The sequence below is a fragment of the Lagenorhynchus albirostris genome, chromosome 8 (assembly GCF_949774975.1).
Source record: "Lagenorhynchus albirostris chromosome 8, mLagAlb1.1, whole genome shotgun sequence".
NCBI lineage: Eukaryota > Metazoa > Chordata > Mammalia > Artiodactyla > Delphinidae > Lagenorhynchus > Lagenorhynchus albirostris.
Genome location: NC_083102.1, coordinates 34,251,480 through 34,395,658, shown reverse-complemented (window position 1 = coordinate 34,395,658; position 144,179 = coordinate 34,251,480). Strand labels below are relative to the sequence as shown.

Genomic DNA, 144,179 nt, shown 5'->3' with positions numbered 1-144,179 from the left:
CTGTGGGTAGTGCCTGGTAATCTGTATTTTTAGAAAAGTTTCCAAGGGACTTTTTAGTCCATGGTTTTGTGTTTGGGACCTACCAGTCTAAAGAGTACAGTATCTATTCATTTCTCTCAAATATTTTGATTTGTAGAATTTCCTTATTAGAGCCAAAACTTAACATGACCTTCACTTTTATTGAGAATGGCTATAAGAAATGACAACTTATAGAGCATTTCTGAATACTTTGCAAAATTAGCACTAAGGAGAGGATCGGTGGATATGCATTAAGTCTGGTAAGTGGAGTGAGAGTTCTTGTGCTCCAGGCATTTGTTCTGAGGCTAACTTAAAAGGTGAAGGTCAACATGAATGAAGGCCATCAAACTTAGAGTTTTGACATTTTAATTACAAAATGTCCATGAGGTTTATGCATGTGCTAAAAGGGTTAATTTGTTACACATAAATATTTTTAATATATCAACATTTTTATAATTCTGCTTTTCCCTTCATTTTTTAATATATTAGGGACTAAGAAAACTGATGTGGCCTGGACCTCCCTCAGCTTTGAATGACCCTAGCTAACAAATATCCTTTAGTTAATGTCTCATGATAAGAATTTCAGTTGAAAATCAGATAATTAAAAAGTTGTCTATCTTGAAGAATTGTGAGACTGGGAGTGAACATAAATGCTGATCCAAGTTCAAAGACTGACAAGAATAAAAATAGATACTCAGCTTTAGGTTTCTTTTTCCTTGCTTTATACCCCTGACCCAGCAAACCAGCAGAACAGATATTCTGTGAGCTCAGAGAACCATGAAGGTGGATATACATCTCCTTGTTGCCTCCCTTGCTCTCACAGAGACCCTGAATTTCAGCGGTCACTTTTGCAGACTTAGGGATCAGTTCAGTGAGAGGAGTCCAGGGCCAGGTATTTCTGCTTTTTCTATTTTTTTTTTTTTTTTTTTTTTGGCTCCACCCTGCACGGCATGCGAGATCATAGTTCCCTGACCAGGGATCGAACTCTTGCCGCCTGCAGTGGAAGCCCAGAGTCTTAAACACTTGACTGCCAGGGAAATCCCTCTGCTCTGCTTTTTCTATACTGGGTTCAATGGAACTGGCATTCAGGGTCCCCCTTGAGTCGTCACTATGCTATAATCACATACTTCATGGTCAGGCCCAGAATGTGTCTGATCAAGCCTATCCCAAGGCAGTAACTCATCATGCCATCATGTTGCCCTTTTCCTTGGCTGCTTGGATCTTTGGTACTGTTTTCACGTTCGATCTCAGTGTGCATATTCCATGATGGCAGTAACTTAGTCGTGTTCTTCATTGAATCTCTAGCATCTTTAATCATGCTTGGTCCAGAGTGTGTTCAATAATTATTTGTTAAATAAGTGAATGAATGCAGGAGCTTCTCTTAACCTTAAAAATTAACTTTAAAATTTTATAACAGGTCTTTTTGTTGTTCCTTTGAAAAAGCCTCCTCAACCTATTTCTTTTCTTTTTTTCTAAAAATTAAGGTGTACCGTGATACATATCTTAGTTATTTTTTACTTTTAATTTTTGTTCATTAATCTACCGTCTTCACTATGTACAGAACAGTATACTGGGCACTTGGGGAAATACAAAATATATAGAACACATAACCTATAATGAGATGTTAAAAACCATTTCTTCACCTGCATATTTTTGAATGAACTATACTTAATAAAGTGTTAGAATATTTATAAATGGAATTTCCATACAAGTATACATTTATTGGTAAATAGATTAGGAAATAATTATGTAACTCAAGTTTGATGTTAGTTAAAAATTATAATTACTCAAATCATAAGGTAATAAACTTTCAATGTAAAAGATTTAATACAATGTAAAATAACAAAAAAAACCCAAAACACAGGGAAAACCAGGAAAGTTTCTCTTCTATCCCTAACTCCCTATTTATAATCACTTCCAAAGAAATAACTAAAGAAACAGTTAATCGTTTGGGAGTATTTCATCCATTATACTTTCTATGCACTTATGTTAGTACTGAATAGATTTATCCAATTCTAATAAGGCTAAATTATTTGGCACTAGCCATTTGTTTAATTTAAGCTAGTTTCACATTTTGAATACTCATTGTGAACGATGTTTTATTATTTTCTAAGCTAATTTATTTTCCACTGTTTAATCATATTCACCTTATTGTCAAGGTGCTAAGATGACCTTATTTTGAGAATATTTAGCTCTTGAGATAAGGCTGGTATAAAATTTGCTTTATCTTTATATATTCTTATATATATAAGATATTATATATTTTTAATAAAATAGCAAGTGACACTTTATTGTCATTTTTTAAAAATTTAAAGTGAATAACGGATCCTGTTTTTCTGATTACATAGCAGAGTCAGCCTTTCACACAGAGGCATTTTTCTTTCTCCTTCTGGTATAACTCTACCACTCTGTGTCTTATGCCATTTGCAAATTGAATATTTCTAGGCAGGGGTTAAAAAAGGAAGTAGTCCTCCAATGATCACTGACATATTTACTGAAGGCAGGGAAGATTCCCGAGAATAATTGTTAGAAAAGAGAATCTGGGGGCTTGTTGTTTGTCTCCAGTTTTTTCCTCTCATTTTAGATTGGACATGGATGAGCCATGTCCAATCTAACTAGATCATGTTTTGATAGAAAGTTAAGCATTTAGGCTTCAGACAGTGTATGTCTTTAAATATATGCCCTTAGTGCCCAGGAACCTTCTCCTTACACAAGTACATTGCTGTGATGTAATGTTCAAATCAGAAAACTCAATCGAAATTTATAATTTCTTAAAGCATGTAACAAACCTAACAAAGAATGGGAATCATGCTCTCTGGCTCTGAGATGGAGTTTTTACTACTGAAAGTGCATAATATGGGTGCTAATTGTCAGAATAAAAATATACCATACCAAACTATAATACTCCAAGAGGCTGACTCAAGTCACAGAAACAAAAGCAAAAATGTCCTAAGAGTGAGAAAAGGATTCCTGCTATGCCCCAGAAAGCAATGTTGTGATTAATTCCACCACCTGGAGCAAAAGAACTCAGAGCAGAAGATGTGCCTTCCATATGACAGTCACAACTGAGAAAAATAATTTTTTCAAATGTTCTCTAATATATTTTTGTTTCTCACAGTAGATAAGATTTCTAGTGTCCATATTGTTGAAGCTTACATGCTAGATGAATTATCTTTCGTACAATATTTGGGGTACTTTTCAAATCTTAACATATCAACTGGAGCCTTTCAACTCTCTATGTATTTAATTCACAATTATATTGTCTGTTAGAAAGGGTAATTTTTAGTGAGGTTTTGGGTTCTAAGAATGTACATTTCCCATATGTAAGCTTTATGTTAAGCACCTTACTTCTGAAATAATGTTTTAAAGTCAGAAATATTTTCCTAGTCACAACACTTAGATTGAACAAAAGTTAAATTTCTTATGTGGCTCATGGTTTTATTTCTTTAAATTAGATGGATTATAATACTGAGACTTTAGTATTTGTGAACAAAACTATCCAGAGAGTCTGTTCAGTGTGTGTGTGTGTGTGGGGGGGGTGGTGGTGGTGGTGGTGGTGGTATTAAGGGTCAAGAAAAAGTTTCAAAATATAACCCTAGTTTTAAGTGGTATTTAATAGATTACTTGAAAACTAGCTTTTATCCCAAGTAGTATAATGAAATTACACTCTCAGAGATTTCTGGTAAGGATTTAAAGTCAAAAGCAGAGACTGTTTCTCTGTCTTCAGTCTCTTGACTTTACAGTAACATATGTCATGCCTCTGGCAACTGTTTCCTATATTAACTACGATATCTGATCACAAGTGACCAAAAAAAAAAAACAACTAAAAATTGCTTTCGCAAAAAGAGTGTATTGGCTCATGGAACTAGGAAGAACAGGGGTGTGTGTATTCTTAGTCAAACTGATTCTATTAACTAATAGAGTTCTTGTCATTCCACCATCTTTTCTGAAGTCAACTTCCTTCTGTGTGTCACTCTTTCCTTATTAGAAGGGATACTGTCCGTTTGGTAGAGAATATGACTACTCACAGCTTGAGTCATATTCTTACAGTTGGTGAATCATAGGGAAAGAGAATTTCTCTTTTCTAGTAACTCTGTAAATCTCTAGGAAGGGCTCTCCTTGGGCCTAACTTTGACCCATCAAAGCTCACGTCCATCCATCCCTATGACCATGTGGCAGTGTGCAGTGATTGGAAGCTCCAACAGAACCATGTAGAGTTGGGAAGCAGGTTATCAGTCCCCAAAGGATTCGGAGAGAGAAGGTGAAGGATATCGGAAAACATTTCTTTGTTCCTAATTCCCCTTTGACAGCTCTGATTTCTGTTTCCCAGCGACTGCATTGTATTCTCATCTTCTTCTTACCTCCTGCCTCTCATTTAGACTTAACATTGTACTCTTTTAAAAATCTATGTTCTCTCCCACAAATAGCTCATCTTAACATACAGTTTCAGCTAGCATCTACTGAGAAGCACTGTTAAGTTTATATTTTTACACACCAGTACAGTCACCTTCTACTTGTCACACAAGAGCATAGGTGTGCATTACAAGTTTACCCATCCTCTAGAAGCTTATATGCTATAGAAGAAATGCAAATAGACAACATCCATGATAAGGTTAATTTTTAACTGATTTCTTAAATCTTAACAGAAAATTTTACAAACCACATTTTACTCTTTCCCAGCACTGCTGAGACTTAAATATGGAATTGGCATTCTTACTAACAGTTAGGTAAGAACTGTAATTAATAGAACTGTTTTTCACATATCAGAAACATTAAATGCATATACCTTCCCAAAAAACACCTGGGAAAACTAATCTCTGAAGGAGAAACCTTTGCAATATATTCTACACTTATTAAGTTTCCTCATTCCAGCACTCTACTGAGTGTAGTGACCTGAGTCCTTTTCACTATCTACATTAGTCACATCCTCAGTTCATTTCTTCATACAATAGAAGCAGACAGAAAATCCCTTTTAATATATCACAGCAAAGTATAACTTTGAGAAACCAGCCTAACTGTTCTGCTACAGGTACTGCTCATCTCAGTGTCTGTACAAGAATGGACCACCATGGGGGAATGAAGCCTGCATTCATCTGATTCAAGGTGGTCAACTTGACATCACTGTGTATCAACCTTTATAGGGCAGCTAGAGGCAAAATATGGCAAATGCCAAAAGAAAGGAAGCAAGTGTTAGGGGAGTAGAGAGAGAGGAGAGATTATTCTTTGAAGGGGCAGAATAGACGGAAAGCAAATTAGGGAAGAATATGTTTGTTGAACATTTTCAACTTTGAGAAACATCCATCCAGAAATTGAAAATTGGAATTTAGGTTTCAGGAAAGATTTCTGCTGGAGTTTGAAATATGGGAAGCATTTAATTAATCAACTGCTACAAATGTTTATCCGTGTGAGTGAGCAAATAATTTCTCAGCTTCCCAGTTTCCCTATCTTCACAGTGGGGAAAACAATGTATAATTATTAGGATTTCTGTGGGGATTAGGAATTTATGTAGGAAAATGTTTTTGTCCTGTTCTTATTAACTAGTAAGCCACTGTTATCAGTATCCCACTTGCCATTAACAGTGTGCTTGTCTCTGTCATGCTGATGGGAGTGAATAAAGTTGTCAAGAAAGTGAGTCTAATAGAAAGGACCACCATATTTGACTCTTCCGATGACTGCATTCGCTGGCTGTGTTTCACTTGGTCCTGACCCTCTTTTGTTCATCTCCCAGGACCTTTATTCTTTGTGATTCATTCCTTCATTTTTTTTTTGATTATTTATTTTTTATAGTTTTATTCATTGATTTTGTTTGTTTTATTTTTTAATTTATATTTTATATTGGAGGATAGTTGATTTACAATGTTGTATTAGTTTCAGGTGTACAGCAAAGTGATTCAGTTATATATATATGGGGGTATTTTTTTTAAAATTATTTTCCCATTTAGGTTATTAGAGAATATTGAGCAGAGTTCCCTGTGCTATGCAGTAGGTCCTTGTTGGTTATCTGTTTTAAATATAGCAGTGTGTACATGTCAATACCAAACTCCCAATCTATCCCTGCCCCCCACCCATCTACCTTGGTAACCATAAGTTCATTCTCTAACTCCGTGACTCTCATTCAGTTTTGTAAATAAGTTCATTTGTATCATTTTTTTTAGATTCCACGTATAAGCGATATCATATGAAATTTGTCTTTCTCTGATTTACTTCACTTAGTATGATAATCTTTAGGTCCATCCATGTTGCTGCAAATGGCATTATTTCATTCTTTATTATGGGTTAGTAATATTCCACTGTGTATATGTACCACATCTTCTTTATCCATTCATCTGTTGTTGAATATTTAAGTTGCTTCCATGTCTTGGCTATTGTAAACAGTGCTACAATGAACATTGTGGTACATGTAACCTTTCGAACCATGTTTTTCTCCTGATATATGTCCAGGAGTGGGATAGCTGGATCAAACAGTAGCTGTATTTTTACTTTCTTAAGGGACCTCCATACTGTTCTCCATAGTGGCTGTACCAATTTACATTCCCACCAACAGTGTAGGAGGATTCCCTTTTCTCCACACCCTCTCCAGCATTTATTGGTTGTAGATTTTTGATGCTGGCCATTCTGACCAGTGTGAGATGATACCTCACTGTAGTTTTGATTTGCGTTTCACTAATAATTAGCAATGTTGAGCATCTTTTCATCTTCCTCTTGGCCATCTGTATGTCTTCTTTGGAGAAATGTTTATTTAGGTCTTCTGCCATTTTTTGATTGGGTTGTTTGCTCCTTTGATATTGAGTCACATGAGCTGTTTGTAAATTTTGAAGACTAATCTCTTGTCAGTTACATAATTTGCAAATATTTTCTCCCATTCTGAGGGTTGTCTTTTCATTTTGTTTATGGTTTCCTTTGTTGTACAAAAGCTTTTGAGTTTAATTAGGTCTCATTTGTTTATTTTTGTTTTTACTTCTGTTTCTCTGGGGGATGGCTCAAAAAAGATCTTGCTGTGATTTATGGCAAAGGGTGTTCTACCTATGTTTTCCTCTAACAGTTTAATAGTATCCAGTCTTATGTTTAGGTCTTGATTCCAATTGAGTTGATTTTTGTGTATGTTGCTAAAGAATGTTCTAATTTCTTTTTTATTACATGTAGCTCTCAAGTTTTCCCAGCACCATTTATTGAAGAGACTGTCTTTCCCCCATTGTATAGTCTTGCCTCCTTTGTCATAGATTAATTGACTGTAGGGGCCTGGGTTTATCTTTGCGCTTTCTATCCTGTTCCATTGATCTATATTTCTATTTTTGTGCCAGTAACAAACTGTTTTGATGACTGTAGCTTTGTAGTATACAAACTTTAGTATCTGAAGTCAGAGAGCCTGATTCCTCCAGCTCTGTTTTTCTTTCTCAAGATTGCTTTGGCTATTTGGGATCTTTTGTGTCTCCATACAAGTTTTAAGATTTTTTGTTCTAGTTCTGTGAAAAATACCATTGGTAATTCTGATAGGGATTGCACTGAATCTGTAGATTGCCTTGGGTAGTACAGTCATTTTGAAAATATTGATTCTTCCAATTCAAGAACAGGGTATATCTTTCCATCTGTTTGTGTCATCTTCAATTTCTTTCATCAGCATCTTACAGTTTTCAGAGTACAGGTCATTTGTCTCCTTAGGTAGGTTTATTCCTAGGCACTTGATTCTTTTTGATGTGATGGTGGATGGGATTGTTTCTTGAATTTCTCTTTTTGGTCTTTTGTTGTTAGTGTATAGAAGTGCAACAGGTTTCTGTGTTAATTTTGTATCCTGCAACTTTACCAAATTCATTGATTAGCTCTAGTAGTTTTCTGCTGGCATCTCTAGGATTCTCTATGTATAGTATCATGTCATCTGCAAACAGTGACAGTTTTACTTCTTCTTTTCCAATTTGGATTCCTTTTATTTCATTTTCTTCTCTGATTTCCGTGGCTATGGCTTTTTTCCCTGGGTCCTGGTGCACATGAGACCTTGGGTGTGCCCTCCAAGAGTGGAGTTTCTGTTTCCCCCAGTCCTGTGGAAGCCCTGTGATCAAAACCTGCTGGCCTTATAAGCCAGGTTCACTGAGGTCTTCTCCCATTGCCAGACCCCCCAGGTTGGAAAGCTTGATGTGGGGCTCAGGACTTTCACTCCCATGGGAGAAATTCTGTGGTATAATTATTTTCCAGTTTGTGGGTCTCCCATCCAGTAACTATGAGATTTGATTTTATCGCCATTGAGCTCCTCCTACCATCTCATTGTGGCTTCTTCTTCGTCTTTGGATGTAGATATCTTTTTGGTAGGTTCCAGTGAGATTTTTGTCAATGGTTGTTCACTGACAAGCAGTTACTTGTGATTTTGGTGTTTTTGTAAGAAAGGGTGAGGTCACATCCTTCTACTCCACCATCTTGCCAGCAAACCTCCAGGAATTTGCCTACATTCTTTCATTTTTGTATCTTGAATCCCTCTATTCACCAATACTGTTAAGCTATCATATCATGGATATGATTTTGTTGTGTTACTAATAATATCAAGCATAGCTTACATTTACTAAGTGCTGACTAAGTAATCCTCGTAACCACTCTATTAGGAGAAAATTGAGCCAAACTCATATCAAGTAACGGACCCATGATGCAGAGGGTAAGTGACAGAGACAGACTCTGAACCAAGATGGTCTGAATTAGGGTCCCTCAGACTTTACCACTTCCTTAAGCTGCCACTCTTTATAAGAGAAGTAGCTGCACTCAGTCGTCTCTGTTCAAATTCTGCCCATTATCTGATACTTATTTACAGTCTCAGGGAAGCATTTCCTGAACACAGTGGCCATTGATGGTCTTCTCTATACCTCAGGGTTCACACACAACATCTTCCCCAGGAATATGGTTCAGAAAGTTGAAAGTTCTATATGAGATACAGTGATTGGTATGAAAATAGTAGGATAGTCAGAGTTTGCAAAGGTGGAGAGAAGGAAAAGAATCTATTAGGCGGAAGTATGGCACAAGCCTGGGTACCACTCAGGAGTGAGCATGGAAGGCCATAGGAATGGTGAGGATCCTCCTGAGGTAGAGGAAAGCAAAATAAAGGTAAATAAGGAGAGTGAGATCAGAGTTGTGAATGACAGGTGGAGGATTTTCAATTTTATCTTAAATGAAGTGGTTAAACAGAAAATTTTAGAAAAGAAACTACTAATAATTCAGAGTTTCAGAAAGACCAAATCCATGCTTGGTTTTGATAATGGATTGTAAAAGAATACAAAGCTAGGAAAATTGGTAGAGAAGCTATTGCAGCAGTCCAAGTGTGGAGTGTGAGTGCTGGGAATGTGGTGGTAGTGGGGAGAATGGAAAGAAAATGTGTGGATTCACAAAGCATTTGCAGGAAGACACTAAGGAGCTTGATGAGTCATGGCTTAAAGTCAAGATGATTGGGAAATAGACTAATTCACATCAACTTAGGCTGGTCAAATTTGCCTCTTTGAATTATTTTCCTTTCAATGAGGAATCAGCAACTGAGGAATTTTGTATCATTATGTCCCTCTTGACTCTGCTTCTTACTCTGAGGTGTGGATTTATTCTAGTAATAAGAATTGTGATTTTGTCAGTTTTTGAAATCTTACCCATCCTTGTCCAGCATACTTTTTGCCAGCTGTCTTAATATTAGAGGATCCTAGTATTACTTTATTTAGAATTCTAGCCCTAACTAGTCTTCCCTGGGTGTTCAGTGAGGGAAAAGAAAACAGGGGAAGGAGAATTAGGGCGTTTCATGAATTATGTGATATCGTTTATTTTCCAGTGTTTAGCCCAGTAAGGTGTAAGCTCTGTGTTCAGGATGCCTCTCTAACTTGGAAAAGCATGGGTCTATTTTGACTTAATCCTATGCCTCCCCAGGCAGAACTAATTGAGTCTCCTTAATTATTTCTTTCTATTATTTCCTTATTATGACTTTTACCACATTTCTTCTTAATGAGGTACACAATTGAAGTCACTACCATTAAGTTTTGAGTCCTCAGGGACAGTATTTTCACCTGGAAGCCAGACTTTCACAGTTAGTTTCTCAAACTTATTTTAAGAAGGACATGGAGAAAAGAAAAGAAGAGAAAGAGAAAAAGGGCCTGGATGTAAGAAGGTACAAGTGTTTATATAAGTATAAATGTGCACAAAGAAGAGGAGAATTTTGTAGTAATTAGTAGGAATTGCACATAGTCAATTTATACACTATGCACACACAGAGAACCTGTCTATTAAAAGCTTGAGAAATTATTAGGCATGTTTTATTTTAAAAAATGTGTCAGTACATCTAGGGTACTGACAAAGTCTGAGCAATAACTTTTTGTTGCTTTTTTTTTTCTTTTGCTAGTTTTAGACATAAGCAGATTCCTCCTTGAGCAATATGATATTTTTTTTTGTCAGGAATAAAGCTGATCATGAAGTGATCACTTCCTGTAGGATTAATGACTGAGCCAAGAGACAGTGACTGTAAGGCTAGAAATGAGTTACTGGGTGAACAAAATATAACTCTTTTTAAAACATTACAGCCATTCAATGTTTTCTGTTTATGGGTATTTCTGAGACACCCCAATATTTTCTGTGTATATAGATGCCATTTTACATTACATGGTTTCTCTCTTATGACCCGTTATGAACTCTTATGCTTACTGTTAAATAATTCAAGGCAGAATTATATTTTATTGTTTTGAAATTCCTCATAGTGCTTAGTTCAGTCCCTAACAGCATGCATTTTTATATAATTAATAAATATTCATTGTATGTACTACCAAAAATCTGTTGTTTTCTGGGTTGTTTTCTTTTCATCGTTTTTGATCAACATATACATGTTTTGATCAACATGTATTAACAGAGCACATTTGTCCAATACCGAGATAAGTTCTAGAAAAGTTTTTTTAAATGATTGAAAGAAATACAAGAAAACATGGTCCCTACTCTCAGGGAACTAACTCTCATGTCATATAATGTCAACGCTATCTCAATTTGTATTTGCCTAGTGGGTTTCTACTTTCAAAGACCATTTGTCTACATCTAGTCTTTCAGACTTTTATTATTCTCTACAAAGAGTGGAAACCTAACTATTTTTGTAGGGATTGAAATATTTGCCTCCATCTGTCATTTCTACTTTCATCCTTTATTTCATCTTTTCTATTTAAAAGAAAGATGCAATTGAATGATGTCTTTAAATACTAAGATGACAAGTGAAATGATGAAAATTCAGAAGAAGCAGTAGTGTATGTGACAGTCCATAGTACCAAAGCTAAGGTGTCAGTGTCTGAGAATATTTATTTTATGGATCTGCATTGCTTCTATACCTCAGAATTGTATAATGGCTTTAAAGAATAATTTAGGCTATCTATTTGTCATCAATTAAGAAAGAATTCATAACATTTGAGTTTGTACTACTATTTGAATTTTACTGCTGAAAAGAACTTACGAGCTAACCAATTCTGGTTAGATACTCCAGTGACAAACTTGCAAGGTAAAGGCAGAATTTGCACAGAACCCCAAATCCATGACTCATTCAATCTGGGGATCTTTGTTTTAAACTATGTTTCTGAAAAATACCATGTGATATATTTTACCATTTATGCCACATACATCTTACTGTCATAGCAATTCTAACACAATTGGATACATAAGGCTTTGTCCACATGACACTAGATGAGCTTACGGAAAGGAACAACATTTTAAAGTATCTATTTCATTCATTCATTCATTCATTCAGAAATATTCAGAGTGCCTACTATGGGCCAGGCACCTTCAAGCTATAGGAACCTGGAGCTCTAAGGTAGACATAGCCACCGACCTCTGAGGGGTTCTTGTACTGTTTCTCAAACTGATTCTTAAAAACCTGTAGCTCCATGAAAGTATATCAAGGATTAGGTAAAAACAGAGGTTTCCACCAGTCAATAAAAATTTTTAAAGTGAACTATTCGTTGATACTTATCTATTTTGCACATGGTGTATGGGAGGATTTTATTTGAACGAAGAATTCTAAATCTAAACCAGCAGAATCAAGTAGCTTACAGAAGACAGAATAAGCTCTATTTTGGATAAAAGAAGAGTATGTCACCATGCTTCCATAATAATAGGCGATGTATTAAAATGTATTATAAACAGATTTCTGATTTCACTCTATATATGTCCCTATTTTCTGGTTTTGTAAATTGAAGTATAATTAACATATAACATATTAGTTTCAGGTGTACAACATAATAATTCTATATTTATACATATTGTGAAATAGTCACCATAATAAGTGTAGTTCACATCTGTCACCGTACATAGTTACAAATATTTTTTCTTGTAATTAGAACTTTAAGAGCTATTCTCTAAGCAAATTTCAAATATGCAATACAGTATTGTTAACTATAGTCACCATGCTGATATTACATCCCATGATTATTTTATAATTGGAAGTTTGTACCTTTTGACCACCACACATTTTGCCCGCTCCTTACTTCCTGGATCTAGCAACCACCAATCTGTTCCCTGTATCTATGAGTTCAGTTTTTTTGTTGGTTTGTTTTTTTACATTTCTATATACAGTTGAGATTATATGGTGTTTGTTTTTCACTGTCTGACTTATTTCACTTAGCATAATGCCCTCAGGGTCCATTCATGGTGTCACTAATGGCAGGATTTCCTCTTTTGTGGCCAAATAATATTCCTATGTGTGTGTGAGTGACAACTCTTTTATAAATTCATTCATTGATGGACACTTAAACTGTTGCCTATCTTGGCTATTGTAACTAATGCTGCAATGACCTTGGGGGTGCACATGTATTTTCCAGTTTGTGTTTTCATTTTCTTTGGATACATATCCAGAAGTGGAACTGCTAGATCATATGGTAGTTCTATTATTATTATTTTTTTTTGCAGTACGCGGGCCTCTCACTGTGGTGGCCTCTCCCGTTGCGGAGCACAGGCTCCGGACGTGCAGGCTCAGCGGCCATGGCTCACGGGCCCAGCCGCTCCGCGGCACGTGGGATCCTCCCGGACCGGGGCACGAACCCGTGTCCCCTGCATCGGCAGGCGGACTCTCAACCACTGCGCCACCAGGGAAGCCCTGGTAGTTCTATTTTTAACTTTTTGAGGAAGCTCCAGATTGTTCTCCATAGTGGCTGCACCAATTCACATTCCCACCAACAGTACACAAGTGTTCCCTTTTCTCCGCATCCTCATCACCATTTGCTATTTCTTATCCTTTTGATAATAGCCATTCCATTCTGACAGGTGTGAAGTGGTATCTCATTGAGGTTTTGATTTGCATTTCCCTGATGATTAGTGATGTTGAGCATCTTTTCATGGACAGGGTGGCCTTCTGTATGTCTTCTTTTGAAAAATGTCTATTTAGGTCCTCTGCCTAATTTTAAGATCAGATTTTTTTTTTTTTTTTTTTTGCTATTGAGTTACATGTTTTCTATATATATTTTGGATATTAACTCCTTGTCAGATATATGATTTGCAAATATTTTCTTTGAATTTTTCATATTTTTTCGATTATAGTTTATTACAGGATATTGAATATAGTTCCCTGTACTATATAGTAGGACATTGTTGGTTATCTGTCTTATACATAGTAGTGTGTATCTGTTAATCCCAACCTCCTAATTTATCCCTCCACCACCTCCTTTCCCCTTTGGTAACCATAAACTTGTTTTTGATGTCTGCGAGTCTGTTTCTGTTTTGTAAATAAGTTCATTTGCTCATTTGTTCATTTCATATTTTAGATTTCACATATAAGTGACATGATAGGATATTTGTCTTTCTCTGTCTGACTTGCTTCACTTAGTATGGTAATCTCTAGGTCCATCCGTGTTGCTGCAAATGGCATTATTTCATTCTTTTTTATGGATGAGTAGTATTCCATTGTGTGCATACCACATATTCTTTATCCGTGTTGAGTTGATTTTTGTGTATGGTGTAAGATAGTGGTCCATTTTCATTCTTTTGCATTTGGCTGTCCAGTTTTCCCAGCAGTATTTATGAAGAGACTGTCCTTTCTCCATTGTATATTCTTGGTTCTGTTATTGTTAATTGATTGACTACATATGCATGGGTTATTTCTGGGCTCTGTCTTCTGTTCCTTTGATATATGAGTATTTTTATACCAATGTCCTCCTGTTTTGATTACTATAGCTTTGTAATATCATTTGAAATCAGAAAGCTTGATGCCTCCACCTTTGTTCTTTCTCAAGATTGTATTGGCTATTTTGGGTCTTTTGTGGTTCCATACAAATTTTACGATTGTTCTATTTCTGTGAAAAATACTATTGGCATTTTGATAGGGATTGCCTTGAATCTGTAGATTACTTTGGGTAGTATGGATGTTTTACAATATCAATTCTCTCAATCCATGAGCATGGAATAAATTTTTGTGTTTCAATGCCTTATCAATGTCTTATAGTTTTCAGTGTATAGGTCTTTCACCTCTTAGTTAAACTTATTCCTAGGTATTTTATTATTTTTGATGTAATTATAAATGGGATTTTTTTCTTAATATCTCTTTCTGGTCATTATTAGTGAATAGACACACAATGGATATTTGTATGTGGAATTTGTATCCTGCAACTTTACCAAAGTTGAATTTTACCAAATTCATTGATTTATTCTAACATTTTTTGATAGTCTTTAGCGTTTTCTATATACACTATCACGTCATCTGCAAGTAGTGACATTTTGAAGTCTTCCTTTCTAACTTGAGTGCCTTTTATTTCTTTCTTGCCTAATTGCTCTGGCTAGGAGTTCTAATATTAATGTTGAATAAACATGGTGAGAGTGGGCACCACTCTCTAAATATTTTCACTATTTATTTCCACAGATGCTTTTTTTTTTCTTTTCTTTTTTTTTTGCGGTACGCAGGCCTCTCACTGTTGTGGCCTCTCCCATTGCGGAGCACAGGCTCCGGACACACAGGCTCAGTGGCCATGGCTCACGGGCCTAGCCGCTCTGTGGCGTGTGGGATCTTCCTGGACCGGGGCACGAACTCGTGTCCCCTGCATCGGCAGGCAGACTCTCAACCACTGTGCCACCAGGGAAGGCCCACAGATACTTTTTATAATTTTAATAATTTTTATACTCATCTGATCACCATGTTGAAGAAAAAGATAATTCTCTATAAATGTAAAGTTTTGCATTTAAGAGAATGCCTTCTTTTTGAATGACATGACACTTTTATTTTGCAGTTGATAAAGTGTTAAAGAATTAGGCATTTGCTATTTAGGCCTTTGATGTTAATTACATGAGTGCATATTACTGAACATGTTGATTACTGGCTGAAGCAACATTATTTAGATTATGAAGTTACTTTGGCACACTGTACATAATTGGAGTCTCCTGACAAGATGTCTTAGAATTCATGCTCTTAACACACTTCCTGAGTGGAGAGGTCTCTCTCCTTCATTTTGTGCTATTGTGAAAATTGATTCCATTTTTCTAATGGGACCTAAAATATTCTTTTCTAGAGAGCTCTTGAATTTCTCAGCTACATAAAGTCATTTAGCTTATGGCCCTGCAACACTATCCAAGGTATTTAAAATCACACAAAAACTCACAGATCATATTGCTTTTATTTACTTGGTGACTAGCTGACCTTCAAAGATTCATCAGGAAAGTAAATGACATATTGGGTTTATATTATGAGGCTAGGTAGTTTTTCATCAACTAAAAGAATCCAGAAATTATCATACCATATGATTTGTTAAAAGGCTGTAAGTTTAATTTTATTTACATCTTGCAGAGTTGGGGGAATTTCAGTAGTTTATTCAAATTTTGCATCTATTTCAGGCCTTTAAAAATAAGAGCTAAGTGGGCTTCCCTGGTGGCGCAGTGGTTGAGAGTCTGCCTGCCGATGCAGTGGATACGGTTTGTGCCCCGGTCCGGGAAGATCCCACATGCCGCGGAGCGGCTGGGCCCGTGAGCCATGGCTGCTGAGCCTGCGCGTCCGGAGCCTATGCTCCGCAATGGGAGAGGCCACAACAGTGAGAGGCCCGTGTACTGCAAAAAAAAAAAAAGAAAAGAAAAGAAAAGGAAAAGAGCTAAGCAATGGGCACAATGAAAATATGTTCATTATAACTATAATTGCTAATTCTTTGACCTATATAGACTGTGTTCTGTTGACGATATCAGAAAGAATTTTGTTTAAAACTTTTTGATTTGGTTATGTAGTCCTTTGAAAACCTAGGTTTTCTATTATTTTCTGCTACAAAACTTAGAAATAACATTTAAGGAATGGTAGAATAGCAAGTATTGTGTTTAAGTAAATCAATAGCTTTGAATATTATAACTATTTTTAAAAATTTGCTATGCATTCAATATGATAAATTCATATCGTGCAAATATATTCTACTGTTAATATGCATTCACAGTGTACATGGATAATGGTTCCCAAGGAAACGTTATAAGATATGCTCTGAATATGTATGAAGAAAAATAGACACATGTATAAGTTCAAAAGGGTCCTATAGTAAGGGTCCAAAAGGCAGAATATATGGTTGTATTAATACTCATTCACTGAAAATACTGAAGAAACAAAAAAAGACACATTACAGTAAAGTCTGAATACATATTAAATGTGTACCACAAACTTAGCAAGCCTTTATGAGTCCATTGATTCTACACAATGTGATGTTGATATTTTTTTTTTTACAAAACATTAGCTCATCCATAAACAAAGAAAATGATTTAGATTGGACAATACAACTCACATTTGAATAAGATTAAATGCTTAGAAGATATTTGCACCTGTGTTCCATTGATCAAAGTATAGGTTTGGTGGTTTTGCTACCCTTATGGGGGAATAAACTCCTGGGAAGCTGATCCTCCCACAGAGTAGAGCTATCAGTTTTGGAGAAAATACAAAAAAAAAAACAAAAACAAACAAACAAAAAAACAACTACCTGAAGGCTATGGATAAAGGCAAAGGACAAAAGCTAAGAAATTTTAGGGGGGAGTCAAAACTTGAATGAAAGAAATGGCATGGTTTGAGTTTCTGGGTTTTGCAAGCTTTGGATTAAGGGCAAAAAGTTGAATCTCCAATAGAAAACCCATGGTATTTTTGGTCTAAGGAATCAGGAGACAGCTCAAGGTGGCCACTGCCATATGAAAATCACAAGTAGCCCTGAAAATAGCCAGAGAAGGGTAATCTCAGGTTCTATGTATAAATTCTGCCCCAGTCCCTGAAGAATACATAAGGACCAAAAATTAAACTGAAATTTGAGATGCCATAGATGAAACAGAGTTTTCAGTTTGAAAATCAAATCAAGTTAATTACCTGCCAAGACAAAAATAACAACACTCTTTAAAGGAATATAAAGGTATCTAGTCTCCACAACATAACACTCACAATATCCAGTATATAACGCGTATAGAAAAAAGAAAAAGATAAGAGTAGAATTCAATGAAACAAACAAGCAATAGGGAAAATCTAAAAGCCAAAAGCTGGTTCTTTGACACAATCAACAAAATTGGTCATCTACTAGATAGTATATCAAGGAAATAAAGGGGAGGTGGGGAGGGATGGAGACACAGATCAAGACTGAGTAATGGATGGTCATGGCATCTCCTACAGATATTAAAAGGATAACAAAAGAATGTTAAGTATGACTTTTTGCCAACAAAATTAACTACCATAAATACAAATTACCAAAATTGACATAAGGTAAAACAGAAAATCTGTAACCTCAGTACAGGCAAAGATTTCTTAGAACACACACATACACACACAATTATACTTCAGGAAGGTTGTTAAATAAAATACAGGTTTGGGAAATAGATACTTGGCATTGTATTTTCTAACTATAGTGCTTTAGAGTCTTTGAATATGTGCATAGGGAAAAACACTAGAGAAATGTTATTATGCCTAAACACACTGTGGTAGGAAGCTTTTGACATGGTTCACAATGAGCTCTATCTCTTGGTATTCACTCCCTCATGTAATCAACTTCCATTTAGTGTGGGCTGGACCTAGTAACTTGCTTTTAATCAATAGAACTAGGTGACAAAAGACCATGTCTTCTATCTTGCTAGCACCCTCTGTCTTGCCGAAGACTCCGAAGGACTCCAGCCAATGTCATATTCCAGCAACACTGTAGGGCAAGATTATTCTACTATTGGTAGTATTGGTGGTGCAGTTTATGGTGTAAATACAAGTGAGCCTTCTAAGCATACTCTTCTTTTTTTTTTTTGTGGCTGTCAGGTGGATTTCTTTTAAAATTTTTATTGAGGTATAGTTGATTTACAATGTTGTGTAAGTTTCAGGTGTACAGCAAAGTGAACCCGTTATATATATACATATATCCACTCTTTTTTAGATTCTTTTCCCATGTAAGCCATTACAGAGCATTGAGTAGAGTTCCCGGTGCTGTACATGTCATGTGAATTTTTGCCAGCACCACATAGCCAATAGCATCTTCAGCATACTTCAAATGGGTTTTTGTTTGATCACCTGGGGGAAATTTAATAAACAGTCTCATTGTTAGAGAGGAGAAAACTTAGTCTAGAAATCCCTCTAATAGAATTCTGAGAAGAATTAAAAACTTCTGGAATATATAACTGAGATCCTAATTTGATATAGGCATACATGTTGTAAGAAATGCGGTACAACAGGTATAAGGCTTGGAGTTCTCTGAATGCCCACTTCACCTTCTCCTGTAACTTTGCACTTGCTACTTCCTTTCTCTTTCCTCCTCACCTTCCTATCTATGGTTAAGTCCTTCTCATCCAGGCTCTTCTCCAAACCCATTTCATTCTTCAGACTCCTCTCTCTTAGGATTGGGTTTGTTGCTGCCTCTTGTGTCCCATCATAGGGCCCAATTCCTACTTCAAAGTATGAATCTCATTATATTTTATTCTTCTCTTTACTTGATCCTTTCCCTTACTCTACTTTTAAGTTCTTTTAGAGCAGAGACTTTGTCTCTAATTCTATGCCCCTCTTACACGCACTCACAGCATGCCATTGTACTTTACTAACCACTATTTGTACTTAGATACTTATATGTGTGATTATTTGACTAAAGTCTACCTGTCCTAAGACTAAAACTTTGTGAAGACCAGGACACGTGTTTCACTTTTCATTTTATTCCAGTGTTTAGCAGAGTATTTGACATCTTGTAGTTAATTAAAAAAAAAAAAAATTGCTGCCAGGACCTAACTGGAGACCTGGGGTAGAGCTTATATTCAATAAATATCTGATGAATAATTGCATGAAGATTTCAGTTACAGTCTGAGCTTTTCAACTTACTACTTAATTGTTCTCCGTTGAAACTCTCTCAAACGTTGTTTCCTTATTTTTATAGAATGGGGATTATAATATTGTACATTTAATACATATCAGAAAGGGTTATCCCTAAGATAAAATTGAGGATGCATGGTAAAGAATGTGTAAACTTTAAAGGACTTGGTGTATGATAGTCGTTATAATTAATTATAAGAGATGGGCTATACCTCTGGAGGTATTGGACCTATGTCAACCTGGAAAAGGCTTTTGATAAAAGAGTTGAGTCCCTTCAGGGATTCAGAGTAGATTGCTTTTCCCTTTGATAGTGAGCGAATAGCAAACATCAAATAATTAATAGTTCACTGGGCCTAAAGAGCTTCAATTTCACTTTTTCTAAAGACAGTTGTATTAGTTTTCTGTGGCTACTGTAACAAATTACCCCAAACTTGGTGACTTAAAACAACAAAAATGTATTCTCACAGTTTCAGAAGTCTGAAATCAAGGTGTTTACAGGGCTGTATTTCTTCTGGAGGCTCAGGGCGAGGATCTGAGCCATGACTCTTTTAGTATCTGATAATTACCACCTTCCTTAGCTTGTGGCCGCCTAACTCCAATCCCTGCATCCATCTTCATAGTGCCTTCTCTTGTCTGTGTGTCTGTTATAAGGGCACTTGCTGTATTAGGATTCTCCAGAAAAACAGAACCAATAGGAGATATATATGACTTATAGTAAAGTATCAAATAGAGGCTGAGAAGTCCCGGGACCTGCCATCTGCATGCTGGAGACCCAGGAAAGCATGTGGAGTAGTTTGAAGGTTGAGAGCCAGAGAGCCACGAGCACAGAGTCTAGTTTGAGACTGAAATCTTGAGAACTAAGAGTGCCAAAGGTGACAGAAGATTGATATTCGAGCTCAAACAGTCAGGCAGAGCGTGAATCCCATCTTCCTCTACCTTTTTGTCCTTTTCAGGCCTAAAAGTTTTGGATGATGTCCATCCACATTGGGGAGGCTCATCTGCTTGAATCAGTCCACTAATTCAAATGCTTATCTCTTCCAGAAACACCCTCATAGACACACCCAGAAGTAATATTTAACCATCTATGTGGGCATTCCCTGACTTAGTCAAGTTGACACCTAAAATTAACCATCACACCTGCTGTTGACATGAGGGCCTACCTGGATGATCCAGAATGATCTCTTCATTTCAAAATAATTATGTCTGCAAAGGCCCTTTAACCAAGTTAACCAAGTAATGTAACATTCACAGGTTCTGGGGATTAGGATGTGGGCATATCTTTTTAGGGGCCAATACCAGCAGACTACAACAGTCTATATGAGAGTGAGTAAGAAAATACGGCTTTGTATAGATGGGCTGTAGTAACCAAAGTGTTCTGGTGTTGCTGTGTTATCTTTAACACAGATAAATTAGGTAATCACCTCTGTAGTGATTTTAGAGATATATGTAAGATACGCCTCTTTCAATACATATCCTATAACATCTTCATTTCTTGTCATTTTATTGCATTGCCTGGTAATAAGACTTGCTTGAATTTTTGTTTGGTAGATTATTATTACTTTATTATTTATTTATTATTGGCAGTAATGGGTGTCATGGTTTTGGACCTCTAGAGCAAAGAATTGAGTTTATCAGCCCCTTGGTACAGGCACATTATCATGGTCTGTCCAAGTCCCTTTTCTTGTATGTATGCTTATCTGCCTCTATATGTTCTCTCTGATTCCTATTCTTTTTTTTTAAACATATTTATTGGAGTATAATTGCTTTACATGGTGTTATTTCCTGCTGTACAACAAAGTGAATCAGCTACACGTATACTTATATCCCCATATCCCCTGATTCCTATTCTTCGCTCTTTTCCTTCCTCCCATTACCATTCTAAGATGTGTATGTAAGTCCTTTTTCTTGTGTGTGTTCTTATAAACTGTGCTCTGTTGTTTTGTGTGTATATAATTTTAATTATTAATTGGTGCTGCGCTAAAATCACATTGTTCCTTACTCCTTTCACTAAGTACAATGTTTAAAGATCCATTCTGTGGCTGACATGGGCGTATAATCTGTTTCTTCTAGTAGCTACACAATGCACATGCTCTGCAACCACGCCATCAACTGCTTGCTCCCCCAGGGATGGCGGCCCAGGTTGACTCCAGCTCCCTGCCACCAAAACAACGTGGCAGCAAATAACCTAGGTCCCTTTCTGGGCCTGGATACATTTTAGGGGGACTATGAACATGGGAACAGGTTTGTTGCTCCTAGAATATCTTTGTGTTTAAGGTCGGAAACCTGGGTCAGCAAGAGAATAGAATGGGGATCCAGGTGCCTGGGGAGGAGAGACTGTTCAAAGTAGGAGAGAGGAGAATAATGGGAGGTGGGAGAATATTCGAGAAAGCTTTGCCTTTTTCCCAGAGTAGATTATAGGTCTCAGGATTGAATGAACAATATAATCAATCTGTAATCCTGCATTTTTTTATTTAGCACCTATCTCTTAACAGAAAATTTGGAGAAATAGAGGCATTGGTTTAAATCCCAGAGTTGAAAGTTCCTCTCTTTACCTGAGACTATAAACGAGTTTAGGGACCATGGTGACAAAAGAATCCTCCTCTTCTACATTATTTCAAATATCTTTGTCTGGATCATCATGCTAAAAGTATTTCCAATTGTGAGTTTAGCACATCAGTCATCATTTTCAAAGACCTCTTGTACTTACTCCTTTTCCACAATACCTTATATATCCAGGCTCACTGCCTACGTACCTTCTTGTTGGCTGCATATGATAGAAGCACATTTCCATTTCTACCTTCACTCCACTTGTTCTCTGACATGTGCCACTGTCTGCCTTAACCTCTCCCTCCATTCCTTCAAAACACAAGCAGGAAAGTACAGTGACAGCAAGGAAATACCTGAAGGCCAGTGCCCCAGGCCAGAGGAGTCAGACAACCGAAAGGGACACTAACTGAGAGCTTGGTAGGAAGGACAAGTCAAGCTAATTCAGCAACAGGAGATTCTATGCTGCATTCTTTGGTCACACATTTACAACAGAAAATCGTTGGAACTCCTGAATGGAAGATCAGATATGCCCTAGCTTCACCATCACTTAGAAGTGATGGACTCATTTACGTGGCTTATCCAGATAATCCATCAGAGCAAGAAGCCTGGATGTTTAGAAACTTAGCTCTATAGCAAACCTACACAAGGACCTTTGCCGAGTCATTTAACTTCTCTGGGGCTTTCACACTTCTGTGCTTTGTAGGCAGTATCTCCTCAGTCTGGAATTCCCTAAGCATTTTGACAGGCAAACTTTTACTCATCAGCAGTACTCAGCTTGGTATCTTCTTCTTTCTGAAACATCCCCTGGCTCTCCCCGCCCACGCTCGAGCAGTTAGGCGCTGCTGCCTTCAAGTTCCTGCTGTACAGTCATTATTGACGTGAATGGCCCTCTCCCACTCTGCTCTCTGCCCATCTCTTCCCTCACACACTCTGAGCTGCCAGTCTTTCCTCTATCTTTGAACTTCTGATGCCCAGCATATGGTTTGGCATACAGTAGATTCTAAGTGTATGTTTGTTGAACCTAATGAATGAACTTTATGTCTTTATATTTCTTTATATGTTGAATGAAGGAGTTGGGCCTTTCGGCAGTTTTCAAATGTTCAAAAAGTGGAAGAACCAGTTTTCTCAGTTAAATTTAAGGGAAGGACCTATGCATTATGGAGAAAAAGAACAAAGTGCTCTATTTGAAGTAAGGATGGAATTCCTGAAATCTGTCCACTGGACCTCTCCTCTTCACACAGGGCACCAGGAGGTGGAGAAATACAGTCACAGCAAGTTGGCCTAGAATCATGATTGCTCATTTCCCTGGCAGCTATAAAAATGTAATCCTGTGAAAGTTATTCTTTCAAGTAGCAACATTTTCTTATGTGAACTTTTTTTTTTTGGTGGCATTTTTCCTTAAATGTAAAAATACTCACCTGCCTCCTTAAAAAACAGAATGCAGCACTAACATAACTGAGTCCTTCCTTAATGACTCAGGCCCTCATTAGGAACAGTCCGTTTCACTGAGTTGAATTCACAAAGGCATTGTTATGACGTGTTTATTTCCCTGTATCTTCCCTGTCTGTCAGCTGTCATTTCTTCTGCTGTCACTTTTTTCTGACCTAATAGCTCCCTGAGCTAATCTCTTTTCCTCAAAGCCCCTGTGCCCTAAATCTTCTGTGAGGTAGAACAATAGAAAATAAAGTTTGTTGAAAAGTATATGTCCACCAAAAAAAATGAGTAGAATTTGAGAAAGTCGATGGCAGTTGTGTTGGCATTATGTGAAGGTTATGGAGGTTACCTGAGGGTACTAAGAGACTCAGTTTGTATGTTTATATGTCCTTGGGTTTGGGGATTGCTAAAGTCATGCTTCTACCTAAATGAGGTAGGTATATATGTTTTGTAGAAAAACTAACCTTGGTACAATCGGGGTGAATGTATTGACTGAATGTACCTTAAATGATATAAAGCATTTAAATCATTTTTTAACCAAGTAAGCAGTAAAATACTTTTAAGCGTGAACCCCTAATTTATATTTATTTATAAATTATACATACTTTTGTACTAATACTTTGTATAAGTTTTAAAACATACTTGAGAATTGAAATGACAAATGATGACAACAAAACAAATATAAATACTCATTCTACTGTTTCCTCCTCACATTCCAGAGAATTGTCTTGTCTACCCCCTGGGAAGTATGCACAATAGCACACCCCAGTTGTAGACCTCTGGCTTAGATAACTATGCAAAGATAGTAACTTCGAGGTTTGCTAGGCAGATAGGCCTCTACCCAACTGAAAAGTAATTTAGCTGCTTTTCAAGACATTAAATCAAACTAAAAAAAAAAAAATCTCAGAAGCTAACATGTGGCCTAGAATATAATAGGTGCACAATAAATGTTTGAATGTTGACTGAGTGATGAAGATGTGGTAGTCCACAAAGATGCTTTATAAATCCTTTTAATTAGTTCATTTCATTTGCTTAGCTCATATCAGATCTCTTTCACAACGTGTTTACGCATTATTACATCATCATCAGTGTGTACATCACTAGGCAGGAATGGTTGTAAGGCACATTGGGATTTCAGTGGTAGAGGGCTTTGAGCCAGGGCTAGGGTATTTAATTCTAAAGGAGGGCTGGTCCCCAGGGAAGGTTTCCATCTATCAAGATGACTAGAGTTTGGGACATGATCAAATCCGGTTTAATCAGGACCATCAGGTGATACACCTGGGGCATCTGGGCTGGTGGAGGGGCACAGGCAGTAGTAGTACTAAATAATGGTGATTCTCGAAGCTAGTCAGATAAAAGTATTATCGCATTGAGAACGGTGTGGAGAAACGGAGAGGGGCCAGTAAGCACACATTTGGATTGAGTTTCAGGGCATAGCTGTGTTTTAGGCCTTCTGTTCTTACACAGCATGCCCACCTTGGGTACTCATGACCTCCTTGCCAGTAAATACCATCTATGTGCTTGTATTCCAGACACCTCTCCAGCAGCCTACTGCATGGTTCCAATGAGCCATTTCACAGGTTTCTCAGACACTACATCATCCACATGACTAACTCAGCAGCTTTTCCCCAAACCTGCTTCTCCTGAATGTTTCCATCTCTGTAGGTAGTATTACCCCCATTCATCAAGATGCAGAAAACTGGAAGTCATCCTTGATTCCTCTAGCTTCCTTATCCTTTATCTCAGCCTATTTGGCTCCATTCCCACTTCTATCATCATCCCTTGCCTCCTAATTGGACTTCCGAGCTCCAATCTCAGTGCCTCCAAATCATTTTACATATTATACCAGAGTTCCTTTTATAAATAGAAATTTGGAAAATATATCCTCCTTGTTCAAAGTTGCTAAGACCTCTACTCTTCTCTCCGGCTTCCATCTCTCTCCCCCTCACATTGGGTTCTCCTCTGATACTGGACTTCTTTCAGTTCTTCATTGATGCTAGGCTGCCCTCAAACCTCTGCACTTCCACCCACACTGCCTAGACCGGTCTTTTCTCTTATCAGTTTCTTCTTCTGCTTCCAGGAGAGACATAACTTTTTCCAGAAACTTTTCCCTGATTCCTAGACCAGACTGTATCTCCCTGCAAAAAAGAATTACCATGGCATTCCAGAACTTTCCCTGCCATCCCGTTCAGCGACTGTTGTTAAGTGGTTGTGTGTCCATATCTCCTTCTAGACTGAGTTCCATGAAGGCAGTGGCCATGTTGATCATCTTCACTGCTGCATCCCCAGCCCCCATGACAGTGCCTCCCAATTCCATACATATTTGTTGAATAAAAGAATGAGAGGATGAGGTCACTGGAGTGCACTTCAGGAACCAGGCTAAGCGATGAGTCAGAAAGACAGAAATACAGCAAAGGATGGGGTAAATGGACAGCCTGGGGAACACTTAGGAGCCCACACTTAATTGCTGGTTTATCAAATACTAAGCTTATGGACTTCTAGGTGCTCCTAGAAGGAAGACCTGAGTTTACCTAAAGACACAAGATAGGCTTTCAGTCAGACAGACTTGAGCTATAAATCCTAGCAGTGTAATCCTGGCAAGGTACTGGTAGGGCTGATGTCAGAAGTCTTTGAGGTAATTTGTGTAAAGCATAGACTGCACACGTATACCAGGCATGGTTACCTGGTATTTTGATGTGGCCCTTGTGATACAGTCATTATGCCATGTTCAACACTACCCATCAAAATGCTTCTGCTGAATAATAATAATAGTTAACAGTTTTGAGTACCTTTCCTCATAGCTGATGTCCTTCTGAAAATTATCTTATTTAGTCCTTATGGGACCCTGTGAAGAGTTTCTTTTATCATTCTCACTTATGAAGCAACCAAGGCATAGAGAGATTGACTAACTTGCTCAGAGTTTTGCTGAGCAAGATATAGCATTTGAGTGTCTTGGTGATTCTACCACACAGCCTCTCATTTGTTCCTAATATATATATTTTTAACATCTTTATTGGGGTATAATTGCTTTACAATGGGTATTAGTTTCTGCTTTATAACAAAGTGAATCAGTTATACATATACATATGTTCCCATATCTCTTCCCTCTTGCGTCTCCCTCCCTCCCACCCTCCCTATCCCACCCCTGTTCCTAATATTTTTATTTGAATCTCATTTCTTCACTGTTAAAGAGTAAGATATTTAAATTTAATTCAAGGAGTATTTATTGAATCACCTACCATGTGTGCAACATTAAGTACTGTGTGAAATTTAATTAACAAATATTTACCGCTGACTATGACTTTCTAGAAGAGTGCTGTAATTTCTTAAATATTCGTGGAGTTTAACATCTTAGTGAGGGTACATTTTTTAAAAAGGCAAGGCAATATATAAAATAGGGATAAAATAGTATCTAGGCGTGAAGCTTCCTCAAATGTTTGCTCTCTAATGTAATGCAGATCAGAATTGATCTGTTTTCATCAAGCAGATTCCAAATAGTCCAGGCCCCCAGACAAGTTTTCAGAGAGTTAAGGCACTTTTATACATACCATTCCTGAAATCTCTAAATTAAAAAAAAAAAAAAAGGCATTTGTTAGTCACAGGTCGTTGGGCAAAATGTCATTCGTCTTTTGGGGCAGAATATGGTCTGAATAACTGTCAGCAGAAACTTCAAAGGCTGTGTTTTTCAGGTTTAATTGAAAGTAAATTTGGTTGCACCAATTCTTTAAAGGTAAGAAATAGGACTTCTCAGTCAATTGGAATCAATTCCAGTTGGTTTTTGAAGATATGAAATTCCTGGGATATTATTGATACCCCTAGAAGGAAGATGTATCCAATGTACATTTTCTCCAATTTTGAGAACATTATTGTCATTACTCTTGTCCTAGAAAGTCAGAGAATGAGTTTGTTCTAGCTTTCTACAAATTTTGCATTTCATTCACAATGAAATAAAGAGCAAAAGTTATCAGAAATACTTTACATCTGCAAATTATTTTATACTTGTTATTCTTGGCTCATCAGGTTAAATTGCAATTGGAACATCTCCTTTATAAATGGAGAGTTGATCAGCTTTTTACTTCCGACCACAAGTTTATCTCACCACAGAAGTCATCTGTGGGGGAGGCATTCCTCCTGTAATAGACTGGGCCTGAGGCCCTGGGCCAGTGCATCCTCAAGGGTGTCACCCTTGCCTGCCTGGATGCCTCCAGGGTCTTCATGCAACTGCAAAAGGTTTTTCCTTATCCAGGATCCTGTTTGACCAATACAAAGAAAGAAAGAACTGAAAAACAGAATAAAGGTTACTTTAGGGTCAGAGATTAAACACTCAGCTAGGGGTCAAGGTTTCAAAACCACCCTTACTGTATTCCACCGGGAAAGTCTGATACTTTTTTCTTTTCGTTTTGCATTGTTCACCCTAAAGGCTTCTACTTTCCTCAGGGCATCCCCTGAATGTCAGTGGGTCTGAGGCAGGGCTGGGAAGAGGAGTAGGGAGAGGGAATGCGGTGACTCTCTGGGTGGGGGGCACTCTGGGGCAGCCAGGGAAGAGCCTGCTCCCTCCTTCCCCCCCCCAACCCCCACCGGCGTCCCCCCTGCCCCCCATCTTCCCCAGCGCCAGCCCTGTAGGGCTTTGGCCTCCTGACCCAGACAGAGCCGGGCGCTAGGGAGCCTGCGGCCAAGCCCGGGTCGCGCCGCCCCCAGTCTCGGGGCCGAGAGCCAAGAGTTCGAGGCCTCCCCGACCCGGATATGCTGAAAAGGAGCCACAGAGGGAGAAGTGTTTCTGGAGTACAGGCGCGCTGTAAGGGGGAAAGAGAGGCCGAGGGGAGAGAGCCCTGCTCGGAGGGGAGCCAGCGGGGCTGAGCTAGCTGGAAAGAGGAGGCGGAGAGCGCCGAGCAGAGGAGCGGCTGCTGCCGCCGTTGCCGCCACTGCGGTGTGCGCTGAGCGGGAGGGAGGAGGGGAGGGACACCCAGGGGTGGCCGCCGTCGGGCCAGCGCGACCCACGGCCCCTGCCGGAGCCTCGCTAATTTTCCGAGGCGGAAGAGGAGGAGGAGGAAGGGGCTTTGAGTGAGTTGGGGGGGATGCCGAGGTAGGTGGCGGTCCCCCGGGTGGGAGGAGGATGGGTTCTGATCCCAAATCCGATCTCCCAGCCTCTCCCCCTTGGGTACCCCCGCCCCCCTTCGACCCCCTAGGACTCACTGCTGTCAACTTGCTGGGTAACAGTTTTCCTCCCGGGTTTCAAGTCAAAACTTCCCCGGGGTGGGGTTTGGGGAAGGGAAGCAGAGGGGGAGGGAATGTCCTGCAGGGGTGGTGTGCTCTTCTCTCAAAACACTTTTTTTTTTAATCCCCGCCAGAAGCGGTCAGTTGCCTGCACCCAACATCTCCGAGCCCTTAGTGTGTCCGCCCCGCAGGGCGGCGAGCTAGGCGGAGGCGCGGCGAGGGTTCCGTGAAGCGGCCCATGTCCGGGGCGGGTGAAGACCCCGCTCCCGGGCCCCAGCTCGGGGCCGAGGCGGGTGGTGGCCGGCTGGGCGACGCGGCCCAGGGTGAGTGTCGCTTGCAAGTTGCAAGCTCCTTTGTCATTGTTGCATTTTAAAATGTGTTCGCACATTTACTGCTTGGGGTCTGTGTGGGGGGAATTGGTGCGAGGACCGAGCCAACCTCGTCCTTGTGAACTTTTGCATAGTTAGCATTACTCAAGCAAGTTCTCCAGCACTGCAGCGCTAGATCAACAACCGGATAAGAGGGCGGGATCCGTTGGTCCCTCCGCTCCCCCCTTCCTTTGGCTGCGGAGAAACAGGATCGCTTCTTTCTTAAGCATATGCATTTCAGGGCCTAAGACCCGTCAGTGTGGGCTCTGAAGCGCTTCCCCACTACTTCTCTTCAGTTCTGTGCGTTCATCAGATCAAGGACTGACACTGCGTTCTGAACAAGCCTGCACTCTCCCTTCATCTTCCTGTTTCTTGTGGGCTCGTCTGCAACTCTGATAATCCAGGTTTCTGTGACCAATTGCTTTGGGATGGCTCATGCATACGTTTTCAATAACTATTTTTGTTTTGAAATACACAGGCTTCAAAAGAAATGCTTTTCAAGAATGAATTAGCTCTTTGTGTTCCTCCAAAGCGTAAACACATTCAGCCTGTAAAGAAAATACTTCTGTTTCTGGGAAAATTCCACAATAAGCTTATTAACAAGTCAAACAGTATCTTTTTTCTCTTGAAGGTAACATACTTCAGGTTTTCATTGGTGACAGAGAACAAGGATCTTAATCTCCTGATGTATTTTCCTCTTAGGGTGGTTCTGATTTAAAGAGTTCTGACACTGATACAAACTAAATAATTTTCCAGGGCTCCAAAACCTATTTTACTTTTTCTCTTGATTTTAAGCCTATCTGATCCATGCCCCCCGCCCCCACCCCCTTTAGCAATAACGTAATGAGCTTTCTGGGATTCTTTTTGTTAAGGCAGTAAAAAGTGGAAAAGAAGAAGTGAGTGTCGAACCCACAATAGGTAAGAGCAGAAAACATGCATGGCTAAATTAAAATGTGGAATTCAAGGGCTGTGAAATTGAATTATGTTTATCATTGTTTTTTTTTTGCTCCTAAACAGTGAGTCATTTTTTCTAAACAGAGAAAATCAGAAAATCAGAACTAGAACGATAAACACGTTTTCCCAGAAGCAGCCCATGTTCCTCACATGGGCCAAGGCAATCATTTTCTTGTCATTAGGCATGCCCTCAGTAGTCATATCAACTCCTTGATGGGATGTTTAGGTTCACACTTGAGGTGTTCATCACTATTGTTAACAAATGCTTATGTCAAAATCAACCTCAAACACACTAGAAAAACAATTGATTTAGAACTAGTGATATCTACAATGTCCAGCTTTAATAATACACATTTTTTAAGTCAGTAGAAGTTGCAGTGATAATGCAGTGTACAGATGTAATGCTGTAAGGTATCACATGATCTGACTTTAAGAAGCCAGCATCTAGAATGGTCTGAAGGAGAATGTGGACTGCATACAACACATTATCAGTGTGGAAACTCTCGGGTTATGTTTTACCTGAAAATTGACTTAACCTCAGCAACATTTTTTTTTTTTAGTAGTTTAACTTTGACTCACCACATCCTCTAAGTAGGCATCAATTTAATTGTAAATGTAATATAAAGTTGAGTTTTTAAAAAAGAAAATCCTCAGAATCTTGTTAAAAGATTGTGTCTCAAACAAGCAGATTTCATAAGCTGAAAGAAAAAAACATTTTGGAGCAAGTGGGTAGGGAGAAAGCTTCAAGACGTAGCCGCCATGGTTAGGGTGGTTTTATTGGTAAAGACGTTAGTGAAGAACCTTTGCCCGCGAGCCACTCTTCTCTTAAGCTCCTGCTCGAGTTCTTTCATCCTCATCCTTCTGTCCTTGGGTTATTGATCATCTTTTCAGAATAATAGTTGAATAGTACTCTGGTAAGATAAGGCTGCTTAGTTAATAGAAACCTAATTTTACAATTTTATATATTAAAATCAGTGAGAAAAATGGAATGTTCTATGAAAGTTAACAGAAAATGTCTTTTCATGAAGGGGGAGGATAAGATCAAGTCTTCGCCTGCGAACAAAGTACAATATATATGTGTATTAATATGTATGTGCATATATATACATATTATATCACATAAAGACATATGATATAATCTATACAGATATTACTGTGTTGTGATGCACTATCTGTACTACTAACCAAAGGCATAGAAAATTCAAGATGAAAGTAATTTTAGGGGGTCTCTAGTCTGAACTCCCCATCAAATCTAGAATTTCTTTCTACATTCTTTCAGATGGTTAGTTAGACACCTACAGTGTAGTGCGTTCTCCTCATCAGCATTCATAGTTGTGGAAGTTTTTCGTATTGAGAGCATAGCTCTCTCTCTTTAGAGCTTCTCCCCTTTGGCTGTGATTCTGCAAGCACAATTCTATTGCTCTGAAAGCATGAAAAATCTTATTTGTGCATTCTGAAAATTGTTACAGATCAAGGACTTAAGCTCATATGCCCCAGGCTGTCAGAGGGAACCAGAATGGGTGTGGGAAGGTAGGGAGCAGTGGGGACTGGGGACTACTGTAGAGCGCAGGCCCAGGAGACAGTACTTCTGAGGTCCAGCTCATTGTTGCCATTTGGGTTAATATCTTCTGGTATTTCAAGAGATGCTGGAAATAGGGAGTTTTATGTATCATTGCGCCCTTTTTAAAAGTTGGCAACTAATGAAATTCAATTTTTATCCAGGCCAAACAAAACAACCACACCTGCAGGCTGGAAATGGCCTGTATACAGCTGATTTGTGATCTCTATTATAGAAAATAGGAAGTAAACCTGTGATTTAAAACCATTTCCCTGTTTATGACGAACTTCTGAAAGATTGACTTGATTTGCCTTCTCAAGCAAAGTACGTGTATAAGTGTCTCGATAAGTGAAGGACGGTTTGGGCCAAACTTATTTTTGTTTTAAGAGAGAACGGCTCTTGTATAGGGCGTTCACCTAATTCTCATTTTTTTTTCTTTTTTGGATCAAGCATCTTAAAATTCATTGTGTTATCAATCCTGATAGGTATTTGCTTTTTTGTGCAAAAGTTATTAGAATCCATGTGGTTGAAAGAGCCTTTTGATTAAGTGCTTCCATATTTGTGACTTGTAACTAGAAGGATCTTTAGAAATAACTTAGTCTAACTGGCTCACTTTTCTAGAAGAGATGTCCAGAGACTTTAAGTGACTTGCCCAAGGTCTCATACACAGTAGAAATCAGGGTGTTTTGTGGTAAATGTGGTTGAAGTAGAGAATGAATGCAGCTTTTTTTCCTGTGGATGGATGAATTGAAGATAATCAGCTTTGGATACTGCGAATTGCTTGAGCCTGTTCCGGCCCCTGCAGCCCCGCTCCCTCCCCCATTGCATTTGCCAAGATGTAGACTGTTGGACTGTGTGCTGGAATATTCTTTAATGTGATAATGTGTGATTTAATGCACTCTTCTCTCTTGGGAGAGTCCTCTGAGACTATTAGGCGGACTTTTCATAGCAGGATGCAAAATGCCAGTAAAGTTAATTAAAAATAATTTAAAATAGAAGCTAGGGAGAAGATGTTCAAGTTGAAATTACACAAGAAGAGCTTTGACTTAGAAGCTTAGCTGATTTGTCAGGAATTTATAGTGGCTAATCAGGTTTCCTGTATGGGAAGCCTGTTTATTTCAATTATACCACGTATGCTCATAATATCCATATTCTTCAACCTTTATCATGTCGTTTTATCCTTTTGATTAAGAGTGGCATTTCTCAAAGTGTGTCATCTTTGGGCAGCTTCTATCTCTGGTCCTCAATCGGGGACGATAGTGCCTTTCAGGAGACATTTGGCAACCTCTCAAGACATATTTGGTGGTCGTAACAGGCGTGGGGGTGGCTGCTCCGGGGATGTAGTGGGTGGAGGCCAGGGATAACGCTAAACAACTGGCAATGCACAGGACAGGGCAGCGCCTCGCAACAAAGAATTATCTGGCCCAGAATGTCGATGGTGTTGACTTGCTATCCTAGTCTTTCAAGGCTACTGACATCTTTGGCTCCACTCCAGAGTTACAGAATCAGCATCTTGAGAGTAAGACTCAAGAATCTGCATTTTTAACAAGCTCCAGGTGCTCTTTATCTCTAGTTGAGAATCGTTGTTTTTAGAGGCTTTTATCTGTAGAAAGACATGCTATATATATATATATTATATATATATATATATTTGGTAGAAAGCCTTAATAAAATCTTGAGAAAAGTCCCTTTTTCAAATTCCAGACTTTAAATCATATCACTCCACGTGTACCGTCTCTTAGAGCTCGCCAGCATTTTTATCCCATATCCCAATTAATAAAACTAGGCCTGAGTATTCATCCTCAAAAAAGTTCCTGTCAAGATCATATGTACTATAGTACAAATATATTGTGAATATTAGAAAAGAAATATATGAATAAAAATTTAAAAGGATGAGATAAAAATAAGTAAATAAATAGATCTTTTAATACTTTCTTCTGCCCACCTCAGTAGATATTTTTGTCCCACCACCCTACACTTCTCTCTGAGGATCCCAGCATTATGCAATAATAAGGAAAGAAGTCCCTAATTTGCATGTGAGCTGTATTCACCTGTAAATTGGACTTTTGGAATCTGGATTATCTTTTCTCATAGAAACAGAATGATAACTTATGTTTACCTCCATAACCTCAAAAGATTGTTGAAAATTTTGTATATTTACAATGATAAATTATAGAGAACATACTCTTATGTTTCTGGCAACCACATACAAATAACCACGAACAAAATTGAGTGAAACATTTTGAATACAGATGCTTGAGAAAGAACAGGCTTAACTGGAAAACGATAAGGAAACTTGTCTAGATTTGGAAGAGGATTTGGGGGCATTTTCAAGCACCTTGGACTTTATATTCCCAATTCTCTTTATGCCTAAAGGAACTAACGTTCATTTTACAAGTTTAGTTAGAGAAGTGCAAGCCTTATCAGCTAGGCATAGTCATTTTCCTTCTGCTAAGTAAAAGAATCAAATGCGTAAGAGGAGGATGTAACTGGGAAAAAACTAAGAGGGGAGGGGGGAGGGAAGTGGTTAAAAAAGGTACGACTAAAAAGTGTTTGGAGAGGTTGAAGTGTTTGAGTTGAGAACTGCGAATAAAGTTCTAAGGGATAGCATGGTATGAACTGAGCTGGAGGGGACCATGTTAAGAAACAAGATGATGACACAAAATCTTGAGAGAGGGAGGAGCACAGCTTACCTTGAAGTAGGCCCTTGTATATATTTGTGGAATAAATGATTGGGTAAACGGAGGGCTTGATTGCTGTCCAGAACAAGTGTGAGTCATGGCAGCAAAAGGCAATGAACAGCATCGGTTTGGGGGTCAGGGTGGAGGATGGGACTAGGGAAAGCATTTATATGTTTGTGTTTATAATTCAGGATACTTGTACAGAGGATAAATTTTTAATACCTATTTTCATCTCTACTATAGCCTTTTTGTTTGTCTTCACGTCGTTTATTTCTGCCTTACTCAGGTGCTCTGTGAATGTTCCATCATATCTATCTATCTATCTATAGATAGATATATATGATGCTATATGACAGATACAGAGAGAAATAGATTGATGAATGAAATCTGGGACTTGCAGAGTGATGGGAGAAATAAATAAGTTTACACATACCTATAATATAAGGTAGATGGAAAGGTTATAACAGAGGCACAAAGAAAATGATGGCAGAACATGGGAGGGAGAAAGCATCTCTAGCTGGGATATTTGGAAAGACCTCAAAGAAAACTTTTGATTTGACTTGGACTAAGAAGCATAGTCAAACTCTCCTCTGTGGACATGGATGTGGAAAGCAAGACTTGGAAGGGACTGTTACAGAGTGTAGAGGACTTCACTAAGTCCATTGTGTGAGCTGCATGAAAGGAGCTGAGAAAAAGGTAAAGTTGTAAAGATAAGCTAAAGTAATTGTGAGGAGGGCCCTGATTTTCCTGCTGAGGAATTTGTATGTCCTTTCTGTAGGCAATAGAGCCATTGAAAGTTCTTGATAGGGTAAGGATAGGACCAAATTGGTGTTTTTAGGAAAATAAATCTGGTGACAGTTCAAAGGATGATTTTGGAGGGAGAGGCAAGAGTGAAGGCAGTGATTTTCCAGGAGGCTATTATAATAGCCTGGCAAAAGATAAGAGGACCTAGGGCAGTACCAGTGGGAGTAGAACTGAGAATATGGATTTAAGAATGATAGCAAAAGTAGGATAGAGCTCTATCTTGCTGTGAAAAATTGTTCAGGGCATTGATTTTTACTTATTCAGTTTTGAATCTCCTAAAGCCAGGCACAGTGTCTAAATTTTGTTCAATGGAATTGATGTGGTTGGGCAAAATATTTAATATCGGAGAAGGTGGAAAGGTAGAAATGTAAGGTAATCCACAGGTTTGCTTTTTAGCCTGAGTGGAAACATGGGAGGAGCCGTTGAGTCTTCTTTTGATCATGTTGGTTCCATGGAACTTAACCTTAAGCCAGGATAGCCAGTAGGCCACTGAAAAAGAGAATTTGTTACTAGGAGAGTGGTGAGGGTCAGGCGCACAGACTACGAGTTCACCACCAAGTAGCTGATGGATGGGCACAAGAGTGAGAGAGAGAGGACTGAAGACAGACTTGGGAGAATGGCTGCCCTTTTGGGAGGAGAAGGAAAAGAACACAGAGTCCATAAGGATTGGTCACAGAAGTGTTAGGTGTTTAGAGGTCATGGAAGATGAGAAGAGTTCTGGTTTGTTAAGGGAGAAGCAGGGGGTATAGAAGGCTCCTTTTGGATGGGTGGATTTTGAGCATGTCCACCACACACTAATGGAAAGAAAGCCAGGGGATAGAGAGAGAAAAGATGAAAGAGCATGGGGGTGGACCGTGCTACAGTGGGTGTTTGTAATTGAAAGAGTAAAATTGTAGGAAGGAAGGAGATGATGAGATCAGTCTTAGGAAAGTGGGGAATGTTCCCCTTTGAGATGGGGGTGGGAGAAGAGGATGAGTGATCATCTAGAGAAAATTTCATGTGAGAAAGAGATTATTGAAGGCCTAGATGTTCTCAGCAAAATAGATGTAACATTTGCTGAGAGCAAGGGGGCGTGTTAGGATGAGTCAAGAAATTTGAGATGTGTAGAAAAGATTGGGAAGAATGAAGAATTCAAGAGGGAGTCAATCTGGGGCAAACAAAAGCACTGCTCAGTAACACTGAGGGCTTAACAAAGAATGAACAGCATGAATTTTTAGTGGACACGGTCAGCATGGTTGATTGCCTTTCTCAGCAAGAAGCGTTCGGGACCTTGGGAATAGAAGCAGATAGAATGGAGTTTTTGTATTAGCATAGGGTTGGAAGTTGGCAGAATGGAAGCAGTGGAGGGGCTGGGGCAAGGGAGGAGGATTAAGCATGTGTGGGAAGAGTGTCTTTGTACCAACTGATCTCGTGTTCCAGGCTGTATGGGGAGCTGGAGAGACCAGCAGTGCAGTTAGAAGGCTATGATTTCTGGCCAGCAAGAATCATGCCTGTTGGCCTTGTTTGGTCAGTTCACATACAAGGATTTAATATACATAACTGAGTGATCTTTACAGGGCTACTGGGGGAGCTGTGGAATTTTAGGGTGTGTAAGAGCCTTTCCTGTTTCTTTGAACCTCATTTCCTGGATCTTGGTGAGGTGATTTCATGGAAAGTTCTAATAAAAGTGTGCAATTATTTTACTAGCATTATATTTTTATAATAAAAGATTTTGGGGAAAAGGAAACACATAAATTGTCACAGTCTAAAGTTAGGCCATTTGCAAATGGAAAATTAGTTAGAACAACAACAAACAGAGGAGGGAAACAATTCAACCAGATTGTTTTTCTGAGTCAATGTAATTATTCTACTGTATAAAGGCATGGATGTGATTTTTATGTTTCTATTCCGAAAAATCTTTACTCAATTTTTATTAAGGGGGGATTGATTCTGCACTGGCTAGAGTCTAGATGTTTGGATAGTTGAACTCTGGTGATTCATTGGAGCAGATAAAAGATGCTGCAGCCCTCCCTGCTATCTTAATCAGTCCTGGGTTTTAGATGATTTTCTCTCTCTGTCTTTACCTTTTATGCTCTGCGTCTCTCTTTTTCCCCCCTCCTCTCCCTCTTGCCATTAACACTTTACTGAAGTTACTTAAACTTTTCATATTTTCTTTTGACATTAGCGTACACATCCTGAAGGAGGTGAGCTTTTTTACTGTAAGGTTTTGAAACTGAGTTGTATTTTACAGGTTCTAGTCGCTTCGAGTTCACTAAGTAGGAACTATGGAGAGTTATTTTAACATTAATTTCGTTTGTGGTTTCTACTTGCAGTCCACTTCTGTTTTCAGATTCACACCCACATGATCTGAAGTAAGATGATTCATATGCATGTGCTTTTATGCCCGATTTTTTTTTTGCGGGGCGGGGGGAGTACGCGGGCCTCTCACTGCTGTGGCCTCTCCCGTTGCGGAGCACGGGCACCGGATGCGCAGGCTCAGCGGCCATGGTTCACGGGCCCAGCCGCTCCGCGGCATGTGGGATCTTCCCCGACCGGAGCATGAACCCGTGTCCCCTGCATCGGCAGGCAGGCTCTCAACCACTGCGCCACCAGGGAAGCCCTATGCCCGATTTTTAAGTAGTTTCAGGAATAAAGTCTGAAATACATTTTCATGCTAGCACATATATTTTATCAAATATATCGACATATTTGAACAGGAAACCCTGTCAACAAATATTTCTTGTGCTCCTACTATGTAGAAAATCCCGTGATGGTTGAAAATGTATAACACATAGTTCTGCCCAGAAGGAATTTGTAAACTAGGTGAGAGGGAGGTTGATGTTTACATGTGTGCCAAATTAAATTGTAATCCCTTGTCTAAATATCAGTTCAAGATTACGACAAGTACCATGTGACAGGTGAGTTTATGGGCAGTTGCCAGCTTCCTGGCACAGTTCTGGCTTCTGGAGGTTGAGAGCGAATCTCAGAATAACGAGTCAGTTCTGTCTGGGTTGGGCTGTGAGTGACCCCAGCTGAAGAAGGCAGTTTGTAGGTCTTCTTGGTTTGGATTATGCAGTGTTGAGCACCAAAAATAAGGCACCTTGTGGTTGAGCAGGTGACAGGCCCTCTGAAGGCAGGTGGCAGAGTGCAGGGGAACAAGCTTCCTCTCCTCACTTTCTGTACTCCAAGAAATGGTTCTCCTACTCTTTTTCATAGGGGATCAGTCTTTAATCTTCTGGGTCTCTATGAATATAGACCTGTCCTGTTCTTATTTTTTCCATCACATCATCCAAGCAACATGCAGGATTTTGGGAAAATCTTCTGAGGGGTTTTACTCTTTATTTCTTACTGAGATACAAGGTGAAATTATGGAGCATGGGAAAGGTGTAGGAGTTTACAAACTTAAAATATGTACAATGTTAAAATAACAATTTTTCCTCCATATGCAAAATGAATTTAATTTTTACTGAGCCAAGGAGTAGCACATTCAATCTTTGTGTTAGAAAAATATTTCCAGTTGGAGCAGAAAAAGGTGGGAGGCCCTGGTAGTGGGTATGGGCGAGAAAGTATAGATTTAAGAGAAATTGGGGTGCTGTAAGTAGCAGGGTCTGGTAACTGATTGTTGGGGCCGGGGAAATAAGGGGAAAATAGAGAGCTAAAAGTGATTCCGTGGATACCATCGACCAATATACAGACTACAGTTGGAGAAATAGGCGGGGACTGAAGAGAAGTGGTGATGAATTTGGGGAAATATTAAGTTAATTGCTAAAGATATAGTCGTGTAGAGTTGAAACTCCAAATCTACAGGTCAGGGCAGGAATCAGGGTGAAGGTAATGGATCTACAAGTTATCCTCCTGGAGGTGACTGGAACTGCGATAGTTAATGAGATTGCAGAGGTTGTAAAGCCAAAATGGGTTGGTGGTCTTAAAGGAGAATTTAAAGTAGGCAGTGCCCCAAAGAGATGGTCCAGAAGGTCAGAGGCTGTGTTGGTGAATTAAATGAGAGGCTCCAGGTTTTGTCCTGTAGGAGAATCACCAGAGAGGACGCATCCCCTGACTTCTACTTCATATCCGTCATTCTGAAGTCCAAGAAATCAATTTCAATATACTGCAAATTCTCTTATTATTTGTGGCTTCACCACTATTTGAAATGGCCTCTCCATCCTCTCTCGTTTATTTCAAGATCAGGCTCAAATCATAGCTTTCAAATGCCTTGACAAATTAAACAGCTTCCTTTGGTTCACTTTTGACTTCCTTTGGCCTTCCTTCTTGTAACAGTGCCGAATAAGGGTTTATTCCTTAACCAGAGAGATTGGGGCAGAAAGTGTTCTTGATAAAATCACTCAGTTTAACTGAGAGGTAACAGAAAAGTTTTAAAAATTGTGGCACTTAGAATAATGATGATGCTAAAAAAACTAAAGATGGGTGTGTACCCTTGTTTTAAAAAAGGGGAAGAAGGTAATATCTCAATTCCTTTTTATATTGTAGCAGGGTTAATTGCTGAGTAGGGGAACTGCTATAGATATGGTACCTCTGGATTTCAACAGTCAGTAAGGCAAATTCTTTCATGATAGCTTTTTAGATAAGAGTAAGAAGACTATCGTGCTTATAAAATTGGATAGAATATGGAAGAGGGAAGATTAGGTTTTGATTGCAAAGAGCAAAATATGATGAATCAGTGAAAACTGTAAGTAGATTTTAGACAATTGTGGAGAAGTCTTTGAATAATTAAGGCCTCCTAAGTTGAAGTAGGCTGTCTCCTGAGGCTGTTTCCCTATCCCTGGAAGTATTCATGCTTACTCTCCTCGGGTTATTCCTGGCAATGCTGAATGTTGATTGTTTTTAACCGAGTTCATGTTTTCAGGTTGGGCTAAGAGAGCTTTATGAGCCCATGTCACTCCAAATTCCATGAGCCTATGAGAGTTTGGCTTTAATATGAGTATATTTGCTGGTAGAAAGAACACAATTGAACTTGTATCTGAGGAGGCAGGAGTCAGGGTTCAGTTATCCTGAAAATACATTTTTAGGATGAGGAACTTTAGATTTAGATGTAAGAGTTGCAGGAGATTAAGATGACTGAGATAATTTGTCCTGGTCCCCTGCACCACCCTGCCTTTATCTAACCTCCCCACTACTTTTTTTATAATGGAAGGTGTCTACTTGTTTCTCCCCCCATTTATTTAGAGCCCAGATTATTGAGAGATTATTTGCAATACTGCTGCATTTTGCACCTATTCATTTGCGTATCTGTATTCAATTGCATATTCATGTAATTTTTTTGTAATTGTTTTCCCCTTTGCTGTGTATAAAACCTGCTGTTCTCTACCCACCCCCAACCTGTAAACTAGTTGAGTCAATGTCATTTTTCTCATTCTTTTGAATCGAAACATACCATAAGCTGCTAAATGCATAAGAAGCCCTTTGAAGGAGTGAATTTAGATTTTGCTCAGAATCTTATTATTTTTCAAAGTAATGGTAATAACGATTAGTTGATTAAATTGATTTAAGCATTTAATTCATTCAACAAACATAGTATATCTGATTATACAATAACTTATAAAATTACAAAATTTTCTGCATATGCTCATTCATCTCTTAAAAATGCTTTGGTTATCTTAAAATGTTGATTTGGACAATGAGATTTTAATCTGTGTTAGAACATTAGGCTAAGCAGGTAGGCTTTGCAGTGTTTCTTAAAGGTCATTAAGCTTTTTTTTTTTTTTTTTTTGGATCAGTGAAGAAGTAGAATTCCAGAGCCTCAGGTCTTCCTGAAAGCTGCCTTATCTTTGGCTTTTAAAGGTTACATTTGGGAAACATTTGTAGATTTCCACATTGTTCTTAGCCTCTGGGAAATAGAGACCCAGATTTTTTTTTTTTTTTTTTTTTACTTTTCCCAGACATTTTAGTCTCAGATTCCTTGAGATTTCATAATCTGGAATACACATAGATGATCTGAAATAATGCTGGTATTTGAATGGAAGAGTAAAAATGAAATGGTTTAAAGTTTACAGATAAAGGAGGTATGAATATAGATTGCATAGCAGTAAGAATATACATATTATGTAGATTATAAATGATTTATCATAGATTAAAATCAAATATTTAATTGAAGTAGATCTAACATGCAACAGTCCCAAATTTTAAGCATGAAGAAAGCTGCTAATGCTCCTTTCTATAAGAACTAGTGAATTATATACTGATTAAGTTTTATGAGGTTTTATAAGGATATCTGCCAAGGACCAGCATTTATATTAGTTCTTCGCAAAGTAAGCATATAAAGTACGGATAACAAGTAGACCGACGTGCTTGATGATTGGCTCGTGCATTTACACCTACCTCTGCCTAGTTCAAAAGAACATTTGAGGTAACTTATAAGAGTACTTTTTTTTTTTTTTTTTTTTTTGCGGTACGCGGGCCTCTCACTGCTATGGCCTCTCCCATTGCGGAGCACAGGCTCCGGACGCGCAGGCCCAGCGACCATGGCCCACGGGCCCAGCCGCTCCGTGGCATGCGGGATTCTCCCGGGCCGGGGCACGAACCCACGTCCCCTGCATCTGTAGGCGGACTCTCAAACACTGCGCCACCAGGGAAGCCCATAAGAGTACATTTTTAAAAAGAGATTCAAACAGAATAATAGGAAGTATGGTAGCCCAGGAGATCCAAACCTGAGGGAAAATAGAAATGTACAGGTATAGCTGTAGGGTCCAACTCGGTTACTCAATTTTGTCTGCAAATTTGAGGAAAAAAGAAAACATTTGTCCCTCATATGATTTTCATTGTCCATAAGGAAAAAAAAAATAACATATAGCTTCTCAGAGGAAGGAATAGTTTTCCTTATATTCAGTCTGGAAACAGATTTCTAGCACAGTTTCTTACATAGGGATTACTGAATAGATAGATACTGTCCTCAACAGTATCCCTAAGGTTTTAAAAAGGTGCTTATTGTAAAGGTGCTTAATGTAATACTAATAGCAAGTGTGAATGAGCCCTTATTGTATACCAGACACTCTGCTTTCCAGGCATGGTTCCGTTTATTTCCGCATCCACTTTCTGATGTAGGTACTGGTGTTATTCCCATTTTAAAGATTAAGAATCTGACAAAGGTTACGTAATTTGCTCAGGATTCACATAGTTAGTGGTGGACCCAGGCACTCTGATTTCAGATCCTGTGCTCTTAACCATTTCTCCAGTAAAAAGTACAGTTTAAGGATAGTATTTCTGTCCCAGAGAACCTAATGAGAGTCTTTATTTATCAGGAAAGATTCAAATATCTGGACTTTTAGGTGACAATATTTTCTCTATTTCTTGGAAAACCATGGCATGAACAGTATTGTACATGTTTTAAAAGTTCATTCGTAACTTTGACAAGCTCATTTCATCCTCATACGACATTACTAAATTCTTCTGTTACTCTTATTTGTTAAAACCATTTAACTATTGAGGTAATAAATGTGCTTGACTACTGTTGGAAAAAAAAAATCCCTCATCAATAGTTTGAATGATTGTCTTATAGAAGTAAGTTTAAGTTTATTATTTCTACCTACAGTGAGCAGAACTAGAACTAGTTAAAGATCACCTGTCGGTGTATTTATGCTCAAAATAAAGAACAACTTACTAGTGAATCAAACTGATGAAGAATAGAATATATTCCTTTATGGGATATCATTCCTTGGAATTTTGGAGAAAGGCTGAGTATTGCAGGGGGCTTTCTATCCTGGGAGGGATATGAAATTAGCTGAGCTGCGAGATCCTTTCCAACTTGGCATTTCATCATTCTATTTCCAATTGAATATCTGTTTCTGAGACTTACTCTGTAGTCTCATCAGTAAAATTGAGCTAACGTTTTCTTTATTATATGGTTGATGGGTTCTGAAGATCAAATAAATATTATATATTAAAGTCCTTTGAAAATTGCTAATACTGTAATTATAATAATTCATTAATTCTTTCAACAAAAGGAAGCATTTTTTCTTTTCTTTTTTTCTTATTTAATAACTACATACCAGCTGAGTGGCTGTTATATGGCACATATATTTTACATGTATTATTATCCAATTGACTTATTTTTAATACATTTAGATTTTTCTCTCTTTTTAATCACCATTCACTTATTTTATTCCCCAACTGCCTAAGTAAAACTCTCAAAGTTTTAAATTTAGATAACGCCAACTAGGTAAAATATTATACAATTTTAAATCAAATGGAAATTCTGTTTACCTGAATCTGTCTCATTATCCTTTAGCAAGAAAAATCAAGATTGGAGACAGATTGCTTCTCACCATCATGCCCTTCTTTAGAAAAATAGAAAAAAATAAAGAGTATTGATCCTGTAAGATAGACAGTCATTTCTGAGTAGGACATATTATAGTTAAATTGATCCTTTAGAACTATTACTTTTTTCCTTTGACTCTTTGGCGTAATACATGCTCATCATTTTCTTTGAAAATTAACTCAAATCCAGTGCTTTACAGAGGGTTTTCTAGGTTTTTCTCCACTTCATTCTAAACACCCTACAGTGTGTATATGAAGTTTTGGCTCTGTTGTTTAGACTTGCGCAGACTCAGATTTACAGATTTTTAGAGCCAAAAAAGTTCTCTGCAACCATCCAGCTCAGTGCCTTCATTTCTGGATAAAGAGAATGAGACCCAGCCCCAGTTACAAAGCTGGTCAGTTTTTGAGCCAGAATTATGACCCAGGGCAGTTTTCATTCCCTTCTGTTTTGTAGTTGCTTGATTGTTTTGTGTGTATGTTTGGTCTCCCCAGCCAGAGGATTCGTTGTCAGGGACCAAGCTTTTTCCCCCTCATCCAAAGATTCTTCTGCATTGTCCCTATTCAGTGGAGGCACAAGAGAATGCTGGGAAGCTAGCCTTTTGGTAGCAGATGCCAGTGGTATATGACTATCCTTTGCTCTAGTGCTATTTTTAAGCTGTCTGCAATTTTTGTATTAATATTGAAAACATATTTCTTATATGTTTATCTATTAGTGGGACTGTTTAATGTTATATGTAATTCAGGTTTTGTATTCTCAGAGTTGTCCTGACACAGAGACAGAACTAAATACCTCTGTATTAATTACTGATTAGATAAAATTGTACTTTCTGATAACTTGGAATACTGTGACAAAGGGGATGAGAAGCAAGGTCTGTGTCTCAGTGCTCGATGGGTTCTTCTAAGTTTTCTGTAAGTTGTATAGTACAGAAGAGCTTACCTAGCACAGTGCCCCTCAAACCTGGCCATATATGATGATGACACCCCCCTCCCTGCATACCACCTGAATTGGGACCCCTGAGGTTGGGACTTGTGTATCTTTATGTTTAAAGTGCTCTGTGGTAGAGAACCATTGGCGTGGAAGAACAGCATCATTGAGATAAGGTCCCCTGTTAAGAGAAAGTTGCTAAGTTGGGAAGGAGTGCTTGTATATATATAGTTGGGGAAGAATGGATGTGTATATAGAAACCTAGTAGAAAGATACAGGTTGATTTTTTGCATCATTGAAATTACTTGATTGCTTTTGGGATATGTCTTTTGGGCCCACATAGCAGCTGAATTGCAACTACAAACCTTCATAAAGCCAGAAAGGAATTAACTAAATAAGGACTATGACTTCTGCTGCTGCAATTCAGAAGTGATAGACAGTCTACACTGATAACAGAAATCTGTTATTAGAAACTGCTATTTTGTCATCTTAATGAGTAGTGGCTAACCCAAACCTATTGAAAGTTGTAGTTAGATTGGTTCTGTGGCTGGACGTCATGGGGCCCATTTTACAGTTATCTATCAATTAAATCTCACTCTCATTGCATTTATTCAATATTAGATATAACTGCACACCATTTATGAGGCTTCCATATTGGTATCCCATTAAATATTAAAGAGATGTTAATAAAATAAAAATAGATATGTTGGGAAATCACAGAACAGTCAAGTGGTCACAGAAGTGACCACTTATAAAAGTGGCGAATTAGCAAGCCAATTTAAACTTGGAGTTTTTTCTGAGCCTTGCTTTGGGCTGGGTTCTGTGGATTATAGCAAAAGCCTGAGACCAACTTTTTTTTTTTTAATTTAGTTTTATTTATTTTTTTGTACAGCAGGTTCTTATTAGTTATCCATTTTATACATATTAGTGTATATATGTCAATCCCAGTCTCCCAATTCATCCCACCACCACTTTCCCCCCATGATGTCCATACGTTTGTTCTCTGCATCTGTGTTGCTATTTCTGCCCTGTAAACTGGTTCATCTGTACCATTTTTCTAGGTTCCACATATATGTGTTAATATACGACATGTGTTTTTCTCTTTCTGGCTTACTTCACTCTGTATGACAGTCTCTAGATCCATCCACGTCTCTACAGATGACCCAATTTCGTTCCTTTTTATGGCTGAGTAATATTCCATTGTATATATGTACCACATCTTCTTTATGCATTCATCTGTCGATGGGCATTTAGGTTGCTTCCATGACCTGACTATTGTAAATAGTGCTGCAGTGAACATTGGGGTGCATGTGTCTTTTTGAATTATGGTTTTCTCTGGGTATATGCCCAGTAGTGGGATTGCTGGGTCATATGGTAATTCTATTTTTTAGTTTTTTTAAGGAACCTCCATATTGTTCTCCATAGTGGCTGTATCAATTTACATTCCCACCAACAGTGCAAGAGGGTTCCCTTTTCTCCACACCCTCTCCAGCATTTGTTGTTTATAGATTTTCTGATGATGCCCATTCTAACTGGTGTGAGGTGATACCTCATTATAGTTTTGATTTGCATTTCTCTAATAGTTAGGGATGTTGAGCAGCTTTTCATGTGACTCTTCACCATCTGTATGTCTTCTTTGGAGAAATGTCTATTTAGGTCTTCTGCCCATTTTTGGATTGGGTTATTTTTTTTTTTAATATTGAGCTGCATGAGCTGTTTATATATTTGGGAGATTAATCCTTTGTCCGTTGAGTCGTTTGCAAATATTTTCTCCCATTCTGAGGGTTGTCTTTTTGTCTTGTTTGTAGTTTCCTTTGCTTTGCAAAAGCTTTTAAGCTTCATTAGGTCCCATTTGTTTATTTTTGTTTTTATGTCCATTACTCTAATAGGTGGATCAAAAAAGATCTTGCTGTGATTTTTGTCAAAGGGTGTTCTTCCTATGTTTTCCTCTAAGAGTTTTATTGTGTCCAGTCTTACATTTAGGTCTTTAATCCATTTTGAGTTTATTTTTATTTATGGTGTCAGGGAGTGTTCTAATTTCATTCTTTTACATATAGCTGTCCAGGTTTCCCAGCACCACTTATTAAAGAGACTGTCTTTTCTCCTTTGTATATCCTTGCCTCTGTTGTCATAGATTAGTTGACCATAGGTGCGTGGGTTTATCTCTGGGCTTTCTATCCTGTTCCATTGATCTATATTTCTGTTTTTGTGCCAGTACCATATTGTCTTGATTACTGTAGCTTTGTAGTATAGTCTGAAGTGAGGGAGTCTGATTCTTCCAGCTCCGTTTTTTCCCCTCAAGACTGCTTTGGCTATTCAGGGTCTTTTGTCTCTCCTTACAAATTTTAAGATTTTTCTTTTTTAGTTCTGTGAAAAATGCCATTGGTAATTTGATAGGGATTGCATTGAACCTGTAGATTCCTTTGGGTAGTATAGGCATTTTCACAATATTGACTCTTGCAATCCAAGAACATGGTATATCTCTCCATCTGTTGGTATCATCTTGAATTTCTTTCATCAGTGTCTTATAGTTTTCTGCATACAGGTCTTTGTCTCCCTAGGTAGGTTTATTCCTAGGTGTTTTATTCTTTTTGTTGCAGTGGTAAATGGGAGTGTTTCCTTAGTTTCTCTTTCAGATTTTTCATCATTAGTGTATAGGAATGCAAGAGATTTCTGTGCATTAATTTTGTATCCTGCAACTTTGCCAGATTCAATGATTAGCTCTAGTAGTTTTCTGGTGGCATCTTTAGGATTCTCTATGTATAGTATCATGTCATCTGCAAGCAGTGACAATTTTACTACTTCTTTTCTGATTTGGATTCCTTTTATTTCTTTTTCTTCTCTGACTGCCATGGCTAGGACTTCCAAAACTATGTTGAATAATAGTGGTGAGAGTGGACATCCTTGTCTTTTTCCTGATCTTAAAGGAAATGGTTTCAGTTTTTCACCATTGAGAATGATGTTGCCTGTGGGTTTGTCATATTTGGCCTTTATTATGTTGAGGTAGGTTCCCTCTATGCCCACTTTCTGGAGAGTTTTTATCATCAATGGGTGTTGAATATTGTCAGAAGCTTTTTCTGCATCTATTGAGGTGGTCATATGGTTTTTCTTCTTCAATTTGTTAATATGGTGTATCACATTGATTGATTTGCATATATTGAAGAATCCTTGCATCCCTGGGATAAATTCCACTTGATCATGGTGTATGATCCTTTTAATGTGTTGTTGGATTCTGTTTGGTAGTATTTTGTTGAGGATTTTTGCATCTATATTCATCAGTGATATTGGTCTGTACTTTACTTTTTTTGTAGTATCTTTCTCTGGTTTTGGTATCAGGGTGATGGTGGCCTCGTAGAATGAGTTTGGGAGTGTTCCTTCCTCTGCAATTTTTTGGAAGAGGTTGAGAAGGATGGGTGTTAGCTCTTCTCTAAATGTTTGATAGAATTCACCTGTGAAGCCATCTGGTCCTCGACTTTTGTTTGTTGGAAGATTTTTAATCACAGTTTCAATTTCTTGTGATTGGTGAGACTAACTTTTGAGCCAAGACATTTAGTTTTCAAAGGAGGCAAAGTTGGATAGACTGATGATTGTGATTTTATAGTTGTTACATATTTATAATTTCTTGAATATAATGAGACAGAGGATGATAAGTTTTCTTTTCTTTTTCAACTTGAGGACTCCTGGGATCATCTAATTCTAGAATTTCACAGATAAGGAAACTTCAAAAAAAATGTGATAACTGTCTCTTAATAAGTATTCAGAGCAGGAAGAACTTTATTTTCCTCTTAGTAGTGGGTCACTACTAAGTTATGTGTGTACGGATCACATGGCATTTTCATTTAGTCAATGGAGAGTTGAGAGGGTCTGTGTTTTAGCACTTGAATATTGGACACGATTCAAATGTGAGTCAAGTGTGTCTAGAGGCTTTATTCATACCTATTTTCTTTTAGTCAGCAATGCTTCATAATGCCCTGGTTTCATGAATTAATTTTAATGGAATTAAACTTGAACAGCTCAAAATTATATAATTAATTTCATTCAGCTACAATTAGAGTGACTAATTGAATCAAGCCTACTAGCATGACACCTGGCGGCAGTCAGCTACATGACAGTAGCAGCAAGTATGTAGGACTGCGGTGAGAGAGTTCCTGTGTACTAGTGAGTTGGTAGAAAAATCTTTTCTGTTGATCATCTCAGAAAGGCCTTGGGTTGACTGTAGCAGTGGAAAGATTTCTAGAGTTGTTTAAAAAAGTCAAGATTTTAATTGAAAGTAACACATCTCAGGAAGATTACATTTTCTCTAGGATAATGCTGAGTAAATGTTACATAAATCTAGAACATATTGGTTTAGCATGCTTCTAATTTATATTTTACTGCTATCTGAATATGGTTTTGCTTTCTAAAAATACTTAGCATTGAAAACCCTATTTTTTTCAGAAATCTTAGCCTCTGGACTTATTCCTGAGTGTCCGTGCATTTTCATGTGTTGAAATGTGTTTTATTGCAGAACTTTTCAATTGTGAAATCCCCATGGTACATGAGAAATTTCTGCATATGCAGAAATTTTTCCTTCCACTGGAAACGTTACTACAGTTGATAACAACTTCTGTTTGAATCTCTTTCCTTTCCTTGCTTCCATGGCTTGACATTATCTAGTTTTTCTTCCTTCTCTGACTCCTTTCTAATTGTACAGACCCCCCTTGATAGTCTTCTTTTAATATACTCACTCTTTTGGTGAGTGTATTCATTTGAATGGCTTCAGCAATCAGATTTAGGAAGATGACTGTTTCTCGCTATATGTTATTTGTGTCTTGCAGATTCAAATGTTCAACACTAAACTCATCCACTAGACTGTAAACTCCATGAAGGCCTGGGCTGTATCACGTAACTGATTGTATCCCCACTGCATAGTACGATGCCCAGACATCTACCATGTACAAATATATATTTTAAAAATTATTCTCCTGGTCTCTAGGTTTTTCCAGTCAACTCCAGACTAAGAGAACTCAGTCAGCTCCAATCCCATCTTCTCTGATAATCTGTGAATCCTCTAGTTATTTTCTCCCAATTACCTCCTTTCCCATTTTTTATCCAGTTGTCGAAACTCTCATCAACTTCTACCTGGACTGTGCTAAGTTTCCCTTTTAGTTTCCCTTACTCTGCTCCCCCTCTTAGATGCATCCGTCTAAGGATGGATGTAAGGATGTAAGTATAGTAGAATCTCAAGGGTCTCTATAGTAGTATAGTAGTATAGTAGAATCTCAAGGATCAAGTAGAGTAGAATCAAGTATAGTAGAATCTCAAGGATCTCAAGGATGTAAGTATAGTAGAATCACCTAAGCCCCCTTCCCCCAAATTAAATTAGAATTTTAGGTCATGGGGCCCAGGAATCTTTTTTAAAGAGTCCCCTGAGTGAGTTAAAGTACAGTCAGGATAGAGAACCACTGGTGTGTACAAGTTCATTAATCTTTCTTATGTGTGGCTTTGATTAGACAATTCATAAAGATTCAGTGGCTACTATCACTTATTTATTTCACTTTGAAATAAGGTCCAGATTTTTCACCTTGGTATTCAATTATCCATAGCATGTCCCTATTCAAACTTTTACCATCTTATTTCCTAATATCCCTCTTTAAGTACTTCACAGTGCAGAAAGTTGGAACTTTTGCCCAGGTGTCTGCTTTTTGAGTTCACCCATGCTGTTTTTCCACCTGGAATGGCCTTTCTCCCATCTCTACTTTGAGAATTCCTGCTGATCTTAAAGACCATCCAACATGCACCATTTTCTATAGCACCTTTCTTGAGCTCTCAATATTGATGAGTTTCTTTTTCTTCCTTTGAACCTTTTTTTTAGTGCTCTAGACCTCTTATAATGTTAATTGTACCTTATGTTACAGCCTGCTTTTTGCTTGAGTTATGTTCCTAATAAGACATTACTTTTCCTTACTTCTTGGCTTCCCCCTTGAGAACCCATAAACCCACATATAAATCTCTCATCTTCTTTGATGCTTTCCCTGCCACCCCTTCCCTCTGCATGTATGGACTCACTTCCATCCTTGATGTAACCGTACCACATTTTTCTATTATGGCAGGTCATGTGCTGTTTCAACGACTTCTTTACAACAATCTTAACATAATTTTTACAGTAAAATCTTCACTGCTAGTCATATAGTAGGTGCTCAATAAAGCTCTGCTATTGAGTCAATAACATAGGCAACAGTTACTAGAGATACTGCTCCCATTTCTTTAAATTATGGCAGATTTAGAAGCATTTTAAAAAAATCTATAAAATGAAAAAATAGAGAAAAATATGTAACATTTAATGATAATTTATATATATTTTTTTATTTAGAAAAATGTGATAAAGAAAATACTGAGAGAGATATAACTCAAGCCACTGATAGCTGCTTCACACATGGAGAGATGCAAGACCAGTCCATTTGGGGAAATTGTTCGGATGACAAACTCATCAGAAGTAAGTATTTTTGGAGAAAACTGGAGTGCTTTGGGGACTTGACTATGATAATATGCTCTCAGTTAATCGTCTGATATAATTCTGCTAGAAATCTGTAAATCACCAGAGTTCATCTGAAAGTGTTTTTCATGAGTCTTTTAAAATGCAGCGCTAAAAGTAGGGTATAAATAATACTATCTGTCAGCTTTCATCCCATCTTTAAAAAGGAAGAATTGACCTATACATTTTGGACTCCATCCTCAGAGAGACTTAAACAAAACTTAATACCTTCTTGAGCAGTGACTAAGTAGAAGTCAGACAGTTCGAGGTATAAACAGACTGTGAAACTAAAAAGATAAAGATGGAGGTAAAGGACGACGAGTAGTGCTTTGGTAATGCCGTGCGGTCCTTGTTCTTCTGGCCAAATGATTCCAACCTGTTTTTTACAGTTAACACTTTTATCACTACTTGGCTTCTTTTTATTCTCTTTCTCTTCTTAAAATTGCTCTGTAGAATATATAAGAAGCTTTGGTTTAGTTTTGTTTTACTCTGGGAATACACTGAAATGTCAGTATCTTTTGAGTGCTATTCAGAATGCCTGTCAATGTCAGGTTTTACTTGTTCTGGTCGCTAAATTCCCCCAGGTGGATTCAAGATGAATTTGCCATATAATGAACAATTTTCTGTAGTGAATGTGTAAGTGGAAAGAACACTACTATGCCACACCTGGAAGGGCATAGGAGTACTACATCTTTTGAAATTCTCATTCATGGTAACAGAATTATCGTGTCACTTCTCAGTTTTCCAGAGTAGACAGAGGAGAAGTTTTATTCTGGGAATCAAGCGTTGTTTTACTTTATCTTTTTAAATTTAATTCTTCACTTCAGACAACTTCATAATACAGACCCTTTTTCGTGTTACATATTACATTTACTTTGAATCTTGGAATATTGCCTTTCCTCTCTAGAATGCCCAGTATCTGTCCTTAACTGAAACCAAACAGAAAAAAAGCAGATAGAAGGAAAAAGCCAACTTTGTAGAAAACAAAAAATAACAATAGAAACAGTACTGAAGGAGACTTCAAGTTTTCAAACAAAAGTTCTAAAAGTGAGTGTGTTTTAGTTTAATTTTAGAACCATTTTGGTTTTTTACACCTTTCTATTTGGGAAGGGAATAGAAAGGAAATGAAACTCAGAAATTTGTGAGGAGCGAGATTTATATAGCTTTCTCCAAAGAATCAAATAAACACTATTTCAAGTAAACATTTATCGCTGAAACATATATTGGTTGTCTTCTATCTAAATATTGACTCTACTGTTGTGAAACTTAAGGTTTTGTGAGATACTGGCATATTTTATCTATGATTTTCCAAACAACCAGAGAGTTAGAGCGAGAAGGGGTCTTACAGACAATTTTAACTTCACCTTTTGGGAGACAAAATTGTTTGCTCATTTTTTTTTCCCACAGTCACAGAATTTTAAGTGTGTGTGTTTCATTTAATTGATTTATTTCCCTAATCTCCCTTCCCAGGGCCCACACTAGGAAAACGTGAGTAAGAACTCTTAGGACAAAACCCAAAACATAAGTACTGTTGTTTAAGGATGTGGCAAGTCATATTAACATGTTAAATTTTTTTTTGTGCTGTTTGATGAAGCTCATTTTAGTTGCAGAATTCATACCGTTAAAGGGAGTGGATTTAAAATGAACTCCTCTCTCTATTGTCTATACTGGTTACATGGACAATGATAAAAAGAAAATATTGTAAACTGCATGAAATTCTTTATTGAGATGACGATGCAGCCTGTATCACGGGGCAGTGGAGTATTTGGGAACAACTGTCTAGTTGCCTACTAGAAGGAATGCACTGAAGGAATGCAGAGAGAGAGCTTTATGGCCCCCTCTGAGAGGGCTGCTGGGAAAACTGACAGATGAATGGATATTGAAAGATAATGGCCAAAGATAGTATTGTTCTCTGGCCCAAAACATGTTGCCAAGAATTTCCAGATATTTGTGGGTGACTTTGGACTGTGAATTCTGATGACAGAGTTCAAAAACTACATTTTTGTTATTTTCCTGGTCATACTTCTCTAGACAAAGGCTACTCAGTTGGGTCTACAGAAAAGTCTGATATCTCGATTCGCTGGGATGGAGCATTTTATGTCATCTTTAAAACCGATTTAAGTCTGGATAGCATTTGCAAGTTTGATAATCTAATAGCTTCTGCTGTTCCAACTCCCAGATACTGAACTCTACAAACCTAGCCTGACTTTCCATCTTTGGCTTTCCCCGTTGAGTCGCTGGCCATCTCTGTTTCATTTAACATCTGTCTCTCCTAACCCTGCAGTTCGGGAGATGCTTCAGCATCTAGCCCATTTGGGGGGCCCAGTGAGTCTTTTGTAATAACAATAGGCCCTGGAAAGAAGGCGGTGGCTCAGAGCTGCATGGGGGAGGAGGGGAACATCTGTGGTGAGTCAGGACTGGGCTGGCTCCTGTGCCAGAGTCCTGTGTGGCTCCCTGAGCACCGTGGAAGAGGCGGACGGCTTGCTCTCATGGAATTGGTTTTAGTTTCCCACTGTAGTGCGAGGTTGGCTGGATGGAGGCATCATCAGAAAAATGAGGCCGGCTAGGGTGTGGGAACATTTTCAAATGTGCAACCCACTCTTTTTCCAAGCTTCCATGGGACAGTTCAGCTGCATAAGCAAGAAGTGAAGGGGAGTGACTGTTTAATGAGACTTTTTTCTTATCTATTCTTGAGAGTGGTGAGTGAGGGCTGGCCGCTAATGTCTCTGTTGTCCCAGATGCCTGCTGCCTTCTTTGTTAGATGTTTAAGGCATAATTTATAGGGGACTGTTAGCTGTCAGTGTGATGAGGCTGTTTTTACTTTTCTGAGAATAACCGGGCTCTGGAAAGTCAAGGGAGTGGCTGCTTTGGAAATTGTATTCTAATTAAAGGGTGTATTCTCAGACCTCATAAACGAGATCCAAGCTGAGAATAATTTCCAAATTATTCTGTGAACTTTAACCCTGACCTCAGTGGACCACCCACTTGTGGCTCAAAGTTGGTGCAGGCTCTACACAGGCCTTCCAGCTTCGTGTGCCTTCTCTGGTCCTTCTAGAAAACATCACAGGTGGCAGACCTGAGGTATTATGCTCTCAGGGCCTAGATTTCAAATTGGTTGCCCTTGAGTTGCTGACTTATTAGAATCCTTTCTGGAAGTTATAAATAAAGGAGAAGAAATCCATATGGAATCGAACATTTCAAATAAATAGGCCATACACAATCTGGTCAGGGAATGTGCGTTGTGATCCTCTTTCTTATGAAATTTAAATGAAAAAGATGATTCCAACCACTTAAATTTGTTTCTAAAAAAATCTAAATCAAATCAGTAAAGAATTAAAAACATAAGGAGGTTTTGTGAGGAAATTTTATAATTGGAAAGGGTTTTTTTTACTGTATAAATTTTTATCCTTTATACAGTTTAAAAGTCATTCGTATTTGGAGAAAATATTTTGGTGTATAATTTAATTTCTGGAATGGGGCTTACATTTTAGAATTTGTAAGGGTATCTTTCTATGGTTAAAACTGGCTTTCCCCCTCAGATTAGCATATATGGGACAGTATAGAATTTGGAGCTATGCCTTGTTTTACTAATCATTAGTCCTCTGACTTAGTGGAATAAATGTTGCAGTGAAGTGACTTCCTCAATTAATATTAATTTTTCTATTTAACCCATAAAATGCATAAACTGATAACAGGCGATAGGCAACATTTCATGTTTTAATTAGGCTAGAAAAGGAACAGAAGTAACATTTCATCTCAGTCTTTGGGGGGATTTCTAAGGTAGGAAGGAGAGTGTCTGTGTGTGTGTGTGTGTGTGTGTGTGTGTGTGTGTGTGTGTGTGTGTGTGTGTGTGTGTGTGTGTGTGTGTGTGTTACTGTGCTCATACTCATAGGCATGAGTAAATTTTCCTTTAATTTAGGTCAAATTCTACTATTCTAATTATTTCCTATGGAGAGAGAGCTTACATTTTTCTTTGTTCTTCTTTCTAAAATGCCTCAGGTCTCTCTCTCAGTTTTTTCTAGGTCTTTCTGAAAATTCTTACTACTTAACTTTATCCTTGGACATTGTTTTTTACATAAACGCCTCCTAATTCTAAATGTCATTACTTCACCCTAGAAATTTTCCTTAGCTTCTCTTCTGAAATAAATTTCCCATTAAATGAAACTATTTTGCTCAGCCAGTTCTCTCCTTTGTGATTTTGTAGAATTCCCATGATCTGAAGCAAAGTTAGAATGCTCTACTTAAATGGTAATCCCCATTCTATTTAACCCATTTATTCATTTTGAAGAGGTTTTAGCTCTCATAATAGTAAGCACTTAATTGGTAGTAGAACGCAAGCCCTTGTTCTCTAATTCACACTCACCTCTTCTTGATGGAGCTGGTGCCTCATGCTTTTTCACTCATGCTTCTACTTGAAACCCTCTTGGCGTCCTCTGAGTTTCCTCTCAACAGGCTCTGTTGTTAGGAGCTCTATCATTTCTTTTACTCGCCTTTGCCAACTTATTGCTGATCACCCCTCAATGAATACCATTTCATCACATTAGGGAATGCTTCCTCTATCTAAAATACTGAAAGAGAGGCAGAGACTACTCAGGTGCACTATTTATATACTTAGAGCATTTCTCACTTTGACTATAGGGAGAGAACACTGAGAGGTCAGGATTTAAATGTTTTCAGCGGCTCTCATGTTTTAATGCTCATCTCAGTAAGTATTATTTGGTTTTCTTTAGAATTCACTTTATATAAGAGGCCATAAACAAGCACCCCACCCCCCCTCCCCCCAGGTAAGTACCACCCAGTAGGACTGGGAGATGTGGCTTTCCTGCTATGTTTCTTAGGTAATCTGGTAGTCTTTCCCTGATATCAATACTTCATGCTCATTCATTTGGGAGTAAGTCATGGTGACGTCTATCTTGCTTAGTGCCTAGTCCTCTATTTGTCTCTCAGAAAAATCCTCTTTTTTAATATGCTGACCAAATGGTGATGTCGCTACAGTTCGGATGCTTTACTTGTTGCTATAGACAGGAATGAACCATCAATCAATCCACAACCCAACTCATGGTTTGATTTTAGGGTTGGGTGGAAAATCAGTAGCCATTTCTGATGGTCACCCATATTTAACACATTGGTCGATGATAGCCATTAGGCTGTGTTCTAGAATGGAGCTCAAGTTCCCTGACACACTCTTTCCTCGTGGTGCGTGCGTTACCCCCTGCTCATCTGGGTTCTGCCCAAAAAGCTGGGGAGAACAATTGTCCGTGTTTTGTTTTCAGCATCTTAGATTCAGGGACCTGGAGACCAATGAAAGCTGACTGCCAGGGTTCAGACCTTGGATGCATTATTAGTACTGGTGTTGAGCAAGTTCCCTAAACTCTATGAGATCAGGTTGCTCATTTTTAGAATGGAGGTACTAATTCTGTATACCTCATTGTGTTATTTTAAAGGTTATACAGGAAAACGCACTGTATGCCTAATTAGCACAGAGCTAAGTGGGTAAACACTCAAGTGAATTTACCATTTTTTATTATGATTATTCTCGGGCCCAAGTATCAGTTATAAGGCTTTTTTTTTTTTTTTTTCTCTCTGTGGTTCCAATGGGTTACACGTCCAGACATCCTGGGTACATCCTGGGTATATTTCAGGTCTTTCTGAGACCATTGATATTTACGTCCATAACGGTAGCCAGCATAGTGGCTGCTACGTGGTTTATGATTAATAAATGCTTGATTACTTAAGTGTATTGAATTAATGAGAGGAGGGCAGAGATTCCTGGTTCATTCATGTCAAGTTCCATATGGAACTTCCAAGTTGCATAGATACTCTAATGATGTGAAGCTATCAAGTCCTAAGTTTGACTGCTGTTCACTGATAAGGCTCTTCTGAAGTGTTTTCAGTGAACTGTGGCAGTGCTCTGGATAACGTTTACTGTCTGCCTAGGTGGGTAGGGATGACGCTTTATGTAGGGCCTTTTTTGGTCTCCTATTCCTTATTTTTCTTGCCTACCAACAAGAAAAAATTTTGAGACTACTTCAGTTCCCTTCCTTCCTTCTTTATCCTTCCTTCCCCTGCTTCTCCCTACCTCCCCACTCTCCTCCCTTCTCTCCCTCCTTTCTTCTTATATCTTTCACTGCCTTTCTAAGTTAGTTTTTATGTTTTGTATTCTATAAAATACAATATTTTTATTATTGTTCTTATTATTCCTATTAATATTATCATTTAATCTATTACTTTACCTTTCATCTTTATCAAATACCATGACTCATTCAATTTCCAATCTATATCCTACTACACTTTCGTTAAAGATTTTCAGATATTCCTAAAATCTTTTGCTCTTTACTGGGGGAGATGAGATGGTATTGAAGTACAAGTGGTGGATGAGGGCTCAGTGAGGGAGCCAGATTTATTCCTTTCCCATTTGGGAGTTCTTTGAGCCTCAGGGAGGAGCTGAGGCCTGGGAACTAGCTTAGAGACCACCCTGAAAATGCTAACCACTGAAGAAATAAATAACCTTTAATGATCAAGACCATAAATACTGCGGTCTAGATAATTTTAGTTCTCAAACCTCAAACTTCCTGGATCTGAACACTGTGAATTTACTCATAGATTATTATTTGTAGAACATGTTACTATAATGAACTTTCAGGATTAGGAATCAAAATATAACTTTGAAAACTGAATAAAAAATCAGTTACATTATGATGGAGTGCTAATAGTGTGCCGACACTGAGTTGTGTTGGATACAGTGATGAATAATACAGGTGCGGTCTCCACATTCAGAATTTACAGTCTGGTGGAAGAGACATACAGTTCATCTTGAAATGATAGTGTGTGTTTTGAATGCTGTGATGGGGAAGTGCAGGCAGCTGTGTGTTCACATTTCAGAAACACAAATACTCAGGTAGGGGAGAGTCCAAGAGGGCTTTCCAGAGGAAGTGGTGTCTGTTTTGACACCTGAAGGAGTTGGCCAACTCAAGCAGAGCAGGGGAGGGAGTGGAGCCAGAGTGTTCCAGGCCCAAAGAACAGTACACCCACAGGTCTAGAGGCAAGAGAGAACGTGGCCAGCTTGAGGAGAGTTGGAGAAGCTTTGTGTAAGCTGGGATATAAGATGTGAGATGAGGGGTGGAAAGATGGAGGGAAAGAATCTGTTAATAAGCGTTGAGGGAAGATGGAAGGTATTGAAGGGAGAAGTGACTTCAATTTATATTTTAGTTTGGCTATATTTTAGGATGATTGCTTTTGCAATAGTTAGAAAATAAATAAGAATGGGAAGGACTGAAGGCGTTAGGAGATCAACTGAGCCTGTTGTGTTAATCCAACTGAGAAAAGAAGGTGGCTTGGACTGGGGTAGTGGCAGGTGGGTGTGAAAGAAGTAGATGGATTCAGCTTTTTATAGGGTAGAATCAATCAGTAAGACCTCTGGGGAAAGGGAATGTCAGGTGCTGGGAAGGAGGCCAAGGTTTTTAGTTTGGACAAATGATAGTTGTGATGAAAGGACAGTGGGGCGAAGGAGTTAAGGACATTGTCCAACTAGAGCTTGAAGTGATGGGCTGTGAATGGCAGATGGGTTGGGAAAGAAGTGAAGACAGGAAGGATCTTACAGATAAGAAAGAAAAACCAGTGATACTAATGAATCCCTAAAGATTTCTGTTTTTTTTTAAGAAACTAAACAAAAGAGGTATAGATGCAGTAGGTGAATGGGATAAGTGGAAAGAGAAGATGGAGTATGAGAATGGGAAATAGGAATTTAGGACTTCTGAGGTGGAACAATCCCAGGTGAGGACAAGGACCGAAGTGTGGCCCTGAGGATGCGATGGAAATAGCTTTCCCTAAACCCAGAGTACTTGATTGGGAAGAGGTTTTGGAAGCTTCATAAAAATTGCCGTATTTGGGGGCTTCCCTGGTGGCGCAGTGGTTGAGAGTCCGCCTGCCGATGCAGGGGACACGGGTTCGTGCCCCGGTCCGCGAAGATCCCACATGCTGCGGAGCGGCTGGGCCCGTGAGCCATGGCCGCTGAGCCTGCGCGTCCGGAGCCTGTGCTCCGCAACGGGAGAGGCCGCAACAGTGAGAGGCCCGTGTACCGCAAAAAAAACAAAAACAAAGAATTGCCGTATTTGGCAGGTGGGGAAACAGAAATGCGGATGTTTCCTCCAAGCAACATGGCAAAGCTGGGGCTTCATCTATGTTTTTCTTGCATCTCAATCTCTTGAATTCCTCACCAAACCTTGGTGGCTAAGAAGAAGGCAGCCAGTTTCCATGGTTCTTGAGAACTTGTCTCTGGGTCTTTGCTGCTTTGTGCTAAGGTCAGTCACCTGCTGTAGATCAGAGAGATAGTAGTTTGATATCCTCTAAGCTGAGGACCCTGAAATGAGCAAAGAATAATACACATGGTTTGAAGCTGCTGGTTTTCTTTACTGGAAGATTCTAAAGGATCTTCTCCATCTAGTCCAGTAGACATACAAAATTGGGACTTAAAAAAACAGATTAATATCGATCAGTGTGTGCGTATCAAAGTGTATGTGTGTATTTATTTTTTTCTTAATGGAAGATGTCTCCTCACAATAGTTAGTTCTAGGGAGTAATGTGAAATTGAGTGAGGACATACTGGTGAAGAAGACTTCCATTTAATATTCTGTATGCTATCTTCTGCATTGTATTTTTCCCCCATGAGGTGAATTGTTTTATTGTATTAAAAGCAATAATATTTGAAAAAGAAAATTCTCCCCTATAGCGAAAATTGATCAGGGTGAGGGCCTAGCTTCCCAAAGCTGCATTAGAGCCCAGTTACCTGTAGGAAATGCTCAGGTCACAGGTAAGCCAGGAGATTCCACTTCCTTCAGGTTCTGCAGAAGACAGGAGCAGCTATATCATTTTGGAGGTGGAGAGCAGTGTAAGATGAGAATGCGGGGCCCCTTGTTGAAAACTTATGAATTTCACTGTGGCAACAGCAGAGCGTTAAACCAAGTTCACTGCTCCTTTTAAACTTGGGGCTCAAGTGGTCTTGCACGGGTCACATGCCTATGAAGCTGGGCCTGGCTGGAGCCTTGAGAGAGCAGGGATTTAGTTCTGGTAAGCAAAAAAGGTATACCTTGCACACATTTTATAATTTTTTTGTTTTTTATGTTCCTGAAATTCAAGAATGAAGGAGTTTTTCTGGGCTTGTCAAATCAGTTGCTATGCTGTTAGTCACAAGCATGAGTGACTTGTGACGATAGCTACGTGAAACAGCTGCCATGCGGCAAGCTCTCAAAGGGAGACAGCGGCTCCCAGCTCTTATCCAGCTGCAGAAGGGGTGAGATCCGCTTCCAGCTTTACCTAGGCTCAGTACTGAGAGGGAGGGGCTGCATCGGATTGAGGCGCATTGGTGGAATTCCCTCTCCGCTCCTTTCAGGAGTTCATTGCCCTTCAGCTTAGCACAGCTGGGAGTCAATACTGTGACTTGTCCCGTGCTTCTTTCAAGGAGTCCTTCAGGACTTGGTGGTAAATCCGAGCTCCATCGTTCTCCACCGGAAGCTGGATTCTTCCCAAGTCCCTGGGTTCTGTAGCAAGAGACACAAAAGTCAGGGAAATCTCTTTTAAAACCCTCAGATGCTGGTTTAGAGGGTGAAATTGCATTAAGTGAACCAGAGAAGAGAGTGGGTGGAGAAATTTGTTCTGCTTTGGCATATTATATTTAATTAAATACATTTTCCATGGTTCTTGAGAACTTGGATTGGGAGATTTAAGATTCCCACAGTCTCGAATTGTCACAAATATTGATTCATGCTGGTGTGATCGTAATAAGACCGTACGTCTCATCTTTGGATGCTGCCCATACATTACTTGTCTTTATGAAAAAGATATTCACCTGTCTTCTATGTAGAGACCTGTCTTTGCTGGTTATCTTCTCCATATTCCTTCAACATTACCAAGGTGCTGTCCTAATCACAAAGGTGAGTGATAACGTAGGTTTCAGCGGTGACAACAACACGCCTAGTAAACAGTGTGATCGTGTGTAATTAACATTGTCTTACTAGTCCTCTGAGTTAGGCTTTTCTCATTGCACTTCTCCCATATCCAGTACACTTTTTAAAGTCTTACCAAATAGCTAAGAATATGAAAATTTACTACTGGGAATGTAAAATTAAACCCATATTCTTACATATTTAGGACTTCAATATTTTTCACTTTAGCCAATTTAAGAGGGTCGACTTTAGGTCTGGCTTTTTTTTGCAGGAAACAGAACAAAAGCCATTCGGTATTTTTTATTTAGATACGCATGACTTGCCTTTTAATTTTTTAAACAAAATATTCCTTTTTAATTAATTAAATTTCAAAGATTATACATATAATGTATATATAAATATACATATAAGTCTGTTTTTATAGAGGGTTGAATAATACTTTTGCCATGAAGTCCAAATCTGTTTGGACTAATTCAAGGCAGGGTGAACAATTAATTTCAGGCTACAAAATCTTCTCATCATTTCTACTTTAAATTTGAGCCCAGTTGCCAATCTGGTACCTGGAAAGTTGATGTGAAGGGGTGTGGGTAGTACATTAATTTCCTGTTAACATTGCCAATGAAATGGCAGAACCATAGTCAGTCGTTGTGTGAACCGGTGTTGGGTGTAATATAGCTGTGACTCCTTATTCATGCCGTCAGCTCCACCTTCTAGCATAATCAATTTTATGCTTAACTAGTATCTTGTGTGTCCTCTAAGTCAAGGCTTCCCAGTGTTTGACTGACATAGAGCTTCTTTTAATTCCTTTGAAATCACATCAATTCTTGCCTCCTTTAACTCTAAAGAATTTATGTCTCTTTCACTTTAGCCACCTTACAAATATGGACACACCTTGGACCTTGCTATCAATGAGATCTGCTCTATTCTAAGATTTTGAAATCAGAAATTAACTTTCTCATATCTTCCTGCACTTTACCTTAATAATAATTATGCCTAATCTGCTAACTATGTTCTTTTCCCCCATAGTATCTCATCTCCTCCTTCACTTCACCTACCATTTTTTCATGGCCATCTGGGACCTGCAAATGATCCTTCATTATCCCCTAAATTCTACAACCTTATGCTGTATCTGCCAAGCTTACACTGAAACTAAGGTAGCCGACCATACCATCAGGCTTTTCACTTCACATCCCAAGGGCTGTGGATCATAGACCAAAAATGTTGTGTAGCAGACGGAGCAGCTCTGGTATAAATACGTGGTCTCTAATCTCAATTAAGGCATCTCTGCTAGTACTAGAGGTACAGTTTCTGGTTGATTTCCACTTGTGGTCCATTCTTGCCTTTTTATTTTATGACATTTTTTAATAGGGACTCAGATTATGTTCTAATTCCTTCATCACGGAGACATGTTATGTCCTATTTAAACACCACCTCCTGGTATTCAAAGCCTGTTCCGGTCTGTATAGCTGATACCTTATCCTTTCTTGATCTGTGTTATGGAAGGGTTAAATACAACTAAAATAGGCTTCTTATAGGTCACTTTTCTCAGTCCAGTGGCCTCTTCTCAGTCCTCACTTTTTCTGTAAAATTTGATAGGACGTTTCCTTCTTGAAATTCTTTCTCCTCCTGCTACTCTTGCCCCTCTTTCTGCCTCTGTAGCTATAACTGGCTCCCTTTCAGTCCCTCGGATGCCCTGAGTCCCTTTCTGTCTCTGGGCTTTTGCATTCCAGATCTCACCCCAGGCTTAATTGTCGCTTCCAAAGGGAGGCTTTCCCAGACCTCGCAATCTAAAATGGGTTTCCCTATTTCTCATAGCACCTTTTCCTCCCTAGCCCTTGTCACAGTTTGTAATTGATTTTTGCTATTACATGTCTGATATCTGCTGGCTTTACGTTGCACTCCTAGCAATCAGCATTACTCTAGGACCACAAGAAACTTTCAGTAAACTATATTGGATGAATGACTGTGGGAATAAAATAAATTTTACTTTGTCCTCCACTACTTCCTTTCATGAACTTCTCCCTTAGTTAAAATATGTTCCTTGCTCTTCCCTCTACCTGTATTTTCCTTCTCCCAAGCTTCACTTGTGTTACCTGTCTTTCCACATCTCCAGCCAGACATCTGTGATTTCTCCCTCATTTGGACTTGCAGAGTATTTATCTTCATCTCTCCTAAAGGACTCATTAATTTCAAAGTTGTAGTGCACGTGTGGATGGCCCTCTTCCCTGTCACGAGCTGAAGGCTCCTTAAAGGCAGTATCGGCATCTCATTCAGTTTTGCATCCCTCACAGTGTCTAGCCCAGGGCCATGCATGAGAGTTTGTTCCCAATACGTACATGTTAATTGTTGAATAAATGAAAATCGGTACCTTTTGACTGCACTTAGCTTCTCTGTAGGAGTCTGACGGCTTTGAATTGGTTAAGCTGTAGTAATTTGTCTTAAAATGTGGACTGACTTTCTTTGCTTCTCTTAAGGAGCTAATTTTCCGTCTACAGTTCATGCATATCAAAGAATGCTTTTTATTAGTTATATTAACAATGTTATTACTTAGAGCTTTTTATAGCTAATGAAATTTTTCATATTGATGATCTAACTTGGCCTACCAGCAACTTTATCAGGCAGGTGGGATAAATATTATTATCCATAGATGCGACTGAGCTCAGAAAAGTCAAGCAGTGTGCCTAGGGCTGCCCAGCTAATATCCCGATTACCTAGCGGTGATTCTCACGTGGGGGGTGGAGCAGAGGAAAGGGTAAGGACTTTGTGCTGTTTGTGGTCCCCTAGAGAATGCATTAAAATCACAGGCGGAGATGACAGTTTTCCCAAATTATAAGCATATTCCAAGCTGAAAGTTCTAATCCATTTCCTAGTTGGGATTTATTGCGGTTCTACCACTATGAGTGATATGACTGCATCCTGCCTTTGTCTTAGGTCAGAAAAAAAGTTGGGAAAATTACAATCATATTCTTTTGGAATGTCATCTTTGTTGTGATAAATTCAAGACAGTTGCTGGGCTTAATATGTACTTGATATCTTAGGAAAAAAAGGCTTCTTTACTTTTCAGAACTATTTACTCATTGCTTCCATGAGAACTTGTTCTCATTTCAGGAGATGGGCAAAGAATCTTGGCATCTGCCGTTCTTTTTGTGGTATGAAGACAGGCATTTTCCTTCTGCAACAAAAAGAGATCTTAATAATGGAAGCTGAAGACCTGGGGGATGGGGATGGGCAGGAGTTTGATTCTATAGTCATACCCCTTTGTGCAAAGCACTTGTTCTCAACTCTTCACGTTAGCTTAAAAACAGGCCCCACCCCGGACCAATGACCTCAGAATCATTTAGGAGTAGGGTCTAGGCAATCTTAATTATTAAAAGCTCCCCAGTTAGTTCTGAGGTACAGCTCAGACTTAGAACTCATAAAGTTTTTAATCAAATATGTTGCCCTGCAACAAATAAGCTTGTATGATAAGCTGAAAACTAGTTTTTTATTTGAACATTTAAAGACTTTTTTTTTTTTTTTAAAGTGGTTCCTTAATAGTTGTGACCATAAGACCCAGAGGAACTGATGGATAGGGCTGCCTCCTGGGGAGAGCCCAGGTGCTGGCTACCTGTCTTAGCCCTTTGGGGAAGTTGTTTTCTCAAGAGATGTTTACATTGTTCAGAATGTGCGTTTCTTTTAATTTTGCTATGTAGCACTTTAGGTTTTATTACACTGGTAAAGAATGATTATAATTTGTACCCCTAGCCTTGTTCAATGAAAAGACTTGAAAATCTAAAATTTGATGTGACTATAAGGAATTATGGTGTATCTTAGGATCTTGACATTTATGAAGTCAAAATCGAAGTTTGTTACGTAAGTCAAATGTTTCAAGTATGAAAACGCTTTTGCCTGTTCTTTTTCTGAAGAATTACAAATGCTTGCTTCTTTCATCTGCTTTAGACACTATGTTCCAAACCAGAGTAAGCTGTCTCTTTCAGTTAAAAATTTCTGGAATAAGCAGCCTTCCAAACACTCTATCTAAGTGTCTTATAGATATATTGGAAAGAATATCTCCCTAACTATTAAAGCTAGAGTTTGTTCTTAGAGTAAAGCAAAGTCTCTTATAATAGAGATACAGTTTACCTAAGCATCATATTAATAAGTAAAAAAAAAAAAAAATCAGCTTTTTGAATAATATATAAATTCATATGGTATCAGTGGTATCTAGGCACTTGGGACAAAACATAATTAGTTTCAATTCCCTTTGAGAGGGAGATGTGGATGTTAAAATAAATTGCTGATGAAGCATATACTTTGGAGAACAGTGTATTTCAAAACTTTGTGCAATATCAGCTATTTCTTTCAATGGTATGGAAGTATAGCCTAAGACTGAGAAGATTTATTAGGGGCGGTTTTAAACCATTCTTACTATGTAGAAGTTCATAGTTTGTTACTTAGAACTGGATACCGAAAAGAAGAATAATAGCAAAAATTTATAGGCCTGCTTGGAAAGCATTAATTCTGTACAACTTCTGGCACCATTGTTTGTAGCCAATGAACCAAATACTAATCACTTGCTTGTATAAGAATAATCAGTATCACAATATGTAAACATTCAAAAGGGCTTGGTTATATAGTTATTATGAGTTACTCCTTTACAAAACACTGAATAATGGACCTACTCCAGAAAAATCAGCACTTAACAGAGTAAGAAGACTTAGATTTGTGCAATAAGTATATTCTGAGGGAGGAAAGGAGGAATAGAGTTTGGAATAAATTGACTTTATTAAGTAAAAATGAAGAAACTACCTCTATGGAAGGAACTATTTTGCTACCAGGAATAAATATTCCAAACTTGCACAGTAGAAAATCTAATCATTCTAACCTTGAGGGACTTCTTTCAAAGGTTTCCGTTTTATCATGGAAATTAATCAGGCTATGATATATATATAGTATGTGTAGTATAAGACCCTATGCAAGCAATTTTCCATCGACTCTTAATTTTTTGAGACATAAACAAAAGACTATACCGTCTCATTTTTTGCACAACTCTGAAATTTGCACTCTGGGAAATTAGCACAGGTTATCATCCTTATTTGAAACATGTTGAAGAGTCTTCCTGAGAAATGGAGCCCATTACTTAGCCAAGGATTCATCCCTCGCTCCTCATTGCCTTTTTCAGGTTTGCTTAGTTTGATGAACACTGGATTCATGATCAGCTCCTCGTCTCCATTAAGCCTACAGAAAATCAGGGGTTTGTTACAACACTCACTGGGAAGAACTCTTCCATTTGGTTTGTTTTTCTGATGACATCTACAGTGTTAAAGCAAAAATATTTAAACGAAACCGTTCACAGAGTGCATACTTAAACGTGCTAGAAGCACAAATGTGTGGGAGTATTCATTTTCTTTCTTTTTTTTCCTTCTTCTTTTTTTTTTTTTTTTTTTTTACTAAAAACAAACAAACAAAAGCCCAACCACTACTTCTTGGATCTAAAAAACAAAATAGGATAACTCAGCTTACAGAGTCAGGATCTACCATTCTAGGAGGCTGAATAGCTGCGATTATAGCTTGGTCAGTAATAATGACAGATTTTAGTGTCCATTTTAGTGTATGAACCACTAAATTATGAGTTGAAAAACAGGTAGTTTATAGTCCTAGAATAGCATTTCTTGGAGGCTGTGGATGACATTACATCATTTCAGGGTGGTTTTCTTTTTTTCCCTTTTAATTGCAGGTACAGTGTTGTTTTCACTTCTTTGCATATTAATACAAATATGAAAATATTTGTTGATGGTCTATTTGGAAAAGAGGCTTATTACTATGTACATCTTCACCCTCATTGTATCCTTATGATTTTTTTTTGTTATACAGTGTTAAAACTTAGTCCTTTGGAAAATGTCATAATTCAGAGAACTTAATTTTTATAAGTCTTCTTAAGGGCTGCCTCAACTTAGAGAGTTTCCAGTCAGTTGGGCCTGATGCAATCCACTCTAGTATGCCTTGCAAACTAACTGCTGAAATCTCACATACTGTTAATGATTACGTATGAAGACTCTGGAAGAACTGGAGGTGTCACTGGCGATGGATACAGACATAGCATAGTGCTTTTTTAAAGTAGGGGAAGGTATACATGTGGCAAGCCAATTAACTTGACTCCCAAATTCTAAATAGACAAAGCATTTGGAGGAAAATGGAATAATGGCCAAAAGCTTGACTGACTTGTCTCCCAGCTCCATTTTGACAGGAGTGAGCCTTCTGGTCAGACATAGTAAAGCAGCAGCATGTAACACTGGTGCTTAGAGAAAGGCTGTGTGTATGTAGAGAAGGTAAGGGGTGGCGTCCTATGATTTGGATTCTAATCCTGCCTAAAACCCATTAGCTGTGGGGCATTGGGTAAGTCACTTGTCATCCAGCTTCAACTTCTGCATCTTTAGAATATAGATGGGAGGAGTACCTTCCCTCACTACCTCCTGAGGTTGGTGAAGGGTCAAACATGGAAATCTAAATGGAAATATTTTAAATCTAAGTTTATAGATGGATATTAGTTATATATAATGATGAGAATAACTAGTACCTGGTTTAAAGGTCGAAGTGCAGGACCACTTTGAGTTATGCCTTGAAAAGAATGGAATCTCTTCCATAATTGCATTTTTAGGCCGATCCAGAGATACTAAGCAGAGAACCAGGGAAGAAAATGGGGTGTGATTCTCTGAATGCTCTCACTGGTTATCCAGAGTTGGGGGAAGAGTCAAGTACACATCTCATGGCCTCTTTCATATCTTAAAAATAACCACCCAAACAGATCATCAGAAAATGTGCACTGAATAGGCCCCTCTTATATTTAAAGCTGAAAATTAATTTTAAAATAAATGAAGTCTATTCTTCTACAAAAAGAATACTCTTTTTGTCCTTGATTTCTGGTAATATCCCACTGTATTAGTGTTTTCAGCATAAAATGATGCTTCTACCTAAGTTACTAATCAATAGGAATTTACTTCTGTGTGGATTTATGTGCTTAATAAATGGAATTCTGACTTTTCTTAACACTAAATTAACTACTTTAAAAATGGGGAAAAAAGGAATATGCAAATACCAATATACCAACCATGCTCAGATTTAACAAGTGTCAACATTTTGCCAAATTTTCTTGTTTTCTCAGTTTGTTTAAAAAGAAATAAGACATGTTTTGTTCAACATGGCAGATTGAACATATATATTCCTTTCTCTTTAGAAATCTCCCTTAAATGATAGTAAATTAATAATATTAAAAAAGACAAATTTAAATAGAGAACAGACAAGGACACAACAGTGGATCAGAAATGTTAAGAGCTTTCTGAATGATGGAAAGTAGATGGAAAAATAATAACTGAGTTTGTAGCACTGAAAGCCAGAACTGAAGTGTCAGTATAATGCAATACAGTACTTAATACCCCCTAAAAGTTCAAGATTTGGAGACACCTGGGATCTTGGAATCTGGGGTGCAATTTGGACTGAGAAGAAGAGGGAAGGTGGAAAGTTTGCATACACAAGGCTTAGACCGTCAGGTCCCTTCCACCCACTGAATCTGAGCAGCTGTGCTACTCCCACTCCAGCCCTCACAAGACACAAAAGAGTGATGCTCTAGAGAATTTAAACCAGGGAGCCTCCAGACCTCGGACACCTGGAATGGCAGAGCATGGGAGCAAGTGACATACTGACCACAGGGTGCTTGGTGACAGTTAACTCCCTGCATGACAAGACACAGACGCAGTCCCAACCTCCTTTCCCCTTAATCATTGATGGTCATGAACCAAATATCACAAACCAGAGAAAAGTACTTACTTTTATATTTTTCTTGCTCATTAGTTTTCCAGTTTTGGAAAAAAACAAATGGAAGAGATTTCTTCTTACCTCCTGTCGGCTACCATAGTCCCTAGTAGCATTCCTGAGCTCCCAACAACTGGCTGCGAGCAGAGGGGCTATGAAGCTAGTTCAATTAGTCATTGTTGGCTGTAGGTGGACAGAAAAGTGCTCAATCCCTACTACGACTCCTTCAGGTTAGTCTGGCTCCCAGTGAAGGTCCCTCTATTTAAGGTGTCACACCTTCTCCCCGCCTCATACTTCTTTCTCTAGAGAAAGAAGAAAATTTTAACAACTATGTTAATAGATATTATCCAGGTGGCTTAGATTTTAAATGACAAGGTCCTAATGAGGTGGGTACTTAAACTGATTCTTTTTGGATTGTTTTCTAGATATCATGTCATATATACATTGTTTTTCTACATGTTGACAGTGAATCATGGATCTATACTCTTATAATATTAAAATTAAGGAAGGTGCCTTAGAGATCAGTGCGTTCAACCTCTATTTTTTCAGTAAGCAGAAAGAAGTAAACAGTTTGTCTAAAGATAATCAGGTAGTTAGTGGCAGGAGCAAGGCTATAATTTTTCAAAATGGTCTTTGATTATCAATGAGAATATCTAGTTACCCCTTGCAATTTGTAAACCACAGTGTGGGACTTGAAAGGCCATATTAATAGAAAATAATTACTAGAAATTAATAGGAATTTTAAAGTCCCCAGGTAGATACATTTATTCAATTCACTGTCCAGTTGCCCATTTTGTTCTCCCTTAAGAGTTTATCTTCATGATAAAAATTGCTTTGGTCAGCATTCTACCCACCTGTGGTTCTGGTATTAGAATTCTGATTCTTCCTCCAGTGGAGTGCACGAGGCAAGAGACAAGGAGAATCCCTGGAGGGAGAGTATGTTTTTTGGAACCTCACCAAGATGTTACTAAAGCTTGTGTGTTGCTCAAATAAGCCCTGTGGAGTTGGAAAAAGGTTGAGACTTACTGCTAGAGAATTGTGTTTTAACTGAGTAATGGAATCTGATTTAGGAAATTGGAATAAAATATGAAGATTAGGACAAATCAGAGTGATAGTGTTATTTCTAAAATCTGTGCAGATTCATAAGAATAGTAGCAAGATTCCCTCACAGCCATTCATTTTACTATTAAAGAACATCAAATAATTCATGCAATTCTCTTTAGCCTCAGAACAATTTTCACCCAATTTCAATATAAACAGATTTGTGCATTTCAGGGAAATGGATGTATGTGTTTCTTTCTTGGAAGGTAATTAAAGGATAAGATTTCTATAAATGTTTCCTAATATTCCAAATTGTGATTGTATTTTACATTTATATGCAGTTGATGGCCCCTTTATGTAACTTCCTAAGAACCCTTTTATTGAGAGTGTCTTTATTCACAGTAAGTATTTAAGCCAATTTCTGGTCAGTTATACCGAGAGTGGTCTTCTAAGTGAATAATTTATTATAATAACGGCTTATATAGTAAAGAAGCATAATATCTGAAAAATATTGTCAGGAATTGTTTATGGAAGCACAGTCTATCATTTTTCTACTATATTTGTTTATAAGTTGAATTAGGCAATAAATATGTGGTCCAAAGGACTGTGGAATATTCTCCAGCCAAACTGGCTTCCCATCAGTTTAGCAAATGTGCTGAGCCCTCTTCTGCTTCAGGGCTTGTCATGAGTTGTTAACCTGGCCTGAAACCCTGTTACTCCTCTTTGCAAGGCCCCTTCCCCTTCAGATCTCTGTAGAAATGCCATTCGTAGCTATCCAGACCAAAATAGTTTCCCTTGTTATTCTCTCTGGTAGCAGTACTTTTCCTTTATAGTACTTACCATCATTTTAAATTGCATATTCTGTTTATTTTTTTTTAATGTTTAAAGTCCTTTTTTCACCTCTATTTAGTCTCAGCACTCTGTCTGATACATAGTAGATGTTCAATAAATACTTGGCAAAAGCATGCATAACACATAAAGAAGACATAATTTCATAGATAATGAGCACTTCCACCCACTCTTTTATCTTCAAGTGCTAAGATAACAATCTTAGTTTTTTCCTACTGGCTCCAGTTATTATTTGTGTGTTTTTGTCTACTATTGGAAAACAGAGCATCGTTCTTTTGATAAATTAATATGAGGTCAGTGGTGATGAATAAACTTTACATTCTCATTTTTCCAATCCCTTTGAATTACAAATAATAATTGGCCGTTTAAATGTGTGGAATAGTTGTGGAGCTTTGGAGGATGAAGGTAGTTGCTACAGGTTCTAAAAATCACTAAGTAGAAGAAGTCATTATATCAGGGAGGTATGGGAGAAGGCAATTGTGCTTATGTTTCCCTTGTTTACTTTTCTAGGTATATAGTATGTACTTATTAAGATTTTATTTAAATGGCTGAAATTGGGAGCTGTAAAATGAGCATTATTTTTTCCTTGTGTCATTCCTTCATTTCTTCTAAGTGACCACTGTTCAAAGTGCTGGAGCAGATATTCTGAAGTGATGGGCACTTCAGCACTTAATAAATGCTCATTGAGTGACTATACAAGTGCATGAATGACATGTTTCTTGCTACAGAGGAGCCTGCAGTCTGGTCGAGAGGGCAGACCTTTAAACAAATTTTGCTCTAGGGGTAGAGAGGAAGGAGATTTGGGGTCAGCATGTGATGCAGTGCTAACAAATGAACCTTGAGGGATGTCTCCTGGAGGGTTTCTGGGAATGGTATTTTTATATTCTTAAAAGGGACAGTTGGAAAGAGCTCCCTCTTTTTTTCAAGGACTGTCATCATCTCTGGATATGGTGCCTGGACCGGTGTCAGGGAGTCTTGTAACTATGAAGGGAACAGTCAGATGGGAAAGTTGACATGCCAAGGATGGTGGTGAAAATATATCGATAGAACCTGTGAAATTAATAATACTAGAGCTACCGTGTTTGGATTTCTTTTTATGCAAGATAATGTGTATCCATAAGCTCTGTGAGGGCAAGGTCTTTGTACATTTTGTTCATTGTAAATCCCTTATGCCTAGAACAAAGGCTGGGACTAGAGTATATACTCAACAAATATTTTATAATAACCTATTTAATTTATCAATAGTATGCAGCCAAAGGTACCTTGATGGATTTTGTATGTTGTAATGGCAAAATCAGAGGAAGAAATGTTTGTATAAATGGTCTCAATCATATTCATCTTTAAATGTGGTTAATGAGTTTGTTCCTCTGTGTTTAGTCATTTCCTGGTGCTTATGTTTGGGAAACATTTTATTCACACAGAGGCTAAAATTGTCTTGATACATTGGTGAGGACAAGAATCTAAAATTCACATTCCTCCAATCAGTCTCCAAAAATTTAAAGCAGCCCTGTAAGGAGGTGCGGGGAGAGCTTTTATCTCAGGAGGAGACAAGATAATGAGAAAATAGTGTTATTTTCACTTGCATATTGAAACCTTTCCAATATGTTTAAGTTTATAATATATTGTTCACATATAAGAAAGAATTTTAAATTCATATATGTGAATCTACCTCTACAGGTTTAGAAAACTGTATTGCACCATTATTCTGAATATTGTTGTTAGTTAGTTTCTGCGATAAGCAGCTTATTTATTACTTCCTTATGGAGGAAACTCACAGGATCTCCTATTAGGGTTGGACATGACAGTTAGGACCATCCCAGTCTTCCTGTCAATTCTGAAAACTTTGCTTGGAGACCTATTTTCAAATTATGTCAGAGACAGCATCATCTATAATGAGAACTGCTATTAAAAGTTAAGTACAGGGCTTCCCTGGTGGCGCAGTGGTTGAGAGTCCGCCTGCCGATGCAGGGGACACGGGTTCGTGCCCCGGTCCGGGAAGATCCCATATGCCACGGAGCGGCTGGGCCCGTGAGCCATGGCCGCTGAGCCTGCGCGTCCAGAGCCTGTGCTCCGCAACGGGAGAGGCCACAACAGTGAGAGCCCCGCGTACCGCAAAAAAAAAAAAGTTAAGTACAAAGGTTTCCTTGTCTTGGGCCATATCTTAAAAGAATTTGTTGAAGAGTGAAAAGCCATACTAATAACAAATACCAATGAACTTTAATGGTTATGTGCTCTATTAAAGCTCTGAGGAATTCATAGTAACAGAATTTACTTTTTTTTCTGATTCACTTGTATAAGCTATTGGAAATAAATGGACTTTTTAAACGTTCAGTTAGCAATTCATAGTTTCCTTTCCCTAATTTCATATCTCCTAACTGGAACTTCATTTGCATTGCCACTCCTGTAATCTGAAGGAGATACCAGTTTTACTTGTACATCAAGTTGGATTTACTTTTATTATAGGGAGGGGGAAAAACTTTTCGCTCTATAATTTGGTACTGACTTTTCCTAGGCTGTTTTCAAAAAGGTCACTTAACTAGTATTTTTGATGCATTTCCCTACGCATAGTTTGATATCTCTAACTGAATCTTTAATTCCCTTGTTATAACAGAGTTTCTTGAATCCTTGCTATAGCTTCACCATCCTTATATTATGCTTTTACAGCAATTCCCTAGACTCGTGAAGGGGAAGGATGAAGTTTATAATGATATTGAATACCAAACTGTTGCTTGATTTATTCAGGAAGGTGGTTATATACTGGGATCAAGTGACAGCTTAAAAGCTAGTATAATTTATCATCATCAGTTAATTTTCGCTGGGTGTCCACTGGGTGCTGAACATCGTCCAAGGCTTTTTGTCAGCAGGTATGTGCCTGATAAGGTTGATGGAACTCTGAGAAGACGGAATCTTGCGCTTAAGGCACTTGCTGTATAATCAAGGGCAAGTCAGCAAATGCCTAGAGTTGTCAAGCTCTGTGTACAGAACCTATGTAACAGAAAATATTAGGGTCATCTAAGCATCTCTATTCAGTTTCTTCCCTAACCTTGGGTTTTGTGGCCAGTGGATGGATCCCCGAGGATTACCCGAGGATTATCTGCTAAGAAGTTTTCCCTTGTTGGGTCACCTTCATGGCCATCTCTGAGAAGGGCTTTGGGGAGAATTCCCTAGCAGGGGCCTTAGCAGTTTTTTTCTTGTTGGTAACAAGGACTTAGATTCAGGGATTGCCTTAGGGTAGAACCAAGTTACAGGTCTTTATTTGCTAGGCTGGGGATTTTTTTTTCTAGCAATATAAATTCTTTAGCATCTTTGTTAGGTGCTTATCAATACCCTTTTTTGGAGGTGGGGGTGGCATACTTCGTTTTCTGGCGCAAAAGTTGCGTGTCAAATAATGATCTTTGACTCTGGTCCCTTGCCTTGCCACTTTAGTTTCAGAGTTCAGGGATCCCTCTGTCTCCTTTAGTCTTGATCTAATGGCTTCCTGTCACTAGCTCTACTTACGTGGGTGGTGAAGCTTGACCCAGGCTGTATGCTTCCCCAGGCTCCTTCCCCAGGCTGTATCCCTTGTGAATGAGTTGCATGAACTACTTAGTAGGAAAGGCACTTGAGAGAGCCTGGAGTTTCAGGCTTCTGCAGCTCTTGCGCCTCCTTAATATCCCCTTGTTCCATTTTCCAGCACTTCACATTTACCCAGTCAGCACACTGCATTCAGACTGTAACAAATAATTCGGCTGCTGAAATTCAGGTAACATATCCGAACTTTAGTGGTCCGACATTATTGGCTACCAGGGCTATTTCTTACGGGTTTATATCTGTGAGTTGCACAAAGGCAAGTGGGGGCCAAAATCTAGCCCTTGCTCTACTCACTAAGGTTTGCGCTCAGGCAAGGAAGGCTTTTTGAAATTTGTCTCTACAGAGGGCAGTACCTTTTTCGGTTTACAGAGTAGCAAATTTATTTGTGTGATGCTATCTTTGGCTGTGTTGCTTGCAGGTAAAAAAAAGCTTTCTTTAATAAAACTGTCCGCATTTTCTAGTCAGCTTTTATGTTGGCCAGTTAGAATCGAGTTTGTTGTTTTATTGTAGCAGCTACTGAAAGCCATGAGAAATCCAGTATACCAATATACGGGTAGATTTCTGCAAAGCCCCCTAAAGCTCCAGCCTTCCTGTGCATGCAATCTGTGTCCCAAGGACTGATGACTGCTTATTTTAACTAGCTACTTTGCTACTGTTTCATACTGACAGCTTATTTTCCAGCTAGGATGGAGTGATCCTTATTTTCCCCAAACTTAGTTTTGGCTTTACTTAGTTTCCCATTTTAATAACCTACTCCTGATGCAGGTTTTTATATTATATCACAGACCTTCGTTTCAAGGTTTTTGATGTGTACCTTGCCTTACCAGAGAGCCTTATCATATAGAGAAGGGCTGAAGGCACCCAGAGGCAGGCTGGGTCGAGGACCTACGTCAGAAAGCAGTCTGCACCTACCCAAGCGTGTCAATGTGTATATTAAGTTAAAACCTAAGAGTTCTGCATGCTTCTTAACGGCATGTCTTCTTACATGCTTTGTGGTCCTTGAAAGCTGTAATCAGTGTGTAAAGACTCTGGGTGAATTCTGAAGTTTCAAGTGTTTGGGATTTTCAGTATTTGCTTTTTTAGTTGCCAACTACCCTCATTTTACTATAGTATATGTCGCTTAATGTTTGTAAATGGTGACTTGGTTAAGCATTTCTGATGTGTTATTTAAAAAGGTAATACTTGAATATGTTCTATCCCATTGTGATAGATCAAGTGATTACTTCTAAAAACAAATAATAATGGTTTAAAAAATCTTTTTCTATAAACCTCATGGTGAAACACTAGCAAGGTCAAAGAAATGTTTAACTAATGGTCTGAAAATTGAAGTGAGGTGTAGCTACTTAATACTTCCTGACTTGCTATTGTTTTGAGAATTCTGAGGAAAACTTCTATTTGTTGAAACATAACACAGGAACAGTAGGACTTTTCAAACTTCTGCTTGCCCACTATCGATCTTAAAAACAACAATGACAACAAAGGAAATGCCTTTTTATACCTAAAAAAAGTATATGTGATATATATATATATATATATTTGTCCTGAATATGCCCATTATTACCTATTAGAAAACTCAGGAGTCATTCTTCAAAAGAACATGAAGGCATTACATCCCTTTTAAAGTTACCATATTGAAAAATATTGCAGTATGTAAAATAGGTTTTTGGAAGATTGTGTCTTTGTGCTATTTTTTATTAATGTATTTGCAGTCATACAAAAAACACCATTTAAGCTATTGATTTTCTGCAAAATATAAGCACATATACATTTATTTAGATATTTATTATACAATGATAAATAATTGTGCAGAGGTCACTTTATCAGTTGAATCAAATGAGGGAAATACCTATTGAGTCAGTGAACGAAGGAGACCACAGCAACCAGAGGTCTCATCTTCACTATGGGATTAGATGGGAGGATGATATGCTCTTTTAATATATAAATGAAGCTTGTAGACAGCAATCCATAATGAAAGCTGCTAACTTAAACTGAAAATATTCTATTTTCGAATATATGGGTGGTGAGCTTCTATTATCCAGATAAAGTTAACTAGAAACTGATATTCAATAGCTGGTGTAAAGTAAGGCCAAATTTGTCATCCATTCGAGGATAAAAACAAGCATGAGAGAAAAGCTCCACTTGGATGGGATATAATAAAATTTGTGTTATTCATCGATGTACTGTCTGGGGACTTTTCAGTAATACATGCAAATATTAAAAGAAAGTGTAGCTCGCTTTCTTTAATGATCTTTATTGTTGAATTTATTCTTCTGTTTGTATACTTATTTGAAGCCTGTTTATTTACAAGAAGGTTTGGGGTTGATTTATAGGGGGGAAATAGAGCACCTGGTAACAGAATAAAAAATAAAAGGCAAGTAATAAATCAGAAAGAAATGGCGGGGGAGGGGATTAAGTAGGGCAAAGTGAAGAGGGAGAAATCAATGGGGTGGAAATGGGAAGATAAACCTCCCCAGGCCCATGAAGATCTATCATTTTGCCAGTGAAAGTCCTACTGCCCAGGGAGATGTAATACCTTTCTCAAGCTCACAGAACCAGGAAATACTGACTCCAGAATTCAAACCCTAGTGGGTCTTGTTTGTCAAAGCCTGCGCGCGTCCCACCATCTGTTGTTGGCAGTATCTTGTTGAAGAAGACACTTGTGTACCGATTGCTCCTGATATAAAGGAGACCGGCTGGTCCTAGCTTGCCTAGGACTGTCCTGTTTTTAAAACCACTGTTCTACCTCTCAGCACCTCCCTCAGTCCTGAGTAAACTGTGGTGGATGGTCACCCAGCTGGCTCTCCTTCCAACCACCGTAAAGGAAGAAATTTAACAGGGTTGTATCACTGTCCTCGAATGGCAGCTGAAGGCTGGGGTGCTTTTCCTACAGAACTGCGTGATGCATGACTATCCCTCAGCGATAGTCGGATCCTGTGTTATAAGGCTGAGCTGCTGCTTTCTAAGGTCCACCAGAGGCTGTGGATTTGGCAGTGGTCTTTCCACTGCTACTAATATATTGTTTTGTTTCTTTCTTGCTAAGGGAAGAGTGATGTCTTTTGGGTCATTGGGGCTAGGGACAATTTACATGTATTATATGTTGATATACTATACATAGTTGTTCATAGGCTTTGATAGAAGCTATGAATGTTTTAAAATGAGTCCCAGCATTAATTCCATGGCTAACTCAAAGTTTATTTTTTTAACATCTTTATTGGAGTATAATTGCTTTACAGTGGTGTGTCAGTTTCTGCTTTATAACAAAGTGAATCAGCTATACATATACATATATCTTCATATGCCCTCCCTCTTGCATCTCCCTCCCGCCCTCCCTATCCCACCCCTCTAGGTGGTCACAAAGCACCAGCTGATCTCCCTGTGCTACGTGGCTGCTTCCCACTAGCTATCTGTTTTACATTTGGTAGTGTATATATGTCCATGCCACTCTTTCACTTTGTCCCAGCTTACCCTTCCCCTCCCCCGTGTCCTCAAGTCCATTCTCTAGTAGTCGATGGACACTTAGGTTGCTTCCATGTCCTGGCTATTGTAAATAGAGCTGCAATGAACATTGTGGTACATGACTCTTTTTGAATTATGATTTTCTCAGGGTATATGCCCAGTAGTGGGATTTCGGGGTTGTATGGTAGTTCTATTTTTAGTTTTTTAAGGAACCTCCATACTGTTCTCCATAGTGGCTGTATCAATTTACATTCCCACCAACAGTGCAAGAGGGTTCCCTTTTCTCCACCCCTCTCCAGCATTTATTGTTTTTGGATTTTTTTGATGATGGCCATTTGACTGGTGTCAGGTGATACCTCACTGTAGTTTAGTGATTAGTGATGTTGAGCATTCTTTCATGTGTTTGTTGGCAGTCTGTATATCTTCTTTGGAGAAATGTCTATTTAGGCCTTCTGCCCATTTTTGGATGGGGTTGTTTGTTTTTTTTTATATTGACCTGCATGAGCTGCTTGTAAATTTTGGAGATTAATTCTTTGTCAGTTGCTTCGTTTGCAAATATTTTCTCCCATTCTGAGGGCTGTCTTTTCGTCTTGTTTATGTTTTCCTTTGCTGTGCAAAAGCTTTTAAGTTTCAGTAGGTCCCATTTGTTTATTTTTGTTTTTATTTCCATTTCTCTAGGAGGTGGGCCCAAAAGGATCTTGCTGTGATTTATGTCATAGAGTGTTCTGCCTATGTTTTCCTCTAAGAGTTTTATAGTGTCTGGCCTTACATTTAGGTCTTTAATCCGTTTTGAGTTTTTTTGTGTGTATGGTTAGGGAGTGTTCTAATTTCATTCTTTTACAAGAAGCTGTCCAGTTTTCCTAGCACCACTTACTGAAGAGGTTGTCTTTTCTCCACTGTATATTCTTGTCTACTTCATCAAAAATAAGGTGACCATATGGGTGTGGGTTTATCTTTGGGCTTTCTATTCTGTTCCATTGATCTATATTTCTTTTTTTTTTAACGTCTTTATTGGAGTATAATTGCTTTACAATGGTGTGTTAGTTTCTGCTTTATAACAAAGTGAATCAGTTATACATATACATATGTTCCGATATCACTTCCCTCTTGCATCTCCCTCCCTATCCGACCCCTCTATGTGGTCAAAAAGCACCAAGCTGATCTCCCTGTGCTATGTGGCTGCTTCCCACTAGCTATCTATTTTACGTTTGGTAGTGTATATATGTCCATGCCACTCTCTCACTTTGTCACAGCTTCCCCTTCCCCTTCCCCTTCCCCATCCCCATATCCTCAAGTCCATTCTCTAGTAGGTCTGTGTCTTTATTCCTGTCTTACCCCTAGGTTCTTCATGACATTTTTTTTTCTTAGATTCCGTATATATGTGTTAGCATACGGTATTTGTTTTTCTCTTTCTGACTTACTTCACTCTGTATGACAGACTCTAGGTCCATCCACCTCACTACAAATAACTTGATTTCGTTTCTTTTTATGGCTAAGTAATATTCCATTGTATGTATGTGCCACATCTTCTTTATCCATTCATCCAATGATGGACACTTAGGTTGCTTCCATCTCCTGGCAATTGTAAATAGAGCTGCAATGAACACTTTGGTACATGACTCTTTTTGAGTTATGGTTTTCTCAGGGTATATGCCCAGTAGTGGGATTGCTGGGTCATATATCTGTTTTTGTGCCTGTACCATACTGTATTGATTACTGTAGCTTTGTAGTATAGTGTGAAGTCCAAGAGCCTGTTTCTTCCAGCTCTGTTTTTCTTTCTCAAGATTGCTTTGGCTATTCGGGGTCTTTTGTGTTTTCCATACAAATTGTGCAATTTTTTGTTCTAGTTCTGTGAAAAATGCCAGTGGTAGTTTGATAGGGATTGCATTGAATCTGTAGATTCCTTTGGGTAGTATAGTCATTTTCACAATGCTGATTCTTCCAATCCAAGAACATGGTATATCTCTCCATCTGTTTGTATCCTCTTTAATTTCTTTCATCAGTGTCTTATAGTTATCTGTATACAGGTCTTTTGTCTCCTTAGGTAGGTTTAATCCTAGGTATTTTACTCTTTTTGTTGCAATGGTAAATGGGAGTGTTTCCTTAATTTCACTTTCAGATTTTTCATCATTAGTGTATAGGAATTCAAGAGATTTCTGTGCATTAATTTTGTACCCTGCTACTTTACCAAATTCATTGATTAGCTCTAGTAGTTTTCTGGTAGCCTCTTTAGGATTCTCTGTGTATAGTATCATGTCATCTGCAAACAGTGACAGCTTTACTTCTTCTTTTCTGATTTGGATTCCTTTTATTTCTTTTTCTTCTCTGATTGCTGTGGCTAAAACTTCCAAAACTGTGTTGAATAATAGTGGTGAGAGTGGGCAACCTTGTCTTGTTCCTGATCTTAGAAGAAATGGTTTCAGTTTTTCCCCATTGAGAACGATGTTGGCTGTGGGTTTGTCATATATGGCCTTTATTATGTTGAGGTAAGTTCCCTCCATGCCTACCTTCTGGAGGGTTTTTATCATATATAGGTGTTGACTTTCGTCAAAAGTCAACTGCATCTGCATTCTGCATCTATTGAGATGATCATATGGTTTTTCTCCTTCCGTTTGTAATATGCTGTATCACGTTGATTGATTTGCGTATATTGAAGAATCCTTGCATTCCTGGGATAAACCCCACTTGATCATGGTGTATGATCCTTTTAATGTGCTGTTGGAATCTGTTTGCTAGTATTTTGTTGAGGATTTCTGCATCTATGTTCATCAGTGATATTGGCCTATAGTTTTCTTTCTTTGTGACATCTTTGTCTGGTTTTGGTATCAGGGTGATGGTGGCCTCGTGGAATGGGAGTGGTCCTCCCACTACTGTATTTTGGAAGAGACTGAGAAGGATAGGTGTTACCTCTTCTCTAAATGTTTGATAGAATTCGCCTGTGAATCTGTCTGGTCCTAGGCTTTTGTTTGTTGGAAGATTTTTAATCACAGTTTCAATTTCAGTGCTTGTGATTGGTCTGTTCATATTTACTATTTCTTCCTGGTTCAGTCTCGGAAGGTTGTGCTTTCCTAAGAATTTATTCATTTCTTCCAGGTTGTCCACTGTATTGGCATATAGTTGCTTGTAGTCATCTCTCATGATCCTTTGTATTTCTGCAGTGTCAGTTGTTACTTCTCCTTTTTCATTTCTAATTCTGTTGATTTGAGTCTTCTCCCTTTTTTTCTTGATTAGTGTGGCTAATGGTTTATCAATTTTGTTTATCTTCTCAAAGAACCAGCTTTTACTTTTATCGATCATTGCTATCTTTTCCTTCATTTCCTTTTCATTTGTTTCTGATCTGATCTTTATGATTTCATTCCTTTTGCTAACTTTGGGTTTTTTTGTTCTTCTTTCTCTAACTGCTTTAGGTGTAAGGTTAGGTTGTTTATTTGAGATGTTTTTTGTGTCTTGAGGTAGGCTTGTATTGCTATAAACGTCCCTCTTTGAACTGCTTTTGCTGCATCCCGTAGTTTTTGGGTCATTGTGTTTTCATTGTCATTTGTTTCTAGGCGTTTTTTGATTTCCTCTTTGACTTCTTTAGTGATCTCTTGGTTATTTAGTAGTGTATTTTTTAGCCTCCATGTGTTTGTAGTGTTTTACAGATTTTTTTCCTGTAATTGATATCTAGTCTCATAGCATTGTGGTTGGAAAAGATATTTTCTATGATTTCAATTTTCTTAAATTTACCAAGGCTTGATTTGTGATCCAAGATATGATCTATCCTGGAGAATGTTCCATGAGCACTTGATAAGAAAGTGTATTCTGTTGGTTTTGGATGGAATGTCCTATAAGTATCAATTAAGTCCGTGTGGTTTAATGTATCATTTAAAGCTTGTGTTTCCTTACTTATTTTCATTTTGGATGATCTGTCCATTGGTGAAAGTGGGGTGTTAAAGTTCCCTACTATGATTTTGTTACTGTCAGTTTCCCCTTTTTTGGCTGTTAGCATTTGCCTTATGTATTGAGGGGCACCTATGTTTATGTTTGGTGCATAAATATTTACAATTGTTATATCTTCTTCTTGGATTGATCCCTTGATCATTATGTAGTGTCCTTCTTTATCTCTTGTAATAGTCTTTATTTTAAAGTCTGTTTTGTCTGATATGAGAATTCCTACTCCAGCTTTTTTTTGATTTCCATTTGCATGGAATATCTTTTTCTATCCCCTCACTTTCAGTCTGTATGTGTCCCTAGGTCTGAAGTGTATCTTTTGTAGACAGCATATATATGGGTCTTGTTTTTGTATCCATTCAGCCAGTCTATGTCTTTTGGTTGGAGCATTTAATCCAGTTACATTTAAGGTAGTTATCGATATGCATGTTCCTATTACCATTTTCTTAATTGTTTTGGGTTTGTTATTGTAGGTCTTTTCCTTCTCCTGTGTTTCCTGCCTAGAGAAGTTCCTTTAACATTTGTTGTAAAGCTGGTTTGGTGGTACTGAATTCTCTTAGCTTTTGCTTGTCTGTAAAGGTTTTAATTTCTCCATCGAATCTGAGTGAGATCCTTGTTGGGTAGAGTAATCTTGGTTGTAGGTTTTTCCCTTTCATCACTTTAAATATGTCCTGCCACTCCCTTCTGGCTTGCAGAGTTTCTGCTGAAAGATCAGCTGTTAACCTTATGGGGATTCCCTTGTATGTTATTTGTTTTTCCCTTGCTGCTTTTAATATGTGTTCTTTGTATTTAATTTTTGATAGTTTGATTAATATGTTTCTTGGCGTGTTTCTCCTTGGATTTATCCTGTATGGGACTCTCTGTGCTTCCTGGACTTGATTAACTATTTCCTTTCCCATATTAGGGAAGTTTTCAACTATAATCTCTTCAAATATTTTCTCAGTCCCTTTCTTTTTCTCTTCTTCTTCTGGTTCCCCTATAATTGGAATGTTGGTGTGTTCAGTGTTGTCCCAGAGGTCTCTGAGACTGTCCTCAATTCTTTTCATTCTCTTTTCTTTATTCTGCTCTGCTGTAGTTACTTCCACTCTTTTATCTTCTGGGCCACTTATCCATTTTTCTGCCTCAGTTATTCTGCTATTGATTCCTTGTAGAGAATTTTTAATTTCATTTATTATGTTTTTCATCATTGTTTGTTTGCTCTTTAGTTCTTCTAGGTCCTTGTTAAACATTTCTTGTATTTTCTCCATTCTTTTTCCAAGATTTTGGATCATCTTTACTGTCATTACTCTGAATTCTTTTTCAGGTAGACTGCCTGTTTCCTCTTCATTTGTTTGGTCTGGTGGGTTTTTACCTTGCTCCTTCATCTGCTGTGTGTTTCTCTGTCTTCTCATTTTGCTTAACTTACTTTGTTTGGGGTCTCCTTTTCGCAGGCTGCAGGTTCGTAGTTCCTGTTGTTTTTGGTGTGTGCCCGCAGTGGCTAAGGTTGGTTCAGTGGGTTGTGTTGGCTTCCTGGTGGAGGGGTCTGGTGCCTGTGTTCTGGTGGATGAGGCTGGATCATGTCTTTCTCGTGGGCAGGACCACGTCCGGAGGTATGTTTTGGTGTGTCTGTTGACTTATTATGGTTTTAGGCAGCCTCTCTGCTCATGGGTGGGGTTGTGTTCCTGTCTTCCTAGTTGTTTGGCATAGGATGTCCAGCACTGTAGCTTGCTCATCGTTGAGTGTAGCTGGGTCTTAGCATTGTGGTGGAGATCTCTGGGAGAGCTTTCACCGTTTGATATTACCTGGAGCTGGGAGGTCTCTAGTGGGCCAATGTTCTGAACTCGGCTCTCCCACCTCAGAGGCACAGGCCTGACACCTGGCCGGAGCACCAAGACCCTGCCAGCCACACGGCCCAGAAGAAAAGAGAGAAAAAAAGGAAGAAATAAAAATAAAATAAAATAAAGTTATTAAAATTAAAAATTAAAAAATTATTAAAAATTAAAAAGTATAAAAATATTAAAAGGGAACAAGGAAAGAAGACAGCAACCAAACCAAAAAACAAATCCACCAATGATACAAGCGCTAAAAACTATACAAAAAAGAGAACAAAGAAACAAACAAAATGGACAGACAGAACCCAAGACAAGACAAATGGTAAAAGCAAAGCTAGACAAAATCACACAAAGAAGCATACATATACATACACACTACAAAAAGAGAAAAAGGAAAAAAATCTATATATTTTGGGAAGTCTGAGGTCTTCTGCCAGCATTCAGTAGGTGTTCTGTAGGAGTTGTTCCACACGTAGATGTATTTCTGGTGTATTTGTGGGGAGGAAAGTGATCTCCACATCTTACTCCTCTGCCATCTTGAAGGTCTCATTTTCAAATTACAGGTGTAGGAACAGGTTTTGTTGAGACAGGTGGAGAAGTAGGTTGGCATAGAGCAAGCCAGCTTGCTGCTGCCCGCAGTCTGGCCCTTGGTTGCCACGGCCGTCTGTCGGTCCCGTGAGCCTCGGAGGGAGGACAAAAGAGGTGTCCCTGTGGCCGGGACAGGCTCTCAGTATAGGCGATGGGAAGGACCCGAGTGAGGAGCTGAGGTGGCTATGGCCGCTCCCGCTGCGGATGCCGCCGATTCCCCTGGGCCGAAGGTGTCGGAGAGGCCGTGTCCTCAGGATTGTGGTGCCCGGAGCACAGCGCTCGCCTCAAGGTTTATTTCTTATGTAACAGTATGAGATGAGTATTCCAGGTCGTTGAGAGGCTCTGTTCCTTGCTGCCATTCAGATTCCTTCTGTTCGGTTTCTCCAATATCCCTTAAGATATTTCCCTCAGCTGTGGTCAAAGCTGGGTTGCCCAAGTGCAAGAAAAATAGTATAGGGAGGACACACCCAAGTCTTAAGGCCCCGGCCTAGAAGTGGCAAGAATAATTTCTTCTCTCAGTCCTTCAGAGCGAACACGGACACGTGGCTGAACTGAACTGCAAGGGAGGCTGGGAAATGGGTTATCCCCACGCCCGGGACAATGGGGAGGATGGATCTGGTGAACAGCTAGCAATCACCCTCTTCCAGGCTCTACTTAAAGATGTTTAAGTACTTCCTAAATGTTCTTTATGACATGGAGGAAAGTGCTCAATTCTCCAAACTTCTAAAAGTTGTATTGTGTTGTTTTGGGAAGAAGTACATCTAAGCCCTGACATCTGGTGATTTATTTTGCAATACTTAAAAAGGAATTACTGTTAAAAATGCTAACCATTGTGATAGCATCATAAGACAATCCCCTCCATCCTGTGAGGCCTCAGTCATGTAATCAGAATTTAATTGGGATTCTCAAATGATCAAGGTTCCAAAAAAATTACAGTTCCAAAATATATCTCAGTATGTTAGTATACACATTAAATAAAATGAAGGTGGAAAATCAGAAGGCCCTTGGAGGGGAACTAAGGACACAGAAATAGAAAATGCCAGGAGCTTCCAGAGTGTGTGTTAGGATGCTGGGTCCACCCAGGGTCTGCACACTGGGAAAGGCTTGCATCAAGCTGATACCTGGTTGTCTAATAGCACATTTATTTTAGTTGATTTTAGCCTAAATTTAGATTATAACAATAAAGTAGTATAGTTTTGTCATATTAGTGCATATTGAAGAAACTTTTAAAGCTATTATTGTGTGTAGATGCATATTTTATGTATATATAATAAAACACTATTTTGTTATAGATATGTATAAATGAAGTCTGCGTGTGTGTGTGTGTGTGTGTGTGTGTGTGTGTGTCTGTCTGTCTGTCTGTCTGTCTGTCTGTCTCATAGTGACCGTGGAGTAGCATAGTACTTGGTACCCAATAAAAGCTTTGTAGCTATCCCTAGGAAGAGTAAATTCGGTTTTAAATCCTAAGCATTTAATTTAGATTTTTTTTGTATGTGTACAACAACCATTTAAACTGACTAAACGGCATGAGAATTCTTTTGTAATTTTATTAAATCTGACTTGTGTAAAGAGACCAGCGACTGAAGACGATTTGCACATGCTAATAGATTATACGCTATAGCAGAATGTTGCTTTATATTGCTACTCCAGCAGCTGCAGTTTCAAGTATAGTTATTACTAGCTCCAATATCACCCAGTTTTTTAAAAAAAAATTTTATCAAAAGAAGTTCATGCTATTGACTCATTACTCCCATATTTATTATTATTGAAAATCACTAGATCTAATTCTATTGGTTTCCTTCCTGATTGAAAACATTTGAACCTGGAAAGCACAGTATTTCTTAAGACATTTGTAACTATTCATCATGGATATTAAAATTACAATCATGGTGCATTGTGTGAACAATGATTAAAAAAAAATTCTTTACACATATGGTAAGCGGGTGACCAATGCTATCCAGGTTTGGAGATGCTGAATGTTCATATAACTGGTATTTGAAATTTTGATGTGTATTGCATTTGTTACTGAATATCAAGAATACATTTTTTTGCTCATATAGAGTAAGTTTAAAATGGGGTCTTTTGTAGAAGCACCCATCCTGTTTAGAATGATATAACAGATGCTGAATGTTCACATATCAAACAAAATGCCAGGCTTCTGTAGAAAAGAGGTGTCAAAAAGTTTCTTTGTACCTTTAACGCATGTGATTATGTAGTACAAAATGCAGAGTTTGTAAAATTTCTTGAATATACAGGCAAAAAAATGAATAATTCAAAACAACTCATAAGTTCTACATTCTATTGTCCCTTTATAACGCAGGCAGAAGATAGCAGTGCACTCCCAATAGAGCTGAATTTGCACAAGTTACACCTCTGAAAATGCCAGATGGTCTATGGTCTACTTTTGAGAGCTGTCACATATGTAAAGATTTGAAAAAAGAAAGACAGCTGAATGAGAGCAGTGGATCATTAAAGGGAGAGTGAGGGTCCCTAGGCATCACTTGTGTTTTAAGAAGCATTGTGTCGTTTCCATATTAGTGTGCTTTTTTTTTTTTTTAAGCCATACACAACTTTTACACAATAAGGAAAAGAAATCTGTTTAAAACCAAGTAGTTATGGTTTAATCAGTCAGATGTTTCTGTTCTTTATTCAAGAATAAAATCACATTCCTGATTTGGTTTTACTTGTACTTTTACTGTAAGATTTAATTCACATCTATGAAAAATGATCAATGAAGTTAAATGTCTTAAGATAATTCATATATCTAGGGTTTATCCAGTTTTGATTTGACTTATATATTGCATGTATCTGACAAAATCATAATGTTAAGAAACTGGAACGAAGAGATAATACTTGGTTACTTGACCCATAATACAAACTACACTAAAAATAATTAGGTGGCAGTGAAACAAAAATGAATGTACTATCATTTATCTGCCAACAGAAATAGATATCATTTTGAAGATTGAAATGTAGATAAATCATTAAGGATATGTTTGAATATCACTCTGGCCATACCCAGTAATTTGCAAAAAGTCAATTTTGATAGTAGGAAAAGGTCAGACCTGTCGGTTTTAGAATTTGGTGGCAAGACCTGATGTCTTTTGCCACCTTTATTTTTACTTATGGAGAATGTTTATTACATAATAATTTTAAATTGATCTTGGATTATGGAATATGACAGCGCCTTTTTGATTGATAAGTCTCCCCAGCATCGGTCAGTAACATTTCAACTTAACCCAGCTCTCAGATTGCTTGAATTATTCTTTGTGTAGAAGAAGTGGCCCAAAACATTCCATTTATTTGGTGCGATTATTGGAAGGAGCTCTGAAAAGAACACCAAATTAGGTTTAACTGTCTTCTTTGGCATCCCGTTAAATACGTATGCATAACTAGCTTTATGTTCAATAGCAGTCATTAGGATGTCATTCTAGTTGATACAAGAAGCTACAGGAGCAGCAAATTAATCTCTGGATTAAATGATTGCACACCCATAAGAAATAGATCTTCTGCACAAGCCTTGATTGTTGATTTCAGTTTTGAGAGGGGCATATATAGCTAGTAAACAGAGAAGTAACCTTCTTTTTTCTTTTCAGCAGAAGTTAGGAGAAAAACAGAACATTTTGATAAATTTTATAGCTGTTACTTTGTGTTATTCCCAAATAATAAATGTTTAGAAAACTATTCTCCTTTATCACTAAAAAACTGAATAACTCTAAGAGGAGTTCATATATTAGTTTTATAAATTGGGTATCATTGTTAATAGACTTGGTATGAAAGGATGCTTTCATTAAGCAGAAAAACACCAAATTTTTTTCTTACAATATGCACATTCATGAGTAAAATATTCTGGTATGTTAAGATGTTTTTCCTTAAGAGACATAGGATATGTGAACAAGAATGGAAGTAAACAATGTGTGCTGAAGAGTCACTCAAATGCAAGCTGTCTTGTTTGTCAAAAATATATACCAAGTCTTAGGTAGTCCCCAGATGACAGATAATTAGTCCATTTTAGACTTATCAGTGCCATGTATAACTGTTACAGTTTTGCATGCAATACTTTTTCTAAGTCAAAGACCTCTTAGTATTCAGATTTAATTTACATTTCCTAACTGTTCATAATCATAAACAGAAAAGACTAAAACAGCAGCTTCAGATTTTAAAATTCCAGGAAATGATATAATAGTAAAATTTGACACCGAACGTTTTTTGTTGTTGCTGTTGTTTTGATGAAATGCTATGATTGGTCACTCTGCTTAGGAGCTACACAAGCAAGGTAAATGTTGATTTTAAGAACCTCATTACCTAACCAATGTAAACAGATAACATTTTGGGTTGAGATCAGGGCTCTTAGCTGCAAAAAGCAGAATCCATTTTAGCTAATTTATAGAAAATAAATGTATTAGTAGCAATAGATTCTCCCAAGAGTTACACAGCCAAGGATCATGCCCATCCATTCAACGGGGCTTCCCTAATGAAAACCCCACTAATGCTGCACCCTAGGCCCACTGGTCTGCTAGGAAGTGGACACCAGACACCGCACCCACTGCCAAGACCAACAAATGCCTTCTTCGCTGTCTGTGCGAGAGGCTCCACGACCCAGGTGTGGCTGCCATCTTGCATTGGTACTTCTGCACCGTCTGCACTTCTGCATACTTCTCCTTGGTAGAATGTAAGTCACGTATGTGCCCTCTAACTCAAGAGGAATGTAGGGAAGAGATAGAGCACGTTATCAAAAGCTATGGGCGTATTCAGAAATGCTGGGCAGACAGATGATCGCTAGTCACCCGCTTGTTTTGTGATTTGTTGTCCAAAGAGTCAAAGTAGTTTGCCCTTTTTAGTGTCGTGCTAATAAAATGTTCTTTTATAATTTTCTTTTAAGCTCTTCATATATAGACATTTAATCCATCTGAAATTTCTTTGTATGAGATACACGTGCATTTGCACGTGCACACATATACATTTTGGGGACTTTCTCTGCTGTTCCACTGGTTTATGTCTATGCCTGGACCGCCACCATACTGTCTCAGTTACTGTAGTTTTAAAATAAGACTTTATATCTGGTAAGTCAAGTCCCACATTTGTCTTTTTCTTCCTTAAAATTTCCTTAGTGATTCTTGTACTCTTACTTACAAATTTGGGGATCAGCTCGTCAAGTTCCACAAATAAGCCTTTTGGAAATTTTATGGGAATTACATTAAATAAATTGGCGAGAATTAACATATTATCAGAATGAACATTTATACTCTCTCCATTTATTAGGCTTTTCTTTTATGTCTTTCAGTAATATTTTGTAATTTTTGCCACGAAATCTCTGCCGCCTTTTCTCTAGCTTAATTCCTAGATACTTACAGGGGTTTTTGTTTGTGGGCTTGTTTTTCTTCTTTTGTTGCTATGAAGAGTTCAATTTTTCTTGCATATTTACTAGTTGCTTACTGTTGGCTTGTAGAATTTGGTTGGTTTGAATATGGTTCATCGTGTGTAAGTCTTGCTAAATTCTTAGTTTTTCAGAATGTACAGTCTCTTAGATTTCCCCTGGAATATTCAATTATGTACCCATCTCAGAAATTTTGTTTCTTCCTTTCCAGGACTCACCCCTGTTTTTTTTCTTTTTGGTGTTTATTGTTTTCGCCAGTGTAATGTTGCATAAGAGGGTGAAGGTGGGCATTGTTTTCTTGGTCCTGACCAAACAGGAGCACTTCTCCAGTGTTGACTTTTAATTTTGCTAGATGCGTTTTGCCAGATTAAGGAAGTTCTTTTCTATTCCTATCTTTCCATAAATGGTTTATTTTAAAATCAAATTAAAGAATATGGAAAAGGTTTTCTTCTTCAGAATTTAAAGTGGAATTAAAAAGAAAAACAACTATCTCGTTCTCTCTTATCCAGCTTTGATACCTGACCTCATTGTTCCTTGCCTCTTATCTCAAAAGGTAATTGAGCAGTTTATCATTTTCAGGGATATTGCTATAATACTGTTAGTCTATGGCACCTAAAAAAGGACCTGGGACTTAGAAAACAATCCACATTAGCTGTTGAATGAGTTTTGAATGAACGTTTTTCAGATTTGCAACTTAAATTTTTTAAAGAAAAAAAATACCTTTTTTTCTCCTCTTTTTATATCCCTTGTGGAAAGTCACCCTTGATGACCCCCTTCCCATTTTCCCTTTTAGTAATTATGCTTTCTCTATGTTCATGTTTATTCATGTTTTCCTTTTATTTTTTTTTTTCCTCTTCACTTTTAGGATCATGGGTAAAATCCAAGAAAGTCTGTTACTGAGTCTATTTTGATTATTTTCAAATATTCATTTTTTTAACTGGATAAACTTTGCCTGTTTTTTTCACTTAGCCCAACCTCAGCGCTTGCCTCAGCTTCAAACTGCAGCACAGGAAAGTGAGGAGGAAATAAGCAAGATAAAGAACGGCCACCCAAGTCTGAGCAATGGAAATGGAATCCACCACGGGGCCAAACATGTATCTGCAGAGAATCGAAGACTTTCAGCACCCGTTTCTCAAAAAATGCATAGAAAAATGCAATCCAGCTTGTCTGTAAGCAGTGACATCAGTAAGAAGAGTAAAGTAAATGCTGTCTTTTCTCAAAAGACAGGCTCGTCACCTGAAGGTAAGTGAAATATATGCATATTTTATTTGACCAGATGTAAAATCATATTCGCGAATAAGTATTTGATCAAGCAAACGTAAATGCAGAATCTTGCTTATCCTCCAAACAGGAATTTTGGTAAAATGCAGCTTCCCCAAAGGAAAGCACAGGCCGGGAACGGAAGCGTTGGCCGCTGACATCCTGCTTTTAGATTGTCTTCTAGACTGAACAGTCATTACTTTAAATATGACTGCTATACTTCTTTTTTTAATACCACCTTTAAAAATACAAATACAACGTTTTGGTGGCATATGAATGTATGTATTTTTTTCATCCCTGATTCAATATGTTATGCTGTGGTTCAGAGATACCCGCTTGTATTTTTGTCTTGCAAATCAGTTTTCAAATATGCAAAACTAAAGCAAAGATGGTCATTTTCGTGCTTTTGCCGGGGAGTGGGCTAGGTAATCTCTGTTGCTTGACGGACCAGTATCTTCCAGCTACCAGTGCTGCCCTGGACAGCTCCCCTCCCCCAGCCCTGCCTCATTCCAAGCTCACTGTGGTCTGGCCTTTAGCGCCTTCCCTAGAGGCACTAGGCTACGTTCTCTGACCTCTCAGGAATTAGTGATTACCTTGTTAATTAAATACTATGAAGCTGGAAAAGCTTTTGTTTATTATAACACAAACCCATCTGGTGATGCTGGGTTTATAACCTACAGATTCCTTTTATAAAAATGGCGGTCGTGTTGTGTCAAAAAAAAGAATAGCTTTCCCTCAAGTTTAAGGTCCCAGATTTCTCCCAGCATATATGCATGTTCCTCTGCTCTACCTCTTCCCTCCTTTCAGCAGTTCGTGGGTATCAAAAACTCGAATCTTTTTTTTTTTAAATATATATATGTATTTTTTCTGGTTCAGGTATTGTGTTTGTGTGTGTATATATATATACATTCATATAGATAAAATAGAAACTATTTTTCTTATTCCCCTTACCTTTCTATTTTAATTATCATGACATCTTAAAGAAGGGAAATTCTGGGGATGCTTCTGTGAAGTTGGCCATGCTTATTCATAGAGAGAGAAATTGAGTTGTAAATAGGAAATTGTATTGAGAGTTACCAGTAATGAGTGGGAGAAAGGATATTACATTTTTGGCTACAGGTGTCTCAAACTCAACTGAGGTAAAGTGTTAGGTTGATCAAATGATATGATAATAAATGGTCTGCATAGTTCCAGGTCAGTGACACTACTTTCCAAACTAATTAGATTGAAAGGGACATGATTGACACTTTAAAATGAGTTTGACATGTAAGCTGCGTGGTCATCTCTGAAGCATAGGTAGGCTGTTAACTAAACTGGCTCTCCAAGGAGTTGGGAAGGCAATGCAATTTTTGAGAGAGAATCTTTGCTTCTAGGTGATTGGGTGAAATAATTGAATGCAATTGAAATCTTCTTGTTTTATACATTTGACTTTTCTTATTGTGCCCCTAACCTCTAATTTGCCATTTGATATTTACTGATTTTAAATAATGGTAACATTTGCATATCCAACTTGAAATAGCTTATGGAATTTTTATAAAATTTGTTATTATTCACTTATTTTTAATACCATGTCTGAATTGATTTCTAATGGAAGAATGCAGCTTTGTAAGTAACATATGAAGGAAGAGGAAAACCAGTAGTTATATAAATGAAGTAATATAAATGAAATATAATTCTACTCTCCCTTCCTCTCTCCTCTTCCTTGCTTTTTCTCTACTATCCTCCTCTTCCCCACACTACAAAGGTGTGGATAAGGGAAGTCCCTTGTAATCCTTCTCTTATTACAAAATCTGTTCCAGATTGGATCGGGGGTATGAGGAGTAGGAAATGCCAGTGGAGTTGTCTGTCTAAACATACTGTACAATGTCCTACCCATTTACTTCACTCTTACGCTATTCAATTTAGCCTGATGGTAGGTTCCTTTTATTGTGATTGATTACTTGAACTTAGATGAAAATTCCATTGTCCTACTACTTGGACATCTTCCTGCTTTTTGCTGCTATTTAAGGTTGTGCCTTCACATTTTATTGTTTCTTCTGACTTTCAGTTTTGAAGGAAAGTTTAAACAAACAAAAAGCACAGAACTGGTAGATGGCAAATTAAAAGGAAAAGGACCTCAGCTCTGCCACCAACTAGCTGGGGCACTTGGGTCTGGGGCTGCTTTTTTCTAGAAAATGCCTTGGATTAGATATCTAAAAGGTTAGGTTCGATTCCAGGATTCTGTGGTGCTTTCTTTATAGCAAAGCTGCTTGACTCTCAGAACAGGTCTCTTGCTGTATAGAATATGTGAATCCTGGGCAAGTAGAAATCTAGTAACTGCTGATAGAACAGGGCAACGGGAGAAATCCTTTTTTAATTATTTCTTTTTATTGAAATATAGTTGATTTACAATGTTGTGTTAGTTTCAGGTGCACAGCAAAGAGATTTTTATATATATATATGTGTGTGTGTATATATATATACACACACACATATATGTATATATACACACACATATATATATATTTTTACATTCTCTTCCATTATAGGTTATTACAAGATCTTGAGTACAGTTCTTGAGTACAGTTCTCTGCACTATACAGTAGGTCCTTTGTGTTTATTTAATATGTAGTAGTGTTTGTTTATATTTTAATTGCAAACTCCTAATTTATTCCCCCCCCCACTTTCCCCTGTGGTAACCATAAGTGTGTTCATTTGTATCATTTTTTTAGATTCCACATATAAGCAATATCATATATTTGTCATCTATACATACGATATTTGTCTTTGGCTTATTTCACTTAGATGAACCTAGAGATTATCATACTATGTTGACGCAAGTGGCATTATTTCATTCCTTTTTATGGCTGAGTAATATTCCATTGTGTATATATTCTACATCTTCTTTATGCATACATCTGTCGATGGACACTTAGGTTGCTTCCATGTCTTGGCTATTGTAAAGAGTTTCGATAAACAGAGATAATATCTGGATTTCAGGAGGCCTGTATGTCAGAACAGTAGGTCTTGAACAGGCTTGATTTGTGATACTATTAAAAATGGATAGAAATTATTTTTTAAAAATCAATGGGGGATTTAATTACTAGACTTTTCTCATTTTATGTTTTTCCTTTTGTTTCACATTTTTCTTAAATCTTCGTCGTCTATGCCTGTTCTTATAGCAAAGTGAGCAAATGCTAGCAAAACAATATTCGCTGAAAACAGTTAACCTTGCCCAGATTGGCAATGTGTGTTTTTTTCTGGATAAATGGTGCTTGCGGTTATGATTTACAATATTGACAACCAGAGGGACATTGTTCTGGTTCAGATGGTGGAATTAAATGTATAACTCTTTCACAGTCTTTCATTAAGGGCACTAAGGGCTGCTTTGCTGACCAAGTTTGGAAAACACTGCTATGATGTGGGTCCATTGCTTATACAGAGGTAAGGATGGACCCAGCCACATGACTGGGTCAGTGGGCTGGTGGCATCTTTTCATATGTCTTGAACTGTGGGTTATTTAAGGCCTCAGTACAAATAGACATGTGTTTCATCAGGTTCTCTTTTTAAGCTATGTTGATTCATAGTTAGTTAGTTATGTAGGTTCATTCTGTATACCAGGTACTGTTCCACCTACTTCACTCACATGAACTCATTTAATCCTCCTAATAGCACTATAACTCTATGAACTGTATATAATTGTTTAATTATAAATGAGAGAACTGAGGCACAGAAAGGTTAAGTGAACCCGCCAAAGTCAAATTAGTACATGATAGAAATTGATAGAAATGAGACTCAACCCCAGATCATTCTGGCTCTATAGTCTATGCTCGAAACCACTATGGCATTTTGCCTTAAAGTTCTCTGAGGAAAAGGTAATTTAGTGGCCATTCTAACATCACATGGGACATTGATATCATTGCAGCTGTGGGTCAGGCAGGGATCTTCTGATTAGTAAACATTTGCCTTCTTTAAATTCTTCTAAAATTTTAAAAACAGTTCTCATACCTGTGTTCTGTGTCCATTTTCCTTCCCTACTAGATCATAAATTTCTGAAGAGACTGGATTGGGTCTGAGTCCAGTTTTTAAAAATTTACAGTGGTGTTCAGTACTATAACTTCAACTTCATAGAGTTTCACACGAGTTAATAAGTGATGCAATGTTTTATTCCAAACTACTTCCTTGAAACTAGCACCGGAAAGTTAAAATATGTACTCATATTCATTAAAAAAAATGTTCTTTAAAAAAGTTCCTTTTATGAAATAGAGGGGAAGAAAACCCATGTGGGAAAATATTGTACATTTTATTTAAAGATTATTAAATTAGTAGATTTCTACTTGTTTTATATCATTAAATATTTTCATACATACTTCAATTTCCTGATTGCATCACCCAGGTAGGAAGTTTTAAGACTAAATGTTTAAGATTCTTGACCTTTGAAATAATTATAGTATAATTTAGTATCTTATGATATTCAAATTACCAAGGGTTTTCATTAGACGCTAAGATGATTTTTCTTATGGGAATAGTAAATCCTAACACATCTTAGGTGTGCCAGTTATAGCTGTATGTTTTTGTAAAAGTTAAGTTTCAACGAAGATATTTTTGGAAAGAGATTTTTATACTTTTTAGGAATATTTGATAGTTAACATACTTCATATTAAAACATAGATTTAGTACTTATAGAGAAATTGCATATCCCATCCCAGCAGCTCATTGAACATAAATGCTGCAGAAAAGTGTCAGGAGCATTGCATACATGGCAATATCTAAGAACAGTCTCGTTTTCAGAAAAGTGTCAGGAGCATTGCATACATGGCAATATCTAAGAACAGTCTCGTTTTAAATCCTAGAGGCAGCATAGCCTGGTGATTAGAGCACAGACTCTAGAACCAGTCTTCTTGGGTTCAGATATTGGCTTTACCAGTGGCCCATGTTGTATCCTCGGGTAGGTTACTTAATCTCTTTGTGCCTCAGTGTCTTATCTGTAAAATGGGGATAGAATTAGTTACCTGTATCATAGGACAGTTGTGAAGAGGAGCTGAGTTGATGTTGCATTCCGTTGAGTTAGCATATACTTCATCCGGGCCAGGCTCTGCTGTTATCATCATCATCATGAAGGAGCACACAGGGAAGGAAGGGTCAGGAATGTCAGCTCTCTGGACAGGGCAATGCCTGGATGGAGACCTGAAGGATAAGACAAGGTTAGGGAGTTGAAAGAGGCATTCAAGGCTGAAGGGGGCTTGTGAAATAATGTATTTTGTTCAGAGAACCACAAATAGTATTTTGCTGAGGAGTCAAAGTAGCAAAGATGAGACTGGAAAGGACCAGTCCACAGGCAGCCTGGGATGCCCTGTTCTTCCAAAACTGTGTAGCCAGATACTTACAACTTCTCTGAAGGACATCATTTTATATCACGAAACGTATTTCTTTTTTCTCCATGATGCAGAAATTCTATGGTTGCAATTATGTAGACCCAGAATACTGCTATGTGTTAAGCATCTGTACTCTGATTGCCTTTATAATCTTTTTGTATTTTAGTAATGAACTATTACCATAGATAAAACGATGAATTGGGTTTAGACTTGTTGAGCTGGGGATGCTAACAAGTTCTTTAGGAAAGCTTTGGACCTATAGAGAGGGACTTAAGCCCAGTCCTCCCATTTTACTCGTTCTCTCTGCTTCCCTTTCTTTAAACTAGTCTCTTGGCTTCTTACCTTTCCTCGGTCTTGTTTTTAGACTCCTGTTCCTCTTCTTTTCAGTGCATTTCCCCTTGCATTCATAGTGTAGCCGTATTTCGCAACTACCATAGGGACAGGCATCATGTCACCAGTAGAAGGAGTACAGCCATGACCGGGAGGCGGTCTGGGTGGGGCACACAGCCTTCAAAGGAGATATAGCACAACTGAGCAGGACAGTTTGAAAAGCCCACTAGGTGATTCAGATAGATCCCTCCCCCTCCTTCCTTGACCTCACCATTTCCCCTTCTCTCCTCATCATCTGCAAACCCTGACTTAACTCCTTGCACTTGAAATTGTGCCTTCTCTGCATGCTTGAAGTTCCCTGCACACATGGTTAATGACACAGCTGAATGCCTTTGCTGCTCATCTTCCCTCATCCTGGAATGTTCTTATAACTTACTTTGCCTTCTTGACCTCTACCCATTTTTTTTCAGAACTCGAGCATCATCTCCTGATGCCCCAGTTTTGGGCTAATTGCTCTTCTTTTGGGTCCCCATAGTATCCTCCAAATACAAAATGATACTGGAGTTTGTTTCTTTTACTCTCTGTCTTCGGCACTAAAATGTAATCTCACTGAAGGCAAAGATTCTGTTCTAGTCATCTTTTAGCTTCGAGCACACAGCCTAGTGCCTGACTTATCATAAATGTTGAAACATAACATTTTCCAGGTAAGGAACATAAATTGGAGAACATAGATACTTATTCTTTAACATTTCACAGACATTATGGTTGAAACCTCAGGAACTGCTGAAAGCCTGAGGGGAGATAAAAGGGAGAGCAGATATTTGAGCTAAAAGAAAGGTAAAAAAGAAACTCAGCTGAGGCAGGGCAGACTTGGAACTCAGAACTCCTGTCTTCCAGCCCCATCAGGTTTTCTCATTATTCCGTATGGTTTTTCAGTCAACTATACGTGCCCAAATCCTAAAACCATAAAAAAAAAATTAGAAAGGTAAACTTGGAATTGAATGGTTCATTCTTAGTTTTAATAGTATTATAAAATCTTATTCACTTTTTCCCCCATAAAAAATTCTCTTGTAGAAGTACTAGTATTTTAGTGGAATGATAATAATAGGACTTCATGATGTGACCATAGTATTATAATCTGAGATTTCAGAAACAAGTTTCCTGCAACTTTGGCAAGATATATTGCTGCATCCCTCAAAATACTTAACTTGCTTGGATGATGTTGTGTTTTGTTTTGTTCTGTTTTCTCAGGCACAGTGCCTTCCACTCCATGTCAGAATAATTGTGTGGGAGAAAGGTTTAGAATTCTGCTTGCTGATGCAATATTTGCCAGTCCAGTGGAAAACAGGATTTTAATAAATTTCATTGCTCAGCCAGCAAGCTAACTGGAACAACAGTAACACAAAGAGAAGGGTGTTTGAATGTGTGTGTGGAGAGCAGGCATGACCAAACTTGACTATGTTACTCTGCACATATAATCATTGCTTCTTATTTACTTGAAGGATTGAATCAGCTCTCCTTAAAACAATTATCTATCAAAGTATTTATAAGTGCTAAGTGTTACTTTAGGACCAAAAGTAAGTATTTAAGTACACTTCCTTTTGAGTTTAGGAAAATAGGTTAACTTTGTAATTTATGATCTACAGTAAATTATTCTCATATCCATGCATTTGATGAAAAGCAAAGATTTTACAAGGTTCTGATATATATATCAGATAAATATATATATATATTTGACACTTGAAACAGAAACGCCTCAAAATATGCCTCAAATCTTGGAGTGCTTCTTTTCTAATAACTGACAGCTTTGTGGGCCATGTTAAAGAAGAGATAGACACAGCTAGCCACTGGATGTGGACTCCACCTTTGGTGTTTTGGTTTTGTAGGCACGCTTAGCCCAATTTAAATTAGCTTAGCATTCACTCAGGAGATGGGTGGGGAGGAAATAAAACAATGGAGATACAGATAGATTGGCCAGGAAGCACTGGGGTGTGGGGTAGCTGAGTGAAGAAACTGTTTAGAAACCCAGCTTCAGAATAATAGGCTAAGTGGAAAGAAGAATTGAATAAATCTAATGACCCTATTAATATATCCAGGTTTTAATTTTCTCTTTATCTGGTGATGGTAAGTTTAGGTGATGTTTTATGAGGTGAAACAGTAACAGGTAGGTGCAGCAGCCAGGCTTGGCCCAGATTACTCAGATTACAGTTTGTTTTCAACCCCAAGAGGTGTAGCAGGTGTGGGCAGTGAAGGTTTTCTTTAGGGTTTCAGGATTGAGTTTAAGGGTTCTGGCCCAGGACTAAAGCTGAATAGAACTGAAGCAGCAGTCAGATATGCGTTCTAAGCAGGACTGCCAGTCATCGTCTCGTTCAACTAGTTGGGAAAACGAATAGAAATTAGGAAATCATGAAGAATAGCAGAATAGCTGAATATAGTTTGAGGCTGACCATGAGTTGAGTTTTAGACCTGTTCAATTTCAAATAATGCTATGCAATCCAAGAACATTTGGAAGTATACCACTGGAGCTTCAGTGAAGGAGTTAGGAGCAAGCATACTAAGTTTATATTTGTTCTCATAGAGGGGATATTTGAAACGATGCATCTGGATGAGACTTCTCAAATAGAGACTTAAGAGCAAAGCTTGCATGGCTGAGAACTGAGTGACTCAGGGATCACTGGCAGGTAGCCAGCTTGGTGGGATGGGAGCGTGGATTCAGCTTGAGCACTTGGGAGACAGTCCCGTGGAAAGTTCAAACTTCTCTCCAGCGGTGACGTCAGAGTGAGGCCGTGGCACTGATAAGATAGCCTAGGGGAGAGGTCAGAAAGAAGAGAAGAGGAAGATGATCTGGCCCAGAGGAATCAGTAAGAAAGGTGAGAGAAGAAACAAACTGGAGAGGGTGGTGTCATGGAGGCCAGAGAAGAAATGTTTTAACTCGAGGAAGAGGCCTGCACCCAATATTGCCCCAGTTATTGCTGACAGCCTCAGTGGGATGAGAACTGAAATAATTCTGTTGGATTTAACAATGTGGATGTCATTTGGTGACCTAATTAAGAGCCATTTTTATGGAGAAGCCAGAATGATGGGGGTTGTGGTTGAAACACACTGATGACACTAGCTCTAGAAAGGCCAGAGTCCACGGAGGGTTGTTTTGTTTTAAGATGGGAAAGGTTTGTGTGTGTTTACATTTGGATGGAAAAGATCCTGGAGAGGGGGAAAGGTTGAAGATTTAAGAAGGCAATAATGATACCCTTATTGACAAGCCAGCATGTCATTTCTTTAGAGTTTAGATCTAGAGTTCAGTATACTGAATTATGTAAATGCACGTCCATTATCAAAGCATGAGAACTGAGTAATCAGAGAAGCATTTACTGAATTGTTAACCTAGGTAACTCCACTCTTTATGGGTTGTACGGTTGATTAATCTTAGAAGCTTTTTGAGTAACTTCCACGGAATACGTTGGTACGAAGAAATGAATAAAAAGCCTATCAAGTCCCCCCTCGTACCTCATTCCAGGAGCGTTAATTGCATTTGAATGGAAGACATTGACAGGGCAGACATTTATGATTCTGAGTTCCAAAGTCCTGACTTGTGTTTGGGACCATAAGTTGATGGAAGTTGATAGCTTCTTATACTTTAGATTGCTAAGGCCCTCGATTGAATTTAACCATAGCTTTGACACACAGTATAGTATAAGACAGGAAATAGAACGTAAACACGCAGTTAAAGAGTTAGAAGAAAAGTGTAGGAAACATGAGTAAGGAAACTACTGCAGAATCCAGTAGCTTAATTTTAAAATGTTTTGAAAGTATATTTGTGTTTTAATGTGGTCTACTCTTCACTGAATTACTATCAACAGCAAAGGCTTTAAAAGGTTAAGACAATCAAAATTCCAATTAATTTAATTGTGATAGTCTCTTAGAGATTCTGATTATATTTGGTTCATGGGCTTCTTTGAAAATCCAACAACAGTTATGATTCTTTCCCTCAGGTTTCTAAGGTAGTAACAAAATCCTGTTAGAGCTTGTGTTATTCCTGAAGGTAACAAAAGACCCTGGATACCTTCAGCTGTCTTATTCTAAAATCAAATATCTCTAAGAACTAAACAGTAAAGTGAGGAGCAGAGTGTGGGGGACCTAATGAGCCACCGTAAGGATTTTGATTTGAGCGAGGTGGGAAGCCAGTGACAGGTTTGAGCAGATGACTGACATGACCTGACTTACCATTTTTAAGTATCACCTGCCTTTTGTGCTGAGAGTAGACTCCAGGTACCCAGTGGCCAAAGAAGGGGGGCCTGCTCTGTGACTCTTGCAGTAATTCAGATGGGAGATGATGGGGTTGGATCAGGGTGGCAGTGGTGGAAGTGGTGAGATGTTGTATACGGATGTATTTTGAAGGCAGAGTAAGATTTCTTGAAGGATGATATTTCACTGTGAGAGAAAGACAGGGGTTAAGGATGACTCCAGGTTATTTGGCCTGAGCGGTTGAAAGTATGGATTTACCATTAACAGAGATGGGAAGAACAGGGTTTGGTTTGAACATACATGTTGGACTTGAGATGCCCATGGTCGTTCTAAGTGGTGATGTGAAATAAGTGGTTGGATAGAGGAGTTTGGAGGTGAGAGGAAAGCTCTGCATCCTGAGATGTTTTGTGAGTCATCAGGGTACAGAATGTTCAGTGGATGGGATCCCCTAGGATTTTGGTTCTCAATTCCAGCACCTGGGTACCTGGAGTAAGAATTTCTGGGCAAAGGGAGTAGGATGTGCAATATCACTCTGGGTATAGACCCCAGAGGATCTAATTCATTTGGAGTGGAGTGGGGCCAAGGCATCAGCATCCTTTAGAAGCTCCCCACGTGATTCTAATATACATGTAGGGTTGCGAACTACTGCCCAGGAAGTTGATTAGTATTCCAAGAACTGAGCTATGGACCAGTCCAATGTGTAGGCATCAGAAAATGAAGAGGAACTGAAAAAAAATGGGATGAGTAGTCAGCAATGGAGAAGAAACCAATAAAGAGGGGGCCACTTGGAAACCAAATGAAGAATGTATTTCAAGATGGAGGGAGTGATCGTGTGTCAAATGGCAACTGAGAAGACCAGTAAGATGAATAAGAAGTGACCATTGACATTGTCCTGTGAAGGTCATTGGTAACCATCATACTTTTGGTGTTGTGAGGGGGACAAAAGTCTGATTGAAGTGGGTTCTAGAGAGAATGAAAAGAGAAAAATTAAAGATTGCAAGTCTAGGCTACTCTGTTCAAGGAGTTTTCCTAGAGGAGAATAGTAAAAGGGCTGTGAGCTAACGGGGAATATTTTTAGAAATGGGATGTATTGGTCGAGTGTTATTGGCAATGAGCTAGTAGAGGAGAAGTTGGTAGATTCTGCAGGACAAGGATGTCCTTGAGTAGGTGAAGCAGAAGAGATCCATTAGAAGGTGCATGTTTTGTAGTTATTGATTTCTGTATCTGTTTCTTATCACCCCTCTCAGATTTTAGATCATTAGCAAAGAGTGGCCACATTTTTTTGTGTGTACGTGTGGTACGCGGGCCTCTCACCGCTGTGGCCTCTTCCGCCGCGGAGCACAGGCCCTGGACACGCAGGCCCAGCGGCCACGGCCCGCGGGACCCCCCCCCCCCGGACCAGGGCTCGAACCCGTGTCCCCTGCATTTTGCCATTATCTTTTCCAGTGCCTTCTGTAGGAGGCTTACACATATGAGGCACTTTGTATTTATTTAACCGGTGATCTTTCAAATGACCAGTAGGAGTTGACATTGTGGATTTACAGTTTTGCAAACCTTCTATCTATCTAAGAAACTATTTTATCATTTGTAATTATAATTATCATTTGTAATGATGTAAAGTATGCTAGAAGTTTCCATTCATTTTAGAAGGATTTCAAAATATTATTTCCTAGTTATAATAATAGCACTAGACACTGCATAATACTACAATTCCCAAAGGAAGAAGTTTTTGGGAAGAGATGCAGGATGTTTTGAATCTTCTGACGAAAACTGACTGGTGACTCATTAGTCTCTTGTAGTTTATGAAGAAAAATAGTATCAGAGAGCATTGTTCACTTAATATAATTTGTCGTCAAATATTAGAGGTGACCACCTAGGGCAAAACTTTATCTTAGATGCTCATGACAAATCAAAACATTTTCGTTATATTTTGTGTTTCACCTTAGCCTAAATTTTTACTTTAGCTAAAGTGTTTTTCACTTTTTAAAAATTAGTTTCATTTTTAAGGATAGAAGAATAAAAATATTTACCTCAGCTGATGAACTGAAGAAAATACTGCTGTATAATTTGTACCTCAGTTCACGTCTAAATGCCATGTGGTCTGCCCGCTGACAATCTGGAGGAAAGAGAAAATTCAGAATTTTAAACCTAAATAGATTATTCACATACCTTTGTCTTTAACTAAAACTGTTTCAGTAATACTATATTTTTTTATTGTTATCTTTGGTGCTGTTGTAAATTTCCTTCTTTTTCCCCAGTGTTTTATTATTAGATTTTTTTTCCAATTCCTTCCTTTGTGTGCCTGCCACCGCTCTCTCTATACACTTAAAGGATCTAGTATTTTATTGGCTAAATAGACACTAAAATGTTTATGAATAGAGAACTGTAATATTGGAGGGAAATAAACTTTGAACAAAGAATTTTTGAAAAAGAAGATTAAGGAACAGGAACACGTCTAGAAATATGTCTGCTTTGTACACTCATCAGAGAAGCTTCCATCTTTAAAGATCTGGCCTGCGAGCCCAGAATTTTGGTTATCTTATTTTGGTTGTTATTCTAAAGCATACCTTCTGTATCTTTGTCCACCTGTCTGTCAGTCTTTCAACACCCTGCCTCCTCATTTCTTTTTCTTACTTTCTGTCTTTCCTCCCTCCTGACTCATTTCAGTTAGAACTTTTGCCTGATTTCACTCAACAATTTACTGCAATTTAGAGGAACTCAAATGGCAGTGATTCATGACATTTTCAATAAAAATGTTTTAGTACTCTTTTCAGATAAAACTATCTGAAACTATTCTTAGTTTGTATGTTTGTATCGGTATATAGCTTAAAAGAAGCAACTCCAAAATTCTCTAAGACCCAAGACTTTTAACGATGATTCTTTTCTAGGTTGAATTAGATTCTCATGATATTTGAGTTGATTTCTTTTCTTTCAGAATACATAGTTACTTTGTTTTTTTTTAAAAAAACCGCATTCTTAAATGATCCTGCCTGAGTCCTAAAACTAATTGAGGTAACACAAAAACACTAGCTTCTCGTAGAAGTTTTCTCATTAATTTTAATACTTACATACAGTGTTAAACTATGACAGTTTTGAGGACCTTTTATAGTTAACGTATATAACTCTCAACTAGTATAGTATGAAATAGGATAGAGGGGAGCTCGTGGTATAAAGTTGCCATATTTCTGAAAAACTCTTGTAAGGTGAAAAATGTTTTATATAGAAGGGTTCAGTTGAATACACAAGGAAGCTATTTGAAAGATCCACTTACAATCCTCCAGTTCAGGAGTTCTTAGCTTTGGGGGGAGCCCATGACTTTGATGGGGAAAAAAAAAAGTCCACTTGATGTCAGTAACCTCTAAACTTTGAAGGAAATGCTAAATTTTACTTAATTATAAATGAAAGCAATAAACTTAAGTAGCGTTAGTAGTACCTGGGACTGATATTTTTACATTACATTACAGTTATTTCAGAAATCATGAAATATTATTTATGTTAGTCACTACTTTAAAATTATGGTAGTTATGAGATCATCTCTAGATCTTGTTTTTAATGTGTTAGAAAAAAGCACATATTTATCTCAACTTTTAATACTATGATAACTATTCCAGCATAATTGGTTTCCATTGAAATCTTTTATATTTCATTTTACACATTTAAAAATATTAGTTCGTGTCATGGCACTTGGAAATAAACAAGGATCCCTGCTCTAGCTCCCTTTGCATCCTAAGCATTCTTTGTAGTATAACATTCTTCGTAGTATAAATTTCTTTTGTAACATACTTGTCTTGTAAACTTACATGTCTGTGTGCAGTTTTCATAATGCAGAGGACACATTTTCGTAAATAGCTTTTTAATTTTTGCTCATATTAAATTGAGGACGTATTCAAATTTCTACCTTAAAAATTATATTAAATAGTAAATCCCTAAGTTACTGTTGTACTTATTTTTACATTTTAATGATATTCTTTTACCAAGGCATTATCAGCAATACCAGGACACAGAGGCATGGAGAAAATTAACTTCATGGTTTTGCCTGCCACCATTTGAATAATCTCAATGTAACTCTCCATAAATAAGTATGGGAGAAAACAGAGGAAAGAATCAAAGTCAACAACCTGGTGAAAAATGTTTCAGACTAATCAATCTTCCGAAGGGATTTTAATTGATATACAGCAGAGTGTGGCCTCAGGCCCCTTCCCAGCACAGGGCCTTTGTAAGTTGTACGGGCTTCCCTACTTCTTGTACACTTGACAGAAGGGAAAATGGAAGGTGGTAGACCTCTCTCAAGTGGATATAGGAAGCAATTAGAAGAAAAAAAAAATCGAAAAATTATAAAAGTTTGCTCAGGGAAATTAATCATTTCCTATTTTGAAGGGAAAAATATTCATACAAATAAATAGTAGTTGTCTCCTAAAGACTGAGAAATCCAGGAGTTTGGGGGAAATGTGAAGATAATTGAAAGAAAAGAGCAAAATGGATTAATATCCTACTTTTCCAACCATGTATTAAACCTGCCTAAATTTCTACTCTGACTTCTCTTGGGAAATCAAACTGGAGGAACCGGCCCTCTTGGGGAATAACATCCCATAACATAACATAATTTAAAGTTGACACTAGAAGTTGAAGTTTATTTTTAAGTTTATTTTTTTTCCTAATAATTATGCTCAGTGAGGGATGCAGAAATTGTATTTTGGAATGACAGAAGAGTAGTTACTTTAGAAAGAACTTTTTAACGTCTGTGGTAGCTATCTCCTAGAAAATGTGTTCTGTAGAGTGGTAGGAGAAGTGAAAGTAAACCCAAAAGGAATCTTTGCCTCAGGCCCTACAAACGAATTTCTTCAAGTCAACAGGTATTTACTAAGGGTCTGCCATGTGCCCAGGCTTGTGCACTGAATTCTGTACAGCAGTGCAATTTTATTCTTTAACCTAGTGCCTTTGATTACTGTTGTTACTTTTTAAAAAACTATAGTTTTAGTCAGAAATAAATATGAACATACTGGCTCTTGAACCCCAGTTGACCATTTTATTTTATATATATATATATATATATATATATATATATACACACACACATAATAGTATCTATATGATGGCATTTAATATATATGCAAACAATATACATTTAAATATATTCTAATATATTCTTTTTATATGTATTTGGAATATATATATATATATATATATATATATTTGGATCTCTTGACGAGTCTCGTAACTTGCTTGAGACCCTGTCATTCTGACATACTTGTCTTTCAGAACCCCAAATCTACACTGTCTTTTCACCTTCTGTCTATACCAAGGAGCTGAACAATAGTGAAGAAGCCTTGGTATCCATAAAAAGCACTGTCACTACCCATGTGTGGTCTTGGGTCTCAACTGGATTCTCACAGCCCCTCAGGTACCAGGATACAGCAGCAAACTGTGCAGACCTGCCCTCTCCCATTTTCCACAATGACTGCTTCATTTTGTTGCTACTCTTTCAACAAAGCTCTCTGAAACTTGCCCTCACTCTGCCTGGGGAGAGGAGGCCATCCAGCATTTCCTCAGTATCTCTCCACCTCGAGCCTCTCCCGCAAACTTACCTAAACTTACCTAAATAATCTGAACCTGTTTTTACCTCCCATCTCAAAGGAACAGATGGCTCCCTTCTGCTGCAGCACATCCTGTTACTGCAGGTCCTGCCATCCACTTAGTCCTCTGAGTACCCCTTCCCATATTGTTTTAACTCCTGCAATTACGCAAGTCTTCCCTGTCTCACAGCATATATGTTGTGAGCTTATCCAAGTGTTTGTGTATGTCTCTTTCTCAATTCTGCGTCCCTTTGTAGTGCTTCCTCAGGTTTTTCTTTCCCTTCACAGATTTCCTGAAAAGCTATCTGCATTTGTAGTCCCTACTTCTCTATTCAGTCGTCACTCCTTATCTCACTGCTATTCATTTCCATCCTTGAAAGTTCTCTGGCTAAACAGAGCTGACACCAGAAATATTTTTCTCTCTTGCTTCCAACGCACATCCCTTTCCTGGAGTTTCTGCTCCCTTGTTAAGTGCTCAGTCCTTTCCTTAAATGCTGTTGTTCCCTTGCAGCTCTTCTCTTTTCATTCGGGACATTCTCCCTGGGCTACTTGATTTTACTCACTCTTAAGAGTTTCAGGCACGCCTTACTGCCTAGCCCAGCTCTGACTATCGCGCAATCTCCAAACTAGTGTCTCCAGCCACCTCTTGGACATTTCTATTTGAGTGTTCTCAGGCTTAACCTGTCTTACATTCAAAATATTTTTAACAAAACTATTTTTCTTCCTCTATTTCTTTCTTCGTCAATAGCTCCAGGAAGTCATACTTGACTCTTCTCTTCCCATCACTGCTTCTCCAGGGTCTTATCAACTCTTACTAATCCCACCTTCTTTAATATTCCTCAGAGTCATCCTGCCTGACCCACACTGATACCATATTATTACCACTGATGCTGTCCCTACCTCCTCATTTCTGAAATAGAAAATTTAAGGCTTTCTACCTGGCTTTCCTGCTCCAACAATACCGAGCCACTCTTATCTCTAAAACTATCATATTGTTGTCTGTGTGCCTTTTGCATAGCCTCTCCACTACCTGTATCCATCTTTGCTTTCTCTTCACCTAACAAACAAATACATGCTATCTGACCATCTGCTCCTGGGACTTAGCTGGCTTGGAGTCAACTCCTGTTCAGCATTAATTAACTTTCCACTGTGCTTTGACCTTTGTGTTAATCAAGCAATGGCTCTCTTCAAGGCCAAGAAAAGACCCTGAGCTTTAAAATCTACTGTTTGTTTATAGATAATAGTAGATTGTATCATCATAGAAACGTAGTGCTTGAAAAGAACTTGGAGATCATTTTCCCCCACATTCTATGCATATGGACACTGAGTGAAATGACTTGCTCAAGGTCACTGAGCCTACTAGTGACAGAGTCAAGACTAGAAAACAGGGTTTAATTTTCCAGATCCTAATACATAGGATAATACTTGGCTGTCTGTGCCACTCATGAAGATGGCAGGGTGATCATAAATGGAAACATCTTTGGTTTCGATGAGGCTTCCAGCAACAGGGAAATAACGTTCTTGGGGGCACAAAACCAGACGTACAAACAGCAACCACCACCACTTACAGCATTTCTTTTGGTAGTTCTGCCATTTGCTGCCTGAATTGTCATAGTAGGTAATGAGCTGTGACTCAGGGAAACCTCAGCTGGGGGTGGGGGGGGGGTGGCCCTGATGAAGTGCAGAGGATTGGGAAGCAGCTAAGTAAGAGGGTTTTTATCTTCTTTTACACAATTTACAGTATTATAACTAACAAGGCTACACAATTTTTTTTTGTATGAGAAGACCAGGTTTATATGCTGTTGTCGATTCTAGAGTATTGCAAACAACAAGATCATACATTTTTCTTGGCTCTGGAGTTTTTTGTACGCTAAATTAAGGTGGAGGTATTTATACCTTATAATTTCATTGTCCTGTTCATCTAAGACTTGTAATGGTGCCTTAAAAAAAAATCAGATGGTATTAACAGATAACATGGGTGGAGAGAGAGCGATGTGGAAGGAGGAACAATGGCATCATTGATTCACAAATTAATCCCATAAATAACAGGATTTACCTCCTGTGCACAGCTTTGAAATGTGCTTTGGTATCTCATTTCGCCCTAACGTTTTACTCGGCTTGTTTCCCTTCATCTTTCCTGCAGTGTCTGTTGACTGCTGTGCCTCTTTGGTTGGGGCCCGGCTTTTCTGTCAGGGCCAGGGAGCACATCCTGGGCCTTCTCAAGTGAGGCTCCTCCTGCCTGCGTGAGGCCTGTGCGTCCTGCTGGGGGTGCTGCCCTGCCTCCATGGGGGCCTGCAGGAACAGTCACTGCTGGGGCCGCTCAGCCCTTTGGACTCTTGCTAAGGAACGCTCAAGTGCCTGGAGAGTTGTTGTGCCTGACCCCAGCCTTGTGTGTACTGTCAGCTTCCTCTTAGTGTGTTTGTTTACTCCCACACTGCCGCAAAAACTTCGTGTCACGTGGCCAACCCTGGGTGCTCTGTAATAGTCACTGATATTAGCCTAAAAACATTCTACACGGGGAGAAGGTGATACAGGAAGATCCTGAACTCACCTCCTCCCAAAGACACACCACATCTACATAGTGGACAAGTTCCTCTTTAAAAAGAACCCTAAAAACTAGCTGCACATCAGGCAAATGAGAAAAAAAACCCACATCAAAGAAGATAAGAGAGGCTGAGACACAATCTCACCGTAAACCCCACCCCTGGTGCAGTGACCCACAATCAGGAGAGAACTCAAAACCTGGAGTTTCTCCCTGAGGGTGAGGGGTTTAAACCTCATATCAGAGACACCAACTTTTAAGACCTGCAACGGAGAGATGAGCTCCCAAAACATCTAGATTTAATTACCAGTGGGACTCGTTTCTGTGAGACCATCAAGGCTACAGTGACTGAGAAACAAGTCTTAAAGGGCTTGTTTGCTGTGACTCACCTGTCACCTGGGACCAGTGCAAAGACAACCAATCGAGAGGTACCAAACATTATGTGAAAGAGACTTATTTGCTTAACTTAAAGTATCAACCTGAGGGGCAGGCATCTAATTTAACACACATCTAAGGGCCTACTGAAGTTCTTTCTGGGGACAGAGGTGGGCAGGCTCCATCTCTGTGCCCCCACCCCGCCTCCCTCCAGTTCACTGGGTATCTCCCAGAAAGGAACCTGTACCCTCCTCTAGCACCCTGATTCTTATGGCTGCTGCCCAGGGATATCTCTAGATCACCTAGCTCTGGTGGCCACTGGGGCTTATGCTCAAGGGTCCCAGAAGACCATCACCAAAGGACAGAGTTCTTAAATGGCCACACACACCCCCACCCCACCCCCACCCCCACACACATCAAGAGGCAGTAGTCTTAAGAAAATCTTTCTGTGAAAGAAGCCTATTAGCTTATCTTCATAGCTATGGCCTGAGGGGCAGGCTTCCAATTAAACACACTCTAAGGGCCTGCAATGTAAACGTGAGGGCAGGCGCTGTCTGTGTGCTCTTCCTCCACTCTGCTCTGGAGCACCCATATATCCACCAGGGGAGCTTTTATACACGTCTGGTGGCCAGTTTTTATGGTTGCCACCCAGGGGCCAGGGAATGCTCCCTGATCGCCTAGCTCTGGAGGCCAGCAGGTCTTGCATTCCTAGATCCCACGGTATGTAACAAATGGAGAGACAGTTCTTGGCTAGCTATCACTCCCAGGGCACTTCACAGACAGAAGACTAAAACACATCCCCAGTGTTTTTGTGAAAGATGCCTGTTTGCTTGAACTGAGCTTTGGCCGGAGGGGCAGGCTTCTGATTTGGCACTTATCTAGGGGGCTGCAGAGCTACACTTGGGGATGGAGGTCAATGGATGCCATCTTTGTGCTGCCTCTCTTCCTTGCTGCAGATCACCAGTATCTCCTGGAAAGGAACTTGTAGACTCGTCTGCCCTGATTTTGTGACTGCTACCCAGGGGATACCTCTAGATTGGTGGCCAGTGAACTTATGCTTGTGGTCCCACAGAAGTGTAATATATTTAAAAGCTGCTAACTAAGGTCTAGCTTCTAATCATCCTGGACCTAGGTGCTGACTGAAATTCTCCTCTTAGGGACACTGTTAGGTCTTGGCACACCCTCAAATACTGGGAGCTGCTAAAAATAAAATAGGCTGCTTCAACAATCACAAAGGTTTGAGAGACAACCAAAAGCTAGGGCAGGATTGAACAGTAAGGCTTATCTCCTATGTGAGGCTACTCCTTCAAGACTGGGAGAGGTGGCTGTTTTCTCTAATACAGAGAAGTCAACACAGGGTGTCAAAGAAATTGAAGAAACGGAAATATGTTTCAAATGGCAAAACGAGAAAGAAAAAACTCTCAAAAAAAGCTCTTAATGAGGAAGAGATGAATGATTACCTGATAACAGTTCAAAATAATGGTCATAAAGATGCTCACCAAACTCAGGAGAAGAATGGATGAACATAGTGAGAACTTCAACAAAGAGATGGAAATATGAGACAGTACCAAATAGAACTCACAGAGCTGAAGAACACAAAACTGAACTGAAAAATACACTAGAGGGATTCAACAGCAGACTAGATGAAGTAGAAGGAAGGGTCAGTGAACTCAAAAACAGGCAGTGGAACTCTTTAATCAGAGCAGCAGGATGAAAAAAAAAAAAAAAAAGGGTGACGATATTATAAGGGTCCCAGGAGGAGAAGAGAGAGGGAAAAGCGTGGAAAATTATTTTGAGAAATAATGGCTGAAAACTCCCCTTACCTGGAGAACAAAATAGATATCCAGATTCAGGAAGCCCCAAAATTTCCAAATAAGAGAACCCAAAGAGACCCACAAGACACATTATCATGAAAATGTCAAAATTTAAAGACAGAGAGAGAATCTTAAAAGTAGCAAGAGAAGAACAACTGTTACTCATAAGGGAACACCCATAAGACAATAAGCAGATTTTTCAGCAGAAACTTTGCAGGCCAGAAGGGAGTGGCACAATGTATTCAAAATGCAGAAAGAAAACTTCCAACCAGGACTACTTTACCCAGCAAAGTTGTCCTTCAGAATTGAAGGTGAGATAAAGAGTTTTCCAAAAAAGCTAAAGCAAAACAAGTTCATCATCATTAGACTGGCCTTATAAGAAACATTAAAGGGACTTCTTTAAGCTGAAGAGAAAGGGCACTGATTAGTAACAGGAAAACATGAAAGTATAAATCACAGTGGTAACGGTCAATATATAGTAAAATTCAGAATAATCTAACATTGTAAATGTGGTAGATTAATCACTTATAAAGCAATTACGAGGTTAAAAGACAAAAGTAGTAAAAATAACTTTAACTACAATACGTAGTCAACCCAACAAGAGGATATGACATTTGTATATATTTATGCACCCAACATTGGAGCACCTAAATATATAAAGCAAATATTAGCAGATCTAAAGGGAGAAATAGCGGTTCAATAATGGTAGGGGACTTTGATATTCCACTTTCATCAATGGATAGCTTAAACAACATGATGAACTTAACAGATATATTCAAAACATCCATCCAAAAACAGTATGGAGGCTCCTTAAAAAACTAAAAATAGATCTACCGTATGATCCTGCAATCAGCCATAAAAAAGAATGACTTAATGACATTTGCAGCAACATGGATTAGGCCTAGAGATTATCATACTAAGTGAAGTAAATCAGAGAAAGACAAATATCATATGATATCACTTAGATATGGAATCTAAAAAAATTGATACAAATGTACTTCTTTATAAAACAGAAACAGACTCACAGAATTAATATTGTTAAATTGGCACTACTACCCAGAGTAATCTACAGACTTAATGGGATCCCTATCAAATTACTCATGACATTTTTCACAGAACTAGAACAAATAATCCTAAAATGTATATGGAACCATAAAAGACCCAGAATTGCCAAAGCAATCCTGAGGAAAAAGAACAAAGGAGGAGGCATAACCCCCCCAGACTTCAGACAATACTACAAAGCTGCAGTAATCAAAACAGTGTGACATTGGCACAAAAACAGACATACAGATCAATTGAATGGAATAGAGAGCCCAGAAATAAACCCATACACCTATGGTCAATTAATCTTCGACAGAGGAGGCAAGAATATAAAATGGGAAAAAGACAGTCTCTTCAGCAAGTGGTGCTGGGAAAGTTGGACAGCTGCATGTAAATCAATGAAGTTAGAACACACCCTCACATCATGCACATAAATAAACTCAAAATGGCTTAAAGACTTAAACATAAGACATGACACCATAAAACTCCTGGAAGAGATCATAGGCAAAACATTCTTTGATGTAAATCATACCAGTGTTTTCTTAGGTCAGTCTCTCAAGGCAATAGAAATAAAAACAGAAATAAACAAATGAGACCTAAACAAACTTACAAACTTTTGCACATCAAAGGATACCATAAACAAAACAGAAAGACAGCCTACAGAATGGGAGAAAATATTTGCAAACAATGCAAGCAACAAGGGCTTAATTTCGAAAATATACAAACAGCTCATGCAACTCAACAATAACAAAAAAAAAACCTAAACCAAAAAATGGGCAGAAGACCTAAATAGACATTTCTCCAAAGAAGACATACAGACGGCCAACAGATGCATGAAAAGATGCTCAGCATCACTAACTATTAGAGAAATGCACATCAAAACTACAATGAGGTACCACCTCACACCAGTCAGAATGGCCATCATTAAAATGTCTACAAATAACAAATGCTGGAGAGGGTGTGGAGAAAAGGGAACCCTCCTATACTGTTGGTGGGAACGTAAATTGGTGCAGCCACTATGGAAAACAGTATAGAGGTTCCTCAAAAAACTAAAAATAGAGTTGCCATATGATCCAGCAATCTCACTCCTGGGCATATACCCAGACAAAACTATAGTTTGAAAAGATACATGCACCCCTATATTCACAGCAGCACTGTTTACAATAGCCAAGACATGGAAACAACCTAAATGTCTATCAACAGATGAATGAATAAAGAAGATGTGGTACATATATACAATGGAATACTACTCAGCCATAAAAAAGGAATGAAATAATGCCATTTGCAGCAACATGGATGGACCTAGAGATTATCATACTAAGTGAAGTAAGTCAGAAAGAGGAAGACAGATACTATATGATATAACTTATGTTGATTTGTGTCATACTTTTGATTCCACATATATCTATGAAACAAAAACAGAGTCACAGACATAGAGAACAGACTTATGGTTGCCAAGGGGTGGGGGTGGGGGGGTTAGGAGAGGGAAGGAATGGGAGTTTGGGGTTAGCAGAGGCAAACTATTACATATAGGTTGGATACACAACAAGGTCCTGCTGTAGAGCGCAGGGAACTATATTCAATATCCTGTGACAAACCATAATGAAAAGCATGAAAAAATGTCATTTGCATAACTGAGTCACTTTGCTGTACACAAGAAATTAACACAACATTGTAAATCAACTATATGTATATATAAAACTGGAATATTCACAAATGTGTAGTGATTAGACAACATGCTATCAAATACCAGTGGGTCAAAGAAGAAGTCAAAAGAGAAATAAAATACCTTGAGACAAATGAAATGTAAATACAACATATCAAAACTTATGGGACAAAGCAAAAGCAGTTCTATGTGGAAAATTTACAGTAATAAATGCCTACCTCAAGAAACAAGAAAAATCTCTAACAGCCTAACTTATATCTCAAGGAACTAGAAAAAGAAAAACAAACAAAGCCCTAAGTTAGTAGAAGGAAGGAAATAACAAAAATCAGAGTGGAAATAAGTGAAATAGATAAACAAAATTGATAGACCTTTAGCTAAACCTTTAGCTAGACTCACCAAGAAAAAGAGAGGTGACTCAAATAAAATCAGAAATGAAAGAGGGGACATTATAACTGATACCATAGAAATACAAGGGAACCTAAGGGACTACTACTATGAGCAATTATACACCAACAAATTGGACAACTTAAAAGAAATGGATACATTTCTAGAAATACGCAACCTACTAAGATTGAATCAGGAAGAAATAGAAATCCAAAAAGACCCATTTTTAAGAAGGAGATTGAATCAGTAATAAAAAACAAAACAAAAAAACCCCGAAAAAACCCAAAACCTTCCAATAAACAAAAGTCAGGACCAGATAGCTTTATTGGTGAATTCTGCCAAACCTTTAAAGAAGAATTAATACCAATCCTTCTCAAACTCTTCCAAAAACTAGAAGAGGAGGGAAAACTTCCAAATTTTTGTGAGGCCAACATTACTCTGATACCAAAAATAAACAAAGACACCACAAGAAAAGAAATTACTGGACAATATCCTTGATGAACAGAGATGCAAAAATCCTTAACAAAATATCAGCTAACTGAATTCAACAATACATTAAAAGTATCTTACACCATGATCGACTGGGGTTTATTCCAGGGATGCAAGTGTGGTTCAACATCCACAAATCAGTCAGTGTGATACACCACATTAACAAAATGGAGGATAAAAATCATGATCATCTCAACAGATGTAGAAAAAGCATTTTACAAAATGCAACATCCATTTGTGATAAAAACCCTCAAAGTGGGCAGAGAGGCAGCATACCTCAACACAATAAAGGCCATATATGACATGCGCACAGCTAACATACCCAACAGTAAAAGCTGAAAGATTCTCTTCTAGGATCAGGAACAAAACAAGGATGCCTATTCTCACCACTTTTATTCAGCATAGTACTGGAAGCCCTAGACAGAGCAATTAGGCAAGAAAAAGAAGTAGACATCCAATTTAAAAAGAAGAAGTAAAACTGTCTCTGTTTGCAGATGACATGATCTTATAGAAAACCGTGTAAAGACACTTCCAAAAACTGTTAGATCTAATCAATGAAGTCAATAAAGTTGCCGTATCCAATAGTAGTATAAAAAAATCTGTTCCATTTCTATACACTAATAATAAACTATCAAACTTAAGAAAATAATCCCATTTATAACTGCATCAAAATGAATAAAATACCCAGGAATAAATTTAACCAAGGAGATGAAAGACCTCTACACTGAACACTATAAGACATTGTTGAAAGAAATTGAAGAAAATAAATAAATGGGAAGATACTTGTGCTCATGGATTGGAAGAATTAATATTATTAAAACGTCTATACCCTCGAAAGCAATATACAGATTCAATGCAATCCCTATCAAAATTCCAATGGCATTTTTCACAGAAATAGAACAAACAATCCTAAAATTTGTATGGAACTACAGAAGACCCAGAATAGTCGAAGCAATCTTGAGAAAGGAACAAAACTTCAGAAATTATGTGCTCTGATTTTGACTATTACAAAACAATAGTAATCAAAGCAGTATGGTATTGGCATAACAAACAGACACATTGACCAATGGAACAGAATAGAGAGCTCAGAAATAAGCCCACGGATATTGGTCAATTAATTTATGCAAAGGAGCCAAGAATATACAATGGGGAAAGGACAGACACTTTATAAATGATGCTGGGAAAACTGGATAGCCACATTCAAAAGAATGAGACTGGACCACTATCTTGCACCATACACAAAAATTAATATAGATTGAAGACTTGAATGTAAGACCTGAAACTATAAAACTCCTAGCAGAAAACATAGGTAGTAAGATCCTTGATATAGGTCTTGGTGATGATTTTTTAGATTTGATCCAAAAATCAAAGGCATTGCCTTTAAAGCAAAAATAAACAAGTGAGACTACTTCAGACTAAAAAGCTTATTCGAAGCAAAGGAAACCATCGACAAAATGAAAAGGCAGCCTACTAAATGGGAGAAAGTATATGCAAATTGGGATTAATATCCAAAATATATAAAGAATTCATATAGCTCAATAGCAAAGAAACAAACAATATGATTAAAAAAACCACAACGAGATATCACCTCGCACCTGTTAGAATGGCTGTTGTCAAAAAGACAAGAAATAAGAAGTGTTGGGACTTCCCTCGTGGCTCAGTGGTTCGGAGTCCACCTGCCAATGCAGGGGACATGGGTTTGATCCCTGGTCCAGGAGGATCCCACATGCCACAGAGCAACTAAGCCTGCAAGCCGCAACTATTGAAGCCCATGCCCGTAGAGCCTGTGCTCCGCAGCAAGAGAAGCCACCACAATGAGAAGCCCGTGCACCACAGTGAAGAGTAGCCCCCGCTCTCTGCAACTAGAGAAAAGCCCACGTGCAGCAATGAAGACCCAACACAGCCAAAAAAAAAGAAAAAAAGAAATAAGAAGTGTTGGTGAGATCGTGGAGAAAAGGGAAAACTTGTGCACTGTTGATGGGAATGTAAATTGGTAGTCACTATGGAAAACACTATGGAGGTTTCTTAAAAAATTAAAATAGAACCACCATGTGTGGGCTTCCCTGGTGGCGCAGTGGTTAAGAATCCACCTGCCAATGCAGGGGACACGGGTTCGAGCCCTGGTCTGGGAAGATCCCACATGCCGTGGAGCATCTAAGCCCGTGTGCCACAACTACTGAGCCCACGTGCCACAACAACTGAAGCCCATGCACCTAGAGCCCATGCTCCACAACAAGAGAAGCCACCGCAATGGGAAGCCCTGAGAAGCCCACGCACGGCAACAAAGAGTAGCACCCGCTCATCGCAACTAGAGAAAGCCCGTGCACAGCAATGAAGACCCAAGGCAGCCAGAAATAAATTAAAAAAAAAGAAAGATAAGTAATATTTAAAAAAAAAAAAAAAAAAACTACCATGTGATCCAGCAATTCCACTTCTGGGTATTATCTGAAGGAAATAAAAACACTAAGTCAAAAAGGCATATGCAACCCAGTGTTCATTGCAGCGTTATTTACAATAGCCAAGATGTGGAAACAATCTAAGTGTCCATCAATCAATGAATGGTTAAAGAAAATGTGGAAATTTATGCCATGGAATATTATTCAGCCATTAAAAAGAAGGAAACCTTGCCATTTGCGACAACATGGATGGACCTTCAGAGCATTATGCTAAGTGAAATAAATCAAAGACAAATATCATTATGATCTTATATGTGGCCTCTTACAAACAACAGCAGCTAGGAGCCATAGATACAAGGACCAGGTTGCTGGTGGCTGGAGGCTAGGGGTGGGGGTGGGCAAAATGGTTGCAGGGGGTCAAAAGCTACAAATTTCCAGTTATAAAATAAATAAGTCATATGGATTGACTATAGTTAGTAATACTGCATTACATATTTGAAATTTTTCTGATAGACATTAGATCTTTAAAGTTTTCATCACAAGAAAAAAAAAGTTGTAACTATGTGCAGTGACAGATGTTACTGAGACATATTGTGATCATTTTGCATTATATACATATATGGAATCGTTACATTGTACACCTGAAACCAATGTTGTATGTCAACTATACCTCAATAAAAATGAATAAATAGCATCCCGTATGGCAAAGGTATTATTTTACTATCATCACCTTTTACATGATCACCCAACTGTAGTACTACATGGCTTTAACAAAAAAAAAAAGGCTGATTTTTCTCATAATATACCTCGCACGATATTTAAACAAGCACGAATCAGAAATGAAATTGAAAGGTGAATTGTTAAATAAACACAGTTGCAAAAGTGAAAACAGGAAAATATTAAGTTAAGCTTTTGGGAGAGATTTCTTACATCATTTTTATACAAATATATATTTTCCTTAAACCTAGAGGATTTACTTGTTTTTTGTCCTAACCATAGATGATATTGTGACCAACTTTAGCAGACTGTTTATACAGTGACTCTTTCTAGGAAAATGCTTTTAAGATCTAAAGTAGATTTTGTTATCCAAAAGTTATATTCAACCTTCCTATTAATTAAACTTTTTGGATTAGAGATATTTCAACTGGCCAACTTAATAAAATTACCATTGAGTAGGTTCAAGTATGGTTTTCCTCTGTTTTTGCTTTCTAGCTTCCTGAGAAAATAAATGGATAATAGTTTAAATATGGAAAATGATTATTATTTTTAAATCTCCTGTCATAGCCAAACATAAGATTGACTAAATCTTTCTGGGCAGATTTCTGCTCCACTCTTCTGCAGATTCTGTCTCTTAGAACTACCTTCTTGATTCTCTCTTTTTAAGTATTTGAATTATGAACAGCCTTTTATAAACCTCCTTAGGTTAAAATTGAATGGCCCTATTTTGTTGTGGTAATCAGAGCGAATGAAACATCAAAAGGTAGAGAGTTGTACCCTCTCTAGAATAAATATTTTGCCATTATCTTTGTTGCTATCACAGTAATATTAATAAGTATGTACATGAATTCTTTACTGAGCACTTTATATACGTTGTCTCTTTTAATACTTACCTTAACCCTATGAGGACAGTACTGTGATTACCAGCTATCAAATGTGTGATCTTAAAGTACTGTAGAGATTCAGTAAACTCATATGCATAATACTTGCACCATTGCAATTTTTTCACTCTTCTTTCCCTGCCTCTCTGTCCACATACTAACTTTGCATTTTAAGTGTTTTAAATAAACACCTCTACTAACTGAGTGTTTACTCCCTGGCAGATTTCTGTGTTAAGCTCCTGGGAAACAAAAGGTGACCTGATATATATGTTATCTTCCTAGACTTTATAAAGTGTGACTCTTTAGAAAGGAATACTTGAATCAGTGCTATAGTTAAGTCATGACCAACAATTACTGGATCAAATCTCTCTTGAGAGTTTGGAATATTTAATGAATCAGCAACAGAGGAGGCAGCAGGGCAAACAAATAAGAGAATCAAAAAAAAAATCTGTGCTATCCACTTACTGTAATTTAAAATACGAATGCACTTCCCACAGGAGGAGGATGGATTCTAGGATTTGGACACGTGTTAGGTATGATTGAGGAGTCCTTTTGTGGGGTGTGGGAGAATGGTACTGTTTTTTTCTATAGTTCTTTTGAGTTTATTGAGAGGAAAGGTAATAGTAAAGGTCATTGTTCAGTTTCTGTAAGTGTGGGGTCCTCTTTGTGCTGCAGTGGAAAATGCAGCTCCTCTCTTTCTTTTGCCTCCTGACCTATCTCACTTTCTTCCCTACTAGGAAAATGTTGACTGTGTTTTGGCTAAGATGCATGGCCTCGAGGGGACAGCAGTGTGCCAAAGGGCTCTGTGTGGGAGGCATACTTCAGGCCAATTTATGCAAGCAGCAGGTCATTCTAGGGCTGTAGGCCGGAATGCTGTGCGTCCTCTGGCTTGGAGACATGCAGCTCCTTGGAGCTAAGCTATCGTGCCGTCTTAGTAAATATTTCCTGCCCCCGTGATCACTTGAGGAGCAGAACTCCCTGGAGATGTCTGTGTCTCGTCCCTCACAGCTGGCTTTTCACAGAGGCCAGATACTGACTTAGCCATCCTGGCTGCAATTCAGGATGACCAAAACCCACTTTCAGCCTGCTTTTTGATTTTGTATTGAGAAACAGTTGCAGCAAAGCAATATCTGGGAAGAGGAATGCCTCTTGCTCTGCGTGGTGAGTCCCCCTGTGCCCTCCCAGGGCGGATGTGAGCCTTAGCAGCTAAAGACATGGGGACACCTGTGGGTTCTCTGTGGCTTTGATTATAAAGCTAGAGTCAGGTTTGATCGCAATACAATCTCCCAAATTACTGATTACACATAACTGACTGTTCATGCTTTAACCTGCATTTGCTCTTTGGCATACTGTTGACCTGTTGAAAAAAATAATGAACCCCTGTTTCTTAGTATATAGTCTACATGATGGGGACCTGATTAAGAAAGTATTTTCTAGCATTTTCAGTCATAGGAAATGTTATTAGAGATCAGTCAAGATAAGACACATACAAATCTACCTTCGCTTAGAAATGGGTTGTGGGCTATTCTCAGAATTCACTGTTCTTTGCCCTTCCCTGTACTCTGCTGTACAGTGTCTTTGTTTCAAGAGACTCAAAGCACCTGTCATACCACATCTTAAAAGAAGGAAACTAAAAAAAACAGACTTATTTAGAATACAGCTGAGTTTCCTGTGCAAAGAGTTTTCTGATGGTTCTTAGGGTTCCTTTCACTATAACTGCTCTCCTCACATTTGCCTAGTATTTTGAGCCACCTATGATTGGGTAAAACAATTTGGGATTTCATTATTAAATTCGTGTATTCTTATAAAAAGAAGTCTTCCATCTCATTTCAAGAGAACAAAGGCCCTCAGATGAGTCACAGATAGTTTCACCAGTCACCAAAGATGCTGTTTAAGTAAGTTTCAGTTGTTACCTTCAGGGTGTTGGGAAGCTGGACACTTGCCAGACATGCCAGGTGCATGGACTTAACATTGATGACCTTTCAGAGGACTCAGAGATTTTGTTTGGGTTTGTGTCTGCAAGTAATTCATAACAGTTTTTTTAAGAGTCAAATGTTGTGCTAAAGATTTCCTTTTATGCTTTCTTTTTAGTTCCTTGGCTGCTGGTGTGTTTCTCTGTTTTCCTAAATTTACAGTAGCTGTCAGTCTTGTGCTGAGTTCTCCTCTCAGTAATACACTGAATTGTGCAATTCTTTTGGGCCTAGTTTGGAACAGGCATTCTTCCCAGAACCTAGTTGGCTTCTCAAAGGTTAAACACTTTTGGCAAACAACTGCAAATATGACCGAATAAAACCATGAAAACGAAAAACCACAAGAACAGCAGGAAAAACAATTATTTCTGACAGTGAACTACATGGATGCAGAGGACTCGTCTCTTTTAAAGTTTGTTCCTCCGTTTAGGTCTTCTTAGTTTGTTAATTCTTACGATCCTCTCTTTGCTTCAAATAAAACCAACAACATAATGCCTTTTATGATTCTCCATCCCCCTGGGGGTGGGAGGGGTGGCAGTGACAGAAACTGTAACAGCTGTTTCTTCTTAGTTTATTTTAACCTTTTCGTTACCCCAATCACAATCAAACTACTCTTTCTAGAACACAACTGAAAAGAAGAATGCTTTTGGAAAGGAATACAAACCAGATTATTAAATTGATTTGATAGGATCTAGGGATTCATTTTTTGGTTTCTTTTTTTGTTGTCATGTCTTAAGTATTTCTCTACTTATAAACTACAGAAAATGAATGTGTTTCTGGTAGATGTTTCTGTAAATGCACCTTGCTTAATATCACTTTAATATCTAAAATGAATTTTGGTTTGTGGCTTCTTTACGTGCCCTATTCATAGATTTGATTTTTCAGAGCAGCCCAAAGTGCTTGTCTAGTAAATTATGTAGGACCTATGTTTTAAGAGGATGACTATTTTTGTAAGTTTTAGTATTTACATAAAGGGCTTATCCTTTTGAGAACTCTGTCATAACCGTATATTTTACCAGTAGAGTTCCTATATAATCTCTACAATGCTTCTGTTCATATAAATATGAACCTTAATTTTTAAGTTTTAAATTTAGATTTCTTTTGATTGACACATCGTCTCTCTCTTGGCTGCCTACGTCTTATGTCTGTTTCAACAACGTAACTGGAAGTTTATGAGTTCTCCAACTCATCAGCTTTGCTCTTAACATGTTGAAGGATAATACTTACTATCAAGTCTTCATTAAAACTAAAATTCAGAATCATCTTTAGAAAGGAAATGTGAATCGAGGCTGAAAACAGATCAGCAAGACAAATCAGCAGAAATCAGTTGGATTTATAACTGATCTTTTTCCCTCCAGGAAGATGAACTGTTAGAAGTGACCCATCCCTATACTGGCAGCATAGCATGCTGGATTAGACCATGGATTACACAGGCAGGTTGTGTGGGTTCTGACCCTGCCTACTACTTCCTGACTCTGTGACTTTGAGAAGATTTCCTAAGTTTTCTGTAATCTGTCTGTGGTAAAATGGGGATAATACCATTACTGCTTCCTAGGGATGTTATCTGAATCAAATGAATTAGTATTTGTAAAGAGCTTAAACCAGAATTTAACAGAATTGCCAAGTTTCTTAAATAGTTAAAAAAATTGAAAGAGTGATGAAAATATCTCTTCTCCTAAGATTACACATTCTTAATTAATAAATGCTTTTTTCTTCATTAATGCCAGGCTTCTTATTCTCTGTAAAACCACTGCTTGTATCTATTGTACAAATTACACTATATGACCCAGCAATCCCACTACTGGGCATATACCCAGAGAAAACCATAATGCAAAAAGACACATGTACCCCAATGTTCATTGCAGCACTATTTACAATAGCCAGGTCATGGAAGCAACCTAAATGCCCACTGACAGGCGAGTGGATAAAGAAGATGTGGTACATATATACAATGGAATATCACTCAGCCATAAAAAGGAATGAAGTTGGGTCATTTGTAGAGACGTGGATGGACCTAGAGACTGTCATACAGAGTGAAGTAAGTGAGAAAGAGAAAAACAATATCGTATATTAACGCATACATGTGGAATCTAGAAAACTGGTACAGATGAACCGGTTTGCAAGGCAGAGACAGAGACACAGATGTAGAGAACAAACCTATCGACACCAAGGGGGGAAAGTAGGGGGATGGGGGTGGGGTGGAGAGTGGGATGAATTGGGAGATTGGGATTGACATATATACACTAATATGTATAAAATAGATAATAAGAACTTGCTGTATAAAAAATAAATAAAATAAAATTCAAAAAAAGAGAAATTACACTATGTTGTTGAAGACAGTCTAGAAAACGAGTGTTCGATCTATTTGCGCTAAGAATTTGTTTTCTCATGTTCCTTGTTTACTAAAAATGCAAAGTTTAACAGACTTCAATTACTTTGTAGATCTTGTTGGCTAAAAGTAGGAGTTTGGAGAGATTCTATTCTTGGCTTAGGGCTTCTGATTTTTGTATAACAACCATCATTATTGTCTAAGATCTGGAAGGGACTTTGATTCTCAAATTAATATGTTCTATGAGCACCAATGAGTTGTTTAGTTGGGAATGTCACTCCCATTCCTCGTCATCCTGAGGGCAGCTGATTTCACATGTTACATTCAGTCCCTCCCTCCTGATTACTTATTGTTTTCCCCTCCCTTTCTGTATATCAGAATGGCTGGACTCCCTTGTTTTGAATCAAACGCTAAAACTTTTTATTTCATTCTGCTACTGAATCTTGTTAATGCCTCCTCTCCTTTTCACTGACTCATTTGCCAAACTTGGCTATCTGCCACTTTACTTCCTCAGCCTTATTATCCCATATCTTCAGCTAAAAACAAGATTTGAATTTCTCTTCATCAGTTCAAACTCTCAAGGTCTAAACGATAACTCATCTGTATCTTATCTCTTTTAACTACAAAAAGCCACATACTGAGAGAGGACAATCATACTTGACAAAAGACTGATGTCTTGACTATATCAAGAACTTCTACAAATGAATAAGAGAAAAAGGCAGTTCAATAGAAAAGTGAGGGGAATACATGAACACCTGTTTCAAAGGTGAAACATGAATGGCCAAAAACATGATAAGATGTTCAAACTTATTAGTAAACAAGTAAATGCAAAATAAAACCACCATGAGATTCCATTTCACACTCAATGAATTGGCATATATGAAAATATGCCAGTTTCATAGATTGGTGAAGATGTGGAACAATGAGCATTCTCATACTTGGTTGGTGGGAATACATTTTGGAGCAATCACTTTGAAAGCAAATGTGGTATTACCTAACTTGATTAAACGTATGCGTATCCTGTGGCCCAACAATTCTACTGTTAGTTATTTGGCATGTGTACTCTAGGACACCTGCACAAAACTGTTTCAAACATTAATGTTTGGAATAGCAAAACACTGGAAATGACCAAAATATTCCTAAGTAGGATGAATAAATAAATTACAGTGTGTTAAATCAATGGAATACTGTACATCTAGAAAACAAGTGAACTTTAGCTACATGAATCAAGAAGGGTAAGTCTGAAACACATAATATTGAGGAAAAATGCTACTTATGGGAATTTATATGGGATCGTTTCCTTTCTGATAGATTATGTAGGGATATTTACACATTCACTGTTGTATAAAGTACAATGAAAAGCAAGGGAAGAGGAAGATGATTTAGGAAGGGACCAAAGGAGGCTTCAAAGGTATCATTACCCTCTATTTCTAAGGCTGGGTGGGAAGGCCATTCTTTCCCCTTTAAGATTGATAGATTCACTACATACAGTTCAATGTATATTTTATGATTAATACACAAAGAATCTAATGCTCAATAACTATACTTAATGTTTTCAGTATCAAGTGAGTTTTTGTGGATTCCTCCTCTTAGTCTTGAAATATAAGCATTCCACAGTAGAATACAAAGTTAAGGTTAGACGTGCCCTTAGAATTAGTTAATATGGATATTTGTTTGAAGGCATATTGAATAGAACTGGGTTGCTTTCCAGTTAAACACTAGTTTCTTAATAGGAGTAATAATAATAAAGCTAGCTCTTTATAACATTTCAGATATTTTACAAATCACGATAACATAATCCTGGAAAAACTCTACTGAACAGATACATATAAGATATTAGGATAAAAATTTATAGAAAGAATGTAGAAAGAGGGAAACTATAGACTCTCTAGAAACAAAGAACTTTCCAAGGCTGTGGACTTGGATCCATGAAGTTGATTTTACTGTTCTCCTAATATGATTGGATATAGTAATCCCCACTTATCTGTGGTTTTGCTTTCCATGGTTTCATTTTCCCACAGTCAATTGCAACACCAAAGTATTAAATGGAATACTTTAGAAATAAACAATTCATAAGTTTTAAATTGCATGTTGCCCTGAGTAGCATGATGAAATCTCATGCCTTCCCACTCCATCCCACGCGAAACATGAATTATGCCTTTGTCCAGCATGTTTCACCTGACCATCACTTAGCAGCCCTCTTGGTCATCAGACCGACTGTCGCAATATTGCAGTGCTTGTGTTCAAGTAATTTTTATTTTACATAATAATGGCTCCAAAGCACAAGAGTAGTGATGCTGGCAACTCAGATATGCCAAAGAGATGCTGTAAAGTAATTCTTTAAGTGAAAAGGTGAAAGTTCTCAGTAAGGAAAGAAAAAAAATTATATGCTGAGGTTGCTAAAGTCTATGGTAAGAATGACTCTTCTATCCATGAAATTGTGAAGAAGGAGAAAGAAATTTGTGATAATTTTGCTGTCGTACCTCAAACTGTAAAAACTTATGGCCACAGTACCTAATAAGTTTGTAGTTAAGATAGAAAAAGCGTTAAATTTGTACAAGATATTTCAAGAGAGACTACATTCACATAAATTTTATTACAGAATATTGTTATAATTGTTCTCTTTTACTAGCATTTATTATTGTTAATCTCTTTGCCTAATTTATAAGTTAAACTTCATCATTGGTGTGTATACATGGGAAATAAATAGTATATATAGAGCTCAGTATTATCCGTGATTTCATGCATCCACCGGGGGTCTTGGAATGTATCCCCCAGTAATAAAGGAGGACTACTGTACTACTAAACACATTAGGGGAAGATGGAGAGAAGCTCACAGTCTTACAGTTCTGTGATCTTTTTCCAGTTGCTCCATAGACAGTTTTACATGAGGGTGGGCTTGGCACTGAGAAGATTGGGAGGGAACATTGGTGTGTTTTTTAGCTTTTTTTTTTTTTTTTTTCCACACCGCATGTCTTACGGGATCTCAGTTCTCTGACCAGGGATTGAACCCGGACCACGGCAGTGAAAGCCGGGAATCCTAACCACTAGGCTACCAGAGAACTCCTAGACTTTATTTCTGCAGCCAACTCTGGAGTTTTCCTTTTTGAGTTTTTTCTGACTCTCTCCCCTTTTTGCCATCTGGCATGTAGAGTATGCATTTCCCACATTTCCCCCTTTTACAAAGTTACAGACTCTCTACAAAGTTAGAGACTACAGAGAAACGGCAATGTTCAAGGAGTTGGGGAGTTTATGATGGAATACACAATTTGATGAAACTCCATCAAAGGCACTCGGTCGTAAAGCCAAATACAGAAATACACAAGTCATGTGACAGTGGGATGCGGGTGGGGATTGCTCTGTACCGTTGTTGTTGTTGGAAGCAGAATCCCCTCATTAAAGCTTGCATTGTATGAAATTTAAAAAAGAAAAGAAAAAGAAGGAAAGGAACACAAATACAAACCCAGAAATAATCCTGCTAAAAATGCACAAATATTTCTGAAAATAGACAAATGTCTTATAACATTGGTCTTAAATTATTTTTATTGCATGTGTTAAAGTCCTCCAGAAATAGAAATTTTCTTCAGTTGTTCCTTTTACTTACTTGCCCCAAAATTCTACAGGAAAGTTTAGAACATGGTGTACTAAATTTATTAGATTGTAATCCATTTGATTTCTCACTTTTTTATATCAGTTCATGAAATTTATTGTTTAGAGAGGCATCACTAGAGATGTCTCGGGAAATAATAGAAATGTAAAGTACTTTGCCACACAGGAAGTGGAAAAGCAATTTCTATTTTCTGAAGGACTATAATGTCATGGAGTCATTTAGCAGAGAGCAGTAGATAGCGAAGACGGATGAGAGGCATAGAAAAGTGCAGGACCAGTGCACAGTGTGTGAGTAATACTCCAACCCACATGCACACACACATATACACAAGTACAATCTTTTTTTTTTTTTTTCCCCAGATCCAGTATCTACTTCTAAAGATTGCTCATCTAGAATTTAACTTGTTTCTTTTTATGCTTCCAGCCCACAAAAGACTACTAGGACTGCATGTCATTAGGTTCTGGATTACTTAATTATTTTCATCCATTCTTATTATTCAGTATATTGATGATTTATATATTTTGTGTTCCTCCTTTTTCTGACTATGTGGCCTCCTCCCAACTGAAAATGAAGATTGCTGTGTCCACTGTATCCTGGCCTGCCTGTTCTGTGAATTCCTGACCCTCTGCAATATTGTCCTGGGACAAGCTTCGTGTGGCATCTGCACCTCTGAAGCCTGCTGCTGTTGCTGCGGAGATGAAATGGGAGATGACTGTAACTGCCCTTGTGACATGGATTGTGGCATCATGGATGCCTGTTGTGAATCATCAGACTGTTTGGAAATCTGTATGGAATGCTGTGGAATTTGTTTTCCTTCGTAAATATTTATCTTCTGTTTGCATTAAAACTGGAGAGTGTTTTAAAATTTTTCTTTTAAGGGGGAAAGAAAAGCACGTGGTAAGATTCTCATCAAACAATCCAGTATTTGCACTGTTAACTCATTATTTTAGGAAATCTCTGAGAGCCTTTTTTTTCCTCTAACCAAATCTACATGGTTTAATATGTGAAATTTTAACTACTTCTAGACTTCTTAATAGGTTACAACGACTGAGGGACATTTTGACAAAACAGAAAGAAAGGAAGGGAGGGAGGGAGGGAGGAAGGAAGGGAGAGAGGGAGGGAGGAAGGAAGGGAGAGAGGGAGGGAGGAAGGAAGGGAGAGAGGGAGGGAGGAAGGAAAAGACAAAATGTCTCCTCCTTTATTTACTTATTTCTATTTCTTTTAACCATTCTTAGGAGCCCCTTGCTCCAAATGTATTATTTCTCAGTGGTTATTTAAATCAGACAATTTACTTGTGATGTTTATTAATGGTTAAAAGTAAGTATTCTTTAAACTTTGGGAAACAAACCCACACAGTTGTCGGGGACCCAGTGTTCATCTCCATGCTGTGTTCGCCACTCGCTCAGCAAACGCTGAGTGCCTACTGTGTGTAATCTCCTGCTGCAACACAGAGATGGATGTCGTTCAGCTCCAATCCAGAGGAGCACAGGAAAGTTTAGAAGAGGAAAGAGACCAGCAAAGAATAAACCAGCCCACAGGGCATATTGAAGTGAGGATTATGAGAGAGAGAAACTCAAAAGGCTATAGGAATACACAGAAAGGAAAGCTAATGTCTACTGGAATATTCAGAAGGCTTCAAGGAGAATGTGGCATTTGAAGGAGGCCTCTTAGGATGAGTGATTCATCTGCTGCTTGAATGAATTATATTTAGGACCAAGTTTTAGTTGACTAGCCTGAGCTGTGTGTGCCCTTGAGCAGTTAGAAGAAAAACGCCTTAAGTATGCATTTTCTTTTTTTAAACTATAAAATTAACTAATAATATGCATTTTTTACATAATTTAGATGTTATGATAAAGTTTTGATAAAAACAATGCTTTATTTAAAAAGCTATGTTTTTTAAAGAATGTGGAATACTTTTGAAAAGTTACACTTAAATTAGGAGATTTTTAATATTAAAATCTCAGCATTCTCATTTTGATTTATTCAAAAGCTTTTCTTTTTGAGAGCTTTAAGTCTTTTGCTGGGGGGGTTGTTAAGAAACAAACCAACAACCCCCCAATATTTATAAACACAGTTAATCTTAAATGCAAACCATTCCTTCCAATTCAGTAGGAATCTTGACATCCACTACTATGACCGAATTTCAGTACTGCAACTTTATATTAAATGAAACCATTATGGCAGGTTATAAATATCCTTAAGTATAAAGAAATTAGTCAGTTACAAGACTTACTAAGTGTTAGCGACTTAGTAAGTTACAAAGTTACTAATACATAGAGACTTTGTGTGATGCAGATGAAAGGGAGGATAAATTTTCATACTACCTGCTCTCCTACTAAGTTTGATGTCCCCAAATTGTCGTTTGGTTTGATTTAATGTAATTCCTTGTAGAAATTTTGAAAGTATACCTTTGGATGAATAGTTATTTTTGATTCTTCCAGTTGAATATCAAATTGATAGTAAAAACAAATGCATACTTTTAGGAAGCCTTTTAGTAAATTTAGTCTTTTAAGAAAGATTTTAAACATAAAGCATGGGTATGAGACCCACGGTTTTTCCTTTGAGATGAAACTTAGTTTCTACTTGTATCATTACTTAAAAGGCTTAAAAAAGAAAAAAAATTAGCAGACTCTTGAATCCCCCTTTCAGTACTGTTTACACACGCACACACGCATACGCATACACACACACACACACACACACACACACACAGTTAAATTGTCCGTTTTAAATAGAGTTCTAGTAAACAGCTGTCTTTCTGTTCCTTGTCTAAAGAGCATCTTTGATGTAACAAATGAAATATAAGAACATCTTTCTACTATTTCATAGTAACCAGAGTCTGAGTATTTACGTATACCCAGAGTTAACTTATGCATATATATTAGGATGTGAGAGTATCAACTTTATACTGACATATAAAACCTCCTAATGACCTGAAATCATTAAAATATTATACTTTTTGTCCTGCAAAAATTTTCAGCCAAATGGTTTGACTAATGTTTAAGTGTATTCTGCTACTATTTGCGATGATGATATTAGCACTTTTAAAATAATGTTTCTCTGTAACAGAGAGCATTAGTTGATAGCAGAATTTTATTCTCATATTTATATTCACAGTACTTTTGCTCTATTGTCTATCCTGCAGTCACTCCATAAAGTACCATGTATGATTTTTTAAAAATAAATGAAAAAAACAAAAGTAGGCAAATGTGAAAATAGTTTCAATGTGTATTTTAGAATTTCTGTATGTAAAATGTTTTGTTGAATTATATGGTCATCATGACTAAGTGCTCTAGTTTACAGTTATAGATTTGGTCTCTTTTTAAATGTGGAAATTTAATCTTAAATATTTTTCAACTGGATCTGTATTATCCCAAATATATTATTATGAAATTTAAAAAATGACTTCTCTCTTGTTCTTTAGCCTATTTTCAATCTAATTGATATATTGATATTTAAACGAATTCAACTATAATTTAAAACCTTAAGCTTTTCTTTTCTCCTTACATCCCTCTCTAAAGATTTCCTAGTCTTATTATGTAAATCACATGACTCATGCCCATAAATGAACTATGAAAGATTCAGATCGGTTTATACTGCAAATCATAGTTGACAAATGATTTCAAAACATAGTTTTCTTTTAAAAATTCACAATAGAGCAAAATGCATGTTTTGTACATTTTTTTAGTAAATTGCTTTTACTCATTTGCTTTGGAATTATCTCCCAACTTATAAAAACTGTGGTAGGTTATTTTAAATATGTGTACTGAAATTAAACACAAAATAGCTGTGCAATTGGGTATTAAATTTAATGAATTTCACCCAAGAGTAAATCATCAGAAGTACTTTCAACTAGGATCTTTAGTGTCACAATTTTTAAGTAACAGGAAATGTTTTACTGTTAGTATTTAACCCCCAAAATCACTTTATTTAGGAGAAGCCTTTTTACTTAGGAATATAATAATTTTATTTTTGTGTTTTTATAGTATATCGACTATATCCATTTTCCTCACCTGAAGCAGTCAGTGCTTCTCTGAACAGTTCAAGGAGTAACCAAGGCAACCTTATGTAATAACTTTTCATTCTTTATCCATACAAACTCTATCAGTGCCCTAGATTCTAATGTTATAAACGTCAAACTCACTGCCTAACATAAATAAGACTTGAGTCCAGAGTCTCTGTGGCTTGCCTTCTTGAATTCCAGTTTAAATGCCTAGATTTACCCAACCACCTAATGAATAAGTTTATTTATTAATAAGATTATTTTTCAAATTATTCAAGACCTTTATGCCCTTTCCAATTACTTGTGATTTGTAGGCCTGTAGGTTTATTACATCTAATCTGACAAGCAAGATAAAATTTAATCAGATACTATAATATCCATTTTTCTCTTATTTTAATACTAATATAGGAAATCATACCATTTTTGTTTTAAACAGCAGTTAATACAGGGATAGGGTTTATTCTACACTATTTATATTTTATAATCGAGGATTAGGTACTACAAGGCAGTCTTTTTAACCCTTCATCTCCATGTCCCCTATAACCAATAAATTTATAGTGACTATTTTCTCTAAGCCCCTCAAGGGAGTCAAAAAACCCTCAGGATGTTTCATCCTAGGGAAGAAGTTTGGCGCTTCCCGTGAGAAAACTGTTAGTTCCAACAGTGAGGCTACTGATATATACTTGCTCATTTCAGATTACTTTTAGAGATTCTGGTTAAAATGGAAGGGGTTGTGGAGAGGGAATACCATTATGATGCAGCCCTAACGTAGAGGGTGGTTTTTGCAAAAACTGTCATTGGTGACTAAATCCACCATGTGTTTTCACACTGCAAAATTCCCAGTGAACAATGGCTGCTCCCTGTACTTTAAAGGACTATGAATCAGTATCATCCGAATGATCAAATTTTAATAAAGTCAACCGGCAATCTGTACGTGGAAAGGATTCTAAGCAAAGCCACATCTGAGCCTCACCTGGAAAGCAGGATCTCTATCTAGGCAAGCAGAAATCTGCAGCACCTCATTCTTTATCAGACTGGGACAACAGTGTGACGTCTCCCACTAGGGTAACAACTATAGCCCCAAGCTGCCAAATGTCAACCTGAGTAGTTCCCTCCCTTCCGACTGAACCGCGGCCACTAGTTCCAGTTCTGTTGTTTGTCCATTATGTATGCCCTTGATGCCTCGCCTCAGCCCTTGCTAAAAGAGACTCTTGAATTTATTTGTGAGGGGACCATGAAGAAATCACTTTAGATACCCATGCCTGGACATATTACCAACATCGAGTATAGCTATATGTGTTAAAGACAAAGTATAGCTCTGCAATTAAGTGTTCATTTTCAGGCAGGTCTTTGAGGTTCAGTGGAGAATGTAATTATCAGGAAAATAGTGAAAAGCAAATTCAAACAAATTCTAAGTTTAGCTTGAAAAACTGAAAAGGTTCTTAAGTTCTGTCTGATGCATAAAGGGGTAGAAGCAAAGGAATTACATTCCAAAGCCAAGAAAGAGGGTGTACAAAAGCAGCTGATCCACTTGACATAGTTCATAGCCTTTTGCAAAGGAATAAAAGCCCGTTGAGCAGGGAACCAAAAGATCTCATTATAGGATGAAGCCAAGCCATATTAAAGCTTGTGCACTAGTAACTATGTCTAAAAACAGCCTGCTGTTTTATATTGAACCAATACATTTCTTAACTTGGTAGGTTGCAGTGTAAAGATGTACAGAGCCTGTCTGCTGGATGCTATGCCAATTACAGATGCGGCGGAGTGGTGTCAAACACCTACAAATAGTTAGGATCTCAAGCAATCTTAGAGTGAAACAAAAGAAGTTTTAAAATGTCATTTCAAAACCTAGATAGCACAGTTCATCATATGTGTCTGACTCTCAGAGTCTCGAGATCACCTTTATTATATAATTTACTGTGGACGTCATATGATCCCTCAATCAGAATGCACAATTCTTTCAAGGACATGAATAGTGCCTGAGAGATAAGGAGAATATCTTTTAAAAGTAACACCTTCAGATGACAAGGCACCTGTGATCAGCTCTGCAGGAACTGCGTTTTATTGGTGTTGAGGTGAAGGAGGAGGGAAATGCCCATGAATACATATTATATTAGATTTTGTTAGATCATCAGAAAGAATAATTGGGCATATTTACACAATTACGTTTTAGTAAACTATTATGCCAGCTTAACGATAATACATATTCTGGTAAAAGTACATTAAATGGCAATCCTAAAGCAATTTGGCTGCTGAAGACATGATATTTTTTTTATCTAATTATTCACAAATTAATGAATAAAATTAAATTCAAATCACTGAAGAAAATGAAGCAATGGTGAGAATCAGAACTACAGATTAGTTAAAGCAAAGATATGCAATGCATAACAGAATTAAAGCATTTCTTTTATTCAAACTCAGTGCTTAAAAAAGAACAAATCCATCATCTTGAAATTTGACTTGTAGCTTGACATTAAAAATAATATGAGTAGAATTTTCAGTGGGGTAAGCACAAAACTAGTTCAAGTTGTGTCACTCTCAATTACTGTACTCAGGTGGTGTGCCCATTAAAATTCCCACTTGTGGGTTCCGCTCACTATGCAAATGGGGTCATTACCTGGAGAATTTAATTGGTTATGACACTGGGAGTAGGACTTCTCCTTTCAAAATAAACCTACTTACACACATTTTCACTAGAAATTTGATTGTTATATATACTTGGGATTGTTTTGCCCTATAAATATTTACTAAAATTAAACTGCCTTTGCTTACTTATTTCTTACAAATAATTCAAAGTGGATCCGAATTACTTTGCGCATGTGGTTTTATTTGTTTCTCTATAAGGCTAGTTAGAATGATCTTTTGTAAATCATATTGCTAACAAAATAGTGTTTAAAAAAATCTTTGTATTTTTCACACTACCCATCACATGTGGGTACACTTCCAGTGAAGGTTTTCATCATTGAATAGTATGTTTTCTCTTTCATCATAGTTCTAAATATTCACTTTGAGGGGCTTCTTCCATTTTTCTCCTTTTTTGTCACTTACAAAAAAAATGTACAGTTAAAGAGTTGACCTGCCCTCTTGGGTGTATAATATACATAGCATGGCTGAGAAGCCATGCCTGTAACACTTGCAAGGCCCTTATATTCACTGATAAGACCAGGTGAAGATATTAAGTTGTTTGTAAGAATTAGTTCTAGAGACAGTTCTACCAAGAACCACGAGACATTTAAAAATGTAAAAAGAACAAACAATAAATCATTATGAAAAGTACAGTTCTCCATATACCTACCATCTGTTTCCACTAACTGTGGCAATTTCAACTGGAAAAAAACCCGAGTTTACAACTAGATAACAAGAACATTGATAATGGCCTGAACTTACAACAAACACTGAAATTACAGTATGGTTTAGTGAAATGTAATATTAAACTGGACACCCAGGAATTTAGTTCCTAGACACTGTCTCAACCAGCAGTTCCCAGAGTGAACTTGAAGTGGGAACAGGTTTGCTGTAAGTATTAATGATATACTCTCAGGGAAGTGCTAATAGTTCCTTGGAAGAGAGAGGGGTTTGCAGTCTAAATTCGTATTACAATACCAAGTTGTACAACAAGCCCAGATTTTATCACTAGCTTATCTGGACCTAAAGAGAATATTTTTCCTTTAATGTAAAAAAGAATATTCTAAAATCAGAGAAAAAAATAATTCTAGGGATGACAGAAGAAGAAATACTACACATTTGTAACTGGACCATTGGGCAGGATTTTTAACATCTGTAACTATGGGAAATTTCCCATAAAATATCAAACATGGATCCAAGTCTCTACATTCATTTTTCTATGATATTTCTAATTGTGCCCGGAGGATAGGAATGAGTTGGCGCATCCAATAAATATAATCATTTACATGCACAGAGCTCCCTTTGAAGTTAATAGACCTATGGAAAGGGGAGTTATGCACCACGAAAACGGAGTTCAACCTGAGTCTAGTTCTTTCTTTTTAACATGCAGTGGTATTGCCAACACATTTGGATTTTCTTACTGCTTATCTTTTCTTTGTATGTGATGTTTCAGTTGGAGTTGAGTGAAGTGCTCCATGTGTAGAGGAAAGATAGCCCAAAAGAGAGGATGTGATGATTGGCAAGCTTATACTCAGGGACCAGCTTTATAAGATAGTATCCAAAAGTGATAGGGCCTGACGTTTGTAGAGCTTGTTTAACTTTTCAAAAGGAAACCATAGACATTGTCTCATTTGATCTTCACAATGCCATGATTTATCCAAGATATACATTTTTACCTCCATTTTACAGATGAAAACACTGTGACAGACTGCGTAAGTTCACTTCCTAAAGCCACACAGTTCCTGATAGAATGTAGGAAACCTGATTTCTATTCCCAGGTCTTTCCATTAGAGAGGTTTTTTTTTTTAAGCAATCTTATATACAACTTAATATAATAAAGAGATTCAGCTGCAATGTCTCTGATTGAAACTGGAGTGAGGAAGTTGGGATCTGAATTCTTATCTGCCTTGTTCCTTGTTTCCCATCTTTCCTACTTTCAGTGGATGTCCTGGCATGGGCTCCAAGGGAGACTGAAAATCATAGCTACTTATCTGAAGATACTTATATGTGCTACTTATTTCTTATTATACACATTGACCCCAAAGTCAATCAACTCACAATATTTCACTGTCCTGTTCCTACTTATCAATGAGTCTCTCACTGTTGTGGCCTCGCCCGTTGCGGAGCACAGGCTCCGGACGCGCAGGCTCAGCGGCCATGGCTCACGGACCCAGCCGCTCCGCGGCATGTGGGATCTTCCCGGACCGGGGCACGAACCCGTGTCCCCTGCATCAGCAGGCGGACTCTCAACCACTGCGCCACCAGGGAAGCCCCAAGAGATAGATGTTCTTCATAAGACTATTTGCTGGTCATTCTCCATAGGTCCCTGCAGATCTGTTCTCTGTTCTCTGTCTCTGCCTGCATTGTGCCAGGATCCCTTGCTTTCTGATTTCTAATTGGCTCTGGCTGATGGCAAGCACTAATGGGAAATCAGAAGGTGGGAGGAGATAGAGGTCAAGGTACTAATTCCCACTGTGCTCCTAGGCCCCCTTCCTGCCAGGCAGTGATTTTTAACAACTCCATTCCTCCATATAAGGTGATCTTGTGCAGTGACCCCTGTCCCATAGCTTCAACTCCGTGACCTTGCCCCCTCCGGCATGGGGAAGTAATATTTCCCACCTCTGCTGGTCCCTGGAACTTCAAAAATCCCTGTTTTGTTACCTTTCAACTGATTGTTCCTCTGTAAACCGTCCCTTTTATTAAATGCTCTTCAATTAAGCCCTTTGAGTGAGCCATCTGTTTCCTGCCAGTACTCTGACTAATGAGTAAAAGTGAGTTTGTGTGTGTGCAAATGCACATGTTGTCTGAATCCAATACTGTTATCATGTGTTTCTAAGATTTATCAAAGTAACGTAAATCCTGGTGGTCTCTTAGATGTCTGTCTCTAACATGGACAGTCCAATTTAATATCGCAAGAACTACACTAGACACTCCAGAAATGTACTTGACAACTTCAGGTTCAATGATCACACCTCTCCATGCTAATATTTGAGACTATAACAAGCTGAGGGTGGGAGATAGAAAGAAAGAGGGTATCATTACCATGAATGGTCCAAAGTTTATTGAGTTTATAAAGCTTTAGGATCCCTAGAGATAATGAGGTTTTCCTGTTTCCCTACAACCTAAAATGATTCAACATTATTGACATAAGCAGACCCACCATAGAAACCTTAGCCTGGAAATGAATCCCTCCAGAAATGTCGTATCTGGGGACTCTATGTGAATGTAACCAGTGGTAATAAAACAATTGAATATGACATCTGTATGCCTTCAGAGTCAAACAGTTCTAAGCTAAAGTAGGTCCAGTATCAACCTTGGTCCTCCAGTTCCACCCCCAAGTTGGTAAACTGACAACATTTTAACAGATTCCTCAATATTCACCCAGTTAGTCAAGGAGACTTTACTGATAACCTGTTTGTTCCAGACCCTGTGCTGGGAATAGGGATAGCAAGATGTCCATTTACGAATTCTCAGTTTAGAGAGAGAATGCAGATTAATTTGATAGAATTAAAGAGTTTTAATAGAGACAGTATAATTGCTAAGAGAGGGGAGAAATGGAGGCTGACTAATGCTCCCCAGGAGAGCCAGGAAGTCTTCCTAGAAGAGGTAATATTTGAACTGGGATTTGGAGAAAGTAAATAGTTATTGGTGCATTCTGAAGTTGCAGTAATGTTGGAAAGGATAGAGTTGGTGATTATGGGAAGAAGTAGAACTGAGTCCAACAAGGCAGCACTTTAACTGCTTTGCTGAAGTCTTCTGAACTCTGACCTGTAGGCAAAGTGAAGCCTTCTGAGGATTTAAATCAAGGAAATGGCAAGATCAAATTTATATTTTGATATAATTTTATTGGGGCAGCAGAGGAATGATGGATTAGAGGGGACTGAGGATGAACGTGGGTCGGGAGTTAAAAGATTGTGGGTTCATCTGCACAAAAGATGGTGAGGGCCTGACCTAAGGCATTGACTGTAGAAACGGATTGGGGGGTGGGGGCGCCATGGGGAGGGACAGGATTAAACACATTTCTGAAAGAGAATTGAAAGACTATTCCAGGTGAAATAACGAGTTAAATGTGCCCTGTGTTTGCATACAAAACTGTATGGATGTTAAATCAAAGTCAAATTCATAGAAATTTTAAAGTATATACATGTTTCAGGCCACCAGTGTCATGTCTTCACTAGTGAGTTAATGGATCTGAAAGTACTTGTAAACAGTTTCACCAATATTAGGAAACTTTGTCAGAATTCCATTTAGGGTTTATATGATGGGAATGGTAGTATACATAGTGTTCAGGTGGGTGAACCAGTGAGAAAAATGTTAGAGTAAAATTTTCCACTTCCCTAGTATGGTAGGGATGTATGCTAATGGATGTAAGCCAGGGGTTAACAGGGAGAAGTGAGAGAAAAACAGAAGCAAAGGGACATGGACAAAGGATCTCCAGAGTGTCTGGCATATAAGAGGTGTTCATTTATATATTTACTGAATTAATATGTGAACAAATGAGTAAATAAATGAGCATATATGTATATCATGAATAACAATGTGCAGAATTGGATTTGTATTAGTACAACACACTGGATGAAAATTACGAGCATAATAACTGAAAGAGAGGGGAAATTTTCACTGGGCTACGCACACAATGGATGGGTCATTTTTAACTAAATCGAAAGATCCCTAACCAGTTACTGATTACTGACTGGTTAAATGAATCATTCTTTAATCGTCTTAGTAAGTCCAGTTCCCATCATGTCTGAGGTCATACGTTACCTAATACATTGTTTCCTTAGTTCTACCTAATAAAGTGACCCAAATCTGCTTTAACTATTTTATTCTGCGCAAAAAATTTGCAAAAGGATCATAGAATTAAATTCTGTTTTTTTACAAAATAATTACGTTAAAATGTAAATACTTAAATTGACGTTGCAAATACTAATGGATTTTCAAGGAGGTCTTTAAAATATAGGTGTGTCCTAAGGATCATAAGGGAGAAGGAGAGTCACCAGGGCAAAAGGAAGTCACTTGTCCCTGGTGGTGGAGGCTGGTACTTGAAGGGAATCACAATACAGCTGCCCAGGTGGAAGTTTGACTTGCATCTGGCAACTAGATCATAAAATATGAACTGAGTTCATGAAAACATTTATTAATTATTGAAAGTACGGAAGACAAGGCAATGGAAATCCAAACCAAAGCTTAAATTGGCTAGATTCTTAAAATGTTTATTTTGACTCCTTGGGTGTTTTTGTTTTCAGAGATCACATCATAGAATAAAAGGAGTCATATGCTAAGGCTTTTCATATATTATGAAGTCAAATGGTTGCCATTTATTTAGATTACATTTTCCTTTAAACAAAACGTTTTGTTTAGGTTCTTTGACCTTAAATATGATAAACTGTACTGAAGTGTATAGGTGGTACTAGTAATTAGTCAGAGGCTAGCTCAAAACATATTTTTAAAATATTTCAGTGCATACTATTGGCATTTTAATCATTTCTTCTTTAAAGAAGAGTATCTGCCTATGACTATTTCCATGGGGAGTAAAATTCATATTTAATGAGAGAAAACATGTTACTTTTATGCTTTCTTAATTTTCAACAAGTATCTGATTTTGAAAAGTATCAAATGCCTGCATATATTTGTGACAAAAAAGTTGTATTCTTTCTATATTCACTCAAAATTTCCCGTCATTTGGAAGATGGCAGATCGTCTTCAAAAAGTTTTTCTAAATGAAAAATATGGTGGGCTAATACACTGCATAATTACATGCCACGTTTGCATTAATAAAGAATTATACTTGTAAGTTTTACAACTAGAAGTAGCACTGTGGTTGTCATACATTACAGCACACACAATTTGATTGTTACAGAGTAGACATCTGCCAGAAACATTTCATTTTAGCATGATGAATTTACCTTAGCCCTGTCAAGAATCGCATTACAATGCCAAAGTATTGCTTTGAATATAGGTTGAAAAACAGAAATAAATTTGTTGAGGTAGAGTTTCAAATCCCCTCAGAATCATGTCATTACTGGTATTGTGGCTAGGCACACATGAGCTCACGTTACTCCAGGGGGGATTTGCGAATAGTGAATGTCTCTCATTTAATCAGGACAGCTAAAGAAAAGATATTGTTGACTGTGGATGATAGAGGAGTTTATCAGCATCACAGCAAGGATGCTAGCATACTCAATTTACATAAAGGTATAAGAATATTTAAAACATAATCCCTTTCTAAGCCATTTAAACACATTTGCATGGGAAGTGGTTTATCTGCAGCCCCCTTTTCAGCTTAATGGTAAATTTCTCTGAAAGATTTAACTAAACTCTAATAGAGACCATATTTATCTAAAAACACTTAATTGTAGGCATTGTTGGTTCAAATGGTGGAATTTACACTTTCCTTGTGTGTGAGATATAAGATTATAAGGTAGACAGCAGGAGATGCAAACAATTGGTAGATGATTCCCAATCCACTCAAGAACTATTGATAAGTCTATGTCTATCGTCTTTGGGAGCCTAGGTAGACCGCAGTCTCCTCTATAGCCAGCTTCGGAAACGCCAGGCAAAATTTTGCTCTAATTTCTTGAAAGGCCTATGAATTCTATCAAAAATTTGCTGCATACTTTGGAAAGATTTTACAGTGTAGACACAACCACATGATAGGTTTCTTATATCCACAGCAAATTTTAACATCTAAGATACAAAATAAAGACTACTGCCTTAATAATACCAAAGGGCCACATCCACACAGGCAAGATTGTGTGCAAGGTTCACGGTTTAACTACCATAAAATTTAGCTGCTGCTTTCATTTGAGAAACGTGGCAGATAAGAGCAGTTTCAATATTGCACCACTGCATTAATGGAGATGTAGCACAGATATATTAAATTTTTTCCTCTCAACACCATGCTCTAAGAAAGTAGTAAAAGTATTATGTTTGCATGATACTGATTTGACATGTAGTCTGAGAAATATATGAAATGTTGTATTTTTAAAGGACCGGGCTTATGAAAAGTCTTATTTGAGGGAGTGTGGGATCAATTCGCAGGGATAGTTTATGGTCTGGAAACTCCTACAAGGTAATGGGAGAAACTGGTATATATGTATTAAAAAAAATCTGACAGAACAAATATTAATAACCTATATTGAACTTCATCAAGGAAAAATAAAAATCATACAATATCTAAGTTTATATGTGCAACATATCAATAGTCTTCAGTTAGTCTAGAAACAGTTTATATCATTTTTCAGTTTGCCTTCTGTATCTCCTGATTGCTTCCAATTCAGCTACAAATACAAATTTCTATCACAGTCACATAAGCTAAGTATAAAAATATGATTTAAGTATAAAGTAATCCCAGAAGTAAGCTTTTTATGTTGTGTTGATAAAAATATGTGCGTGTGTGTGTTTGTGTTTGTGTGTGTGTGTGTGTATCTCCTTGTTTGATGTAATCACCTATATATCCTGGAAGAATAACCAGAATAACTGTTTTGAAGAAGGGTTGCTGACTCTTTTCTAGCAAAATCTGACTATATTACAGGCATTAGAATCCTAGTTGTCTCCTTCTAAAAGGAAAAACTCATGGCAAAATAGCCCAGCTAAACAGAAGACGTGGATAGGAAGAGAACAGAAAAATACAATCATACTGTATTAAGAAAATAGTAACAGAGACCATTGACAGTGTATCAAAAAAAAAAAAAGATTCACGGAACGTCGTATCGTGGCACAAAGAATATCATGTCACTGCAAGACAGCAACAAAGAACACTGCACTCATAGGGGAAGTTCTTTTTATTAGAACTATGAGAAATCCTTTTTCATATGAATTCAGAAATCTCGGACAGTCTAATAGGTCTGGTATCTCTCCAACATATCTTCTATATTAAAATCCAAAAAAGTTTCAAATATTTTCTACTTGCTTGATATAGTCTAGCAAGGGGAATTAACACTATAAATCAAATCAAGTTCTGCTGAACTTACTTGTATGATGAAAGCATGTCGAGTTTTTCATTTGTGAAAATTTCAGAGTCTTTTTGGCAGCCCGATACCACTACTCATTGGGCTCCACCTCTGGCTTTTACATCAGGAAAAATATGAGATACTCAGAGTGATGCTCAACATTCTGATATAGAAGTCTGGACCATTGAGATTCTCAAAAGGGAAATTCCAGAATGTAAAATATTTTCAAAATAGAAATGATCACTTAAATCATTTAACATTATTTTGTACATGTTGTCTTCACAGAGAAAACTTTTAAAGAGTAAATTGAAATCTGAAATTAAATTAACCCTGAGAGTACCACAGTTTGTATAAACAATAATAGTACTTAGGAAATTTAGTGCTAATAACCTGTAGGATATTTTTTTTAACTACAGCAACAGCCCTGAACAGCTGTCTGTATCATCTGTATCTCTCCTCTCTTTGCATTCTATCTGCAGATGTTTTTCTTCTTCTGACTTTCCTTGTATATTCAAGTTCCATTTTCATTCATCATTCTTCACTGCTTCCTCCAAATTGCCTGTTTATAATATCCTCTCCTAAGTCCATCATCCTCTTACCCCTGTGCTTCTCTTCAACGTCTAATTCTCTCTCAACATTCTTATTACCATTCGGCTAAGTTCAGCACACCCTTTTTTAAATTAATTAGTTAATTAATTAATTTACAGCTGCGTTGGGTCTTCGTTGCGGTGCACGAGCTTCTCATTGCAGTGGTTTCTCTTGTTGCGGAGAATGGGCTCTAGGCACACAGGTTTCAGTAGTTGTGCCTCGCGGGTTCTAGAGCGCAGGCTCAGTAGTTGTGGCACGCGGGCTTAGTTGCTCCGCAGCATGTGGGATCTTCCCCCACCAGGGCTTGAAGCCGTGTCCCCTGCATTGGCAGGCGGATTCTTAACCACTGCGCCACCTGGAAAGTCCCTCGGCACACACTTTTAACTGGCCACTTTCTACTATGCACTGGGAAGACAAGCTAAATCAGAGTTGGCTCCTGCATTTCCAGAGCACACGGTAGACTGAGGGAAACAAAGACGTGAAGAAATTATGAAAATGCATTGTGAGATTTAGAGAAATGTGAAAACTGTTTGGGACTGCAGAAGACCAAGGCTTGGGAGGAATGAGAATTAGGTTGGAAATATCATTTGAGCCAGTTCTTGAAAGATGATTTCATATTTCCCAGGCAGACAAGGAGAGGAGGGAGGACAGTTCAAGCAGAAGGGACAGCATCTACAAATAAAGGAAGCTACGAAGAGCATGCATGTCCTAGTAAGACCAGAGAATGTTTAAGTGGCTAAAAAACAACTTACGTGAGAGGGACAGGGTGGAAGATGAGACTGAGAATATAAGCTGTGGTTAAATTGTTTTTTATGCTATGCCAAATAATTCAGATCTTATTCTACTTGCCATAATTTTAAGCAGGAAAAGGCAGTTTCAGATTTGTGTTTTAGAGAGGTCATTTAGGCAAATAGATGGGAAGGTACTGGAAATGAGGGAGAGAGAAGGAAGAAAGTGAGACCGGATATGCTGGCCTATTGTTATAGAGAGGTCAACGGTGGTCCAATACTTAAGGCTCCTAGGTCTATGGTAGAGGGGTTAAAGGATGGGGGATGAGACATTCAGGAGATAAACCGATGATTGAATATATGGGACTAAGTAACAGGATATGAGAATGAGGAAAGAGTCAAGGATGACACCAAAGGTTTTATCTTGAACCGCCTTATGATCGTGTCAGTAACCAATATAAAGGAAGTTTGATGAACGCAATGTGCTAAGAATAAGGGTCGCATACGCATGGAATAACCAGGCAGCCTGACACGGGGAACGGGAGCTCTAAAAAGAAGTCAGGACAAGAAAAGTAAATTTGAGAGTTATTTTAGTTTGGATAGCATTGCTCTGAAAGCAGAGTCCGAAGCAAGAACTTGTATTTACTTTATTTGGGAGGTGATCCAGAGAGCACGATTGAGGGAGCAGGGAGAGAGACACAGGCGAAGAGGAAAAACCAATTTAAAGGTGTTACTGAGGTCGTCACTGTGGGCAGTGGGCCTCAATTCTGCTAGTACCAGCTAAGAACGGCACAGAATGTTTCCCAGAAACGTGTATCTGAGGACAAGAGGCCAGGGCATTCATCTATAACATTCTATTCCATTGGCCGACATTCCCCAAGGGTATTGACACCCACACTTCCAAGCTGTGCTTGCTCTGGCCCACCTAACTCTCACAGGTCGGAACTAGAAACTCTAGTGCAGAAAGCCAGTAAGGGGTTACTTGATGCCAGATTTGGTCAGCATGAGATAGGTAGAAGCCCCGCGTAACTATCAGCTCCATTCATAGCTAAAACCAGAGATGTCACTTAGCAAATGTGAGTCAGGGCACCAGATGTATTTGCTATAAAAGATAACCACAAATCGGGGCTTCCCTGGTGGCGCAGTAGTTGAGGGTCTGCCTGCCGATGCAGGGGACACGTGTTCGTGCCCCAGTCCGGGAAGATCCCACATGTCGCGGAGTGGCTGGGCCCGTGAGCCATGGCCGCTGAGCCTGCGCGTCCGGAGCCTGTGCTCCGCAACGGGAGAGGCCACAGCGATGAAAGGCCCGCGTATCGCAAAAAAAAAAACCACAAAAAAAACAAAAAAAACACAAATAGGTGCTAGTTGAAGCTCCTCAACTTAATGAGATCACTAGAGTAGACACACAGACCAGCACCTCTTGACATGGTCAGATTTCACAAGTAAACCTATAAAAAGTATGAAATATATTTGTATTTATTTTTAGATAAACTTTTCTGAGAAATAAGCCCAAAACTTTCATCAAACTCTCAAAGTATTCCTTGACCCAGAAAAGTTTAAGAAACACAAATTTGGAGCAAGAGTGGAAGTACAAGAAAAGAAGTTTTGGAAAATAACATTTAAGGGTTAGAGAGGAGAAGATGGGGAAAGAAGTGTTAGTGCCCAGGCTTTGGGATCATAAAGGCTTGGGTTTAATCTACGCTCTATTTGAATTTGAGCAGATGAGTGCATTCTTTGATTCTCATGAGCTCCTTTGTACAATAGAGATAACATTTAGATCACAGGGGTGTTATGAGTATTATAAATACGTGCAAAGTACCTAGGATAACGTAAATGCTCATTAAATGATGAGTTACTAGAAAAGTAGAAAAGTGCCAGGAAGAAACTATGTAATACAATTCAAGAAACAGTCACTGAAAAAGAAGCAAATGATAATTTTCATTAGGCAAATATATAAGAGGACTTGGAAAAGAGTTCATTGAATTTTTGATGATTTTTGTCAAGAACAATCAAAATACCTTGGGTAGAGAAGATCAGGAGAATAGTGGGTTGAGGAGTAAAGTATTGGATTATTAAAGCAGACTCATACAAATCTGATATCTCACCCAGTATCAAGCTTTATAAATAATTTTAAGGATGTCCTCGAAAAGAAGCACAGATGAAACAGAGAGGTCTGGAACTTCCACACAGCTTTCCAAGTCATTCCTCCTGCAACAGACATCCTATCTCTGGCCCCAAATAACATAAGGCCTCCAAAAAAGGCTTTACAGTGTTACCTGACACAATCAGGAACATATAAGTTATGAAACATCTCCATTTTACACCCAAGAGAATTCTATAATTTATGGGACGTTCTCCAAGAGTCACGCCTTATAAATCCATACATAGATCCTCGATTTATTTACTATAGTAATCCTTTAGTCAGGGGCAGCTTGCTGAGAGAATTCTGTGAATA

At 38.0% G+C, this 144,179-nt stretch overlaps 1 protein-coding gene across 2 annotated transcripts; it reads left to right on the top strand.

The window, feature by feature from the left end:
- Nucleotides 1-28,002: 28,002 nt before the first annotated feature.
- MDFIC (MyoD family inhibitor domain containing) lies at nucleotides 28,003-126,905 on the top strand. Of its 2 annotated transcripts, none has more exons than XM_060156012.1 (5): nucleotides 28,003-28,165; nucleotides 28,585-28,773; nucleotides 50,343-50,465; nucleotides 89,825-90,097; nucleotides 126,402-126,905. In XM_060156012.1, exons 2-5 carry the CDS (start codon nucleotides 28,689-28,691, stop codon nucleotides 126,647-126,649), a joined length of 729 nt encoding a protein of 242 aa, XP_060011995.1. In that variant the 5' UTR covers nucleotides 28,003-28,165; nucleotides 28,585-28,688; the 3' UTR covers nucleotides 126,650-126,905. The 2 variants fall into 2 exon arrangements, with proteins under 2 accessions (XP_060011995.1, XP_060011994.1); XM_060156011.1 differs by having other exon boundaries at nucleotides 28,003-28,319.
- Nucleotides 126,906-144,179: the final 17,274 nt, after the last annotated feature.

Bases quoted from the DNA above. Each gene is read 5' to 3' on its own strand.
- MDFIC (XM_060156012.1), top strand. From the start codon at position 28,689: ATGTCCGGGGCGGGTGAAGACCCCGCTCCCGGGCCCCAGCTCGGGGCC. The intron at 50,466-89,824 runs GTAAGTATTTTT...TTTTTCACTTAG, and splicing joins GGATGACAAACTCATCAGAA to CCCAACCTCAGCGCTTGCCT. The intron at 90,098-126,401 runs GTAAGTGAAATA...CTGAAAATGAAG, and splicing joins GACAGGCTCGTCACCTGAAG to ATTGCTGTGTCCACTGTATC.